The sequence below is a fragment of the Pimephales promelas genome, chromosome 18 (genome assembly GCF_988280905.1).
Source record: "Pimephales promelas chromosome 18, fPimPro1.hap1.1, whole genome shotgun sequence".
Lineage (NCBI taxonomy): Eukaryota > Metazoa > Chordata > Actinopteri > Cypriniformes > Leuciscidae > Pimephales > Pimephales promelas.
Genome location: NC_142786.1, coordinates 7529556 through 7673734, shown reverse-complemented (window position 1 = coordinate 7673734; position 144179 = coordinate 7529556). Strand labels below are relative to the sequence as shown.

At 38.2% G+C, this 144179-nt stretch overlaps 1 protein-coding gene across 2 annotated transcripts; it reads left to right on the top strand.

Moving 5' to 3' along the window:
• The first annotated feature begins 40191 nt into the window (after nucleotides 1-40191).
• Nucleotides 40192-140299, top strand: grin2da (glutamate receptor, ionotropic, N-methyl D-aspartate 2D, a). 2 transcript variants are annotated; one of them, XM_039652626.2, is made up of 14 exons: nucleotides 40192-40652; nucleotides 70930-71545; nucleotides 87128-87394; nucleotides 98440-98768; nucleotides 113186-113300; nucleotides 114439-114644; nucleotides 116520-116688; nucleotides 116987-117140; nucleotides 119274-119399; nucleotides 119623-119852; nucleotides 122885-123045; nucleotides 128338-128525; nucleotides 129681-129913; nucleotides 132741-140299. In XM_039652626.2, the coding sequence occupies exons 2-14, from the start codon at nucleotides 70982-70984 to the stop codon at nucleotides 135756-135758; spliced, it is 5760 nt and encodes a 1919-aa protein (XP_039508560.2). In that variant the 5' UTR covers nucleotides 40192-40652; nucleotides 70930-70981; the 3' UTR covers nucleotides 135759-140299. The 2 variants fall into 2 exon arrangements, with proteins under 2 accessions (XP_039508560.2, XP_039508561.2); XM_039652627.2 differs by lacking the exon at nucleotides 40192-40652 and adding an exon at nucleotides 70511-70738.
• Nucleotides 140300-144179: the final 3880 nt, after the last annotated feature.

Below are 144179 nucleotides of genomic sequence, written 5' to 3'. Positions count from 1 at the left end.
CTTTAAATACCTGGATGATGTGCTAAATTAACAGAAAAAATGTTGGAATCTTCATGCACTTGACTCCAATGTTGAATGACAAAATAACATAAAATTCACACACTACGCAGATGAGTACAGAGTGCATAAATACATTGAGAATAAGAGCGTGTGTCATTTGCGACGCAACTACACTCTCAGAAAAAAAGGTACAAAAGCTGTCACTGGAGCTGTACCTTTTCAAAAGGTACACTTTTGTACCCAAAGGCTGCATATTGGTACCTTAGTGGTACATATTAGCACCTAAAATGGACATATTAGCACCTAAAATGGACATATTAGCTCATGAAATTGACATATCCTGCAATGGACATATTAGCACCTAAAATGTACATATTAACACTTAAAATGTACATATTAGCACCTAAAATGGACATACTAGCTCATGAAATTGACATATTAGCTCATGAAATTGACATATTAGCACCATACATATTAGCAACTAAAATGTGCATATTAACACTTAAAATGTACATATTAGTACCTAAAATGTACATATTACCACCTAAAATTGACATATTAGCTCATGAAATTGACATATCCTGAAATGTACATATTAGCACCCAAAATGTACATATTAACACGTAAAATGTACTTATTAGCTCATGAAATGGATAAAAGTTTATCATTTGAAGAGGTACAGCTCCAGTGACAACTTTTGTACCTTTTTTTTCTGAGAGTATATTCAAAAAACAGTAGGAGAAAAGTCCCTACTTCCTGCAAGATTCTGAAGTGTACATTCACTGTCTCATAAGATGAATGCACACTTCAGAATGTGAAGTGACAGGTTGATTAATTTTAAGTCTAGTTATGGCCAGAGAGTTACAGTCATATTTGTTTATAATGTTGTTTCATTTTGGTGTGATATACTACACAGGTCGCATGACAATAACAACGTTCGTTTTTTATTCATACTACCCATATTCATACTATTGATTCCATCCCCTTCACGATCCTTATCGCCACCCACTCATTCCCCCTCACCCAATCGGACACTTCCCTGTTTACAATCCCCTGATTATTGATCACCGTCACCTGTGTCCCATCACCCACATGAACTATTTAAAGCACTCACTCTCATTGCAGTCACTTGTCTGGTCCCGTCATTTCATGGCTCACAGACTCCCTACCTGCTTCCTGTTCTTCAAAGACCAATCCATCTTCCTCGAACCACCGCCAACTCATCTGCAACAGAGAAAAGGACATTAATCACCAGCTAAGCTCATTTATGTTTCTAAGTCATTTGATCCTCACCTGTTATCTCCGACTGCGATCCATCTGCACAATAAAACTTATAGAACTTACCCTTACTTTCCCTGACAACTATATAGAAAAAACTATTTTTTTAATGGTTGTGAAGTGAGTTCAAATTCAAATGTTATCTACTCTGGCAGAATGTGATTTCGTATGCAACACTAGTGTTATCCAATTCACGTGAACAGAGTCTTGAATCAATTCCTTAACAATCAATTCCTTAACAATTCATATGAACCATTTCTTTTAAATGAACAAATTGATTAGGAAACAATGACTCTCATGAACCAGTTATATTTTAATGAATTGATCAAAAAGACTGAAAAGGATTTCACGGCATGCGTTTGCAGTTTCGTGCACCAGTGAAGACAAGGCAAAAAAAAAAAAAAAAAAAAAAAAAGAGGTGGAGTGACTTCATTTTAAATTCAGACTGCTCACAACTCATCATGTAGCAGCACAGTAAACACTGTCAGAGTATTTACAATCTTTTCACATTGGCAAAAGAACATAGGCTTTCAAGAAATATTAAAGTAATGTCAAGTCTCCTTCATTTATAGCGCTTTTAACAATATAGATTGTTTCAAAGCAGCTTTACAGTGATAATAGGAAATTAAAGTAACAGATTGTTAGGGCTTTACAGCAGCTCTAGAATAAAGTTATTGTCCAGCTAAAGTTAGTTTTGTTTGATTCACTTCCGTTGTAAAGATCATTAACGTTAGTTATTAACTTAGGGGCTGCTTACACAACACCGTTCTAACAGACGGTTAGAAAGTCGTAAAAGTCGTAAGAAAGACGGCTACTCATAAAGTCACAAGTCACCCTTTCAGCATACTGTGCAGGCTTTAAATGTTCGTTCAACCAAAAATGAAACTTATCCCATGATTTGCTCACCCTTGTAGCCTATATGACTTTCTTCTTTCAGTTGAACACAGAGTTATGTAAACAAGGTACGAGACACTGTGCTGCCTGTATCGTGAATTAAGCAGCTAACGGCTGAAGGTCGTTGTTAGGCACGACGCGAAGCGGAGAACCAATAAACCGATAACCGTTTTATAAAACTGTTGCCATACAATATTAAAGTAAAAAACAATGTATTAGTGCAACTTTCCTTAAGTAAAATCACTAAAAAGCCTTCCTTCCCTGACTGTGAACAGCAACAAAGTTTCAAGGTGTAAAATGCATGAAAGCTCAAATAAAAACAACATAGAACCGCAGTGTTGCGCAGTGATCAATAGAACCGTTGGGTGAAGCGGTCAAAGTCGAGTTTTATCGTGAATAAAGCACAGCTCTTGACCAATCAGAATCAAGGATTTGAACTAACCGTTTTATAAATTAAAATAAATCCTGGGTCCTCCAAGCTTTAAGATGGGAGTGAATGGTACCCTATAGATCTTGCCTAAAATAGCACATCCATACATCATTAATTAAAGTAATCCTAATCCATATCTAGTTCCGGCAGAAGAGTGACCTCTGATCCAACACATGATGAACGTAGAAGCACAGAGGATAGACCAAAGCAAAACACTACACAGGTCAAGAAAGTCAGATACGCCTAGGATGATTTTAGGGGGAGTAAATTATGGCATAATTCTAATTTTTGGTTGAACTAACCCTTACCAGATAATGGGTTTGACTTGCAAAACACTTTTCACACAGAAGATCAAGTCAAACCAGCATGAATACGTTTATTATGGACAGATGAATGTGAATGTATATATAGCGCTATGGAAGCATAATTGATGTGTGTGTGAACAGGACAGCTCAGGTTCTTAAAAGACAGGAATGAGTGAAAGGTCTGATTCATTCATTACGCCTTATGTGCGCCTCAATAGAAAACATATGTGAGACCTTCCAATACCCTTCCTAAGCAATCCACTTATTAATTTTCACCCTGCCTCACTTTCTTTCTGTTACTTCATCTCTCTTTCCATCTCACACCTCATCCTATTTCTCTGCCTCAAATTCCTGTCTCCTTAGCAACTGCTTGGGCCTCTAGGACCCCACGGCCCACGGTCATTCCAAGAGAGCGCAAACAGTACTAAACAAGGTTGCTTTCAAAGTTGTGTTTACAGTCTGGCTTTAAGGTCAGGCGACCATGTTTGTGCCGTTGAGTCTGCTTGATACCATCTAATTTTCAATATTAAATTAGATCATCTCTCAAGTGACATGGAAGAAAGCAGATTATAGTCTTTTTATTGAATTCTAGTGTTACCTACAAGCGAAGCTCAGTTGTCTGCACGCACTTCAAGCAAGTGAGTTCTTAAAAAAAGACCTGACTTTTCAAAGTGACTCATACAATTTTGAATATTTCACTGACATGTGTACACAAGGCTAGTGTAATAGTTATGTTTGGTTGATTTGTCATTGTGTTTGGTTTTCCCTGTCTACATGCCAGTCTGTGTTCCTAGTTAGTCTTCTTGGTTAAGCTCTACACCTATTCTGTTTTACTCGGAGTACTCTGCGTATTTCTGTGTTGTTTGTGGTTAACGTGTTGTTGTCGTATTTCCTGAGCTGTGCGATTAGTAAAACACGTTTGCTCACAGCTATAGCATAATCTTTTTGACTGATACCCCAAAAATAGCAGATAAAAGCGATCTTTTTAATACTATCTCAACATTAAAAATTGAGACCGCATTTTATTTTTAAAGGTTAGTTCTTAAAGGTAATTTTAACACCACATAAGCTTGAATTTCAATTATTTCATTTAGAAAAACCTTTAGTTGGACTGTGCATTCAGATCAGGCTGAAGTAGGTTTATGCTAACTTTTTATAATAGATTTTAATGTTTTAATATTGTAAGCATTGACTTGAAGAGTGAAATACTAATATATATATATATATACATGCATACATATAAGACATTTTGAATGATTGCCAAATAAATAATGACGCATGGCTCAAAGTTTACAATACTGTAAAAATGTTGATGTAACTGTCATACAACAAAGAGGAAAAAGTGGAAAACAGTTTTAAGAAAAATCCACCCTTAAAACATGAAATGTACCCAACTAAATCTAATGTATTTTTTTTTTTACTCCTCATCATCTTCCACTAAAATGATGGATTGACAAATTCTATTGCCAACTCATGTCCAGGCTCACAGCCGTAAGGGTATGAAAATGCAGCAAAACTGGCTCAACATGATGGAGCGCATGTGATGCTATTATGCCTAGTCACTGCAGTCATAAATCTTGCATTACACCTCTTGCATGCACCAGATATACTTGAGGTCCCAGATGACCTTCTAGCCTTGCGCTGCTCAGCCTGACCTTCGCATTCCCCATGCCCGATGAGAATATACTTTTTTTTTTTTATTGTTTCATGCCCCATAGACTTCACAACTTCTACCATGACACTTCTCCTTTTTATCTCTTTTTTCATTCGTTTTTTTTATTTATTATTATTTAATAAAAGCCTCTCCTCACTGATGCCACAGTGCCTGTCTTCACTCACCTGAAGACAGCTTTGGCCAAACAACAGGACCTCTTGCTCGCTGCTTTAACACTTTGCATCGCAAACAGGAGAACAGAAGCCAGAAGGATCCATTTCCTCTGCATTTATTCAGTCAGCGTCTCAAGAGCAGCGGCTTTAGAAAGTATAAGCACCCCTAGTTCAATACTGAAGCCTCTCACCTTCAAATAGCCAAGTGAAAAAGGCACACCTGAGATGAATTTCTTACACTAAGGTAGCCATGCACGGGTCATGAACAAAGAAAGGGCCACCATTTTAAGACTCCATAGCTGTGACTGTACAAATTATTAATAGAACACTATATCTGCTAGGCAGAGCTGAAGTCATAGACTATAGGAAAGAAAATTTAACAGAAGTTATAGTTTCTCATTTGTTTTTTTTTTAAATACTTTTCTAAACAATATTGTTTTGCTTTTTTTTTTTTTTTTTTTTTTTTTGTCCAGCGGGTGATTAAATATGTCAAAAAAAAATTGTATTAATTTCCTTTGAAGGAGGGAATTTAAGTCATATTGAGGATGTCATTATGCCTGAGATTTTTAATTTTGGCCGAAAAGCAACCACACAGCTAACAACAACAGATTACCAGTCGCAGGGCAAAAACCTGGCAATGTTACTATAATTTCAAAATAATTTTAATTCTTAATTGTAGCAGCATCTCACTTGAAACTGTACAAAAAAACTATTTGAATTATTTTTAAAAATAAAATAATAATTCATTTAAAAAAGTAATTTTAAAAGGATTTTATTTTTTAAAGTGCCCCAATTTATGCTATTTTAAAGCTTCCTAATTTTGTTTTGGAGGTCTGGAGACCACCACAGCAAAGTAGATTTAGACGGGACCAAGCGGCAACATTCTAATTTGAAACATGAAGCTTACCCGGAAGTGCGGAAAACTGGAGCAAACGTCCATATACCCCATGTTAAAATGTCAGTTTTCACAGGATAAAAGCTGGAGATGTGTGTGCAGCTCAAACACATAGATTATTATATGTACACATAGATTATTACAAATAGATTATTGTTATGATTGGCATCTCTTCACCCCTTCATAACCACAAACTCAGATTAACAATTGCGTAAATTTCAAACCAATTTGAGGCCGATTCAGACCCTGACAATGTTAATGAACAAGAGAATCATGCCGAACAGACTTCGAAAGCTTTGGGTATGTTTGTTTTTATTTCTTATAGATACAATGTTTTACACCCTTTAATCATTTGTTGGGAAACTATGGTAATACTACTAATACTTTCTTAATATAAACTGAACAACCACATTCTGCAAATTAACCCTTTGACCTCAAGCGTTGGCTTGTTGCTCCTAAATATTTTTTCCCTCTTTAAGTCTCTTTCCTGAGCATCAAGCCTTTTTTTTTGTCTCCTTGTATTCTACTGGCAGGCCAGTTCAGAGACATGACTTGATTGGCTGTTGCCATGGAGACCAGAATGGTAGTAGGGAGGGCCTGTTTCCCTCCGCCTAGGTGGATGAGGTGAAGAACCCAGTGTGTAAATGTGTGTGTGTGTGTACGAGAGAGGCTGAGAGAATGAGAGCAAAAAGAGAGCGGGAGAGGGGTGTAATGAAGCTATGTTTGTCAGCTTATCACTGTTACTCAGTATGAGTGAAAGCGTGTGTGTTAGCCTGGAAATGTGGTCAGGTGTGTGATTGTAGAGATCGCAGTGTGCATTTTAATTGAGCACTATCAAAATTTTAAAGAGAATGCATCTGCACCCCATGTGACCCGAATGCGAGGTTTTCCCGAGTGCCAAATGCATAAGTGTTTTTGTGTGGGTGGCAGCTGTAGCTGAGCAAGGCTCTGTGCCTGATTGCTCATTTAAAGCACTATGCAGCTCTCCTCTCTCTCTATCTATCTCTCTTTCTCTCACCTAGACACACAAATGCACACACATTTACACAGACACACACTAGTCAACCCAACCCAGCACGAACTGACAAGATAAGTACCAGAGCACATCAGTTCTCCCCCTGTCGTCTCTCAGGAAGATATAGTGCATTTAATTAATAAAGCTATCATGGGCTTGTCAAAATGACTTGCGATTAACCTGTGATAATTATGATGTTCTTTAGCTTGGCACTCGTGCTGACATGCCAAGGCGCAACACACACCGTCACAATCTCTTTCTTCACATGCTTCATATGCAAATCTTCAATATCATAGCTCTGCCAGCAACTGGCAAAGCTACAGTGCTATCAGCGTACGGGTTCACTCCACCTGCACGCTACTAGATGCCGTAGGTGCCAACAGGAAGCACTAGTTGGCGCCGTGGTCTAGTGATTAGCATGTGCTCTAAATGGTTTGAGCTGCTGTGCCCATGTCGGAGATGCAGTTTTGAATCATATTTCAACACCCTCTGGCAAAATCCTATATTCTGGCTCCCAAAGCCATTTTTTTTGTTTGTTTAGGAAAATACATTAATGAATGATTCAACAAATGATCAAATGAATTATTTCCCTTTTAGGTTAACATATTCATAATATTGAAACCTAAAACCAAAAAGATAAAAACGTGCCCAAATTAATCATATCACAGTTTTGTGTAGCACTAATAATCAAAGCAAGTTTTTTTTTTTTAAAGAAATAATTTTATTAAGCATTAAAAATGATTTTATTAAGTATTTATTAAATTGTAAAAAAAAAAAAAAGTGACAGCAAAACATCCATACACTCTAAAAAAATGCTGGGTTGTTTTAACCCAAAACTGAAACAAACCCAAATGTTGGGTTAAAAATGTAATTTAAAATTTTAACCCAGCTTCAACTTTCAACTGTACATTTAATTACTGTACATTTTAACCCAACATTTGGGTTTGTCCACATTTGACCCAAATTTGGGTTGAAATAACCCAGCATTTTTTAGAATGTAATGTTACAAAATATTTCTATTTCAAATACTTTCAACTGAACTTGGGAAGAAAAGTAGCTATGACTAAACTTAAATTAACTATGAAAATCAGAAAAAGATTTAGATCAAATTAAATTTATTAGTAGTTATTAGTCTATTTCTATGCTTGATTCGATGGATCTGTGTAGTAAATAATCAATCAAATAACCACCGTTCCAATTATTTGTCACAAAGCTGCAGATTAGTTTCAATGACATTATTAAATAACCTAACTTGTGTTTGCTCCTATCTGTGACTGCAAAATGATTTTCTGAAAGACATTCTTAAATGATGTTGTAAAACCAGAATGTCTGTTCACCAATTTACCATATTGCCATTTAAAGTGTTCAATCGATAACAGAAAGCTTACACACACAGAAAGGCATATTCAATAAATGTTTACTATCAATTATACCATCCACTCTCAAGTACTGTTCAATTGTGAGGCTATTAATGCAATATGTTACAACAGGAAGATGCGGCAGGCATTTTTGATTAGGCATGGCTACCCTGTGGGGTCCAAGAGGAATAGGAGTCCGTAAAACCAACCTGCTTTGCTTTCTGATCCTGTTCCCTAGTGTTTATCCATTTTGATTACCAATAAGAAATATGCAGAGTATGGGAAACCTAGGCAGTTGTAATGTACATTTTCTCACAATCAAGCTGGAGTGATTGTAAATGTCAAGACATTGTAAATTTGTAATGAGTATGATTTTAATTTCAAGTATTTGGCTGGATACTGTTATTCATTTTCCCGTCTGATTGTATTTGAGAAGCTCTAAACATGCTCAGTTACTGTTGGCATGCACACATAGATACCTAAAGATGTAATTGTCATTCTTCAGTTATTTTACTCTCTATTATATATAAGCCAGGTTCATGTTCCAGGCTTTTCCAGGAGAAAAGGTTTGCTGTGGGGAAGGTACATTCACTCTACCTTCTCTTTGAAAAAAGGCAAAAAGAAAAAGGGGCAAGGGGTTATTGAAAAGAAAGGTCAAAGTATCAAGAATGAAAGGAAAATTGGTCATACGGTGCTGCAGGCAAAGCAAAAAAACAACTAACTTTTCACTTGTCCCTTCATTCTAATTTGGCCCTAAAAATAAACTAATCAAGCTTGAGTCAGTTTCTCTTTAAAATCTGTTGTGCCCTAAGAAAAAGAACAATCAACTGTTTTACAATACCATCACCTCACTTTTACAAATACACCAGGGGCCTCACTTCTAAAACTTTGTGTAGGATTTGCATCAGAAGTGGCGTATAAACATAGGATGTATGTACCTACAGAAATATTCGGATTTATAAAACTGTGCGCAGGCACATCCTGCGCAGTTTTCCCTTAATAAATCACAATCAATTCTAAATGTAGCGCAGCTTTTGCGGCTTCATGATGTCAGGTTGCCCATGTATAGTCCGTGAAACGCCCAATAATGTTAATATTTCATTGATTGCGAAATCATGGAAAACACAGAGAGGAAAACCTAGAAACGTAACTTCACTCAATGTGAAATAACAGAAATGATCATTGGTGTGGTGGAAAAGAGGAGTAAAATGTTGTTTGGAGGCCACAGTGTGGGGATTAATGTCAAAAGAGCACTTGAGAGGCAAAAGGTGCATTACGCATTACGTCATACGCATTGTGAAGGCATCATGGCATTTTATTACCATCCATTTGATTGCATCTGACAAGACATCATATAACTGACGTCTTGGGACGTCTTTTGACCATACGTCAACATCCGCCTTTTTAGGGTACACTTAAACGTCGGTTAGGTGACGTTATCGGATTCTAACCCTACCCCAGACCTAAACCTACCCCGTTAAAGGTAAAGCGTCAGTTGTATGACGGCCCGGGATCGTCAACCAACCGACGTTTAAGGTACCCTAAAAAGGCGGATGCTGACGTATGGTCAAAAGACGTCAGTTGTATGACGACTTGGGATGAGACTGTGTTAGTTATGAGGATGAATTACACATATTTTACTTTTATTTTTTGCAAATGTGTTAATTTGCATTTCTGTTGTAATCGTCATTTGATTTTGTTTGTTTTACACAGCAGATCGATCAAACGGGTGTTCATGTTGGCTGTTAATTGTAAGACTTGCTTTGTGAAGTCTTCATGTTATTTATTAGAGCCGGTATTGCCATTTCTTTTATACAACGGTCTACAGTTTCACACACTGTCACATTTCTTCGATCCGCCGACGATGCCGCCATTTCTCATTTCACTCGTTTTTGCGTGTACGCCTGGGTCAGAGCTTGCGTACGTTTTCCCGTCAAGTTTGCTTTTTATAAATACCAATTACTGCGTAGAGAGCGGCGTACACCTTCTTTTGTGCGTACGCAACGTTTATAAATGAGGCCCCAGATCTTTTTCAGCCACAGGGGGAAAAAAAAAAAACGTGGATTGTGGGATTAGATTTTGTGGCCGCCAGATGGTGAATTAATTTTAAGTTCTGGTTCTTGAAATTCCCATTTGTGCATGCTGCTTATTTGGAAGTCCCCTGTAGCTTTCACTTATTTTCAAAGAACAAGGAAAATGTGGTTGCTATTATAATTCAATTTCCATTCAAAATGTAACTCATTATTTCATAGTTGCAAATTTAGCATGGATTAAATAAGGAATCAGGTTTACACTCTTCCAAAAACAAACCGCACAACAAACAACACGTTCACTTTGTTTGAAATGTGTCGAACCAAATTCTACAAGACACAAAGCTTGCAAACAACAACACTGATCAACAAAAACAAGGTGAAAATGCTGATTTCTCCATGAGGAGTGTGTAAATTCCACTGGCGTGCATAAATGAGCTGAATGTTGTTGGTTACAAGGGTGTTGTACAGAGATAATTTGTGGTTCATTGGTGGCTATATCAAGATGTTACATCTTCCTAATTATCTCCACTGAGAGTCCATGTTTAATTGGAGTCCTGTGGCATGAGGACACACGCATGCATACACATCAAAAACTTGCATTTACATAAAACAGTACAACAAACATAATAAGAGAGTGTGATTAGAAGTCTCGCAACTGAAATTGCACTTCATAAGGAAGCTGCAAATTGGAATCAAAGGAATTGCTCTTGAGCAGTTTCTTTCCCCTGTTGGTACGGTCTGATCCCACACTGTTGCTCAGGTGCTCCATAAATTTATAGGGCATAACTTCCCACCCTCTATATTCCTCTGGACAAACACAAAAAGCAGTGATTGAGTTCAAAAAGTAGAAAGTCACGCAACCGCTTTATTTTGCACTGTGGTTTCAGTCTGACTCTGGATTTCAAACAGTGAAACAATAGTTCTTCTAAATCAGGTATGTCCAAACTCTGTCCTGGAGGGTCACTGTCCTGCAGAGTTTAGCTCCACTTGCCTCAACACACCTGCCTGGAAAGCTCAAGCAAAGTCCCTTAAAAGAAAGCAAAAAAAAAAAAAAAAAAGTCTGCAGGGAAAGAGACTAGTGTTTTTTATTTTATTGTATGGATTAATGGAGGAGAGGCTTCACTACACTGAATAAATCCCTTTTGTGAGGAAATAGCTTTTCTATTAATGAATTGACAGTCTACTGGCTAATCAACAAGTTTGCTCTTAAAAATTAGTTTTGGATTAATATTGTTCACACCAAACAAACGGTTTTTATTTTTACTCTATAAGAGAAGTCACGGATAACAGGTGCACTTCTCATTCGTTTCAATAGGTATTCAACAGATTGAGGCCGTTTCTCAATATGCCTTCTTGTCTGTACTTGTGTTCTTGTGGCCTTGTGAAACGTCATCAGTCACGGCCCAAGTACTGTCCCAATACGCAAGTTTGCATTTTGGCAAGAACGGTTAAAAATCCCGGATGTGTTCTTGACACGCCCATTTTATTTAGGATGCATCGGTTGGTAACCATAGACCGTAAAAGAAATGGACAGAGTGATCTCATTAGAACTCCATTGAGATGATTGAAGCCTGTTTTGGGCGATAATTTTTATTTTTTTTAGCACTTCCGTCCCTGACGCGCAGACTCAAACAGAGCTTGACTACATAGTTGTGACAAGAGCAACCCGTCTTCCTTTTAGTGCTGTGGCATGGAAATCTGAATCATTCCCTTCCGAAACATACAGAGGCGGAGAGTGTGAATAGGAGCTGTCCATGAGCGAAGAGAAGGAGACAATTTTGCTAGGTATTCTGATTAATCATTTTGTCATTTTGCCTCCACGTTTCCCTGTTTGCGCACGAGCTTCTTCTCCTGTCCATACGGTATTCTCTCTACTGTGTGACAGAGAGTCGCGTGGGTATGATGCAATCGATCGCCTACTTTCACTAAAACTGCTTCTACGGGGCCATAACATAAGCTACAAGGTAATGGAGCGTTTATACATTGTCGTGTTTCTTTAGAAATAAACAAAGGACAAATGGGGTCTTCAAACGCCTCAGATGTAAAGTTATTCGCTGTCAAAGTGACGCCAAAATGAATGGGAGACGATGGGAATGCTAACGCAAGTGAAGTTTGCTACAAGATGGCAGCTTCCGCGAGGCTTCAACTTCCGGTTGATGGATTACCCCCGTTGGTAACTTGTGTGAACTTTGACGGCATGAAATATCCCATCATTCATTTCGGCATTCGAGGAAGCAGAGAGGCAGGTCAATTTTTAGTTAACTGAACATTACCAAAGTTTTTTCCCGCCGTTGGCTTGTGATGTACACAAACAAACAACAGAAGCAGAATAAAAATGAGAATGGCGTTGCTTTATTGTTATGAATATACATTACATTGTAGTGTATGTAGAGTAATCCCTTAAGCTGAGGGTAGGCTTGGGCGATAAAGCCTGGCTGTTAACGTCAATAATTCTAGTTATGTTTGGGCACTGCAGACGGCGTCTGTGTGGGGGTACTATTGCGCAATACCAGCAAGAACACATCGTCTCAAACTGTCAGCAGCGTTCAGTGTGCTCGTCACATTGTGAGTTCATTCTTCCAAGAACAACTAAGAGCTTTCTACCCAAGAACACAAGTCCGTTCTTTGTATTCTTGGTTTTGAGAAACACCCTGACTGTCGCACAACTCGCCAAGGCTGCAATGTGATTGTCCAGGTTAGCCGTTATGATTTTTCCAATGTAAAGCCACGGACCCTCGTATCTCCCAATAATAATCTCTGGTTCTAGTATGCTTAGCGAGACCTTGATTAACTGGTTCAGGTGTGTTTAATTGGGGTTGGAGCTGAACTCCGCAGGAGGTGTGGCCCTCCAGGAACAGCATTGGACACCCCTGTTCTAAATATTCTATCATTGTTTCATAAACCCTGATGTCGTTCGTCTGTGGAACACATAATGAGTTATTGTTCAGTGTTCTTTTGCATAAAATGAGACTGAAATTATGGACTGAAATTTATATATATGAATATATATATATATATATGTGTGATGAATAAGGGTCTTATCTAGGACCCTTCGAGGATCATTTTTTTGTTCATTTTGATGAACGAGTCACGAACGCTCATCACAGAACAGAGCAAGGTGAGGATTTGTGGTTGTTTGTTGTTTAAAGCCATTTGAAGCTGCACTGAAACTCTCATTTGGACCTTAACCATTTGGTTACCATTGAAGTCCATTATATGAAGAAAATCCTGGAATGTTTTCATCAAAAACCTTAATTTCTTTTCGACTGAAGAAAGAAACACATGGACATTTTGGATTACATGGGGGTGAGTAAATTATCAGCAAAAGTTTTGGTAACACTTTATTTTACGACACGCAAACAACTGTGTAAGTACACCGAAATTACGGTGTACATTTCTGTAATTATAGTGTACTTCCGTCTAGTACAAGTACAAGGGAACAATATGTTAAGTTTTGGGTAATAAAGGGGTAACAAACAGATATACAACCTGCAAATAACTTTGTAAGTCGCCTACACAGTGTAGGCTACAAAGTAGCTACACTGTGTACATAATATATATATATATATATATATATATATATATATATATAATGATACAATTAAATTTATTGGCTTTTCTTACTAGATTACTACAAAAGTCAAAATAATTTGTTTCTACTATGATTTTAATTTAGACCGTACCATGTGGTAATTAGTACTCACCTTATCCCATTGAATTGCAATGACACTTAAATGTCAGGGCAAATATACTGTGTAATTAAAATGTTTTTTTTTGTTTGTTTGTTTTTTTGATAACAGTACCTTTCTCTGTAATTACAGTGCAAATAGTGTTTCGTATTGCTACATAGTAAGTAGCATTTGTTACCTCCTTGTTCTGTGTAGTTACAGGGTAAGTGTAACTCATGCGGGCTGTAAATTAAAGTGGTGCTTGTTACCCCTTTATTACCCCAAACTTAACATATTGTTCCCTTATACCTTCACGGAATTACACTATAACTACAGAAACGTACACCGTAATTTCGGTGTACTTACACAGTTGTTTGCGGGTCGTAAAATAAAGTGTTCCCAAAGTTTTTTTTAAAAGTGAACCATCCTTTAAAAACACAAACAATGCAACAAACAGACAAGTTGGTCACTATATCTTCTAAAGTTCAACTCTCAAAATATGGTCTGGTTAATGAAGAACCTCCATGAAAGGTAAAAATGCATTGCAGTCAAAATGGACTTGTGTATTTGTGCTGGTTTGCACGTACACAAACAGTTTCGCTCTGGCTCAGCAACTGAGCCCATTGAGATTATGATGTATGCTCAGGCGTGTACACGTGTATTTGTCTATGTATATATAACTAGGTAAGCATGCATTATTTGTCTATATTTGATAGTATGTATTCATCCCTCCAAGCTCGAGAGACTGATGTAATCGTAGCAGCTCGCGTAGAGGACGTGAGGGGTGCTGTGGGCAGATCCCTATAGTGCTAGGGAACTACATCAATAACCACACAACATACACCACTATGTGTTCTCAGCCAGTGACAGCCAGTCCCTGCAGCTTCCTACAATCCCTTTCTATTTTATCACTTCAGCTCTCTCACTCTTTCTCTGCAATCTAGGCCAGTGAAATGTACTTCTAATGCAACTGACTCATTATGAATTGGATGTAGCATCATGCACATTCAATGCTCATGTCACTTTAAGCAAACACAGTTCATTTGGAACACAAATTAAGACATTTTTGATGCAATCCGAAATGAGAGCGAGTAATTATTGACAGTATTTTAATTTTTGTGAACTATTCTTTTAAGCGACTGAATGGTAGTAGGAGATGTTGTGTATGTAAAACTATTCATCTATGCAAATGGTTTGCCAGTGTGATGTCACAATTCCCCCAAAATCCAAATGAGACGTTTTTGGAGCTCGCTTAAATATTTGAGGAGGATGTTTTTATAGGAGCCCTGAAAGCGATATGTCAAAAGATCAGGCAGGAATTTGGAATTGACTTTTCCAAAAGAGTTCATATTTGTTCACATTCACATTTTTGCTGGCATGCTCAGTCTTGTGTTAAACTTTTGTTAAAGACTGCAGACCTGCGCTAAAGGTCACTGAGTCCTTTAACAACGTCACTGGCATAGAGACACAGAGCTATCTAGGTGTTAGACAAGTGTTTGAGACATTCATTATCCTTGCCATGGTGATTCATCCTTTATTAAGCACACACTTATAGTCCCAACACATTCATATAGGTTCATTATCTGTCTTTGAACAAGGAGGTTTTCTGTGGATTACCTTGACATAACAATGGATTGTTAAGAAACCCTCACTAATATATATATATATTTGAGACAGCATTCCACTTATGAGTGAGTGTGTGAGTGTGTCTTTGCCCATTTTCTACACAAAACCGTTTGTGTGCATATTCTGTTTCATTTTATAATTGGTCTTATAATTGGCTCAATTTTATATTGGTCTTATCTACTTTATAAAACAATTCTATTTTTCTACCACAGTCTCACATATTGTATCCTACAATACTGTAATTAAAATACAATTTATTACAACAAAATGGGAATATCTTTACATTACAGCTAATATATTAAACTGTTTATTTCATACCAATATATATATCGCCTGATGCTGATATCTGTTTTCATGTTATGGTCAATGCATTCTCATCCTTTAGCGTCATATAGGTGACCCTATATGACAAAATGGCGAAATACTACGCACATGGCACCCGCTATCGTTAATATAACACGCGTTGTCATGGGTAGGTTTAGGTGAGGGGTAGGGTAGGGTAGTCTTATATTCACGCTAAAGGATTTATGACGCCTTGGGTTCGCGTATTATATTAACGATAAAGGGTGCCATGTGAGTAGTATTTCGCCGCTTTGTCATATAGCGTCACCTATATGACGCTAAAGGATGAGAACCGGCTGGTTATGGTCCATACTTAAAGGGATAGTTCACCCAAATTGAAAATTGTTCCAACCCCGTAAGAGCTTCGTTCATCTTCGGAACACGAATTAAGATATTTTTGATTAAATCTGAGAGTTGGATCACCATTGATCCTCCATAGGCTTCTAAGGGATTGAAACTTGCCAGCCCCTAAAAGTTTATTAAAGACATCGTTAAAATAGTCCAAGTGACTACAGTGGCTCAATCTAAAGTTTATCAAGCGATGAGAATACTTTTTGAGCGCAAAACCAAACAAAAATAATGACTTTATTTCAACTATTTATTTCCTTCTCTGTGGGCCTCTACTCAGTTAACGTAGTGTGATAGCGTACAGCTACGTCACACGTAGGCTCACTATTGGCCACAGAGAAGGAAATTAATAGTTGAATTAAGTCGTTATTTCTGTTTTTATTGTACACAAAGTATTTGCGTCGCTTGATAAACTTAGAATTGAGCAACTGTAGTCACTTGGACAATTTTAACGATGTCTTTAACATTTCGGGGAACAAGTTTCAATCCCTTAAGAAGCAAAAATATCTTAATTTGTGTTCTGAAGATGAACGAAGGTCTTACGGGGTTGGAACAACATGAGGGTGAGTAAAAACTGACCGAATTTTCATTTTTGGGTGAACTATCCCTTTAATATAAGAATTTGTCTAAATAAATGGTCAAATAAATAAAAACATGTAGAATAATATTTATATATTAATTGATGAATCAATTTGACCGCACTAATGCTGTTTGGATTTAAATAGGCAAATGCTCAAGACATTATGATTGGATCATTATTGCAGTGATTATTTTGTTGCACCACCTTTTAGAGGCAATCACTGCAAACAAGCGATTACTGTTGTTCTCAAGGAGACTTCTGCACCTGTCAACAGGTATTTTGGCCCACTCCTCATGAGCAAACTGCTCTCAGGTTTGATGGGTGCCTTTTCAAGACTGCATGTTTCAACTCTTTACATAGATGTTCGAATTTTACGAGGTGGCTAATTTGTAACAATTCGTACGACCTCACTCGTACGAATTAGTACGTTTTTGCTAAATCGTACATATTTTACGAATTGGCCAATTCGTACGAATTTGTACGAGTGAGGTCTTATGAATTAGTACGAATTAGCCACTTTTTAATCACTTGTACGAATTCGTACGAATTTGTCGTGAGATAGCATAGGGAAGGCCAATTCAGGACTGTCCTTTTTTGTTCTCAGCTATTCTTAAGTGCTTTTAGTTGTATGTTTTGGGTTGTCATCACGTTGGAGAACCCATGAGCTGCAAGTGAGACAGAGCTTTCTGACGCTCAGCAGTACATTTTTCACCAGAATGCCTTGATCGTGTTGAGACTTCATTGTGGCCTGCAAAGATTTCCTGTACAAAGATCCCCCGTGTCCGATGCAGCAAAGCAGCCCCAAAACATAACCAAGCCATGTTTCACAGTAGCTATAGTGTTCTTCATTGAAAGTTTCACTTCTCCAGCTGCGAACAGAGCTGATGTGCTTTGTCAAAAAGCTCTAGTTTTGTCTCATTTGTCCCGGGGACATTTTAGCAAATTCCAGTCTGGCTTTATGTTTTTTTTCTGTCAAAAGTGGAGTCCTCCTGGGTATTGTTCCACTTTTGCTCAAATAGCGTCGGATGGTGGTCACACACTGATGTACCCTTGGAGTTCAGCTTGTATCTCTTTGGAAGTTTTTCTTGGCTCTTTGTCTACCATTTGCAATATCCTTCTGTTTAACCCCTTAAAGGGTTAGTTCACCCAAAAATGAAATTTAAGTCATTAATTACTCACCCCCATGCTGTACCAACCCCGTAAGACCTTTGTTCGTCTTCGGAACACAAATGAAGATATTTTTGATTAAATTTGAGAGCTGTATAACTACCACATTGGCTCCTAAGGGACTGCCTCTTGACGGCCCAGAAAGTCAATGAAGAAAATGTTTAAATATCCCAAGTGACTACCGTGGCTCAACTATTATGTTTATCAAGCGACGCGAATACTGTGCGAAAAAACAAACAAAAATAACGAGTTTATTCGACTATTTCTTTTCTTCCTTGTAGGCCAGAAACGAGACTTACTTAGATTTCCACGACGCATGCGCGAGAATTGCGATCTGCTTACACCAGCTTACACTACTTCAGATCGCAATTCTCGCGCATGCGTCGTGGAAATCTATAAGGAAGTCTCGTTCTGGCCTACAAGGAAGAAAAGAAATAGTCGAATAAACTCGTTATTTTTGTTTGTTTTTTCGCACAAAAAGTATTCGCGCCGCTTGATAAACATATAGTTGAGCCACGGTAGTCACTTGGGATATTTAAACATTTTCTTCATTGACTTTTTGGGCCGTCAAGAGGCAGTCCCTTAGGCAGCCAATGTGGTAGTTATACAGCTCTCAAATTTAATCAAAAATATCTTCATTTGTGTTCCGAAGACGAACGAAGGTCTTACGGGGTTGGTACAGCATGGGGGTGAGTAATTAATGACTTAATTTTCATTTTTGGGTGAATTAATCGGAGGTCAATTTTCCTCTTGTGTCAAGGTAGGTTGGCTACAGTCCCATGGACTTCAAATTTCTTAATGATATTTGCAACTGTAGTCACAGGAACATCAAGCTGCTTGGAGATGGTCTCAGCTTTCACCTTTAACATGCTTGCCAATGATTTCCTGACACCTTTGCTTTCTTTGCACGGTCCATGTTCATTATTGTGCATTCAATCAACCCAAACAGCAGAGTGACTAAACTTTTCTCCATTTAAATAGGCTGAATTACTGATTCCAAGATCGAAGACATGTGTGATGTCAAAACAATTCATTTGAATCATCACTATTAACAAATCTACCAACTACCAACAAATATGTACAGGCCATTTTAGAATATCTCTGTAGAATAAACAAATTTGTCCACATCTTGAAATATATGCATGATTGTGGCAAAACAACCGTACTATTAAATCAATAGAAATAACAGGTGTGTGAGAAATGCCATTGTTTTTAGGCCTGTGTGCATCAGATTTGATTCTGAGTCATTTATTTATAACGGCTCTTATGTTAATCCTATAAACGCTGTCATATAATTTGAAAATCCCATCAGCACTAATGCAGCATTCTGAAGCTTAATGCATATATCCGGTCTCATTTAAATAAGAGCCAAAGCAGCTCTGTGACAAAACCGAATCAAAAGATCATCCAGCATTCCCTTAAAATTTATAATTTTATTACCTTTTTTTATACAGTAGTAGATTTTGTTACACGTTTAACAAATATAAAGCTATTGATTATATTAAAGCTATTTGCTTTATGATGGCTGTACCATTTAAAAAAAAAACCTTATATTTCACTAAAGCCTCAGTCTGTTGCTTTTCATCTGTCTTTCTCTGTTACAGACGGCGTGTCATCATGATATCCTTCAGTCACACATCTCTCTCTTCCTGTTCTCCCTCTCTCTTGCTCTCTCATATCAGATAGTGTTGGCCTCTCTCAGGGGAATGCAAGCTGGCAGTAGCATGTCCCATCTGTCAGACAGAGGATGAGGAGGAGTGAGGGTGTGTGCATGCTGGCGCGTGAATTAAGTATGTGTAGATGTGTGTATATATAAGAATGTATGGAGTTTGCATCATTTTATTAATTTATTTTTGGAATAGTACTCTGTGCAAATGTTCATGCAAGAAGTTATGAATTATGTCCGTATGCTATGGATGGGAAGACGGATTAAAAAGCGGATGAATGCATTCAATGGAAGAGAGAGGGAGGAAAAAAAGAACGAGTTCTAAATCATCACCATTCTCTGCAAAATTAAACTCTATTGTGGCATGCCTGAGATCTGAGAACACAAGTGTGTATGTTGTTCAGTGCTGCCCCCTGCTGTCAGTAATGTGTCAATGATACATCATACAGACAGCGGAAGGTGTGCTTTGTTCATAAAGAGGACAGGCTGTTCTGCAAAGCCGTTTCTCCTTTTCTGTAGACTCTCTTTTGAACATTGGAAGCAGAATCAATGTTCTTTTGCTAGCAATGCTTTTTGCACATTTTCCAGTTCAAAGAGAATACATATAAGAACCTGCAGACGTGCCTGAAAACATACAGTTGTGCCGAGAGTAGTGTGACCGAAGTTAAAAGAGACCCTATCATAGCATTTGAAATGTTCCTATTTTTGTTTTAGGAGTTCCCAAAAACAGTTTAACATGCATGCAAGGATAAAAAACACTTTATTTGTCTTCTAATATGCATTTATTTTTAACTGATTTGCTCACCGACTCCCAAATGATTCGTACAACGACTCATTTTTCCACACCACTTCTTTGCGTGATGCTAATCGGCGGTGATTGTTGGTGATTATTCAATAAGTATGATGTGCACGCCTTCCCTCCTCGCGCCCCACACTATAAAACCGTTCAAAACCGATAAAAGCAACAATTATTAATAATACTTACAGGTTGTGATTCGAAGGAGGACGCTGATCCATTTACACTGAGCCCTCCTTCAGGAACAACCGCTTGCGAATCCACATTTGAATTCTTTTTTGTTTTTGAACGATACTTAATTAAAATGATGAGAACACAATCGGGCTATACTGTTGTGGTATCGATGCAAATATGAACTCTAACCATCGATTCTTCACATGCTCGTCCCTGGTAAATGAAAACAAAGTGGCTGAACTATCTTTGCATTGTAGAACACAGCGTCTTCTCGACATGATGCTATGATTAAGTATTTGAATGTGTAGACTTCAAGTTTACACTTCCGTCTGCGCGCGCAGTCACTGGGCGTGGCCAATATGTCTCTATGTCACGATGTAACAGCTAATGACTCGTTTCAAAAACAATTCATTTCATAGACTCAGAGTCAACTCTCACTTTTGAAAGACAATAACTTTATATACGGTGCACTTTCAGATATAAATCTTTGCAGGATGTTTTCGTTCCCTTAGAGCTATATTCCACACCATATTAATAGTCATTTTCAAAAATCCATGATGGGGGGCTCTTTAAATTTATGTCATTAATGACTCACCCTCATGTCGTCCCAAGCCCATAAGACCTCCGTTCATCTTCGAAACACAGTTTAAGATATTGCATTTTTTAGAGTGTATGTCCGATATACTGTCCTTGTCCAGAAAGGAAATAAAGACATCATCAAAGAAGTCCATGTGACACCAGTCAGTTAGTTAGAATGTTTTGAAGCATCGAAAATACATTTTGGTCCAAAAATAACTACTTTAACAACTTTATTCAGCATTGTAATTCTCTTCCGGTTCTGTCGTCAAGCCGCGTTCAGTGACTCTGATGACGTAAGACGGTGTGGTGTCCGTGTATAAATCAGGTTCAAATAAATATGACTGGGCAAAAAAATGCAAGTCTTTCTCTGTGTCGAAATCCTTAGACATGTTTGTGAAGATTGTTTTGTTTACAGCGTGCGTCTCCCTCATACTGTAAACGAAGGCGCACTGATAACACGCCATCAGCGTCACTGAACCCGGCTCGACCACAGAACTGGAAGAGAATACAATGCTGAATAAACTCATAGTTTTTGTCATTTTTGGACCAAAATGTATTTTCGATGCTTCAAAGCTTTCTAACTGATGTCATACGGACTACTTTGTCTTTATTTCCTTTCTGGAGAAGGACAGTTTATCATATACACTCACTTAAAGGATTATTAGGAACACCATACTAATACTGTGTTTGACCCCCTTTTGCCTTTAGAACTGTCTTAATTTTACGTGGCATTTATTCAAGAAGGTGCCGAAAGCATTCTTTAGAAATGTTGGCCCATATTGATAGGATTAGCATCTTGCAGTTGATAAAGTTTTGTGGGATGCCAACACATTCTCATCCCAAGACGTCATCTAACTGGCGTTTTTGACCATACGTCAACATCCGACGTTTTAGGGCACCCTTTAATGTCAGTTAGATGACGCTATCCTAGGGCGTCATCCAACTGACGCTTTACCTTTAGTGTCAGTTAGATGACGCAGGGGTAAGGTTAGGGTTAGATTTAACTGACGTTAAAGGGTGCCCTAAAACGTCGGATGTTGACGTATGGTCAAAAGCGTCAGTTAGATGACGTCTTGGGATGAGAACGGGCTGGGAATGCACATCCAGGGCACGAAGCTCCCGTTCCACCACATCCCAATGATGCTCTATTGGGCTGAGATCTGGTGACTGTGAGGGCCACAGTAATTGAAATGATTCGAGCTTTGTGTCATGGTGCATTATCCTGCTGGAAGTAGCCATCAGAGGATGGGTACATGGTGGCCATAAAGGAATGGAATGGTCGGAAACAATGCTCAGGTAGGCTGTGGCATTTAAACGATGCCCAAATGGCACTAAGGGGCCTAAAGTGTGCCAAGAAAACATTCCCCACACCATTACACCACCACCACCACCAGCCTGCACAGTGGTAACAAGGCATGATGGATCCTTTGTTCTCATTCTGTTTACGCCAAATTCTGACTCTACCATCTGAATGTCTCAACAGAAATCGAGACTCAGACCAGGCAAAATTTTTCCAGTCTTCAACTGTCCAATTTTGGTGAGCTCTTGCAAATTGTAGCCTCTTTTTCCCATTTGTAGTGGAGATGAGTGGTACCTGGTGGGGTCTTCTGCTGTTGTAGCCCATCCGCCTCAAGGTTGTGCGTGTTGTAGCTTCACAAATGCTTTTCTGCATACCTCGGTTGTAACGAGTAGTTATTTCAGTCAGTTACTCTTCTATCAGCTTGAATCAGTCGGCCCATTCTCCTCTGACCTCTAGCATCAACAAGGCATTTTCACCCACAGGACTGCCGCATACTGGATGTTTTTCCCTTTTCACACCATTCTTTGTAAACCCTAGAAATGGTTGTGCATGAAAATCCCAGTAACTGAGCAGATTGTGAAATACTCAGACCGGCCCGGCTGGCACCAACAACCATGCCACGCTCAAAATTGCTTAAATCACCTTTCTTTATCATTCTGACATTCAGTTTGGAGTTCAGGATATTGTCTGACCAGGTCCACACCCCTAAATGCATTGAAGCAACTGCCATGTGATTGGTTAATTCGATAATTGCATTAATGAGAAATTGAACAGGTGTTCCTAATAATCCTTTAGGTGTGTATGCAGAGAATGTCTAATTGAAGAGAATTGGCACTGGCTGGTTACTTACGGTTTCTGGACTGGCTGCAGTAACACGTCTCTGTCCATGCGGGGGCACTCGCGGTCGAGTGCAGAATGAATGGGAGTCAATGGGGTTTCACCCCCAGAAATCCACTTTTCTCAGGATGTAATTTTAAAGTTGCATTCAAAGGGGAGGGGTAAGATAATACACTCAGCTGAAAATTGCATTGTTAAGTTCACTTATCTGTTCTAAAAATTCGCTCAAAACTGTGGTGACGTCACACAATAGCAGAATGCTAGCGTGTTCCGGCCAACAATGGCCTAACCTGTAAGAAATCAAAAGGACATAAGTACTCGTTCATTCGACTTTTGGCCTATAATCTATATTGAACTTGCGGAATCAAGAATAAAATCTATGTTGATTTAACAACAAGCAGGTAAAATAGGCACATTTAGCCGTTTAGCCCCATTCATTCGCCCACGATCACCTCCAGTGGAATTCTAATAGAACTGCAACCAAGGTGATGCACAATGGGACTAATAGGAAGTGCCAAGACGGGCTCTGGTGTACGTTTTCAATGGAGGGACAGAAAACTCTCGGACTAAATCTAAAATATCTTACAGTGTGTTCAGAAGATGAAGGTCTTACGGACTTGGGACGTCATGAGGGTGAGTCATTAATGACATCATTTTTAATTTTGGGGTGAACTATCCCTTTAAGGATATGGCATAAGAAACGGCTGTGACGAGTTACACTACTTTTTAAAAGTAACTTCCCCAACACTGTAACCAACCAACTTTTGAAATTTAACACAGGCTTTTAAAGTAAAACATGGTGTTAAAAGGCAAACGACTGCATTATTAAGTGTTGCATTGTTTATAGAGTGACTCAGCACTTCATGTTCCAAAGCAACAGAAATCGAAATATCAGAGAATCTTAGACGCATTTCATCTAAAATTCATGCCAGTTTTGAAGGGCTGTTTTTATTGTGATCGTTCTGAATTGTATGTCAGAAAACCCAATAAACCATCATTACTCCCAGCCCACGTATTGTTCAGAACATCTCTGCATGTCGTTCCTATCCATTTGTAATCTTCGCGGAGAGAGAATAAATGATTGCATTGCTTCCTGCCTCTAGCAAGACAGCAGGCTTTCTCTTTTAATGCTTTTGAATCTAGTCCACTTTGTATATAGGACTGTTAGAATCACACCTGAGTAATCTACAAGAAAGACCATAAAAGGGGGAAGCCACTCTCCCATGATGTCCATGTCTATTGATTTTCAGATAATGCAATTCATTCAACATGTTTACAGTGTATTTGCTGCATTGCAGCTGTCTGGCTCTATATGGTGCGAACAGAAAATCAACCATATAGACTTAATCTGATACTTGGCAATTTGGGAACGCTGCAGGATTTCAAAGCAATAATATTTTATGATCGATGCAAGGAATAATTAGATTCACACAGCGAAGGAAAGAAGCCTGAAAGCACTAGATTTGAATAATTGAAAAGCTACTATGGAATCAGTGTTTGTCTGACAAGGAAAATGGCTGGAGATGCAGTGGACTCTGAAAGAAGTGTTCTTTATAAAGTGATCAACGACTAGTATAGTTTGGAACAGTCAAAACATTGCACCACTGTTTCTGTCTGCCGGACAAGTCACTTCACAGATGATAGAGATGAGATTCATGGAAGGAAATGAAACCACAGAGGTGAAAATCCCTCCAGCAATACATAAGAAACTGTATGAGGTTGATGCACATCCGAGCAGGTCAGTTCCCCAGAGCAGCCAGACTGAATTTCGGAGCAGCTTGAAAGCGGCACACAGATTTGCTTGAATTAAGAAGTAAGTCTTGATATTTTAGAATAGCTGCATCGTTTGACAGCATGACTACAGCTTGTGAAATCTATGACTGTCTAATGACTCTCCCTTGTTTCTTATTTCAAGCGCTCTACCCACTGACCCACTTAAAGGATCGCATTTTAATAGAGCGATGATAAGATATTGATCACAGAGACACCCTGTGAACAGGCGAACAAGGCAGGCGTTGACAAAACTTGTCATTCTGGCGAACTAAATGGAGGGAAAATGTAAAGCGTTGTCAATGCGCCGATGGAAAAGCTCACATTGCGAGCGTAGCGATAGCTCCCATCAAACCATCACTGTACTCTTCACAAGATATCTGTGCTGTTATCTGATAATGACAAAGGATATCAGCCCATCAATCACAGGTAGGAGGCCTCCAGCAACTGTCATAGAGAAATACTCTCTGGGAAGGGAGGGAAAAACATTCTTGGGGACTGAGATGAGAGATGGAGGTGACACATGCATGATTACGCTCTGCTCTGTTCCAGTCCCCTCACGCAGCTACGGCCAGTCGGCCCTGCGAGGAGATGGAGACGTACTCGAATCGCAGGTGCACGGAGGTAGATGCTAATGAATCCCTTCCAGCATGATGTTAATTTAGATTAATGAGGGGAAAAGGCCTGGGAGCGAACTGTGTCCAACAATAGCAAAATCCTGTGAATCATGAGAACAACCATGTGTATAAAAGAAGAGGCTGAGGACGATAGTTTACACTGACTCTAAATAAGCTTCGAAAATTACAATGGAACATGTTGGAACAGGCTTTGAAGCAAAATGAAAACTCTGTCATTATCGACTCACCCTCATGCTGTTCCAAACCCGTATGCTGTTTGTCTTTTTCCTGTGGAATACACAGCATTTTTCTGGCTCTCAAGTCAAATATGATGCTTGAGCTTAACTTGAATGTGAGTAAATTACAGAATTAAAGTTTTTGGCCGAAAATGGCCATTAAGATAGCCTGGATGCCAGCCCGAACTCCGCCCACAACATTTTTTGGTCGGGAAGTTCGGTCTGGACTCGATCCATTGAGGAGTAATTATGATCGGTCAAAAAATGATCGGGCCAATCAAATTGCCAGGGACAAATTGCAAATGATCTGCAGGGACGTAATCATCACGTTATCAAAGAGCGCTTTTCAGAGATGACTGCAGCGGGAGAATTGAGATGTATAGATTCCGCTGTCGCGTCTTTTGTAAAATAAATCGACAGCGCATTCATTTTAATAGACAAACAGAAAACTGCAATCAAGGCAGTTGTCGATCGGAAAGATATTTTTGGCGTCCTTCCTACATGATTCGGGAAAAGTGTAACTTATCAGCTGGCTCTGACGGTCGTTAAGAAGATGGGACGTAATGAAAAGCCTGTGGTCGTTGTGGTTTCTCCTTTGTAAAGCAACACTAATTATTTAACTTCTAAAATAAATAAAGTTAGGCTACGTTCTGTATTTGAAAACTGCGTTATGCAAAGGAGTTGACTTACTGCGTTGCTCTGATTAGTTGTAGGACTATCCAATTGAGTGCAGAGGTTTTTTTTTTCCTGGTTCAGTTACGACACGCCTCAAAATCAAAGCCCAACGGAGGAGTTTCAGAATCATATTCTCTCTTGAATATGAGTATGATGAAGCCAGGCTACCATTAAGAGATTGTGTAATCTCCAAATAAGATAAATCTTATGGGAAAACAAATATCAAGTTAAATGAATGAAATATTTAAAAAAGAAAATTGTATGCAAACAAAAGTTTATTGTGAAAATACACAAAACTTTGACGTATGATAAAGTTGAATGCAGTGTTGTTATTGTTACCTAAAACTATTAAAATAGTTTTTGGTAATTAAAAATGGAAATAAAATATAAATATTTGATGAAAAACTTAAAAATTTAAATGAAAATACTTAATATGGCATTGGAAGTCTAAAATAACTAACTTAAATAAAACTGGAATAAAGCTATATAAATATTAAAAAAACTAATAAGAATGACAAAAGCACAAAACAAAATTAATAAAACTTAAACTAAAATGAAGTGTAAAAAATATAACTATAATATATTTAAAATGTTATTTAATATTATAAATAACACCAAACATTACTGAATGTTTATTGTTGTTCACACTGAAACAGAAGAAAGCTGAGATACATTTGACTGAAACTGTGAATGACGCCTGAAAGGCCTGATTAGATTTGAAAATCCAATTTTAGATTGGCCTCACAGAAATTGTATACGTGTATTTTATTATTATGATTTTTTTCGCACTGGCAGATGCTAAAATGGACTCTGAGGAAAATGACTTCTCACTGAAGGGGTGAGCTGAGGGAAAGGCTGTTGCTTTGAATATTAATTCTTTCATTTAGGTATTCTGGCACTAACTGGCACTCCCCTAAGTACTGTAATCAATATAATGAATTGAATATGGTTTGACAAAACACACACTGGAGTGGCGACTAGACATTTGATAGCAAAGCATCCTTGTTATAGCACCATTTGAAGGAATTTACTTTTATATAGTGCAACAGTTCTCTTCTGCTGTGTGGTCAGCAGTACTGACCACACAGTACACAAAATAACCTTTTCCTTGCACTTATGAAATAAAATAAATTTCAATGTTCCATAGATATGTACTGTAACATGCATAATGCAATAATCCTTTTCCCACTCCACACAGTTGATTTATGGAAACTAACCTGCCAATACAGGTCATTCAGACATGATCAATTATGATCAACCATGTCAATGTCAACCATGAGCATATTAAAATATGATGGCCCACATTTACATATAAACAGGCATATGGTATCCAGCAACCTGAGCCTCCCTCATCAGTGCAGTTACAAACATCAAAATCGACGTCCCATCTTGGCATTGACGCAATGGGAACGCCTTCAGCTTGAGTCACAAGCAGTGGTGGAATGTAACAAAGTACAAACACTTTGTTACTTTACTTAAGTACATTTTTCACGTATCTTTATTACTTAAGTTTATTACTTACTCCACTACATTTCTACAACTTCTATTACATTCTCATTACATTTTTTGATCAGTTTTCCCCCTGCCAAAACGTAATCTGACCGTCCGTTCGTTGCACGTTTGTCTCACCAGTGACGTTTGGTTGCCATAGATATATCAACCCGGTACACTAAATGCGTCTCGCACGCAGTGTGTTTATCGTGCAATTTATATGCGAAAATTTTGTTTTTTCGTGCATAGGAAACACACCGTGTATAATATACATTTAGTTAGGATTATGGCAAGCCAAGAGGTTCAGTCAGAGGTTTGGTGTAATTTGGTCAATTACACCAAATTAATCGCGTTTACTTCCAACTTTTTCAACCTTTATAATATTTTTCCAAAACCCTTGAGAAGGTACATCGACTTACAATAAGTTGAATGTCAGGTCTGCCATAGCCTGAGAGTGTCTGTGTCGCTTTTACTGGCAATATATAACTTCGGGGAGCGGGTAGGAACCCGAGCACAAAAAGAACTACAAAATTCGCCTGCTTTACGGCATACATCACTTACTCAAATTCTGACGTGAGAGCCGACTGTTTTTTTTTTTTTTCCTCTGTATGTTTTCATGGCTGAAGCAGCAAGTAAAACCCAAGTAGAACCATACTAATACTATTTATAAAACATTAATTCGTAATACTACACAAAAACGTAACTAAGTCCCCCAACTCTGGTCCGGTGCATCAATCTTCCCCCGCCTAAATGTGAAGTGCATCAGAAACAGAGCGCGGGCAATCAGTTTACTGTTGGCAATGTGTTGTGTAGCTTCGCCCCTCGCTGCATCCAGTGTAGACTGCATTGCTTTCTTTTGAGGGGGCATAAGACACTTAAGCATCCCTGTAGAGCTGGGGCGGGCAGCTCGCACCAGCTCGAGACGTGAAAGTATACTGATTACTGAGTTTGGTAGGGGCTACATTTGCAAGTAAATAATACATGATTAGATGGACAAAATAATCAGTCAGGATAACTATCCTATGTCTGCAGGCTGATAGTCATGTTTGTTATTTATTTTTCTGGTGAAAGTGTCTTACCTCAGGCTATAATTCAAATCGATTTTTTTTTTTTTTTTTTAATTTGTAGATCCACCTATGGTAGCTGGCTTGATATTATAATATTGACGAAATGGCTATTATCTAAACCACACAAACATTGAATTGAATTAGCATATCCATTATGTAAAACTGTAGCCAATAGGCAAAAGAGCTGGCTTGTAAACGTGAGCTACGGGATCTTTTGACGTTTGTAAAAAATAAAGCCCATGAAACTTTATTCAAATGGCATGCTGAAATATATGCCAACGTACCTGGGATGAAGACATTTCACACGCAACACTGGCTGTCTGCCCAAGATGTGAAAACTCTTTCCTTCTGCAGAGTTCGGGGGTATCGCTTGTCAACAAATGCAGGCGTGTATTCCCGAGTGTAACCATCAGATTTTACGACAGTAATAGAAGACAATACTGCTTCCCAAATTTAGGGGGACCCCGAGAGCAAAATTGCAAAAGTAACATTATGCTGCTTTAAGCATTTACCTACTTAAATCGAAACAGTGGCACTTTTTTTTTTTTTTTTGGCCAGGCAGTGTGCGGTGATGTTTTTCATACAGTGAATCATGGAATACACACCCTACGATCAGACTGGCATGCTCTTGCACACTGTGGCATTTTCTTCATAAGTTATTTATATGTAAAACCATTGCTGTCCCCAATCACAAGAACATGTAGTTTTAATAAAAGAAAAAAGTGACGATTTGAATAAACCAAATGTGGAAATAGACCTCAAGAAAAGAGGAAGGTTATTCCAGTCTTGAAATGCTCTCCTAAAACAACGTTGGTAACATAAAGTTGGACATTGGAGGTCTCCAAGTGAGTGTGTGAGCAATAAGGTATTAAGTGCTGTTTAATGCAGGGCAATTGGTCTACACATTTAAAGAAATCCAGAATCCAGTGGTAATCCCTTCAAGTCATACATAAAACAATAATGAGTTTTAAATGGACAGTACAGTTCTATGTCTGCAAATAAATAATTGGTATTACCAGTTTTTTTTTTCTTGAATTGAAAACAACTGATTGATCTGTGCAGAGTGTTAAGACATCCATATACTTTAATGATGTTATAAATGTGTATCTTAAAGATAAGGCTTAAAGTCAAACCAAAGGCCCAAGTATTTGAGGGCACGCCCCTTAGGGAGTATAAGTTTCACACCACAATAAATTGTGTGTCCAATCCCTCCTGATGCTCTTAGGAGATTATGTTGCTAGCCCCGCCACTTCTGTGTTTCGGGTATGCAATAGTCTCCAAGTTTATTTAATTTTTTTTTTTTACCTATCTCTGCTCAGCAGACGCCTCACTCATGGGCTGGGGCACTGTCATGGATGGTCAACCAGCCCAGGGTCACATCAACTCTGGGCTCTGACATTAGCAAGACAATTCTTCCCAGATCTCGGTGGCTATCATGTGTTGGTGCAGAAGGACAACACATCAGTAGTAGTAGCCTACATTATCACCAGGGTGGATTATCACCAAGTGTGCAAACTGTAAACTGAGGGCAGTTTACATCCCAAGACACCACAAAATGGGAACAGACATCCTGTCGAGGCAGGGGCTGAGGCCCGGGGATTAGCGACTCTACCTTCTTATGGCAGAATTCTGGCCAGGGTCTGTCAGGAGGGTTTGCAGATGATTCTGGTAGCCCCATTCTGGCCAGCCCGAGTATGTCAAGTCACATTTATTTATTTAGTGCTTTTTACAATACATATTGTTTCAAAGCAGCTTTACAGAGAAAACGGAAAAATAATGCAAAAAGGTTTGTTTCTAGAAGAAAATAGTAAGTTGAGTAATGTTTCATTTTGTTATAAAAAATGTTATTAATTTAGTTAATTTATATACATATAAAGCCGCTTCGGAGTAAACCGTGATGTAAACCGAGGTGGAGAAAGGTGACAGTGGCAAGGAACCAAAACTCCATCAGATGGCAAAATGGAGAAAACCTTGGGAAAACCTTGGGAGTTTTTTTTCTCCATTCTGAACCTGATGGAGTACCCCAGGCTCAGTCGGGGGGCCGGTTCTTCTCTGGCCAATGAACGACCAGTGTATGATTATGATTCAGACAGCATTATAGGTCAGAAGTCAAATTGGTTAGAAACAATCAGAATATTATCCAGTTCCATCTGGTTGAAGATCGGAGTCACGCCGGTATGGAGATGGGTTTGTTGAGTAATCACTGGGATAGTCTAGTTAACACAATCTCTGCTGACACTTCAGGGATGCGTTAAGGCAATGTTAGGAAGACTGTTCCAGACTGTTGTGGCGGGTAAACTCACTTCACCTACTGGCCACCGTGGCGGGTAAATAAAAATAGCATACTGTTTCACCCGGACGGCGGACAATTTTAGAGGAATTTTCAGAATTTTCTTCTGTCGAGGCTCAATGAGGGAAGAAAACGTGAGAGTCCCAAACGTGCTGTCCAAAGGGAGAGCTAGCTGCGAGCGTATGGTGTATTTTTAGGGCGGGGTAGCTCTCGTATAGCAAAGAGCTAGCCGCGCGAACATCTACCCGTACGCTTCTTCCGTCGAGGCTTGAGTGCGAGAGGTGGGAGCTAGCTGCGAGCACATGATGTTTTTTATTTATTTATTTATTACAAGGACAGTGCATATTAACATGACAAGTCAAAATATGCCAGAGTTAGCCAAAAGGCTAGTTTTCATCTGCAGTCCTGGGCCAGATGTACAATAGGCAACCTAAAAATACAATATACATACAACAATTTTAATTAAAACATAACAAACCAAAAACAACTACAAAAAGAACCCCCCCCCAAAAAAAAAAAAAAAAAAAAAATGTAAATATGAAAGAACAGGCATACCGTAAAACCGCGTGAAACTGCGGTCTTCCGATCTTTTACTATCGTGTCAATTGATTTTGATTAATATGCGCGAGGGAGAGAGAGCAAGACAGCGCTCGTGTTAAAAGACGTGAGAGTGCTCGCACGCGGCCGGGGCTATTTCTCCCTCTCTTGCTCTTGCTCTGCTCGGCTCGTTTGCGCCCTGTCAAGCGCACCAGTCATTCTATTCAACATCACTCACCGATCAAAAAAGGCTTTGGCGGTGCCAAAAAGCGGACGATCTGACGGGTTTTAGAAGATTAAATACAACCAGAAACTAAAAAAGCCTTTATTTACCCAAACCTGTCACTACACCAGGAGTGCAAAAGAAACAGGCGTCTATTTAGGACTTGGCTATTATTTTATTATTTATAAGTTTTACAGTACTCTCGCAGAGAGAGCAACCGCCAGTGCATAGAGTGCAGTTTAGCATTGGTTCAGTTTTTTTGTTTAATCTGCCCTACTAATTTAACGAAATGTATATCAGTTCATGGTTTGTGTGAGAGAGAAAGAGATAATGTCAGTATTTCATTGAGACTTGAGATTAAATAAACTGGTTAATATTGTAGATCTTGTAGTATTAATTTTCACATGTAGAAAGTGGCTGGTAGACAAAAAAAGTTAATTTCCATCCCTGGTATAGGCGCTAAATTCGAAAAGGATCTATGGCCAGCAGTCGATTTTAATATTGTATTATCAACTGGCCAGAGTTTTAAGATCGCATTGCAATAGACGTGAAGGAAATATATGCGTTAAGAGCTCACTCAAGTACTGGGGAGCTAAACCATTTAGTACTGTCTAAGTAATCAGAAATATTTTAAAATGTATAACAATGTTTAATAGGGAGCCAATGCAGTGTTTACAGAACCGGGCTACTATGGTCATACTTGCTCGTTCTAGTAAGAACTTTGGTGCATTTTTAGACCAGCTGTACTGTAGTTTGTTTTTTATGCATGCAGGGCAACCACCCATAATAGCGTTACAATAAAAAGCCTTGAGGTCATGAACGAAGGAACTAACTGTTCTGCATTTTACATTGAAAGCATATGTCGTAATTTAGATATATTTTTACAATGGAAGAATGTGGTTTTACAGATGCTAAAAACATGGCTTTCAAATGAAAGATTGGTATAAAAGAGCACACCCAGGTTCCTAACTGACGAAAAAGACTTGACAGAGCATCAAAGTATGATTATGACAATGAGTGGGTCCTGACACGTGTTGTCAAACTCCAATAGATTTCAGAATATCTCTAAATGCCAATCCCAATGCGTCTTTTTCGTTATCTATATTAATGTATGTATATTATATTAAATGTATATTAAAATAACCAATTAGGACTTTATCTGCAGCCAGTACCAACTAACTCTAAAGTCCATATGGTGCCCTGGAGGCCTGTAAACAGTAGCCACCACAACTGTCAAGTGCGATTTATCATTTACACTAGATAGTGTTACATTAAGCACCAACACTTCAAAAGAATTATATTTGAAACTAGACTTCTCAGTAATTCTAAAGATAGACTATAGACTGTATTACTATAGAATACAGCAACACCACCCCCTTTTCCTTTCAGATGTGGCTCGTTTTTATAACAGTAATCATTGGGGGTGGACTCATTAAAACTAATGTAATCGTCTGCTTTTAGCCAGGATTCTGTCAGACAAAACATGTCTAGGTTATAATCTGTAATCATATCATTAACAAGTGCTTTAATTTGAAGTAAGGGATTGAATATTCATCAACTCAAGCTTTATCATTTGTTCATCTGTAGTATATCTTTTTCTTATTTTACCCTTAAATTTGAAGTGTTGGTGTCATAGTTTAATACTGTATGTTTGCTTTGCACTGTATGACTTAACAATATTTTGTTTGTCTTGTACTTCTGTGCCATTAAGACAGCTAGCAGATGGTCGGTTTAGCCAGTATTAGCTTCCTGACCTAAGCCCCAATTCACCTTTGGCTAACCACGCCCTAGAATGTAGATTGACCAATCACAGCGCAGCCAAGAACGAACTCCCACAGAGGTGTGACACTTTTTCACAGCGCTCATTGACTTTCAACACAGACGTCTCATATTTTTGGTCTCGGCAGGCTATTACCGTCGTAGTTTTATCCAAAATATGGTTAAACGTTGTGCCTCTGGCATTTGTAACACAGATACGCATTTCCCAGAGAGGTTGGAGGGGGGTGTCTGTTTTTTCCCTTCCCAAAACCAAAGTAAAATCCTGACAAGTGTCGTCTTTGTATTAAACTGTATGGACGTCCTCAGTCAGCTAAACCCCTCAAAGATCAACAAGCACATCATTTTCTACTTCTAACCTTACTGTGAGTGTGAAGTTATACTACTGTAGTTAGACCGTTTTATAATGTTCTAGGTTATGATTTCGGTTCTCATACAGGTTGTTGATACGCTAGCACACGCTGCTAATAAATACAACGTTATACTTGTGTAGCCCGTTTGCTTTGTAATAACGAGTATAGAAGTGAATAGAGAACATTACCCAGCTTTGCATGAACAGTGTTGCATCTCGATTAGTAGGAAGTGCGGTGGTTCATTTTTTGACTGTGACCGGGAACGTTATGCTTTTGCCTCTATTTTGGATCCCTTGTTGTTTCTTGCGTTTCACCTGTATGTCTTGAATATAGCCTTCGAACGCATATGCAGCCCCTTTTGCCTACTTTTATCGGACACTTAATTTGCTGCTTTATAAAATTTTGATAACATCCAGCAGGAAGAGCTGTTACAGCATAAGCCATGCAGAGCGCAGATTAAGTTTGACGGATGTAGCAACAGTAACTAAGGGGGGCGGGGCTTAGACAAAGGTGAATTCATGTTTGAGATCTAAGACTGTGTGTCATATTACTAGAGAAAAGAGCAGCACCACCCCAGAAGGGATGAATACCTTTTCAACAGGTCAGGTCTGCCCCAAAAGCTTTTCCGGTTGTCTATGAACCCTATGTTATTTTGCGGACATCACTTAGACAGCCAACCAGTGAGTGAGGACAATCTACTAAGTATCTCATCCCTCCGGCGAACGGGTCAGGAAGGAGGCCAGAGCAAAGTACAGTGCCTGACCTCGTACCTGCGAGTTCACACACCTCTTTAACATTAATTTTAGTCTAGCCTGACTTCGTCATACTCCTATTCAAGAGAGAATATGAGTCTGAAACTCCTCCGTTGGGCTTTGATTATGAGGCGTGTCGTAACCGAACCAGGAAAAAAAAAAACCTCTGCACTCAATTGGATAGTTGGTAGACCTACAACCGACTCAGAGCAACGCAGTAATTCAACTCCTTTGCATAGCTCAGTTTTCAAATACAGAACGTAGCCTAACATTATTTATTTTAGAAGTTAAATAACGAGTGTTGCTTCTTTTACTTACTTGTCCATGAGTGCCACCAAAGGAGAAACCACAACGACCACAGGCTTTTCTTTACGTCCCATCTTCTTAACGACAGTCAGAGCCAGCTGATAAGTTACACTTTTCTCAAATCATGTAGGATGGATCTTTCCGATCGACAAATGCCTTGATTGCAGTTCTCTGTTTGTCTATTAAAATGAATGCGCTGTCTATTTATTTGACAAAAGACGCGACGGCGGAATCTATACATCTCAATTCTCCAGCTGCAGACATCATCTTTGACAAGCGCTCTTTGATAACGTGATGATTACGTCCCTGCAGATCATCTGTCCATCATCGTGTAAAGCCCGCCCTGGCAATTTGATTGGCCCGATCATTTTTTGACTGATCATTATTACTCCTCAATGGATCGAGTCCAGACCGAACTTCCCGACCAAAAAATGTTGTGGGTGGAATTCGGGCTTGCATCCAGGCTAATTTTAGTCATCTCCGACTGGCTAAGTCGTACATAATTAGTGCCAACGTGAATAATAATCTTAGAGAATTTAAGATTAGCATTAGCCAGCACTTTTAAATTTGCTTTAATGTCAGGCACTCTGGCTCCCGGCAAACATGTGACAATGGTAGCTGGTGTCTCTATTTTCACGTTCCGTATAATAGATTCACCAATAACTAGGGCACATTCAGCAGAATTCACAGTGGGTGTTTCACTGGTTTAATGTTGTATTTGAAACTGAAGAGCGGTGTTTTGTCCCGCGACTACAGCATCTCGCGGTCACCCAGTTGCCCCACTCCACTGGAGTAGAGTTCACTAAGCTAGTCACATTCAAAGCAGTATCTAAAGCCCTTGCTTTCATATTATCCTCGATTAAAGTTTGGATGCGTGTCTCTAGTTCAGAAATCTTCTCCGTCAGCCGGACAATCCTTCCTTGAGTCCTTCCTTCCTGTACTACAGTGCTTGTGCAATTTTTTCACAACCTGTATGCAGGCATCCACTCAAATGGCAGATTCCCATTGCATCAACACTATGACCAGCGTTGATGTTCCTTCAAAAGCGAACGTCTCTGGGTTATACAGTATAACCCTGTTCCCTGAGAATGGGAAAGAGACGCTGTGTCACGGTCACTTAAGACTTTCCTCATGAACTTAATTGAGATCTCTTCTAATAGAAAGCAGTGCACTGCAGACTGCATTATAAAGATGAGCTCTGCTCTAAGTAAAGAAAGAGAGATAGAGAAAACAGAGGGAAAGTGGCAGATTAAGCTGCATTCCCTGGGGGAACAGGTCTGGGTCTTCAGCTCGATGGGCTAATCATGAAGCCCATCAGGCTATTACAGCATACAGTAACAGGTTCAAGACCTTCGAGACTGCCTCTGATGCATAAAGCTGTGAGTGCCTTTGACAAATATGGCTGCCTGGCTCCGTGTTGATTTTCTAAGACAAATTATCAGGGCAAATCACTCTCTGCGGTGGCGAATTTCATTACACCAGAGCACTTGATTGCTCTTTTTCCGTGCTCATTGAATGTGATCATTGGTAATTAGCACTGGGGTGGTGATAAGTCAGAGCATTTCTGGGAATATGTTTGGACGTGCAAAAGACCGAAAAAAAAATGTGTCTTTGCTCAACTGAATCTCTAATTCGAAACAACTTTGGAAAATCCATCACACGTGCAAAACAAGTATCTAATGTTCTGCATGATTTTAAAAAATCAATTAAAGATGCATTTGCACTGTTACTTAAAACGTTTCACAATATGTGTAGAACGGTTCCCTAAACTGAAAGATATAAAAAGTAAAAATGTAAAACACCTGTTTAAACAAAAATCCTAAAATTGTCTTCATATTAACATTACATTGGGCCGTATTTTTTTTTTCCAAACTTTTCTTAGAGTTCAGGACTGTCAATGCCTGCAATTAAGCACTGTTATTTTTTTAGTAGTTAACATTTATTTAATTATAGCTTATTGTTTTCTTCTGTGATTTCTCATTCTCACACACACACACACCTAGCGGTGCACTCATTTATTGGCAAATGATGGAGAAAAAAACCCTCTTTATGGGTGATCTATTTATAAATCAAATATTTAACAAAAGTAAAAGTAATTTACGCTCGTGGTATGGTGATTTAATTATGAAAGCTTAACAAGTGAAATACCCAAGAGTGAAATGCTGTCATTATAGCAATGCAAACAGTGGAGGATTGCAGATAAGTGCCATTTTACTCAATGGAGGATGCGGGAAGTGTTTAAAACAGAAGAAGAAACCTGTTTTAAAACTCAATTAAAAGTTTAATCTCCGATATGAACAAGACACGCTTGCCAACTGCTGCCTTAATATCCAAATCAAATCCACTTTTGGGGATTCTGTCTGAAACTGCAGTCCCAAGGTTCATAAATAATAGACTCGCTATAAACAAAATAATATGCACAAGATTCGTGGAAAGCCCTAAAGCCCCCAGCTGTTTGTATTTGTGTAAATCAGTAACCTTAAAAAGAAATTTCAGCGTTTTCTAATAAATTTTACAAAACTAATAAATAAGGCTGTAACTCAAATCACATAATTCCTGTTTGAGCATGTCAAATAACAAAGCTTAATTGCGAGGTACAGTTGATCTGAAAGAACGTCAATACATAATTGAGAATGCTACACTTTTCTATGTATTAACATGAACCTTTTAGGCATCAGCATTTTTTTTTCTCAGCATACGTCCTCCACTTCTTTGCCTTAAAGGAACAATTTGGGATTCAATCCCCAAAACTCAAACAGAAACGGTACTCTCGTTCCTTGCTTTAAGGTAAGACTGCTGATAAGATGGTTCTCCACTATAATCATGGAAAGACGCTTATTTTGCTGTTGGCTTGAAGTAATGACTTAAAGCTTCAGATATGAACAAGCCATAGATACATAGATGGACGCATTCAATAGCCAGTGCAGCAGAAAATAAGAGAAGAACCATTTATGCCATTGCTATTTCAATGAGTATAAAAATTACGTATGAATGATTTATAATGACCTCAGAGACCTGCTTACTGGATTGCATAGCTAAAATATTCACTTGCCTCTGGTACAAGCCAAACTAATACAGCAGAGATGTTAGTGTTAGTTTTACATCAAAATTGCATGGAAGTAGTGTGCAATTTTTACACTATTCACTCTAGTTTTACACAATTCCTGCATAATACCTTTTCATGGTGCTGCACTAGGGACTTTATCTCAGAACTGTTTACTGGGCTGACTGTACCAGTGTTTGCTGATTTATGTGTCCAGGTTGTGATGAGGGATTGGGCTCAGTCTCTCCAATGTAAAAAAAAAAATATATTTTCAATGTTCATCATACCACTACTGCCAACAGAGGTCACTGCCCTGTCCTCCAATTCCTTGCTAGACCATACAAAATGGGACGTGAGTCCTGTGCTTTTAAATTAATTAGTGCTATTATATATATATATATATATATATATATATATATTAAGGAAACTGAATGTGGCTGAGTATTACTGGACAAATAAAGGCAGGTGGATATATAATCGTGTTCAGTTTTTCAGATGTGATCCTCTTTTCAATCACACTTTTGCACACTCATCTGTCACAAGAATATTACTCACACGCTCACATACTGTACATGCACAGCAGGGTTGGTTTGCATGGTTTGAATTAGATTTTAAATTTTAAAATCATAAAGAAGATTCAAGAACACAAGCTGAATTTAAGGAAGTAGAATAAAAATGAAATGAATGGATACAATTGGAGTAATATAAAATTCATATAATTAATAATTTAACTAGAAAGTTCATTACATCACTGTGGTAACATTCAAGACCCAGTTAAAAACATGTTTTTAACGTGCATTAGGATAATGTGATTATATGTGGCTGTAATATGGGTGTTTAATGTATTGTATGTACAATGTAAACCTTGAGCCTCTGGAAAGGTGCTATATAAATAAAACTTAATCTTCTTCTTCTTTATTATGAACATTGGCTTATTTAAAGGTTCTTTTTTAAAAAAACAAAATGGCAGTTTTATGGTGTATGTCTAACATATAAACTCACAGTTATAGACTGAACTATTTAGACCTATGCAGACAGACAGACAGACAAATTAAATTTAAATATAGGCTAATGTCAAATCAGTTTTAATTTTTTATAGTTGTACTGCATTTAAATGGTTAGGTTGACCGTTATTATAACTAGGCTAATTAAACAGGTTTTCTTTAACATCTTTATGTTTTATATAAGGTAGGGCATACTTTTAAATTAAAACATATGAAACAACTGAAATTTGTATTTAATTTCTATAGTATATAGTTCATCACGAAAATTAACTTTTAATTTTATTGACTAATTCCAATTCAATACATTTCTTGCTGTCAATTCAATTTCCTGTGGGGCGTGGTCAAATTCAATTAAATTTTGCAAACACTTACTCAATCACCCACAACATCTCCATCCACTCAAACACTGTCTGTATTTCTCGGTATTTCTCAGTCCGTCCAAACACACAGCAGAAGTGATTACCTTCGGATAGGATAGGACAGCAGAATACTGAGCACTCACGTTCTCTGCAGCATTCAACACCCTGACGTCCAGCAGAGGACAACAAAATGACCGGCTCGGGGGGAGGAGTAGCCTACGATAAAACAGACAAAAAAACCTCAAGAGTTTGAATTGAAACGCTCTCATAACTCACCTTTTCACCTTGCGCCAGTTAAACCCAATTGGGATTGATAAAAAATTAACTATTTGTAAAAAAAATGACTTTGCGATTTAGTGTTCTGTGTAACACAATGGCAGAAAATCCGTTATAAAGGGAAGATTAGAGAATAATTTAGTCTTGATTAATATCGAGCATTTTGATATCTCTGTTGCCTCTCCTTTTAGGCGGCTATAGGCGCTAGTTGCGTCTCTGGGGTCTTTAAGGGGGGAATAAGCGGAACGTTCCAAGTTGGGGCTAAAGGACGGGAGGAGGCGTGAGAAAGCCTACTATAATAAGCATGTTGATTACATAGTGATACGCCACCGGTGCGTGCCGTGAACCTCCGCTTTTAAAACAGTCCTGCATCCTTCCACAACGGCAAGTTTAGCATTCAACACGTGTCGCGTGAGTGATGAAGAGAGAGAGAGAGGTTGCTAGGTGACGGGGCGTATATACTGAATTTTAACAAAATAACTGGAGAGAGAGACTGAGTGAGTGAGTGAGAAAGATACGGGAGGGGGGAGGTAAGGAGGGTGGGAGAGAGCTAGTCAGCAACATGTAGGCAGGCTGAGTAAAGAGAGGTCGAGACTGTGTGTACGTACAATTTCTTTTTCTTTTTTTTCCGTTTTACCTCAGAGAAACATACCGGGTTGGAACGTCGTGAAAATGGGCAGCTCTGGAATGGATATACAAGTGACGAAGTGCCGCAGGGAGAACAGAGTGTCTGGATCCTGAAAAAAAAAAAAAAAAACAGTGAGTATGCTGTTTTTCTTTCTTGTGTGGTGTTTGGTGAAGTCCTTAACGGATTTTTGCCCTTCAAATCGGCAAAAGATGACAAGCACGAGACACGCTTATGCGGCAGCGCCTGAACGCTCCTGCATCTCGCGCGCATATCCACTTGATGGATAGGAGACAACCGGCCGGTGCGCGAGGGGTTTGACCCCTCTGTCATTGATGCGCGTGCACATAACGCAAGGTCTCTCTCTCTCTTCTAAACCGACTATCAACCAGACACCCTAAACCCATGTAGGATAGTAGTGACTTTTACCCTATGTGCTCGCGAATAGGGTCTCAACTTTACCTCACTAACAAGGGTAGAGCCTAGTATGCTTCCTTAGGGAGAGCAGCAGGAGAGCACGTATGTAAAGCCATTCCGTATTACACTACAGTGTTGTGTGTGACAAGTGGTCGCGCGAATTTCATTGACAGACTCATGTAAAATAGTGTTATATTTTTCCTGTTATTGTTTTTTTTACCTTACATGTAAACCGGCGTTTTAATGCAGACATTCGTTTCTCCTTGTGTGTGTGTGTGTGTGTGTGTTTAGTTCGATCAAACGATAAATCAGTTTTCGTCATATTGTGTGTAGCCGCAAGTGCACAAATATGCCTACATTTCAAGGATTTAACATGGTTTTCCTCATATAATACACACAAATTATGTAATTTCTGTTACTCAGAATAATATAGCTAGTTTGTTTTTAGAAGTGTGGCATATAAAAAAAAATCAAATACATTTATTAGGTCTGAAATATCAGAGCCAGTGTGCTTAGTTCAGTAATTGAGGTGCCTTCTTTCTTAGCTCAGATTGCCTCCTTTTGTGTGCCACTTGTTACTGGGCAATCAAGATCCACGGATCTCCGGCTATTAGGAGGAATAAGCTGATTTTTTTTTTATTGTTCCTTGGGCTTTAACATTGCTGCAAATGTCAGAATGCTTTGAATGCTGTGAATTGCATATTTGAGTTGTAGATTCAATTAATTTTAATGTGGCTGCCGTTCTACTTGTTTTCTTATCGTGTCGGCCAGCTCTCAATGCCAAGGTATTATGGGTAGGCTGCTCAGTGTATTTGACAGCTCTTCACTAAGCCTTCAGCCATCTCCTAGCTAAATGTTCAAGTTGTGCAGGTGACCTGCCTGAGACATTGGAGTTAGTTTGACAGTCCTAAGATTTCCTATGGGAAGCCAGGTTTTTGCTGGAGCCACCTAAAGGCTCATCTGACAGGTCTGAAGGTGGCAGAAAGGTACACAGTTTGGGCTGTCTCAGAGATTGCAGCTGCTTCAAAGTCCTCCCCGGGTTACAGTTGTTGACTCCAAGAACCACCCACCATATAAACACACACATACACAAATAAATAAATAAAAAAACAACCTCACTTGCTTCAGTTGAAGCAGCACAGCTTGAGAGGGCATTTTGGGATGACTGCCCAACAGGAAGCCGGCCTAGAGGTCTTGAAAAGGCACATCCCAGGGAGAAAGCGAGAGAGAAGCCAAATTGCGTCCTGTTTCCCCTCGCCTTTTCAAGCCCCCTCCCTACGGGTTTCAGTGTTTGCCAGACCCCAGCTGTTCTGAGGAGCCACCTCCTACGTCCAACCATGTCATGTCTATGCATCAGAGCTGTGTTACATCACCCCATGTACAAGACTGAGACTGAATCACAAGACTTCAAAGAAGTTCAAATTTTACTACATTATCCAATGTCGTAGAATGATTGCCCTATTGTGTGCGGTTGGGCGATATCCAAATATGAAGTAGGCTACAGTCTGTAGTGTACTGAATGGGGATAACATATTTTTACATATTAGAAAAATAAATGAATTCAAATGAATTCATTTGTGTGGTGATTTGATTGTGTGATGAAGTGCTGTGCTGGATTAGCCTAGGGTGTGGATACTCTTTTCAAGGCCTTTAGACAGAACGCACCTGTATTTGCCTCCAGTCGATAGTATTTTAATATCGGATTCGGTCACGCAATAGATTTTAATACCTGAAAACCCTCCAGAAGGACTTTCTTTGCCCTTTAAACTTAATTAAATGTCAAAAAAAGAGATATAGTTAAGCAATTAGTCTCTCTATAGTCCAAATCGTATCTCAACAGGTGTCCAAAAATGGGCTCCTATAAAACGACAGACACTGAATATTTCGATATTAACTTTTTAATCAGTGGGATGAGACAGGCAAACGACTGTTATAACCAGAGCCGTTAAAGGCTCATCAAACCCTTTTACCATGGTACAGTTTAAATAACCCCTTCTGTTCTGTCTGAAGCTCATAGGGATGGAGCTGAATCTAAATGAAGAAGATTGTAGCAGCCGACGTTACTTTCCCATGGTACCATAGGATTTGTCAACATCACTATGCGAAGTGAGACTTAAATCTTGACAGTGTAGCTTCTCTGAGAACTAGAGTGCTAATGATTTTCAGCAGCTCCGCATCCCGCTTTTCCTGTTCTTCTCCTTGATGGTTCGTATTTGTTGATGTTGTCTTCTCACTGCTCGGCAGTGAGATCACTGGGAGGAACAACTCTGACACTGGCTGTATCTAGAAATAGCAGGCATTTTACTTTTTAAAAAACTCTGCGTATGCTAGCGGGAAAGACGCTGAAGCAGCAAAACTGCTAACTTTGAAGCACATAAAGACATATGCTTTGTGCGAGAGACATTTATTTATGTCTGTGATCTATTTTTACCTAGGTATTGATGTCTAGGGCCCGGCCCATTGTGAAATTGAGGAGATTTGTCTTTCTTTCATACGATTTCAGCATTATGAAGCCCCAAGGAAAGCGGTCATTGACCATTTGCGGCTAATGAGAATAAATGTAGTTAAGTCAGTGATATTCTGTTCAGTGTGATGAACCAAACTCCTTTGGGAGCCCTAATTTTGCACGTTTAGCGTTTAAATAATGGAAGCCACTGTTTCGATGACAATTCACCTTCTCTTTTATTTCTACCTTTGTTTATAAATTCCTGTCCCCGGACAATTTTAGTGCTGCTCAAACTCCCAGGATACTCTCAGAAAACAATAGATTCGTCTCTCGATCCAACTTCATGTCAAAACAGGGTTTCGGCTCTTCCGCAAGGTCGACCTCAAAGGCATGTGACAGGAAGTCAATGATGCAACGAAGCCACAATTCCAAATAGCTTAAGCCTTCCATCATTTTTACGCTACACTCTCAGTGACAATCTTCTGATTGCCGCAGAAAGTGCATATATCACCATGTTGAATAACATTTAATCAAACCCATTATTATTATTGTACTGAAAATAGGAAATTAAACATTTTATGAGGAAATGAGCATATGATCTAACCTCTTTGTTCAATTTGTCATCTACTATTTCAGCTTTCCTTCTAGCTGTTCGATCTCCTCCTTTTGCTTTATTTGGCTGTGAAAACACTCAGACCCCCTGCTTATGCTGTGACAGAGTGACATGATATTTAAACACAATCTCTCCCAATGCGCAACAGACATTTTCTGTCTAATGGTCCTGCACTAGGCTGCCTGGCAGCCAGCATCGTTCCACATGCTCTCTCCCGCCGGTCTTTTCTCCGCCCCCTGAAGAATCTCACCCGAACCCAGATGCGCTCTGATCACTGTGAATTAATAACTCCACACTTTCTTTTCTACCAGCAGAGACTCCCCATATGTGTTTATTCATCTGATTTTCAGTTCGATTGCAGCAAGCGCACTACCCTCATGTGCTGGCTTAGTATGAACTTGATGCTCGTTGAGATTTGTCCTTAATTTGTACCCTTTTGGTCAAGCTGTAACCCCCCCCCCCCCCCCCCGTTCTCGAGTGATATGTGGTCGAATGATGTCTTTGTCTTTCGACTGCTTGATTGCTCATCTAAATAAGTACCTTAGTGAAAAGGGAACAAGGGTGAACCGCTATTTCGCACTCTGTTAACATGGGGGCTTGAAATCAGCCGTAAATTACCCTTGCTTATCGGGCAGGCGTGAATGTTTTTCTTTTTTTTTTCTGTCTCTCTCTCTCTCTTTCTCTCTCTCTCTCTCTCTCAGGCCATTGATTGTAAATTCTTCTTTGTTCCAATGTAAACCGACATTTTATCTGTGCACTTGAAGTCTTAGCTGTGGAGTCCAGAGCCTCTGAAAGTTAAGCTAGCCAAGCTCATCCTGGGTTCGATTTAATCTGACATGATGTCTTGTGGGTGCGGGCGGATGGCAGGGTGGAGTTTGCAGGGATTCCCTCCTTCTCTTTCCCCTGAGTGAGACAGACAGAAACCGGCTCCCCGCGAGCTTCCGAAATTAAATCTCAGGGGTCTCCACAGATGGGATTTTCAATGCAGGGCAATATGGCTTGCTGCTGCCACTGTCACTTTTACTCTTTGGTGCTCCACTCTCTCCTCCCTCTCCTTGGATATAATTCAAATTAAGCTCCTCACCTTTGCAAGTTTTTTTTTTGTCTGAGTTTTTCAGCCTTTTCTTTATTTTGTATCTCATGTAGGAGTTATTAATTAACCATAGTTTTATGGCAAGAGGCATCTTTGTTTTGGATGGTGCTGTTTTCTTTCACCAGTTGATAAATATGTTGTTTGATATACATCCAAAGAAAGGCTTCAAAAGGACATTTTTCTTGCATGACGGTGCGGGTATTTTCCCACTGGTTAATCGACGTGTGACAACCAGTGGTAGAAAGAGTACTAAAAAAGTGTACTCAAGTAAAAGTATTGCTTAAGTAATAATTTATTTGAGTACAATTAGAAGTACTAAATAATAATTTGACTCAAGAGTAAATAAGTAGTTTGCTTAAAAACTACTCAAGTTACAAAGTACCTATTACATAGTATTATTTTTCTATTTTTACCCTAAATGAGGTTATGACCGCAATATGGAGCGTTAAACAATTTCGTACAAAATTTGCTTCATACATTTAGTTTTTCACACTTTACCATTAAACTCAACTGTGCACATGCAATAACTGCGTCCTTCTTTGAGCTGAGTTTTCTATTTACTTCAACTGTTAACTGTATGTTAGTATGGGGAAGCTTGTTGACGCTCTGACGCTCGGACAGCATTTTTATAACCGTTTGGTAACATTTGGGTGAAAAAAAAGAATAATTAGCTATTATTATTATTTGCATCTAGTGCAATTGGTCAAATCGGTGTTACCGTGAGGAAATTAATTGCAATTTCCGCTTAAAATGGGGGTTCGTAAATATTTCCAATGCCTTGTTCTTTTGTAACTGGTCCCTATATTCAAACATTGGCATATAAATGATAGGAAACCCAGCAACGGCGATAATTAGCATTTCTTCCATTTTCTCGGAAGTAATGTTTTGGGACAAACGTTCACATCGCATGTTCCTCCAGAATCATCCAACGCGAAGGACGTTTATATTCCAATTGGTTGCTGGCGTTTTACCGCTGCTTGCCTCTGAAACGCGTCATAGCTCGTTACCATAAAGCTCATAAAGCTACTTCAACTTTCTGATTGATGCTCTCGTTGCTCAAAACGCGATGCTGATGGATTTCACGCTCCTTGCAGCAGAGAGAAGCGAGCTTCCATTGAAGATGAATGACTTCCGGTAACTTTGGAAGCTCAAGTCGGCGGCGTGTGGACGTACAGTTAGTGCTCTGGTAATATAGGCTATGACCCATTTCATGAGCTGCCATAATCAAAATTTTAAATCAGAGTATGAGAATAGCTCACTTACATTAACCAAAATATTCAAACGTTAGCAATACTGATTCAAAACGTGTGCGCCAGTGATTGAATGTCAAAGCGCATTTTTAACAGCCAAATGCCAGCTCGCCCTGTTTCTCCTTCGGCACCCTCGTTAAAGTAGGCTACTTGGTACTTTTGGTGGGAAAATAAATCTAGCAAAGTTGAATTATTTTTAATAAAATAATAATGTAATAACGGGCTGGACGGTGGAGTTTTTCCCTATGAATGCCTGTGTGGCCGTGCACATTTTACTTTCACGTAAAGATTTCTATATTCTTAATGAAAAACGTAACAACAAAACAGTACAGTGACAAACTTAAAACATAACTTTTATTAACAAATCGAATAAGACTGCAGCCTCATGTAAATGAGTGTTACTTCCACAATCTTGAAACCAAATCTTCTGCCATCATCAGCTCACCTCACCCCCGTCACATGATAAATGAAGTCTGACTCCTTTTGCTGATCTGTGCTGCGACTCTTGGTTCGCTCACACTGTATTAAGCAGACGCGTTCACTTTTTAATGACAGGTTGTTCTCTAACTGAACTAAATGCTTTTTATCACTAAAAATCGCTGCTGTGGGCAAGTGATGTAATTGGTGTGTGGCTTGCAGCAAGCCTACTTGGAGGTTTCTCGGTCACTACTCAGGGTAGTCTCATTCTTTTTAAAGCAATATTCCGTGTTCAGTACAAGTTTAGTTTAGTTTAGTTTACGGGGCGGCAGTGGCTCAGTGGTTCATGTGGGTTGTCTACGAACCGAAAGGTTGGTGGTTCAATCCTCGGTTCCACCTGGCCAAGTGTCGAGGTGTCCGTGAGAAAGACACCTAACCCCAGCTGCTCCCGACGAGCTGGCTGGCGCCTTGCATGGCTGACACCGCCGTCGGTGTGTGAATGAGCGTATGAATGGGTGAATGTGAGGCAATATGTAAAGCGCTTTGGTGGCCATTAGGTCTATGAAGGCGCTATATAAATGCAGTCCATTTACCATTATTTTAGCTTGAATGTAAGTGTTTGTTGTATAATGTTGATTACCATAAAAACATTTAGGCTCGTCCCTCGTTTCAAAGAAAGAACAAAAAAGCAACAATCAAGGTTGCAGTGAGGCGTTTACAATAAGTGAATGAGGCCATTTTTTTTAAATGTGATGCTTACATTAACTCGTTTTATCTGTTTGTGTATTATTAAAGTTGTAAAGCTTTTTAAGTATTTTTTTACTGTCATTTGGGTGATTGTTGTAACTTTACAAGGTAATTTTAACATTTTATGGATTGCCCCCATTGTCAGTTCCTCATTGTAACCCAGATTTTTGCAAATTGTCCCTCAGATGTTTCAGTTAAAGTTTCTTTGCTCATTTTACCTCAGATCTTTCTGGTACAAGTCTTACTGGCTATTTCTCTAAACCTGTTATAGCTTGAAACATGTCAGGCTAGCATTCAGAAGCCACACGATTTACTCATCAGAGCCACACTTAAAGTGATTGTATTGAAGATGAAGAAGCCGATTTGACGGATAAATCCAATGACATCGGTATCAAAGGATGAGACGAGTGACTATGAAGCATTCAACTGTAACACTCACCCTGGGATTGTTTCTCATTATCTCTAATAAAGTGCAGGGTTCTCGTGTAATGAAATAAGCCTTCAGGTGTGTTGTCAATGCTTTTCTGTTTATTATTTATCATCCCCCATTTTATTACTTTAGTCCTCTTCTCACTAACAATGCCTCTAGTCGTAACAATGCTTTCGGTGTAGAGCATCACAGCCAGATGTTTCTGCCCACTCCATTACTCATCATCTTTATTTAAGTGCATTGGCAAGCAGGGCGACTGCGTTCTAGACATGGCCGGAATCTGTCCTTTGTGTGCTATTTTTTTAGTTCAATATCTCAATGTTTGTGCCCCAAATGGCATGTGCATGGACTATGCTGTTTTTTTGGAGATGCATCTCCAAGAATTGTCTATATGAATATTTCAGAAAGAGAGAAACGACAATGAAGTCAAGTCATCTTTATTTCTATATTCCTTTATACAAAACAGATTGCTTCAAAGCAGCTTTACAGTGATCAACAGGAAAATAATGATTCAATGATGTAAACTGGGTTCAGCTGAAGTCAGCTCAGTTCCGTTGTACGGATCGTCAATTTTTCAAATAAGGCAGCTCTGCAGAAAGCGGTGATGTCATTGTCTAGCTCATGCAGTCAAATTCTCTTCAGCTAGTGTCATTGTCCTTGTCCAAGTCAGTTCGGTGTTGATTCAGTTCCGTTCAAAAACTGTAAAGACCATCAATTCTAAAATTAGTTCTATTCAGCTCTAAAGCAGCTCTGCAGAAAACAGTGATGTCATCATCTCGCAGTTCATTTCTCATTCGATAGAGTCAGTAGAATGAAATAGATAATAAATATTTATTCTGGTGCACTTACCGTTATTGTTTTATCAGAGTTTAGGCTCCTGTGTAATAGTAGCCTAGGCTATTCAGCAACTCAAACATACCAAACAACAATTACCAAAAACAGATTTTGCACGGGCATTGCACTAGTTACATTAACAAAGAATAAATAGCTACTGTAACAAATTCTATTTCTCTTTGTTAGTTAATGCATTAACTAATTGTAAAGTGTTATTCATTATAATTTTTTTGTAAATGTAAATAAATGTTTCAAATAGATTAAAGTGCAAAAAAATTATATTTATTCTGTATTTTGTATTATATTTATTGTATTTAAAAGTTATTAAAGGTGCATAATGCAACAAATAAATGTAAAAATAGCCGTTTTTCTATGCTTAAACAATTGCCTGATGGGCTGAACGAGCCCTTCTCTGATCACTGCGATTGCCTCTATAATCATGTACAGTAAAATAAATAAGAGGAATTCGGGCTCGAATTTGAGACTGGGCGTGATGTCATGCGCGTTCACGCTCACCTGGCTATGTCTGGCAGGTTTGTGTATTCGCCGCCATTCTCCGTATCAGAGAAGACAACTCGAGTGACACAACTTTAGTTAACTTTCCACAAAAGTAGAAGATGGATTCAGAGACCAGCTTGTAGTTCATTCCAAACCCCAACGCAAACTCCACGTAAGACAAAGAAAAGAAAACTTTTGTCTAGTGCTAGGAGTCGGAGTAAGCAGAGAGTCAACATCGGGAAGCTTTCAACAAATAGAGAGATCTCCGGTCTGCTCTAGGGCTCAAACGGATATACCAAGTAATAACTTACGTATATTGTTCATGAACGTGTTTCCATAATGATACAATCATAAGTGGATACAGTAAGCACATAAAACAGTTCAACATGGAGACAGATGGAAACAAAAATCGAAGTTTTCTACCACCCCCGTTTCCCCTCACACACACACACATAGGTGTGTAATTTACTCAAATGCCTTTCCTTTCATATATTTTAAATGACTTGCAGATTTATAACTTTATTACCTCATTATGACTAACAAAAGATGTGTGCGGCTAATGCTCCTTTGGTTATGATGAACAGCTCGTGCAAACGTGTGTGTGTGTGTGTGTGATCCATGAGCGTGCACACCTCTGGTTGCAGTTTCGCTTGTCACCAGAGGGGGCGTAGTTCTGCAAAAACTCAGAGACTTGTGTTTTGCACCTTTAAACATGTTAGGAGGACAACACTTTTTTTCTGTAACTTAATTCAGTACAGTACAGTACATTCAGAGATGTCTAATATATAGTTTTGCTTGTAAATGTCTCCTTTTATCCATTTATTAAGGTAAAAAACATTATAAATTTGCATTTATCAATGTTTTTAAATGCTCTCTTAAATATTTCAACTCACATGCAAATGTGCTGCTTGGGAAAAGTAGCGTCAAGCCCTGTGAGGAGCTAAACCATCTAGACAGAACCTAATATGGTCGTACTTCCTGGTTCTAGTTTGAACTCCAGCTGCTGCATTTTGGAGAATATGCGGTATGTGATCGCGGGATGAAAATAGAGATTAGGATGGACTGAAAGTTAAATTTAGGGCTATTTGATCAACAGCAAAAGTAAAGTTGCAAGAAACTCCGAGACATCAGCGGGAATTTTATTGATTGAACCACATTGGTTTTAACTTAATATGCATTACTCGCTCTAATACCATCAGTCAATCAAGGCTTAAAGTGGAGAGAACATAAATCACTAAAGTCCAGATTCTCTTTTGTGTAAAGACACGGGGGTGCATACTGATTGTGCCAAATCTTGTCTTCTTGATTTTTATGTCCATGTAGCAAATGCTTGGTGATTTTAGGCTTTTAGATTTGGATAATGCGTGTCTACGTATGTAAAAAAGCTCTTTAGTTTACAACCAAATATTTGTGGTGAATCTGACCTTTTTTCTTTTTTAAAATTCACAGAGCTAACACTCACTACAACGTTGAATTTTGTGTGAATCTCAATTTGTAGGAATTCTGGCTGAGCAGCTGCCAGTTTCATACACCAGTGAGCAAGTCGACCCGCTCTGCTGATGCCGGGAAAGTTATCGCTTCAGGTCGCCGAACCGCGATGGTTGGCTACTGGCAGGCCTTCAGTAAATTTAATGTTACAGCCAAACATAACAGATATAACACTCATTGATGGCACTGATCCAGATTCAGTGGCATATCTAATCTAGCTGCAAATCCCATAACTGGGTATGGTTAATTTATTAATGATGCAGTCGTAGTTATCTAAGAAGCATGCACTTAGTATTTATTAGTGGATGGATGAAGAGCAGGGTGATAAAAGCAACAGTGCAGACCTCTCATGAGGCATAGTTTTAAAATAGTGATATGATTCAATACAAGACTCCTTAAGCATTAAGCATCCAAATGAAGACAACAGATTTAATAGATTATATTACAGTAGGGATTACTAGGGATGTCAAATGTTTGATAAAGTTCAACCTCATCATGTGTGAATGATCTGTGAAGAGTGCTTACATCTTGTGTTAATACTGCTGCAATGTGAGCGATGCACAGCCTTGGCAAGATATTAATGTGAACATCTGTTTTGTAGTGTTAATTAATGTTGTTAAACAACAATATTAATTAGAAAACCAGTTACTGTTTTTTAAAATTTATTTCTCTCTTGTTCAATTATTAGAAATGCTTAAAGGGGCGGTTTACTGCTTTTGAGGTGCAATATAACATGTATTTGTGTTTTTTCTTTTTTAAAAAGTCATATTTTTCATAAATTTCACCTTTATTGTAAGCCTCGTTCTCCTCTGTCATTTGAACGACCGATTCACTATGAAACCACTCCCTCAGAAACAGGCAATGGGCTCAGATTTGGGCCGGTGTGTTGTAATTAGCTAAACCGTGTAGTGCACGTTGTCCGGAAACTTCACCCCCATTACCTTTACGGGCGAAAGTTGCATGTGCTCCAGTCAAATGTAAATAATGGTGTCATACTACCATATCAGTTTTTAGCCAAACTCAGACCCAGAAAGCGGCAATGAAGAGAGTCAAGCAGAACCTCCTCAAACACGGCTCTTACAAAACGTTTCTGAATGGTATTATTTATTTCTAATTATTTCTATTCTATTCTGCTATTATTATATAAGAATTTCGATACGTTGTTACTTGAAAATGCTACTGCTGCTTATTAGCTTTTGAGATTTCTCCTGATTAAACATTTAATATAACTGAATTAATGTCTTTTAAAGTTATTGTTTTATCGATATAACGAACAACTGTTTATCCATTCACAAAACTTAGTTTACTCAGTGTATTGTTTTATTTAGGTGTACATGTGGCAGCTGTGTTAACTATACTGTACACTGATGACAGCAGCTGAAGTTTGCTGCAATTACATAGCCTATATTTTTTTTTTTTAACTTTATACAACTTTATACAAGTTTGTCTTACGTGAAATAGCATCGAACTAACTGGCTAATGTATACGCAAACAGCGTTGCCATTGGTTTACGTTCTTGATCAAATCGAAAAATTACGTCATAAAGTACATGAAAAATACATTTACAAAAATACGAATTCAGGTCCAAAATGTTTGTACGCATTTGTCATAGACACGAAATAGCATAACTAAGTGGCTATAAAGCCAGCGCTGACATTTGTTGATGTCCTTGATAAAACTAAAACATTACGTCTGAAATTATACATGCAAATACATTTAAAATTATTAAGTCTGACTTGCAGGTTGCCCAAAAACTGCTGCCTCTGAATCGTGAAATGAATCGTGTTTTAATTGTTTCTTGTTGAATCCGACATTGAATTCGTGGAGATTCTGGAAGCTGTCTTCCGTAAAATGCGCAGCACAGAGAGCTAAATTACAATGGTAATTTTGAGGAACATAATCAAACGTAAATTGTAGCCATTGTTGTTGATGAACTACAACGTCTGTGGGACACAGACGTTGACAGCTGGAACACAGAAGACCTGACAGCTGGCTGAAAATAACACACTTTCAAAGAGCCGCAGAAATATGGCCATGCCCCCTTTTTGGCATATTCCGGTGGGAGGGTTGATGTAAATTCATGGGTTAGTTACGTATAAAAGCCGGGAAGTGTCTTGTTGTAGTCCCATTTGAGTCGTTTTTGTATGACTAGTTTTTGCTGTGAAAACTGGTTATAGAATTATGTAGTTTCAGTATGGTACTTATGGTCTGCTTACCTTGGTCTGCAGTAAAGTCTCTCTCTTTCTCTCACTCTCACACACACATATTATTATTAGTTTTTTTTTTTTTCATATTAGAAAAGTGAATGGCACAGTATGACCCACACACAGATAACTAGATGTCATCAGGGACAGTTCTGTTAGAAATACCCGACAGCTCTATGATCGACTGCAGCCTTGGAGATTGCAGTTATGTGTCCTGATGTGGTAAATGGAGTCTAAAAATCTGTTACATCAGCATCAGGCTTCATGCCTTGTGCATGTCATTTTATAGCTTTCTTTGTTGAATTCTTCATTACAACAGAGCACACCACATTTGTTGCTACTGTGCTCGCATCTATTAACTGAAAGTCTACAATTTATGGCCAAAATTGTGAGTATTCGCTCAACAATTTCCATTTCATCAGTGTTGGGATTTGAGCAAGTACATAACCAGCCAGTGTTCAAAACTCTCTGCTTGTTGTAGCTCGATTCAAAGCGGTAAGCTTGTAAATTAAAAATGTTTTTAATTCCAGTGGTACTGGTGGATTTCCGCGGGAGATTCGAGCATGTCTTTGCGTCGTAACATAACATCTGTACACGTAAAGGAGTCTCGGCTAGTAGACTATATTGCGTGTGAGGATGTTGGAGGTGGCAATTTGATATAATTAAACTTATCAATTTGATGGCGGATCCAGAAAGGTTAAAATGACAATCACCAGTGACAACAGATTCACTCGCAGTAAAATGCTAAAGACTTCGGACTTTGGAGTGGCTACAGAAAAAAAGAGACTGCAACCGGACCCATGCGAAAACAAGGATAAATATCGGAAAGACATTAAATGCAGTCACGCAGTAGAGAGCCTAAGTCCCTCCCCTTCCGGTGGACCAACATGGGATCTTATTTCGGAAAAATATTGTATGGTAGTGAATGGCGAGAGACAACAAATATTTTGATCTCATTTGAATTGTGCCCTGAATTACACATATGATGTTTGTCAAGTTAAAAGATACATTTTAAAGTAAAGAAAGTCGCAGTTTGATGTAAAACCGTTGAGGTATAAGACTGTGAAAATATGTAATTACAAAGACTACAAACCCCAAAGGCGCACATTTTCTCTCAATGAATGAAGCTAACTTTACTGAGGCTAATGTCTCTCATTGTTTCTATAGTCTTACGTTATAATCGTAACGTTATGCCGTCATGCCTCAGTGTTTTGTGCCAGACTGCACACACACAAGCAGCGGATCTCACTCGTTGTTTCGCTTCCTGGGAGATGTAGTTCATTGAGTGATTTTCACATAAAACTAAATGTTACTCTTCTGTTTTTGACTTTCAGAATTATCTTTTAAATTGACAAACATCATATGTGTAATTCAGGGCACAGTTCAGACGGAATAAAAAGATAAGTTGTCTCTCGCCATTGACTACCATACATATTTTTCCCGAAATAAGGTCCCATGAGCCGGAAGCGGAGGGGCGGGATTTAGGCTCTCTATGCTGACGTCGTTAACATGAACAATTTGAGAACAAAGTAGAATTTGCACGGTTATACGTGATATGATAAGTGATCATTAATCAGAGCGATTTACTCCAATCTTATTTGGTCAGAACAAAAGTTGATGTTACTTACTTACTATGGTGAAAATACTTATGTTGGTCATACTTCCAAAAAAGAATAATCTGTGATTCCGAATGACAGTATCCACACCAGTGCGGTGACTGACAGCTGCACATTCTCCTCATATATTGGATTTATCCGCGCTGTGCAGTGCCGAGGCTCAACCCACGTAATAATTCCATGAATAACTGCAATTGCAGATTTCGAACAGAGATGGCAACAAAGAGGAAAAACTACATGTATGCATGAGATGAAAAATTAGGGATAGGATTGTTTTTGTAACAGAACATGTTTTAGATTTTGTGAGATTTACCCAGTTTTAATTAATGGTTGCAACTGAAAAAAAGAGTTTTTGTCACATTGTTTTTGTCTTTTAGATATAACGTCAGCAGTGCAAGGAAACTCAACACTTACTGTTTGTGGTTCTTCTTTATTGCCTATTTTTGTTACATTTGAAATGGCCTTGTGTTTGTAAACCTATGACTGACCCTATTTAAGTGTGAGAGTTCCATCTGCATGGTGGAGTGGGCCTTGAGCCCCCCGGCCGGCCTGCAATTCCCAGCAGCTCTCTTTAAGAGCCTGTGTCTGAGCCAGCTAAATATCAACTCATTAGCTCAGGCAAATGGGACTGCAATATATAAATAAATAAAAACGGAAAGGGAAAAGAAAGAATAATGAATCCATTAAGCCCTGGTGAGAAACACAGGAAACACATGAGAGGGAAAGAGTAGAAATTCGTTGTTTTTTTTTAGCATTCTTCCCATATTTTTTTGCTTGTTTTTTCCCACGTTTCAGACCTTCTTGCTACTGTCCTTGTTCTGTCCTCATTTTTCTTGTTCCTCCCCTCTCTGTTTCTATCCCATGTCTAGCTCTCTGATTTTTCTTTTTTTGGTATGTCTGTTCCTCCCTGTCTGTGTCCTATATCTTTTGCTCACACTTCTATCTGCTCGCAACCTTTCACCTTTGCGGTCTGTAATTTCCTGGAATATTCTTTCGCCCTCATGTTCCCAAGCCTCTTTCAAATCTAATTAATCAAATTATTGTTAAGAACACTGGAAACAAGGTCACAGCGATGTCTGTTGATTACTTTCCCCTTATTGCAGAATAAAGCAGAGTGTTGATTCATGTACTTGGATGCTTGGAGCCTCACAGATACCATAACACCATTTTTTTCCAGGTTTTTAACACCTCATTTACAACAACAATATTTTCATCATGTCGTCTTTTTGTGGACCCAAAAGATTGCACCAGTGTTCAATCAACTGAGATGTTATTTTTCCCTCTTTTAACCTTGTTGTTCTTAGCGGCTTGCTAGTTCTCAGGTACAATCTGCTCTCTCGCAGCGACGCACTCTTGAAGAATATGCATAAAGTAAAGCATATGGTGCAATGAATTGCAATTCCGTGCTCCTCATGCTAGCTATGGAAGACTGAATGAAGATGTTGTTTCATAAAATGACAGAACTGATTTTGCCAGGCCCAGGTGGGTCTGTAAAATGGAAATGGCAATTTGCACCCAGAGACTAATGATGGCATTATCGTACGCAAAACAAATATGAGGTTAAATATTAATTTAATGCTGTAAAGATGGGCTTGTGTGTCGAGGCACGCTGAAATGAGTGCCTGTTGCACAGGGGGATGGAGGTGCCCTGAAGCGGTCCGGCACATCAGCACATGGATTCATATTTTTTTTAGGTGCGTAACGCGTAGCACGCGGTCGCAAGGGTCGAGGCTGGGCCCGAGTGAAAGGAAGCCATCTTTAGCTGCATGAAATTCCATCTCTGTCAGACCCGGGGCCCTGCAGTGGCGTGAAAAGCAGTTCGATCTTGACAGAATTTAATTTGTTTTTCTTCACTTTTCTCCGCCTTTCTTTTGGGTTGAGGCTGTGCAATATGTTGCTAAGAGGATGTTTTTTTGTTGGGAGGGGATCTTCAGTTTGATTGTGAATCCAGAGATAACGCCTCACTATAGAATCCTTTTCCACAGAGAAGGTTATTGCACTGCGCGGAGAACACTCGTGTGTGTTCTTTTGCACTAGCAAGACCGAGGGGAACGGTGGCTTACGTCAAGGTTCCTCGCTGTAATGTATTCAATGAATGGGGTCTCTGCTCTGCTAATTATACAAAGTAATTAACAGCAGGTTTTCAAGGTAGTGCATATCATTATGTCGTTAAAACTGTCCTTTGCGGAGGAGTGTAGGAGTCGATGGTGGACCGGTACGACCTCTGAATCGACATTGGGGCGTGGGTGGATATTTTCTCATGCATTGCATTGTACAATAATATCACTCTGAACTCTGTGTTATAGCCACACATAAGCTTATATGCTGTGAAATGGGCTGCGACGGGCAGTGGGATCCGTCTTTGTTAAAGTCAACATGAAATCTAAATTGACCTTATTAACTTGCTTGATATACACACTCCTGCTCATATTTTACATTGATGCACATTATTCAAAATATATATTTTTTTTTTGTATTCATATTTTCTGTATTTTCTTTACGGTATATTCTTTCATCAAAATGTATGAACTTGCTCCTCCTCTGAAACAAGCAACAACAAAAAGTATTTGTAATCTTTCATTATAATGTAATAATTTGCTCTCCTCTTACAATTCCTCTTAGTTTTCATTCACTTCCACCTGGACCCGTTCTGATATGCTACAACCACTTTAATAACCCAATCAATTAAGTCTTGCCCTAGCCTAGACTAACTAAAACACTTAATTTTCTTTGTTGGAAAGTCTTCTTTTATGAAGAGGTTTCGTAGCAGTACCATAAAAGAAGAATATATGATTCCCACAATGAACCTGTCAGTAAAATGTTCTTAGAAGAACCATTTTTTTCTGAGTGTGAAGAACTTTTTTCTACTTCATTGATGTTAAAGTTCCCGTGAACCGGAAGTTGTAAACACATTTTTTTCCAGTGTTGTGACGCATTTCTGAGAGAAACGGAATAATAAGGCAAAATAGTGGGTGTGGATTTTTTTTCCAAGTAGCACCTGATTGGATCTAGAAAAGTAGGTATAACAATTGGAATTATAAAACTATGTTTATTTGCCATTATTGCTGCAAACTTAACCGTTATGATAGTAACCTGCGTGTAACTTACTAACCCATGAGTGCCACAACCTAAAATGTATCTCCTCGCCAACTCTCCTTTCCACACGCTGTCAATGCTTGCAAACACACAGGCAACCGGTCTACTGTCAGTTGGAGGGGCGTTGTTACGGATGTTAAGTAGACACCCAAACCGTCAAACCTACGTCATCAGGGAAGGTCCTCCAAGGCAGAGGGGAGGGGAATTTTCCGATTTTGATAAAAGATTACGAAGCCAAAAACATATTTGTGTGGATTGACTTGCATGGATGAATTGTTCACCACAAACAGTCAATTTAGGCAAAGTAAGTATGGTCAATTTTGAGTTCATTAAAAGGGTCATGAACTGGCTTTTTAAATTTTATTATATTGTGGTCGGAGGTCAACTTATGACATTTGCTTGGTTTTTGCATTCAAAAACTAGAGCCAGACCGATTTATCGGCAGGCCAATATTATCGGCCGATGTTAGGCATTTTCCAAACTATCGCAGTTATAATGGCCGATAAATGAATATTTCAAAAATAAAATTAAAACGGACGAAACACGCTTCAACCATGTCATGAGTGTTGGAGTTGTATAGTTTGTCCACCAGAGGGCACTCTACACCGTCCCTGTTGGCAACACTCGTGTATAACGCACCACACATCATGCAACCTGCTGATCCAGGTTGCAGGTAGCTTATAAGGCAATGTAGGGACTAATTATTATTTTATTTATCAGAACTTGTATATATTTTGATGTTCCTCTGTTCCGTTGTGACAAGTTTCTTTTTAAAATGCATTTTCATATTATTTTAGTTAAAACTCATAAATAACTACACATAACTAATGTTAGGCAAATCTGTTAATGTTTTGTTCTTGGAAAAAGATTTTTAAAAAATTTAAACAAATTTTTGTATCGGTATCGGCTTTCAAAATCCTTTATCGGTCGGGCTCTGTCAAAAACATCAAAATGAATAAGTAATAGGCTAGTTTTTACCCTAGTTTTGAGCCTACCTGAAAAATGGTCGGTTTTTATGGCCGTCTCGCCCTGAATACTTGGAAGTAAACGCCCACTGCTGTGAGTGGATAACAGTTTTGCATATTATAATGAGTTTCAACTCACCCGTCGATGCACTTGGGGGAAATTGTTTTGAAAACGTCCAATGTTGTAAAATGGAAAACGGAATGATTCGACCATACATGTTCGACCCAGAGTCCGTGTGTTGCACAATTCCTGACAGATTCAATGTAGACGGCACAGCACCGTTCTTTACTCTTAATCGGTCTGAAAATCCAGTCTTGTTTACAAAACAATCCTCAGTGAAATGAAGCGAACAGATGGTTTTACCCTCATCAGCTGGAGTGGAACGTCATTAAAAATAAAGTTTATCCATGGAATCCAGACATGGCAAAGTTCGCTCTTGCCGCTCTGTTAACGACGCCGTGGAAAGATTCGTGGATGCTCTGATTCTCTGACGTAGATCGAATGCATGGGGGGAAAAAAACGGTATTTAAAGGGGCCACAAATGCAAACAACCATGTCAGTCGTTATTTTTGCAGAAAATTGATCGATGGAAAAAACTTTAAAATTATAGTGACATGTTTGCTAACGAAATAAACTAATTAAAAGCCATACGTGTGTGGTGTGGCTTGTGTGTTCATGGTTAAGTGCTATTATAATTTGCATTCTCGCTAAAAAAAGTGTTCTAGCACACTAGAAAATCTTGCCTATAAATAGTGTTGCGCGCCCTCTTATCAAATTCAAATTATCAACCTCCTCTATTTTGCTTGGGAACGAATGTGGCCAGAACCAAAGTTTACAGGACTGCGTTCTCTGGGATTCTCTCAAACGGAGCACTTCTACATTCCGATTGGTTGCCGCCGGTTGCCGCCGAACCGCGTCATTGCTTATTACCATAAAGTTGAACTGATTTCAACTCTGCTCGCCGCTCTCGCCGTCCGAAACGTGCCGCGCCGCTCTCGCCGGAGCTCGCCGCCGGCTCTCAATGAAAATGAATGACTTCCGGCCACTTTGACGCTCTCGCCGGTGGCGGTGTGAACGTACAAAAAGTTATTTAGCCATGCGTGTAATGCACGAATCGGTGGGCGGGGCTAAACTGCTGTGTTGAATAGGCGTTGATCTTCTTCTGCGGGGGTGGTGTTTCCTTTTTGACGTCATAGTCCCCCACTTTGAAAAACGAGTCGTTTGCTGAGGCTGGTGTCAATAAAAGCTTTTATTGGACTAACAAGGACGTTTTCAGTTCTGAAACTTACAGGATATTCTTATAATATGATGACCTCTTAGATGTCAAAAGCTCAAGGAAAATTTGATTTCTCAGTTCATCACCCCTTTAAAGCTTCTTCATGGAACCATAATTCCAATAAAGAGCCTTTATTTTTAGGAGTTTCTTTGGAGTACCAAAAATGGTTCCTCTATGGACTTGTCTAAAATCCCCTTTTGATTTTTCCTGGCACAAGATTTGAAGAGCTCTTTTCCAAAACGCTATAAATCCATTTCAATAGTTTTCAGGAAAACTACATTTTTTACCTAGACCCACACATTTTGTGAATATTCAAATTATCCTGTTTAAATGTTTTATTGGTTCAGTCTGAACATTTTGAACAATAATTATTAAATCAAACAACAATATTGTTAATGATAATTTAAAAGTTAATTTTATTTTTTTCCAAAACGCTATAAATCGAAATAAACCTCAAACAAATAGTACCAATTTCAGCATATGCATGAAAAAAACAAATTATTAATACCAATTTCAACATATGCATGAAAAAAGCGAATTATTAAAAATGATCAATATATGATAACGATATTCAAAAAAGGGATGGGCACCCCTCCAGCACATGCACACACACACAGGCTACATAACATGTGAGCAAAGCGGAGCAGCATGACGCTTAAATATAAGTTAAAAAAAAACAAAAAAACAAAATAAACATTTCACATTTGTTTTTAATAATATTACATTACTTATTTTTATTATTTCATCTATGTTGAGTAGGCTATGAAAAGGGAACCGCATGAGATTAGTAAGATAGGATCAAAATTCAAAAGCTGCCCAATATCGGAAAATATTTGGAGTGCGTCAGACATGATTTTGACCACTTATTAAGTTTTGTTTTGTAGAAAGCTTGTAAATTTCGTTTCATATAAATTGTATCTTCATTTTAATAAATGTTTCATCGACAAATTGACTGGATTAATACATTAGAAGTAAATATCAGACAATATAATCAGGACACAGAGGCGCGCAGGTGAACCGGAGCGCGTCTCATAATATGAACCGAAACACCGCGATGCTTGCCTCACACAGGCCTGAGAACTAAGCTACAGAAAGCTTTAAATATCTACTTTTAAACAAAACAATTAAAAACTAAAATAAATTGGCAACTCTCTGCGTATGTAGGCTAATTCGAAGTATGCGTTTCTCTATGCGCGTTCACTGCGAAGATGGCGAGTAAGCATCATCAACTTTATCTTTGTTGCTGACACTGAGACCCCGTTTACACCTGGTATTAAAATGCGATCTGTATCCAGATAAGTTATCCGGATAATAACTGATTCCATTTACATGGCCACATAAATGTGTTTTTGCAAAACGGATATAAATCCGATCTTCACCTCCTGCGTTATATGCAGATTTATTGGATTGCACGCCACCAAAAGCAACAGATCTGAGCGGCATTTTATTGATCATCAGCTAATTTCCAAATCAGAGACATCAATAAGAGAGAGTGGCAACAGGCCTGGTAAGATAATTTCGTTTCTTTACTGTGTTAACTGCGTCTGTGACTTTTCGATGTTTGCACGTTGAATAGACGCTCAGCTGCTCATCTGCGGTGATGCGTGTCGCATCTGACTAGGCTATAACATGACATATAGCCTATATAACACGCTCTCACTCGTTTATTTTTTAGCATTTTTGGGAGGAGTAAAATATACATATGTGGTTTCAACAACCAGATTGCGTTTACACCTAGTAAAGATCCGGACACAATGCGAGCCAGACTACCTCCAGATGTGGTCAGGCAGATTCGATCGCGATCCGATCACAACGCGTTTACACCTTGCATTAACATGCGTTTTTTATTATCCGGATAACTTATCTGGATACAGATCGCATTTTAATACCAGGTGTAAACGGGGTCTGACAGAAAACACTAGTTTATTAATAAACAATTCAAATGTTTCATCCATCATTACTTTTGCCGGTTCTTTGTGGCAAGCTTTATGCATACGTTGAGATGCGGAATATGCAATTAAAAACGCTCATATGGTTTCTCTCCCATTTAATTAAATCAATATATGTGATTACTGATAATACAAATGGCTTAAATGATCTACTACTAGTCGACTAGAAAACTAGGACTCATTTTGAGGAATGAATGAACATAATAAACCTCTGTTCAGAGTGCCGCCGTGCTGGATTGTGTAGAGCGCTCATTGAATTTGAGGATTTATCGTGTTTAGGCTAAAAACAGGGCTGGCGCTTATCGTGGTTTGGAAAGAAACTGTATCTTGCAGTACATTTTAAACAAGGAAATATAGCGATTCGGCATGAAACGTTGATAGAGCAGTGAAAGGGTTCTGTCCGCAGCAGAATGACACGACAAACTCATTTTTTTTAAAAATGTCGTTTAACGCGTTTTGGAAAAGAGCTCTTCATTTGTTTCTTAATGTACTTTTTCTCTTGTTGAACATTACCATAAAATAAATAGGTTATTACAATCGTTTTGATGTTTACTCTAAGTTTTGACTTTTTTAAAGCAATGTTAATGTTGAATCCACCTAGAGAAGTCTTTGTAAAACCTGCACCATGAGTTGTGAATGATGAAGGGCTCATGCTGTTATATGAGACATGGCAGACTCCACTATAGCTCAACTCCATGTAAGGATCACAGACGACCGCATGCAAGATAGCACTGCACAACGCAGACAGAGACCGTGATCTACCCACATCCCTTGCAGCAAAAACAACAAAAAAGACCTGCGGGGCTGGCGGCTTACTCAGCATCCAGGTCTTTCACAAAAAAAAAGAGGCTTTGATAGTAATGAAGTCAATACTGCCCTGACAGGAAATTGCAAGGGAGAGGTCCATGGTGGGCTTTTTCAGATGCTGATGCATGACATACCCACATTAGCATCTCTTATATATTTATTTATTTATTTTTCTTTCCCCCTGCTCCTAAGAGAGACAGAGTCATTTTGGATAAGTGCTTCTCTCTGGGAAGCACAGCACAGCACTGCACTGCAGACCTATGATCTGAACAAGTGACCATCTGTTCAACCCTCCATTGTTCTCCCCAAAAGCAACTTGAACTTGTTAAAAGAAATCTGCAAGCTACTCAAAACTCCCCATACAAATCTTGCAGTGCCACACTGGAATATTTAAAGGGGTTCATTGAGGAACACTGAAATATTTTCGCAGTCATTCAAGTCTGATGAAAGTGCGCTGCTGTAAATGTACCTGCAGCAAAATCCTCATGAGGGATGGGGAGCAGCTGAAAAGTGAATGATCCTAGAGATGTCATTTAGAGACAGAATGTTATTTAAATGCATATTATTAACATGAAAATGTCCAAAAGAGCCAGCATTTTCCAAGGGTTTGGAGTAAAGAGTCTTTTGAGGGGGAGAAAACAGCTATTGCTCTACAGATTACAAAAGCACAACCAGTACTTGTCGAAGGACTGTACTTGGCTTTAGACATCTGTAGAAGCACAAATTTCTGTTTTGAAAATAGGCCAATTTCAGATGTAGACGACTATAAGAGCAGTACATTCTTGTTAGCTTTGTGAATGGATCCTTTTTGCCTGGATATGCCAAGGCATGAGGACTAGGAGAACCGTTTCCTAGCCAGTCAATTTTTCAGAGTCACTCAGTCGGATACAGAGCTCCACACATTTACTGCCGCGCATGCTAGTACCTCAAGCTGAACCACGCTGAAAAGAACTTGCTTGTTGAGCAGCACTTATTTGATTTTCGCCCTTCAGTTACCTTGGCAATTTCCACAGTTTATCTTGTTTGTAGTTCTGAAAGACTAAAAGAACAGTTCACTCAAATTTTGTTGTTATTTACCAACCCTCATGTCGTTCCAAATCCGTGTGTGTTTTTATTTTTGGAACACAAAAGGTGAGTTTTAAGCACTCTTTTCTATATATTGAAATTGAATTTGGGCTGGAGCTGTCCAGCTCTAAAATGATAAAAGCACCACCATAAAGGTCATATCAGGACGGTTCCAACGAATTTTGTGTGACACGATAACTTTTAAACACATTTTTTTCTTCTTAACTGGATCAACCAATTAGTTGAAATTGTGTTCTTAAATGGGCACTTGGCAACTCTAGTTTTATCTTCGCTGATTTCCACTTTTGTTGTGGCATGTGTTCTCATCAGCTCCCCCTACAATTGTGCGGCGTAGCTATATTTCACAACACTGTCATAAAGAAACTCACTTGCGGCGCCTTCCTCCAGCTTTTTACCGCTGTTCATGTACTTCTGTTATTACTCTATCGTGTGGAGCTATGTCTACCAAGAATTATGTCGAATTGCCATAAAGCAGTTCGTGTTTCTCGCTCGTTCTCGGTTGTCACAAGACTTCTATTTCCAACTTACCGGGACGTTAGTCCTCATATTGATGGTTTTCCGCCTGGGGACGCTGGGGGAAGTGGGGAAATCCAGCATTTACTCCAGAACAGGTTACCATTCAAATGATTTAAACGGTTTCATTAAGTTGAAATAGTTGCCAAGTGCCCCATTAAATTAAATATCAAATTTTGATTTAACTTTATCTTTATCTATCTCAATTTATTCCCAATATTGTCAGTCACTAAATGATTTTTCATATGTAAACAAAATAGACGTTTACTGAAATATAGTCTACTCGAATGAATCCGAACCAAATTAAGGGCGTGCATGTGTACCGGAATCTAATCAACTGGCAAAACTGTATTGATGCACATCATATTGCTCCTTCTTTCATCAATTGTCTATATTACCAAAATACATTTAAACCACTTTTTGTTAAAATTCTAGTTTGCTTCATTTTGCTTAAGATTACTTTTCTTAAAGGGGACATATCATGCGAAATCCACTTTTTTAGCCCTTAAATGCATTTTGTTGTATATTTGGAGTGTTTATAAGTACAGAAAAGATAAAATTATTCTCTTCAGGTGACTCGTTTATATATCTTTATATTCTGTTTTGGTCATATTTTTCAACATGTTCAGATTTTTCTGTTTTCTATGACGTTTTTTGAACAAGTGCGTCACCGTATTTGCAGCGCAACTGCCAAATAAGGACATTGACTACCGGTCCAACACTTCGAGCAATCCACCATTATTATTTCTCGCTCCGATTTTGTAGTCCGAGCTCAATGATGCAGAAGTTACGAGAAGTCAAAATGTTCGGTTGTTTGATGTACGTTAGTGACCTGAAGCACTTCAAGGATTCCCACTTCAACAACCTCCGCCAGTATAGAAGGGTTTGCCGATTGACTTCGTCTGAATGAGAGGTAAATTCCTCCTATCTTTGGAGACGACGAACAGAGCATTTCGATAAGCTGTAAATATCGTTAATAAAAATAAATTACTTTACTTTCTTAAAACACATGGTGGTCAGGGTTTAGCAGTACCTTTGTCTTTCTTTGTTTTTGTTTTGAAGTAACGTTACAAGTCTGCAGTATTATTGTTATTGAGTTTCATCAATGGTCATTTAGCTGCGTTGTTTTCTGATGCTTTTCTAAACGTATCATATTGTCAATACAGATTGTTTGTGGTAAGATTAGACCGTAGTCATTTATCTTGTCAGTGTGCTTGTTTTAACAAGAGAAATAGTCGACTTTCACTAATAACACAAAACGGTTAACTCACATACCAATATAAGAGGTTGTTCTGCAGGTTCGTCGTCGTCTTTATCAACTCGCTCGCTCTGGCTCAAATATTTAAGGCTTGATGGACAAGTCTTCTGTTGTTGACATTTTATTAACGTGTGAATAAAAATGTTCTTTGAAGGTATCCTATATAATCGTATATCTCAAATCAAACTACAATAATGGCCGAACGCGTGGAGTTGAACTGACAGTGAACTCATCGACCTGGAGAGCGGGCGGGGTATGACGCATCTCCTTTTTATTTAAAGGGGCCGCTTTGAAACGGGTCGCTCAACGACGCACATCAGAAAAGGGGCCTGTTGAGCTATAATAATGAGGAATTCAGACCCAAGCATTGCAGTTATGTTTTATATAGACCACAACGGTATGATTTATATGTAAAAATGAATGATTCAAAAGCATGATATGTACCCTTTAAGGTTATTGGTTCAGCTTCTTGCGCATCAGAAACTGTACAGTACAGTACAAATTGGAGAGCAGTGATGTGCTAAGATGTGCTCACAAAGCAGAAAAAGTATTTTGTCTTTACAGTGCACCACAAAAATCTCAAGACATTTTCTCTTTGACTCAATTTATCGTGGGGACACTCGTCCTAGAATGAGTCAATTCTGCTTATCAGCCCTGAATGGAAACTTAAATATTTATTGCCATCAGACTCTTGGGGAAACAGCATGAACACACAGAACAATAATATGACCATTTAGGATTCTACATATTTTATTCTCTAATAGCATAATTTGAATAAGACGGGTTGAGTTGTGGGGTGGTAGTCGATTTATTTTAGACCTGTGGGTTATTCCGAGGCTGGGGTATAACTCGTTTAAACCCTGTAATAGAAGCATTAAGTTATTTTTTATTTTTTAGCAGCTGCTTTGTCACAAGATCAAGCATGTAATAATGAAACGTTTACAATTGGAAAAAACATCAAAATGATTACCAAATGATTATGAAGTTATTGCTTGGTGCCGTTTTTATTTCTGTGGTTAAGTTCATTCACAAGTGTGGTTTCATGAAGGTTACTTTTCATTTAACAGACGCTTTCTACTAGTACACAAATAGCAGGAGATGTTTCCCCTAGACTCGAGCAAAACGGCATTAAGTGTCTTGATGAAAGACTTGATTGTGTTAGGCTTCACTTAGAAACTCCCCAGTTTATGTGTCTGCCCTGCCTAGGATCACATTTGTGACGTCTGTGTTATCAGCCCAGTCTTAATCACCAGACGGCTACTCACAGAGGCAATGACTGGCCAAATTGCCTGACTTAGAGTGTTTTCACACTTTATACGATTGCTTCAGTCCATACCCAATTTCAGTTGTTCCCCTCTGTTTTGCTTTCACACTTTTTTCCTGACTGCTTCTGTCATCAACATGTGGCAACAAGCTTTTAAATGCTTCACCTTTTTGGTTTTGCAAATTTATTTCGAGCACATTATTTAATAAAATCATAATTCACATCAATACATTTTCATATTTATGAATTTGGAGTGATGTGGTGTGTCTTAAAGCTTCTCCCTTCTGTTTAGAAGTGCTTGAACTTCTCTGTCTGGTTTTATGTCAATATTTTTTGCTGAATTCAGTGTTCCAGCGTCAAAAGGAGCTCACTGTTTAAGCTCGCCTTCAGAAAGTCAAGCTAACAGAATTTAAGGGCAAAAAGAATGCCTTACCGTATTGTCAATCACCTCTGTTTTTGCTCTTTAAATTGTTGATACACCAATTAGCAAAACTTAAAGGAGTACTTCACTTTTTAAAAAATACTTTTGCTGATAATTTACTCACCCCCATGTCATCCAAGATATCCATGTCATTCTTTCTTCAGTCGAAAAGAAATTAAGGTTTTTGATGAAAACATTCCAGGATTTTTTCTCCATATAATGGACTTCAATGGGAACCAAACTGTTCAAGGTCCAAAAGACAGTTTCAGTGCAAACTGTTCAAAGGGCTTTAAACGATTCCAGACCACGAATAAGGGTCTTATCAAGCGAAACCATCGCTCATTTAAAAAATAAATAAGTAAAGTTTAAGTTTTATAAGCTCAAAGGCTCGCCTTGCTCTGTGATGCACGTTTGTGACTCTCCTGTTCGAACTCGTTCATCAAAATGAACAAATCTTTTTTCGTGTCATTTGGTTCATTTAACGAACAAAATGAACGAGTTGAATTGGGAAAAGATTTGTTCATTTTGATTAATTATGTCATTAGATGGAGGAAAATCCTGGAATGTTTTCATCAAAAACCTTAATTTCTTTTCAACTGAAGAAAGACATGGATATCTTAGTTGGTTGACATGGGGGTGAGTAAATTATCAGCAAAAGTTTTTTTTTTTTAAAGTGAACTACTCCCTTAACCACTGGCCTTGATGACAAGACCCCTCAACCTCATTGTCATTAAAAAACACACAAAAAAATAACCTTTCAACACAAACTACCAAACCGGACTTCAAAAGTCTGAAAAGTTGCCTGCCTCTTTGGGTTTTAGTGGGGCCCATAATTATTTTACGGAATGTAGTTACTACAGATGTTTTCACCTCTCAAATATTTAACCTCATTTGCAATTCGCTGCATGTTTAGATGCAAGTCTAATGATTTTGAAGTCTAATGAGGTGTGTGCTGGACTTCTTACTCTACTGTATTTTAAAGAACCTTTTTTCCACTTTCTCACTAATAAACCATTTGGATCAAACATAAGGAGCTTTATACCTCCACAGTTTCATTTATAATCATACTTCACTATCCAGAACAGATGTTCCTATCTAGACTCGGCCTACAGCACAGGTTATTGTTTTCTTCTTCATCCGTAACTTTGTATTTCTTTGAAGCGGAATTATAATTTTAATGGATTTTTATGCTTTATGCACAAAAAAGTCACCTTCTCTTGTCTGCAGTCCCTTTGGATTTCAACATATAGCCCCTTTTAAAGAGCCCCTATCATAGCATTTGAAATGTTCCTATTTTTGTTTTAGGAGTTCCCAAAAACAGTTTAACGTGCATGCAAGGATAAACATTTATTTGTCTTATAAAATGCATTTATTTTTAACTGATTTGCTCGTCGACACCCAAATGATTCATTCGACGATTCATTTTCCCAAACACCTGCTTTGAGTGACGCGAATCTGCGGCGATTTGTCAAATGACCCAGTCAGTTGTTATTGGTAAACCGTAGGCAGAGACTGTCGGTAACGGAGCGCCCATAACCAGGATTATAGCTTGTCAAGTGTTGATATAGTGTTTGAACAAACGTGTCAGAAAAAGTGCACTTTCCACACGGTCCCTTACTCCCGTCTCCATAAAGAGCAAGCTTTCCCGGCGAAACTCACATTGCGGCGGCTTTTGAGGGACAGTGCTTATTATATAGAGCGAAGTCATATTTGGCTAAGTCGTTTAGGAGGTAATTGACATTTTTCAATGAATGTCTGGTGAATATCAAAAACAAAACTAACTTTACCCCGCTTAGAAGCTGCGCGGAGTGTACACAACACACACAACACAATATAACTATATTGTGCATGCTACAGAAAACATAACAGCAAACATTATTAATATTACTTACAGATTGTGATTCGGAGGACGAACCTGATCCATATACACTGGATTGCAAATATTACTCGTTGCAAATATGAGCTCTGACCACTGATTCTTCACATGCTCGTCCCTGGACAATGGAAACAAGTGGCTGCTGAACTATCTTTGCAATGTAGAACACAGCGTCTTCTCGACATGATGCGATTCAGCTGAAGTATTTGAATGTGTTCTAGACGTCTCCTGACCTATCTACGTCACGATGTAACAGCTAATGGCTCGTTTCAAAAACAATTCATTTCATAGACTCCGAGTCGACTCTCACTTTTAAAAGACAATAACTTTATATACGGTGCACTCTCAGATATAAATCTTTGCAGGACGTTTTCATTCCCTAAGAGCTATATTCCACACTACATGAACAATCATTTTCAAAAATCCATGATAGGTGCTCTGCTGTCTAGCTTGAAGTACTGTGCGCTATACATAACACAGTCAAATAAATTTTGTTTGTGCTCTTCCGTTTAGTCCGCAGTATTTTTGCCCTACTCTCCACTGCATTTTTTGCCCATATAGGCCGATAGTAATGATGTCCTGAATCATGCAGCAGACCCTCTGATAGTCCCTTTTGCCTTTCCTCAACTCCCTTATAGGCATCTGTCCTTTTAGGTTATTGAACTCACTCTTAAATATTTCTCTTTTTACCTCCTTTGCTGCCATCACCCCCCCCCCCTCTCTTTCTTCTCACTTCTACTCTTTGCCTCCATTCAAACGTCCACTTCTCTTTCATTTTTTTTTCACCCCCTCTCCTCTGCCTATTGGTCTTTCCCAAACGGATCTTGCTGTCCCAGTCTTAATCCCCCATTCTGTGTCTTTTTCCCAGTGTCAAAAGAACTGCAAGGAGAAGTAATGGGGGAGAGAGGAGGAAAATGAGAAGAAATTATGACGTCAGTGTGCCTTCTGGTTCAAAGCTATGACATTAGCAGCTCGAGCTCTGAGACGTAGCCAGTGTGACGGAGAGATAGATGTTCATTTGCGTTTGTGTGCTCATGTGGGTGTGTAAATGTGCTGCCAGACCTTGAGTCAGTGCGTTACTTAATATGTGCACGTTAGTGCAAGTGTGTGTGCTATACATCACACAGTATATCACACTATTGCTTGTCTGTGCACTCGCGTACACGTTGTTTGTGTATAAATAAGTGTGTTTAGTGGGAGGTTAATTAAAGAGAGTGTGTATGTGCGCGTCTACTGCAAAGGCGGAGGGATGGGTGGGTAGGTTTTGATGGCTGGCGTACAAAGTGACTTGAAAATGATTCATGGTGTTGCTGGCGCTTACATGGCCTGCCATTTGTATCAGCACAAGCACGCCGTCTCTCCCTCCCTTTCTCGTTCTCGTGCGCTCTCGCTTTTTTTCTCTCATTGTTTGAGGAACACAAACAAAAGGTACGGAGGGAGGCCTCGTCCCCTCTGTTGTTCTTTATTTTCACTTTTATTTACTCCGTCTGCTCTTCGTCTCCGATCCACCCAAGCAGAGATGGACGGTTTACGACCAAGCAGATTTATAGCGGAGATTCGAGACACCGTCCTGCGTTAAAGGATCTAATGCATGAATCAATGGAGGGGAGGTAATGATTTCCCACATTCCCCGGGGAATGGTGAGGTTCAGGGAGGTGAGATGTGTCAGCTTTCTTCTCCAATTCCCATGCAGAGACTTAACTACCTCTGCCAGGTTAATGTATCTTGGTGCCTGGTGGCGTCCTAATTGATGTAGATGGACTGTACACTGATGGCTTGCCTTTCATGTCTTCCCTCGATTCAGCTACGTTGTTTCTAACAGTCCTTCTTTCTTTTCTCCCTCAAGGTCTCGTTCCAGCATAAAGCGCTACCCACCCAAGTGACTCTCTGCCCGTGTTATGGCGGCGAGGCCCGCCCTTTCGTTTCTATTGGCTGTGCTGGCGTGCACTGGGCCGGCCCAGCCCTCCCCCCCATTGCTGCTCCGCCCCCGGGAGAGAGAGAGGGACTCAGGAGGGGCTTCGGGCGGAGTCAACATCGCTGTGGTTCACTCTGGCTCCTCCCACCTCCCGGAAACGAGCGCTGGGGTGGGGGGCGTGGGCGGGGCCTCTTCAGCGGGCTCCGGCTCTGGTGCCGGGCCAAGCAGCAGCAGCAGCAGCAGCAACTCGGGGACGGCTTTTCTAAGTCGGGCCTGGTCAGGACAGGTGGGTGAAAGTGTGATGACACCGTGGGGTCCTGCGAACGTGATCTGGCTGGCCGTGAACGAGAGCAGTCCTGGTAGCCTCTTGCTACAGTTATGCGAGTTGCTGGCTACCACTCCACTACAAGGCCTTGTGTTTGAGGAAGAGAAGCCACCACCGCCCAACCGGGCACCGTTAGCACCTATGCTGGAATTTGTTTCGGCCCAGACTGGAGTGCCTATCATTGCTGTGGGAGGAGGGGCTGGTTTGGGGAGGGAGCCACAGGTAAGAGTTAAGATTCATTCATAAGATTCTTAGATATAATGGTTCTTTATGTCTTTAAGAGAATGAAATGGGATGTGGTGTTTGCACTTAACTGGAAAAAAAATATGCAAAACTGACATTTCCTGGGTCTCAGAAGCAGAAGTTGTCATACTTCTATAGTGGTGTACCGAAACTACATCAAATATAATTTTGTGTTCCCATTTGCCCCAATAGCAAATGAAAAAATCCACAACAGGCCAATTTCATACATCTGGGTTTTTGGGTTCTGGAAACTTTTTTTTGCGGTAATAGCGATTGCTGAGCCTAAATACAGACTGATCTCATGAAGTAGCGTGTGTATGACGCGCCAATTCGTATTTCCATTTTTGCCGTGCTATCAAGACGCATAATCGCTTTTCAGCGTGTTTATGAACGCCGTTGACTTAACGTTATATAAATATATGACTTACCTCAACCCCATCCCTAAACTTAACCATCACTGGGGTTAATGGCATTTATGACTGGACATTTGACGGCGTGTACAGACACGCGGAATGACGCGAACGTTAATGGCGTAGACATACACGCAGATAGCACACAATGCGTAGATAACACGCCACTTGACTCGAAAGTGGCGTGTATGTTTACGCAAAAGTCATGATGTCATGTTGCTAAATAGAACTGTATCAAGATGTCATGTCACACTCCCATCTCGCACAGACCTGGGGCCTTGTGTACAAAAACACGGCATATGGCAGTTTTTACGTTCTCGGCCAGATGTACTAATAGTGAAATTAACGTTACAATGTGCGTTCCTCCAAGTAAACTTCATGTCTGGCGTCCGTACGTACATTTGCCTTATTTTTGTCCGTTGGCAACTCATAGAGGCAATAAAGTGAAGTGGCAAACATTACACTACGAATTTTTCTGTCTCGCCACCAGCTGTCAGATATTGCTTAATAATATGTCAAATAATGTATCAATTACAAATGATGTCACACGAGTCTTATTAAAATGTTCTATTATGTAATTAAGTAAGAACATAAAGCATGTGCTAACCTGTCTAGCAATGGCAGCGTTGGCTTACAGTAACTAGGAGGAAAAAATAAACTTCATTAATTTGGTCAGTAAAGGAAAAAAAGAAAGTAATATTTTTATTCAGCATGGACACAATGAATTTTTTTTAAAAGTGCCAGTAAATGCATTTATAATGTTACAAAAGATTATAAGATTTCTATATGTGTTTGATTTAAGTTTTTATTCATTAAAGAATCCTGAAAATGCTATATCACGGTTTCCATGAAAATATGAAGCAGAAGCACAGCTGTTTTCAACACTGATAATAATCATAAATGTCTCTTGATCATCAAATATGAGTACATAAATGCATATTCAAGAGAATATGCGTGGGATCCTTCAGAACAAGCATATGTTTCTGGACATATCTATTATAAACTGCAACACTTCTGTCATATGCTCCAGTCGTCATCATCTTAAAAGCTGTAATTATGCAGACTTAACAAACCCATTCGAAGCAGTATTGTTGCTTTTGCACATTGTATAGTTGCTCTACTTATAGTTTAATGAACAGACTGCGATTAAGGTAAGTTGTATACAGTGTGGTCATGAAAATAAATTGTTTTAGTTTTAGTATTTTGATCTGTCAGGATTAGTAAAAACATATGCTTGAATGTATATTATGTTGTGATATATCCGACAGAACGGTGAAACCAAGACGTAAGATAAATATACGCACACGGGTCGCAGACCCGTAGTGGAACTAATTTGTGACATAATTTCATGGCACAGTGACAATTTCCTTTTCTTGAGAAATTGAACTTCAGTGTTACTTTTCAAAAAAAGATTAAATTATAAAAGTACTTCATAGATTTACAATGTTAATCATTGGGGAAACACATGATCACTATTTGTGAAAAGTCCATTGTTGTGGCCGTCAGTCAAACTGCCAGTATGGTAGAGCCGTAAATATGACCCTATATATGACAACTGATTAAGACAGTAAACGAGCATGCACAGTCACAAGCTATTCGTTAGTGGCTATTTTGGGCTCTGACATGGAAAATAAAAGTTAATTTGATGTTTTAAAGTGCCCTTTGAAAACATATTGGTCATGGCTTAAAATTTCTATAATATAATATGATTAATTTGTTTATATATTGCTTGCAAAAAAAATGCCTTTTGTATCTAGTAGCAGGAAGTGGACTAAACTAGCCAGACAAACCCTGACCTTGTATAATTGAAATAAACTAAAGCTCATTATCATTTTCTTTAGGACTATTTTATTTATTTTTTTCAGAATCCATAACACTTTCCCCTGAGATGTAATGGTATTTGGTCATTTTTCAGCCATGACCTCAGTTGTCCTCTCGGTGTACACTGCTTTCAGCGGCCTGGAAAAGCACTGAGCTGTCTCCTAGATATGCCTCTTCTAATTTTAGCAAAACAGTGAATAAAGTATTATGCATTAGTCAACAATACAGGTCAGCCGGGGTTTGAATGGCCAGTAAACACAAACAGAGTAAAATAATTCTGTCTACAATACAAAAAATGTTTGACCAAAGTTATGGTAATTACTTTTTGAGTTACCCTAGAGTTACACTAGAATGTAAGTATTGGCAAAGAGGAAAAATATACAAGTGTTTACAAAAGTAATGCTCCATCATTTGACCATAAGTTGAGAAAATTACCCTCCAAAGTTGTGTCTTCCCTCCAAAGACATGTCAGAATGTCGGATGCATGAAAGCATTTCTGATTGACTGAAAAAGTGTGGGCCACTCCCAGATGTTTATAGAGCCTAGGGCTGTCACAGAGAAAGGTGGGATATTTCTGGACACATTTAAGTGATTGTCAGGATTTGATTCAATGGTTTCCAAATAAAACGGCTTAAAGCCCCTTTAATGTAAATGTAAACTAGTAAAAGGACATTGTGTTTTTATAGCAAGGTGCCATTTTCAGCAACTGAAAATCATGTGATGCATGTAGTGTTTTCTACCCACTGTGATACACAAACACATCTGGTACAACTATTATGTTCAGTGGCCTTTTTGAAGGTCTCTTGTCACGTAAGCCTCATGCTGTCTACAAACGCCCTGGATTTACAATATTTAAAATGTCTGTCTGTTTGGTACTTTTTTCCATCCTTTGAACAAACACTGCGTCTATGCTTGTTTGGAAAAATCCCCTCTTAAATTATTCATTCTGCAGGAACCAGTATCTGCCACTCGCATGTGACGGTGGACTAAAAATTCACCGTGTCATACAACTTAATAAGATTTCAGCATAATTAAGGTGACCAATTAAACTCAAAAGTTTCAGGCTACCTGCGTTGTTTTACTCGCTCTCGGGAGACATCCTCTCCGCCAGCATATTTCTCTCCTGTGGAAAAATATTACATTACGTTTTCATTTGCTTGCTTAGACTTTAATTAACTACATTTAGAAAGGCTCATGTGTTGTGGTTTGGTGTGAGCGTGGGTTTGGAGTCATGGAGTTAACTCTGTCTCGCAGAGCACGTCTCCAGAGACTTCCTTTACCTCTTCACAAACCGCCAACCAGAGCACGGCATGAAGGAGTCACAACCGGTTTAATTAGGACAGTAATTAATTGCATTATGTGGTTAAATATTCTGGTGTGAGAAGAACGTAGATGTTTCAGCCACTATTTTGCAACCTCTGCGTGAGCTTGGAAATCTATTTTCAAGTGTTCAATGTAGATTGATTTCAGCCGAATCAAAGCTGCGGAATCAGAAGAGACCAGTGGTGGAGGAAGTACTGAATCTCAGTACTTAAGTAAAAGTACAAATACCCAGATAAATATTTACTTTAGTAAAAGTAGAAGTAACACAATGACAACCATACTTAAGTAAAAAGTAAAAAGTACTTTATTTTAAATTTACTTTAAGTATTAAAAGTAAAAGTACTTGCATAACAATTTATTATCTTAATGTCTATTTTCTAATGATTAATAAAACATTTAATTCTAACTCATTCAACCTAATAGCCTACTCCTATAGGCTAATGATGTTCAATAATGATGGAAAAAAAATGTCACCATTTCTGAAACAAGCTTGCAATTAGGCAATATCATGCTTATCCTTACTATATGTTAATAACTGTTTGGCAGTAAACGCGATTCATTTATGGTGTAATTCTGAACCTCTTGGCTTGCCATAATCCTAACCAAACCAAACATATATTACACACGGTGTGTTTCCTATGCACGTAAAAACAAATTTTCGCGTATGAGTTGCATGATAAACGCACTGCGTGTGAGACGCATTTAGTGTGACCGGGTTGATATACTGTATCTATGGCAACCAAACGTCACTGGTGAGACAAACGTGCAACGAACGGACAGTCAGATTACGTTTTGGCAGAGGAAAAACTGATCAGAAAATGTAACGAAAATGTAACAGAAGTTGTAGAAATGTAGTGGAGTAGAAAGTATAATAATTGCTGCAAAATGTAACGAAGTAAAAGTAAAAAGTAGGCACTATTTATTGTACTTAAGTAAAGTAAAGATACGTGAAAAATTTACTTAAGTAAAGTAACGAAGTATTTGTACTTCGTTACATTCCACCACTGGAAGAGACTGAAGTCTGCTAATACTGGAATTCTTTTGAAAACACAAACACCTCAGGCACTCAGTGAAAACAAAAACAGTGAAAAAGATACGTGAAATTGCGTATTTCTTCAGATTTTGGTAAACATAGCCTTCCAGGGTCCATTTTATTCTCTGAAAGCTTTTGAATAAAATAAAATTAAATTCATCACTTAGTCCATCTGGACCTCAATATGGCACATAATGCAGTACACATGATTATTGGTGTCTCAGGGGCACAAGCTAGCACATGCACAACTTCTGGTTCAACTCTAGTGTGACGCATATGAAACCAGCAGAATATGGACGCTACACAATTATGATGCAGAGCTATGCAATGCTAGAAAATGTATGACATTCCAGACTGATCTCATGAAGTAGTGTGTGTATGACACGCCAATTCGTATTTCCATTTTTGGCGTGCTATCAAGACGCATAATCGCCTTTCAGCGTGTTTATGAACGCCGTTGACTTAACGTTATATAAATATATGACTTACCTCAACCCCATCCCTAAACTTAACCGTCACTGGGATTAATGGCATTTATGACTGGAGATTTGACTGCGTTTACAGACACGCGGAATGACGCGGACGTTAATGGCGTAGACATATACACACACACGCGGATACACGCGGATAGCTCAAAATGCGTAGAGATAACACGCCACCTGACTCGAAAGTGGCGTATATGTTTACGCAAAAGTCATGATGTCATGTTGGACATTCATGCAACACTTCAATGCATCCTGAAATCTTTCAGATCTCCCAAGCAACAGCACTAAATGTGTCATTGTGGATTCCAGTAATTTCAAAGGCTGCGACCTCTGATTATAAGTGGGCAAATGTTAAAAAGATTATATTAATAGATGTTGAAGTGTTTCTAAAGGAAGGCAGGCCACTTAGAACACTGGACTCTTCAATTATCTATGTGTGAGAAATTGGGACAAATGCATCTAAACTAAAACTTCTAAAACAATAGAGTTCAAATAAAAAAAAAATGTTTCCTGTCTCTTTTAAATGGGTCATTTTTAAGGGGGAAAAAAGAAAAATTGATTAATTTATTTTTACCAATAGACTTGATCTATACGTTTCCAAAAATGTGACGTGTTTGGATTGGTTGCTGAGAGGATGCAGAGCAGGCTGTTCCATTTCTCTATGTACAGAATATAATCGCTAACAGAAGGTAATTCATTAGCACAGATTTACATCTGAGGTCATTTAGACCAGAAATTGATTTAGTAGTGTTAAATGTACTGTATATTGTTTTGCAATTTAATCTAAACTTCCCACTTGCAATGCATCTGCATGTAGATTTGGATGTGATTCAATGTGATTTTTTTTTGGCCGAATCTGTTAGTACTGGGATTCTTTTGAAAACACAAACACCTTGGGCTCTCATTCTCTTTCCATTAAAAGAATGAAAAAGAAATGCAGAATTTAATATTGATTTAATATCAACATTTGAGTTTAAAAACAGGAAAGAAACTATACTACTGCTACTAATATTAATAATAATAAATATGTACCATATGTATTCTTATAAATCATAAAAAATAATGTATTTACAATTTGTATGTTTTTAATTTTTCAAATGCATGTCAAGATCTGACTCTCCCTTCGTCTTGCTCTCAACAAAATGTAATAAAATATATACCTGCTCCAATTTTAGTGCATCAAATTTATCAAGGTATTTGATTCCAATACGGAATTGAAGGAAATGTAGAAATGAAGTCCTGTGGAAAATCTAACCTGACCCATTTAAGTGCTTCACTGCTACTAGTTACTGTACAACTGTAAGCTCTTTCAGCTTTTACAAGCTGATCTTCATTTAAATATAGAGCGGAGGTGAGCCTTTATGCTTGGTTAATGCTTCTCTGCAGTCGTGACATTTTTGTGCTCATCAGGTTTGCGGCTCCTCTGTCTGGTTATTATTTGAAAGACTCAGCGTAATAGCCTGCCTTTATTCTCTGGTCACACAGTATGAACACTTGTTTTTGCATGTTGGAGGCGGTTGTATTCTAATGAGCCTGTTGGAATACGTGCTTTGCCTTGAATTTTGACAGAGATGCAAAAAATTCCTGTGCTTACATTTTACAGGTATGGATTATGACTATACTAACAGTCAAAGTGTAATTATGACACACACAAAAAACTGCCAGATTGCCAAGGTAACCTAGGGGGAAATTATTCATACGGGGAAAGTACTGTGGAGTTAATTGAGACTTTATTTGCATAAGAAGTGTTTGGAACATGGAAAAGCTCTTCTAGATGAAGAAAAAGTTGTTAGTAGTTGCTATGATCGATACTTTATGATCATTATACCAGGGGTCTATACTAAAAGAGCCAAAATTAGTACTCTTTAAACACACTATTGGGTAAATAATAATCAGAAGACATGCTGTGTTAATCTTATCTGACAAGTTGGGGTGTTCATTTAACCCAGCATGCTAGATTACAAATTTAGTACAAATGGTATAGCTTATTTTGACATTCTGGGTTGATTTTACATCATAAAATAGTTATTTTAATATTTATATAAATATGTAAAGAAATTGGTTACCAATAAACTTGAATAGGACATTTTGGCTGACTCAAAATTATGTAATCATGATGACATTCAATTTAAATATAATTGTCAGCTTTTTATTTCAACATCCTGTCATTTATTAAAACCCATAAATAATAATACCCTTTTTTTTTAAATGGAGGGCTTTGAGGAGCTGAGCTAGTATAACTGTGGAAATGCAACTTTGAACTCAATATATTATAGATCTGCAAAGATGTGATTAAATTCAATGCAGTGTATGAAATCTAATATTCATATTTATAAAGGGATCTCAATGGATAACATTTTTAAAAATAAAAAATAACAACAACCACCACCTTTTCCTTGTAAATGTCCTTTGTCAGACATTGGAAATCACCTCCATAGAGTGGTGCAGGTATGACATCATTTTGTAGGCCAAAACGCGGAAAAGAGTTAACATTTTAGCACTTCCGGTACCATCATTCTGAAGTCAATGGGTTTTTCTAATGGGATTTTGGTTAAATGGTTGAAATAAAGTCTGTGGTGAACACAAGCTCAAGACACGTTTTATAAAATAAAATACATAATTATTACCCCACTCATTATTTTATTAAGCTGTTACGTGTTTGTTAGCAAAAAAGACTTGTTGCTAACAAGTGAAAAAAGACTTGTTGCTAACAAGTGGCTAAATGGGACTACAGTGGCAGTCGTGGACATTAAAAACGTCACCCCAAAAAGTTAAGCTCAGTCCAATTTTACAGCAACATTATGCTTATGCTCTTATAAACAAGTCTAACTCAAATGTTCTTAAAATGTTTTTAGATAAAACCTGAAACAGTTGTCGGAAGCTTAGTGGTGGTGACGTTGAAGTCGAGCAACCGTGGTGGAGTTCGTTTATAACCTACATCTAGCTTTTTACTTCAGAAAAGTTGTTCATCAGTGACAAATTATCTTGATGAACAAAACGGGCAGGTATCGTATGCAAAAATTATATTGAGTTTTTGTTGAGGGGACCAGTGTAATGCTAACTCCTGGTTGGCCTACAAAGTGACATCATATTTGCACCACTGTACCTGTGTGCAGTGACAGCTTTGTTGATTTATAATTGGTGCTATTTTGTGTGGTCATATCTATTAAATTGCTCTGACACGGTGGATGTTGTTTGTGCAAATCTAGTGTAGCCCACATAAACTGCACAGGACCAAAGTAATTGTTGTGAATCTCCATTCTCCTTTATATTGCTGCATCATGTTTATTGGCAGAGTCACTCTGTTGCACAGCTAAACAGATCTAAACTTTTTTTTTTTCCTACCCTCTCGTCAAGTACATCCTGGGATGCAGACGGAGTGAGATAAATATAGTGAAACAGACCACTTAACATGCAGGGTAAATAATTGTCAATGAATGTTGTTATTAGCTAGTTAAAGTGTAAAGAAGCCTAACTTATTGTAAACTGCCGTTTACACTTTGTTTTCCTTTTAGATAGGCTTAAGAATATCCGAATGCTTTTATTTATTTTTTTGCATGTTTTGCTACTGTTGAGAGAGAGATTCTATGGCGATCCAGCGATTCAGTGACTCAGCGACTGTGTTTCACAATCCCTGTGGAATGTTAAAATAAATGTTTTGATACTGCGTTTGCAGTATAAATAAAACTTATTATTATTATTTGTTATTCAAACAGAGGTCATAGCCAATTCATTTCAAGAGCCGAACATAATTCTGATTTATAATTCTTAAATATCATTAGTATAGGTCAATGTTAATTACATCTAGTGGCGAGCCAGCCAGGAGTGTTTTGAGCATGACCAATCAGCTGAACTTGAGTTCTAGATACGTACTGCTACTTCAGTGACTTATTTTCATTTTTTGGAAGAGTGAGGTGTATTTACTTATTGCATTGAGTTAAACTGTTTACAATGTAGACATGGATATAGAACAGGAATACGGTAATTCGGTATTAAGACAGACTGGTCCGTTGTTGTGTTAGGCATTACCCACACTGACGCAGAAAAAGATATTACTGAAACCTTCAAAAAGTGTGGCTGTCAACCACAGAAGAAGAGGATAAATGAAATGCCATTGTAGAATTTGAATCAGCTGCTGCTAATGTTTTGGTTGAGCCCAAGTTACCTTTTGACACACAGAATATCAGGGGCACTGTAGTGACATGGCGTGTTGATAGCACAGACTCTAGCGTCTCTGATGGCAGTAGCATCACTGACTCTGACCATAGCACGATGCCCCTCATTCATAGATCCAGGAAGAAAAATGACGTTACTAAGCCCTCCCCACATGCTTTCATGCAAGTGAAGATAAAGCCCAAATCAACAGCTATGGCTGATGACCTGGATGAGGAAGTGTTGAACCCATCAGAGGTGAGGTGGATTGTTGTTGAACACGTGATTAAAAAATGATGCACCAAAGTCTCAAAATGAATCCAAGAGGTTTCTCTTTCTCTGGCAGAGTGCCTAAGTTGGCAGGCGAATCCAACTTTGAAACATGGCTACTCCATGTAGAGCTTACAGTATGTTCCACGACAATGTCTCTGTTGAAGCACAGAGGAGGAGAATATTAGAGAGTTTGCTTCTTCAAGCCTCAGATATTGTTTGGCAGCTAGGTTTATCGGGTCATCCCAGAGACTACATGAGGCTGTTGGAGTCTGCTGGCCTGGTAGAACACGGCAAAGAGATATTTGCCAAATTCCTGAACACAAAAAAGGATCCAGGAGAAAAGGCCTCCACTTGCCTGCAGAGATTCCAAACGCTACTGAACACTGCAGTGAAGAGAGGAGGGGTAAGGCCGTCCCAGGGCTTGAGACTAACGGCATCCTATCGTCCTGGGGATGATAGAAAATGTGTTTAGGACAAACAGAAATATTCTCCAGGATGCCATCAGGACGAAAGACATTTGGTATGTGTGTTCAGTTATTACTAGCCTATTAGGCTAACTTACTTGTTAGTAAAAAATGGCCAAATTAACTGACCAAGCACTGACCACAACGAAGCGTCTTCTCATGCTGTTACTATAGTTACTATCACTGGCCGGCTACTTGCGGAGACTTGTTCCGCAGTACATCTTTCAAATGGCTTAATGACATCGCAAATATGTTGCGCTGGTTAAACAATAGTTCCTTAATTTGTGGTAGATGCGCACATTTGTACTGTAACGTGCTGATTTACCCAGCGGCACACAGGTTGACATGCACTGCGTGACGACGCAAAAAAGAGCTCTATTTGGTACAATTTTCTGTGCATAGACACCAAACTGATAAATCTTCCGAGTAGCCTACCGAATTGACCTCTTTTGTGTCTGAATGGACAAATACACACAACATTACGTTGAAATGTCCGTTTTGGAGAGTATTCACGTAAACTATGTTAGTTATATCGTAATTAAACGGTTGTGAGTGTATCGGATGTGCATCTGTAGTTGCGTTTACATGGTTCAATCGGAACGAAATCAATCCGATTGATCAATCTGAACATGGTGTTTACATGAATGATAAATAAAATAATAGGGTTGATGTGCACGTTTATGTGTCACGAGATTCAAATAGGAATTGATTTTTTGACATGCTCACACAGCACGAATATGCTACTGGTTGCACATAACTATTCTCCTCTATTGGTTCTTTATTTGTTTTAAACAACAGACTTAATATTTATCTGGCTCTGGTCATGATTTGGAGATGAGCATGAACTTTTTTGCCGTGCTGCTTATATTTATCACGCAATAAACCCCGCGCCCAAAAGTTGTGTGTGGATGAGAATCTAAAACAAGCACTGGTGGGACGTTGTCCTGCTTCACTTCACAGACACTGAGTGAAATGAGAATTTTTTAATTGGAAAAAGAGCTTGTTCCATAGAGCTGAAAACTGATAAACCCCTTGAATTTGCTGAGTTCTTTCTGCAGCTGAGAACTGATTAGGACAAGAGAGCTACCAAACTCGACCGTATGAGCTGCCATTTGGGGACATCCAAAAAAAAATCCTCAATGAATGTCCAAATGGTGGCCAACTTCTGCCTTACTGATCACAAAGCCAGTGTGTTACAAGCCAACGTGACATCATGACTTTTGCGTAAACATACACGCCACTTTCGAGTCAAAGTGGCGTGTTATCTCTACGCATTTTGAGCTATCCGCGTGTATGCGTGTATGTCTACGCCATTAACATCCGAGTGATTCCGCATGTCTGTACACGCCGTCAACGAAGCATCTGGGGAGCGATCTTTTTTTTTCCTAGGATGGTAAGGGAACAGTCATAAATGCCATTAACCCCAGTGACGGTTAGGTTTAGGGACGGGGTTGAGGTAAGTCATATATTTATATATACAGTAATAACGTTAAGTCAACGGCGTTCATAAACACGCTAAAAAGCGCTTATGCATCTTGATAGCACGCCAAAAATGGAAATACAAAAATGGAATTGGCGTGTCATACATGCGCTACTTCATGAGATCAGTCTGTACAAGCATGAAAGCCTGAAAGCTTGAGGAAACACAGAAAAACCAAGAAATCCGAAAAGGAGAGAGTTTCTTGAGTCTGGCCTACATCCAACCCCACTCCGAGCTGAGGCTCAAGTTCACGCGACTCCCCAAGTTGCACCTAGAGCACAGCAGAAGAACTGAACAAAGAACTGAACAGCCTTTGTCACTCCCATGGGATTTTGGGAATTCAATAGGATGCTGCAGTAAGTAACCAATGCTCCAAGCACATTTCAAAGAGTCATGGAGAAATGCATGGGGTCCTTGAACCAAAAAGTTTTTTTTTTTTTTTTTTTTTTTGATGATGACCTTATTGTGTTCTCAGAAACCATTTGAACAGCAAAAGGAGAAACTTATGCGAGTTTTGAACGGACTGAGGGAGTTTGGGCCTGGGCCTCAAGTTATTGCCTGAGAAGTGTAATTTTTTTTCAAGAAGTTGGTAAAATACTTTGGACATGTTATCTCAGACAGTGGATTAGAAACTGACCCTGAAAAGATTTCTGGACTCACAACTTGGCCCCGACCAAACAATATTAAAGAGCTTAAGTCCTTTCTTGGATTTACCGGATATTACAGGAGATTCATCAAGGACTTTTCAAAAATTGTAAAGCCCCTTAATGATCTCACTGCTGGCTACATTCCAGCAAGGTGAAAAGCAAAGCCAAGTCATTTTCCAACCCTGACCTTAAGTCACCCTTTGCTGAAAAGTGGACAGCTAAGTGTGAACAAGCATTCAGGGCTCTCATTGGAAAGTTAACAACTGCTCCAATTTTGGGCTTTGCCAATCCTCAACTGCCATATGTTCTCCATACCGATACTAGTCTTCGTGGCCTTGGGGTGGCTCTGTATCAACAGCAGGATGGACAGATGAAACTTATTGCCTACGCCAGTAGGGGGTTGTCAAACTGTGAGAGGAGATACCCCACACATAAGCTAGAATTTCTTGCCCTTAAGTGGGCAATAACTGACAAATTGTCTGACTATCCCTATGGAGCTAAGTTCACCATTGTCACTGACAACAATGCCGATATGCTTCCAGGATCCAGCACCCTTCCCAGAATGTCACAGTTGCAATAGGCTGCAGAACAGGGAGCTGATCCAGTAATCAGCAGAAATATGGACATACTCACCACAGGAAAGTGGTTATTGTGTTTATTGTGTTAGACTGAAAGAGGACAAAGAAGTCCAACTCATGCTTCGAGTGCAGGATCAACTCGTCATTAACAATGCGGTCCTTTACTGTAAAAGGATGAACAGCAGTGAACCATTGTCCACCTGGTTCTTCCCACAAAATATTGTGAAACAGCTCTAGAAGGTCTTCACGATTCAGTTGGAGGACTCTAGAAGATGCTTGGGACTCTAGAAGAAGAAAGTATGGCCGGGTGGCATGACTACATGCAGCCTTTGGTGCACGCATACAATTGCACCAGAAATGACACAACAGGCTTTTCTTCTTACCAGCTAATGTTTGGGAGACAGCCAAGCCTCCCATGTGGCGTTCGAACTACACCTAGAGGGGCTGACCAGAACCATTCACACTGCACAAGAGCTACAAACTTGCAGTGGAACACTGTGAAAGAATCGCTCAGAAAAACAAACAGAGATATGAAAGTAAGAGAAACCATCTTGGAAGTAGGAGACCCTGTTCTCGTCAAGAATGTACGCGTATGCGCAGTATCAGCTGCTTGTGCTCATCACTTCTCTCAGCAGTGGCACCAACATGTCTCAGTTCTCTGTTCGAGTTACTGAAGTAAAATATACTTCGGGATATTGGTTTATTTCGGAGGGACTATCAGGCATGTCTGAAAGTTAGTAACTTTAGTAACTTGTGGATCAGCACTGACACAAGCCGAGAACTGTTTCGAACGATTCAGTTCGATTTAGTGTACTGGTCATTAAAAAGAACCGGTTCAAAAGAATGATTCATTCACACTATGATCACTACAGTCTGCAGAGAGATGGAGGTGGCAAGAAAAAGGTGAAGGCTGGGGATTGGAAGCTCCGTAAATACGTTACACAAATAGAAAGAGTAAAAGTGTGGGAGACATTTGCCGAAGTAATGTAAGATGATGACCAAAGTGCTGGCTTTGTTATGTGTACGTCTTCTTGCGATGCTGTGTTGTTACACGTCTATGGCCCAATGACGCTACGATGAGCATTTACTACTTTTAAAAAATGCGGTCAGGAAGCGGGTCGGGTACTATATTTTCTTACTTTTTTTGCGGTCCGAGTTGCGGGCGGGTAGTTGAAAACGTCGGTCGGGTGCGGGTTGTTTATACATTGACCCGCGCATCACTGATTCTGTTGGCCCTGAAAGGACACTGCATCATTACTTGCTCTTACCTTGTGGCTTCCTGGCTCCATCCATCGAAGCAGAAGCGAATCGGCATAAGAAAAACAAAGACACAATGCGACCTTCCCAGACTCCAGTGACTGAAGAGGGAGAACAGCTGGAATCATATGATAGTGAGGAGGACGTTGATTACGACTACCCAGAGGAAATGCTGGTGACAATTTTCCCACCTGTCACTGTTGTCCATGAAATCCCCCAGATGTTCCTGTTTATTGGCTGAGCTAAAGAAGATGAGTGATCTTTATTCTTTTTTTTTCCTACCCTCTCGTCAAGTGCGTCGTGAGATGAAGACGGAGTGAGAAAAATGTAGTGAAACTGACCACTTTAACTGCGCTGGGCCAAAGTAATTGTTGTGATTGTCCATTCCCCTAGATGGCGCTGCTTCATGTTTATTGGCCGAGTCACTCTATGTTGCGCAGCTAAAGAAGATGAGCGATCTTTTTCTTCCTACCCTCTCGTCAGGTGCATTGTGAGATGAAGACGGAGTGAGATAAATATAGTGAACTACATGGGATAAATTATTTTCAATATTATTAGGTAGTAAAAGTGGAAAGAAGTCCATTTAAAAAATAGACAATTATAAAGGCAGCACACTTGTCATTTAATGGCCAGTGTCATCAGCAGGCACAAAACAGGTGTCATGCCACACTATGATGTATTTGATCATGATTATGATGCATTAGCAAGTGTCAGACTAAGCGTTGCTATTTTTCACTATCAGAAATACGGCTTTATGTCAGGGCCATAAATCTCCTCGATTGTACATTGGAATGGTCACCTTCCGGAGTATAGAAAAAAGACAGTGAGGTGAGCTGAAGCCGAACAGACTGTTTCAAATCTTAAAGCAGCCAAGGACACTAATGTCACCTGAAACACAGGCTTATGAATAGCAATGAATCCTTTACGTCATGCTCTGTGGGTATTAAGAATAACTATTGATCTGAATGAGTAAGAAGTGGAGAGTAAATGGAGGGAAGCGAAAAATACCTGATGAATGAGAAATGCTTAAATATAGAACTACAAACAGATATTTAGGCTGGGAAGGGAACAATATAAAAATATTATTGCTATTTACTTAAAAAAAATACTATTACACTTGATATTTTTGAGTAGTTAAGGCTTGATTTCATGCATGGAATCTACCTGAATAAAGCATGTAAAATCCATTAAATTATTTAGTCTATGACACAACGAATTTAACATTTTTAGTAAAATATGTTTTTTTTTAAAGTTGATGCTCAAAATTGTGTGAACTTGAGTAATAAGCTGTTTATATTATTATTAAAATACTGTATGCTGCTCAGCACAGAAACAAACTTGTTACTGCAGTTGCATTATAGCAAATGTATTGCTCCAGTATCAATATATGCAATTTATTTGAACATAAGCCCCACTCTTCTGCACAATGATAACATTTATTAGTGAAATGTTCCCAATAAAATAAAATGTACACAATATTTTTAATTATCACCTAAATTACAAGAACCATGATTCATTTTTTACAGTGAAGTAGAATTTGGCTATGATGCCCTAGACCTTTTAGAAGTGCCCCTGTTTATGAAAAATATTATGTTGGAAAGTTTTACTATGTCCTCCTATACTTTCTTGTTCTTACAGGAGAGCGGCTCCGTCTACTTGCAGTTCTTGTGCTCCACTAGCCTGCAGCTGGATGTCATTTTTGAAGTCCTGGAGGAGTTTGATTGGACGGCGTTCTCTGTGGTTACCACACGTCACCACGGCTATGAGGATTTCCTGGCCATGGTGGAAGGCATGATAGATGGCTCCTTCATCGGTTGGGAGAGAAAGAGTGTGGTGATGCTCAACCTGACCGATGACCCGGGAGGGGCTCGAACCCGCAGGCTACTGAAGGAGAACGAAGCACAGGTCAGGAGTGGGAATGGGAAAAAAAATGCTTCTCTTTTGAATCCTTTTATAATTTAACACATTATATTATCAGCATTAAAAAATGTAGTGAGAAAGTATAATTTATTGCTAATCTGAATTTCAGAATGTCTTAGTATTTGGTTTGTCTCTCTTCTGCTTTAATGACAGCAGCACTCAAGCAGCTGCTTGAACTCAACAAGTTTGTAAAACCTGATGATCATGTTCTCCAGTGTGATCATCAAAGAACAACTTGAGCTTTAATGGAAGCAAGAACATCTGACTGCCTGTACAAAAAAGTCACATGATCAATGCTACAAATTTATTTACATGCGATTAGTGAAATAGAATTAGTGGAGGGTAGTTATGTTTTCTTCTTCCTATATCATTAGTATGGAAGCTTGTTTCTGCCATGGAATAAAACAATTTAAAGGATAATTGCAATGTTGTATCTCACAATTCTGACTTTTTTTTCTTAATTGTGAGATATAAACTCTCACAATTCTGTAAAAAAAATTTTTTATAATAAATGCGACTTTACAACATGCAATTCTGACTATAAATCGCAATTGCAAGTTTATATCTTGCAATTCTGATATTAGCCTATAACTCGCAATTCAGACTTTACAATTCGCTATTGTCAGTTTATATGCAATTCTGAGAAAAAAAAAAATCTGAATTGTTTGAATACCTTTTTAATTTTAATCCAGTGGCAGAAACAAGCTTCCATATAGTATGTATTTTTACATGTTATTAATTAAAATCAGTTGAAATGGTTAATTTCCCGATTTTTCATTTTCATTTATTTTAATTTCATTTTTTTGTATATCAATTTGCTATATATTTTTCACTCAAAAAATCTGTGCTCTGAACCTTAAATTTTAATCTGATCTGACTTTTTGTCCCATTTTTTTTGTTCATTGTCATTTATTAAGTAATTTTACATATATAAATTCTAAAATGATTTATTCCAGGATTAAAGCACAGATTAAAAAAATATAAATAAATCAGTTATTATGACAGCTCACATTAAATATCCCAAATCTTGGTATTTTCAAAGGGTTCATAATCAGCGTTTTTGTTTAATCTGTTAATTATTTTTAAAATGTAATTCAGTCCCTTTTGTGAACTACACTGCAGCTCTTTTTCTCAATTGCGACTGTTCATACTCTTCCACTGTTATTTTCCTTTTATTGAACTAGTGTTCCCACTCCACCAACTCCTAGATCATTTTTTCCCCCATTTTAATTCAAAGTGGCTTCACTGGCAGCACAATTAACAATTGTATTACAAAATCAGTCTTGGTTAATTATAGAAGTATGAATATGACAAAGAAAAGAGAGAAGCCAGCTCTAATGCCCCAGAGCAATTATTCTACAGAAATTCAAAATAAGAAAAATATGGTAAAGCTCCTCATGCATTCTGTCGCTTCCTCCATATTCCCAACTTGATTTCTCTATTAACCTTCCCTCTCATCGCTCGTGTATTCGTTCCACTCTTTCTTTTTCTTCTCTCTCTCTCTCTCTCTTACTTTCCTGCATACTTTGGCCTTTACGGGAAGGCTCCAAAAGAGAAGGAGGTTGCGTGACCTACGAAAGGGGAGATGGCATCCGTAATGTTACAGAGCAGCGTGACATTAAATGACAGTTTCCATCTGACCCAAAGGTGGTCAACTCAATTCCCCACAGGACGCCAGCAGACATCCTCTACGTTCAACAACTTGACTGATTAATTCTCCACAGTGTCCAAGTACCCAGACTTTCAGCCCCTAATCAGTGACTGATACAGGAGCACATTCAAAGTGCCTGTCACGTTTCCGCATGGAAAAGAATGAGGAAAAAATTGGGGTCAGCTTGATGCTATGCGAAAGCTTTTCCTTTTTTTTTCTTTTTTTTTCTTTTTCTCAAAATTATGAAACATCAGTTCGGTTTTTGTAAGGGCTCAACAGACTCGCATTACATCAAAGTGCAGATTTTATCAGCAAGCTTTGTTATAAATGTAAAAACCCTGCCGCCAGTGATTCGCTTTAAAGCATAAGCTTACTCGCTATATTTTATTTTAATAAGCTTGACAAGAAAGAGTAGCATGATGATAAATTGTAAACTGCTCCATTGTCAAAGCTGCTATAAGACTAAATATAATACATTCCCTCTTCAAATATGTGTTTAGCCCTCAAAGACCCAGTGTAGCAGAATAGCAAAGTTTGTATAAAGCAATGAAATAATGCATAACAATCTCAATCTCAATTGAATTCAAAACTTGCATTTAGTGTATTACAAAAAAATACAGTGGTGAATTTTTTTTTTTTCTTGTGCTTCGCTTAGGGGTAAAAAGTAGTTTGAAATGCGTGACGACCAGTAATGTATCGTTAGCGAAGATCCCCACCCTGTCAACACTGCTGAGAGAGTTTAGGTGAATATGTAAATATTAGCTGCATGCTTTCCTATCAAAAATTAAATAAACACACAAAACAGTAAAAGCTGAAAGAAAAGGAAAGCTCTCAGATTTATTTAAAATATCTTCATTTGTGTTATGAAGGTGACAAAAAAAAACAACAACAAAAAAACAAACAATATTGTGCAAAATAAAACCTTTATGCTTTGCTTGTTACTGTGACAAGACAATTTGTGTTTCAGGACAACTTCATTTAAGGAATATTTCACCCAAAAATTAGTGACATAACTTCTTCATTAAAACACAATGACTACGTTTACTGTACATGCAGCCAATTTTTGGGTTATGGTCGGGTTAAGGTCACTATTCGGGTTTCTGAAACATTAGGAATAACCCGTTTACGTGCGTGAGCAGAGAGAGTTTCTCCTGTATACATTGGAATTGCAATATCCCGATGTAAACGGCGACGCACGGTTAGTATCTAAACGTATGGACAACCTTAAGACACAATATGCGTCATTTCCGATTCTTCTTCCTGTATCCAAAGACGACAACAGCAGCACACGGATAATGAATAGTTTGGGGCAGATAGCGATCGCCTTTGTTTGCGCTTTGATGCCGGTAACGTTACTGACTTCGCTCCAAAAGTATGCTGTGTGCTGTGTCTCGCCATGTTTACTTTCGGTATACTGCTCGCGGCTTTGCGCCTACTCAAAAGACCAAGATTCCTTGCGAATAGAACATGCGCAGAATACAAATCACTATGGGGATATGCCGATATGAGTTTACATGACAAAAAATTCAGGTTAGAAAAGGGGTACCCCAGGTATAATATCCCGGTTTTTTAAAATCCGGGATATGAGCATATTCGGGTTTTTGCTGGTGTTTACATGGCCTTTCGAGACCGGGTTATTGCTAATATCCCGGTTTTGAACGAGTTATTGGCTGCATGTAAACGTAGCAATGAAGAATTGTTCAAGGAAATATGAGCACTTTAGGTCAATATAACGCAAGTGAACATGTGAAATCACTTTGAGAGTGAGTTCAGACTCACTCCAAATCGAGTTTTTGTGCTTATCTGATTGGAATCCGATCATGTTGTAAGCCTGACTCGATCGATCCAATGGCGGCATTCGATCAGCGGTTGTAGGTTTCTGCGTGTTACTGTCGCTCCGCATGGCAAAGAAATTCGATTAAATGAAATACATTCATTTATTAACTTGTTATTTATTTCATCTGACTCCATAAATTAAAAGGTTTTAATGATACTGTACCTGTACATCAAATGTGAGTGAATGTTTGACTATTCTTTTTAACTCTTTACTGAAAATAATGGTGTTCAGGTAAATGTATCATGCCAATTTCATAATCAGTTCAAAGATAATAGATACAAAACATCAAATACTCTTGAATAAAGACAAAAGATGCGAACCGTGATTGAGGGTTTTGCTTACGCTTTACATCACGGGCTAATCTGGGTTACAGAATCGAGCCGAGCGTTTTGTTGCGTTTCATTACATAGACAGAAACCTCTTTCACATGGGAACATTGTTAACAATGCAAATCTGCATTCAGAGGTTACACCTTTTGAGAGCAGGAGGCCATTTGCCTGGAAGACCAACCCTCTTTTGTATGCAAGTTATCTCTAAACTCTTAAAAACTTTTATTCCCTTTTGTTTTACTTCTCTGGAAATGAGAAATTTGTAGCAGTCGCACTGAGACATTTCAGATGATACAAAACGTTTAATACTGTATGATAATTATTCGCATTAAACCACATGGATTCTTGGGTGAATTTTGGTGATCTCAGCATGAGGGAGAAGGGATGGGGGAAGATGGAAAGAGATGTAGATTAGGAAGATTCTGAGCGTCTCGAATGATGATGCTAACTTCACAAGAGAGAGTTCAAATGTTAATATCCTTTGTTTTCTCAGAGAGTAGCCCTCTCTTCCAGTTCTTCCAGTTTCTCCAGTCTTACAATATTTAGCAAGTATGAATGGCAAAATAAATATCACAAGAAATGTGATTTTTCACAAGAAACCACAAAATGTGGTTTGAAATCCTATTTAAATCGCATGTCTGGAAATCCAGCCCGTTCTCATCCTTTAGCGTCACATAGAACGCTATGTGACAAAACGGCGCTATACTACGCACATGGCACCCTTTATCGTTAATATTCACGCGAACCCAAGGCGTCATAAATCCTTTAGCGTAATATCAGACTACCCTACCCCACACCTAAACCTAACCATCACAGCGCGTGTTATATTAACGATAACGGGTGCAATGTGCGTAGTATAGCGCCGTTTTGACATATAGCGTTCTGTGACGCTAAAGGATGAGAATATTCGGATTTCACATGGTTTATACCACTTTCTCTCACCAAGTAAAATGTAAACATCCACACTGTAAAAAAAAAAATTTTCTTTTGTCAAATCAACTTAAATAATTTATTTAGTTGAGATAACTTATTATTTTGAGTTTCTGATTATTAAATTAATCTCCTTCATTGTATTAACTCACTTTTTCCAGTTCAATCAACTTAAAAATTTAAGGCAACCAGGTTACTTACTTTTTTAAGTTAAACCAACAATATTTTTTTACAGTGCAATATTATTATAGGAAACATTCTGAAAGTCAATGCAGAAACAAGATTGTGTTCTGGCAAAGTGCCAATCTGGCAGAAATTTACAATATACAATATAATGGAGACATACTGAATTTTGGTAATTTTTGTTGCCTCAGATGATCCTGTAGTTCAGCATGGTGGCTAAATATGTTGTAAATAAGACAACATCTGTATTGCAAGTCGCTCCACGTTGCATTTTTTTTTTTTTTGGCTAATACCTACCATCGCAACCTCATTGCCTTAATGCAGTCATTCCAGAAAAGAAAAGAGCAGCAAGGGACACACAAATCAGATCTGAACAGTTGAGATGCACAATGTAGACTATCAGATTCCAATCGGATACACAAATAATCATATTTGGACTGACAATGTGAACGTAGTGTCACATTATGGTAATCATGGTAATCATATCAAGTAAGAAAGACAATCAAAATGGGCAGAGTAGTGGGTCCCCAGGACCAGGATTCTGTCAACAGCCTCTGTTGGAATGATCTTAGTCTCCTTCCCTGAAGCCCTTCCTCACCACCAGATTGTTTTTCCAGGGTCTTGGACAATCTGATTAAGCATGCTTGAGGTCCGAGGCTATTGCCCCCTGGCACGTTGTTAGCCCTGGTTTGCACTGGCCCGACAGTGGAAAAGCGGGTAATACAGATGATAACTTAAGGCTAGTAAAATAATGGAAGGGAATAATTACATGGACAAATTAATCATGAAGAAAAGCACATGCATACATACTGTAGCTGTTTTGCCTTATCAGCATCTATGCTAAAGCCGTTGCTGGCCCTTACTGATTGATTTTGCACTGCTCTCTCTGTCTCTTTATGGTCAGTTGAAGAGAGTGAAAGAGTATCAGTGCCTGTGCTAGGGATAAGAGCGAAAATCAAAACGTTATTTCAAAAAGGGCACAAATAAACCCTTTACACTACCATATCAGAAGTATGGAGGCCTTAAAAAATGTTTAAATGTAGAATGCCTTCAATTCAGGGAAGATGTCCTCTTCCACATTGGTGTCTCTGTCAAAGACTCGAAGGGCTGCAGTTCTTGCTAGCCGGATTTGCTTTTCACTGAAAAGTAATTTTAACAATAGAATGAATATAGACATTTCGGGTTATCTCACGAGGTGTTCTGCATAATATCTTACACTAGGGGAAAACCTCTTTTCCACGACATTGCGAAGCCAAAAATTATCCTTTATTGTGAATTAATGTAAAACGCGTTGCGACAGCATGCAGACATGGGGCAAGATGGCTTGCGTACCTATTGGCTGTCCTGCGCCAACTGCAGTAGCCTATTGAGAGAAGCCTTTTGGTGACGGCCCAATGGGGGCACTTCACGTCCACTGTGTCACACTCCCGTCTTAAGCGGGCGTGGCCTTGCCCTATAAATATAGCTTGATCGGCTGATTTAATCTGGTTTTTCACAGCCAAAGCGAACCAGAGCGTGTTGCAGAGAACCGAGGTTACGTTAGTAACCGAATATGTTTTTTTTTTTTTTTTTTCATATTTAAGTAAAACCTAATTGACAGCAAAGCTTTGAAACCTGAAAACAAGCCCTGCGGACTTTCTAATTTCAGCCTATGCTTTAAGCATGGTTGCTTTAATTAGCACATTTCTAAGCTGTAGCACATTAAATTGCCTACATTGAGAAAATCTTAAAATGTTCAATCGTAAAGCAGTTTCATACTTTCACAATTTTCACACACAATATTGAACTTTCATCAGCAAGATGAAAGCTGTTGTTCAAAAAAATGATAAATGAAGTCCAGCGAGCCGTTGCAGTCAAAAGATCCATTTGTCATCTCACAAATGTTACATTAAAGTGAAATTGCAAGTTAATTAGCATTTACTTGCAAATAATTGCAGATGAACCGTGCACGTCAGACATGAGTGAAAATAAACGGTTCTTTTCATACGCAGGCAGAAAATACAAAGTTCAACAAAACGCTTTTTGCAGGATTGATCATTTTTCTGCTCTGCCAAGGCTGAGTGTGCATGTGCATGTTAAACCCCCCCCCCCCAAAAAACACGACTTGCACCATTTACTGGTTCTCACCATTATATGTGGTACATAAAGTAATGCACAGCTATACTAAATTGGAGACTTACACTAAAATGAATTTTATTACCAAAATATGCCAGCACAAATGACTTAATAACATTTAAAATAATCAGTTAAAATATATGTATATATGTATATATATCTGTTGGAATTATATCTGTACTCTCATTGTCGTCCACCATTAATCAAAGAGGAAATAATTTGCAAGGACCAGAAATGATCCACTGTCTCAATTATGTAAACTCTCTGTAATTACACTAACTTTGATCACTGATTCACACTGCAAGTGTTGATGTTATTTACATCAACACTTTTTAACTCTGGTAAATTAATGCCATAAAATAACTCTAAACAACACAGGATATTTCGCTGGTGAGAAGTATCTGATTATACTGCACGATATGATTGCATGAGCTCTGCAGTTTACCTCTCCTGATAAGTCATGTCACTTTATTTATAGAAATTTAAATCAAGCAGCTTTACATAATTAAATAATAATAATAAAACAATGACAGTTTCCCTTTCGATTAAAATTACTACTACATTTTCCACCAAAGTGTATCTTCAGTGTGTTCTTGTTTTTACTTACGGATGTCCGACATCAACAAACTGAACAGAGGAAATGAACCGGAGAAGATCTCCATGTCAAAGGCGGCGAAGCCTATTACATCATCGCCAAGGACAAATAAAAGTGCGAAGGCATTTACCAGCCGAAGCAAACTTTTCCAGAAAGTTTGCTTTGGCAAGCTGTTTCGAACTTCTGAAACAAACTCCAAACTTACATCATTTTTGAGCAAAGGTTTCCAGAAAGTTTGCTGTATGCAATATGAAGTGTCACACAGGGAATTGTGGGAATGTCAATTTACGGTTTTTCACTGTAAATTATACAACGATTTGTTCTTTTTCACTTTCAAAAACTGTAAATTTAACGGTATTGTACTGTAAAATTATATCACAGTTATTTACCGTATAAAGTACGAAAACTTTCTGTTAACCAATTAACAGTTTTGCTGTTTCGAACACCAGATATGAACTCCAAACGTACTTAATTTTGTCCTGATTTTGTTTAAAATGATGTCGCATCAGTTCGTTCTTCGATTTCACAAGAAATATACCTTGGCCTTAAATGCCCAGTGTTCCAATTTTGCAATGCTTTTCCAAATTATTCCCTGGTGAAAATGTATCTTTTTAAAAAAAAAAAAATGAAAAAAATAAAATAAAATAATGGCTTCCTAGAGCAGTGCTTGACATTAATGCTTTTTTTTGAAGGGGCAAGTACAAGTAGCCTGATTAAAATGTTGTTAATAAAACATCACTAGGGAACCACTGAAAATTCACCCACCAAAAATGTGGGTGCAAAAAGGATTCAGATTTTATTACATTCAATCTAAATGGCGATAGATAGTGGATAATGAATTGACATTAAAGGGTGGTTGATTATGATTTTACTTTTCTAACTTTAGTTGCTGTTTGAGCATAAACAGCATCTGCAAAGTTAAAATGCTCAAAGTTTAAAGCAAAGAAAGATATTTCCTTTTAAAGAAATCATTTTTTAAGGACTACAGCAAACGACTGGTAGAGACTACATGACATTCCTCCTGGGTTACTTACATCACTAACTCTAAAATTGACATAAATTCAATTCAATGAGAAGAGGAAGAGTTGTAGTAGAGCAGATACGGGCATCTTTATATAAGGGTCAGGTTATTGGAGCTATATAATTTGTTTTTGTTTTGTCCAGCAATGTAGTTCCAAACAACGCCAAAACAGAACTGTTGTGTCGTGTCAAAACAACACACTTCAGTGATTCATTTTTGAATAAATCGGGTGAGTCTGTGATTCAGTATGGGTCACTGAACATAAAGACATAAAGACAGACCGTCACTTGGTTGGTGGTTTAGTTCTTATTCTAATATTTTATATTTGGACATGTTATTTAAAACATTAATCTCATAACATTATTTTTGTTGTTGAAATCCATCCATGCCACCTCTAGGTTCATTAAACAGTCTGTGTACATACATCTAAATAGCACTTTAAATTCAGCTTTCCTCTGCAGTGAAAAGATAACAGCCCTTCAGTGTCTTATTTTCATAATTGAATAGATTGATAAAATGTAAGAATTTGACACACAAGATGTTTCAACATATTTCAAATATTAAGAAAATGCTTTTTTTTAGAGGTACAAAATTCCCTGGAAATCAAGAGGACTAATATCACAAAACAAATCTGCTGATTTAAGAAAGTAAGCACTGATAGAACACTGATGAGAATATTGTTTCAGAATGACATTTACACCATTCTTTTCAGACAGGATTTTTTTTTAACTTGGACAACCACATAACAAGGCTTAATGTCGAGCCCTGTCTAAAGACATAGTGAATGTCGAAAAAACATCATCGCATCATGAATGTCAATGCTTGGGTCTCTGAGTTTAAAATGTGCAGAATGAATGGAACCAGCACCCCGTGACAGAATTGTCATCAACTGCAAGTTTATTTTGATTACCAAATCTTTATAACCAAAAAGCAGAAAATAAGACTCACAGCCATTAAAATAAAATGGTGCAGTCCAATATCCACAGCCTAGTCTTGCCCCTGCTGGAATGTCTGTTTATTCCACACTACTACTTTTGCTACAATTGTTATACTGTTTACATTTTTGGAGGATTGCAGGTTATCAGTCAACACTCAAGAGTAGTTTTATCTCCCTGTTAGAAGCCTGTGGCTACATGTCGACAAGTGGGATAAGCAATACATCTCCAGCAAAAAAAAAAAAAAAAAAAAAAACATGACCCGTATCACAGTAATTTTAAGATGTCTGACATCTCTGACCTTTTTTTAAATGTGTGTGGACAAAGCCCTCGTACATCACTTTCCAGGTTTGAGGTTTATAAAAACACCTTTGGTCGTGCTAAAGATATTGTAGAACACATGCTTGATAACAAGCTGACCGGATCACATTATTCCGAAATTTTCTGAAATCATAGACAGCCAGAAAGAGGTTATTGAGCTTGATGGCTGTAATATGTTTATTTTTTCCGCTGGAGACTCTTAATTTACATGATATTCATGTTCCAATGATATTCATGTTCTTTGGTATCCTTAGCTGGTCCAATTATGTTTTTATTCACTCCAAACTTTTTTTCTTCCATAATGTGACGTTTCAGAATAAATCCGAGTATTGAATGAGATTTTTTTTTTTTTTAGGTAGATCAAGTTTTTTTTGTGCAATTATTTACATCAATGATTGTCGTGCAATAAAACAAGGAATGACCATTAAAGGGATTGTTCATCACTTACTCTCAAGTTGTCGCAAACCTTTATGAGTTTCTTTCTTCTGTTGAACACAAAAGAAGATATTTTAAAGGATGTTGGTATTCAAACATTTGACGTTAGCAATTGACTTGAAAACAAAAAAGTTAATTGCTACCATCAACTGTCTGGTTATCAACATTCTTCAAAATGTCTACTTTTGTGTTCAGCAGAAGAAAGAAACCCATAAAGGTTTGGAACAACATGAGGGTGAGTAAGTGATGACAAAATTTTCATTTTTGGGGGAACTTTAAAGGGATACTCCACTTTTTTTGGAAATAAACTTATTTTAACACTCCCCCAGAGTTAAACAGTTGGGTTTTACCGTTTTCGGATGTATTCAGCCGATTTTCTGATATTTAGAAGACTATCAGTAAACAGACAGTTTCTGGTCTCATTGACTTCCATAGTGTTTTTTTTCCTACTATGGAAGTCAATGAGACCAGAAACTGTCTGGTTACTGATAGTCTTCTAAATATCAGAAAATCGGCTGAATGGATTCAAAAACGGTAAAACTCAACTGTTTAACTCTGGGGGAGTTGTAAAATGGGCCTATTTCCAAAAAAAAAAAAAATTGGAGTATCCCTTTAAGTAAATGCATTTTGATTTTATTCCGAATACTTATTCTATTCTCGCTCTACCACTCTTTACAGGTACGACTCCTGTATTGCTCACAGGAAGAGGCGGGACACATTTTTAAGGCTGCATGGGCATCAGGACAGGCTACTCCCTCGCATATGTGGTTTGCGGTGGGCCCTGGTCTGGCAGGACTTGGCCTTGAGGGTCTACCCAAGGCTGTGTTTGCTGTGAGGCCACAGGGATGGAGGGACGAGCCACGACGGAGAATTGCAAAGGGTGTGTCGGTACTGACGCACGGTGCTATGGCTTTGCGTAGGGAGTACGCTGGGACTCGAGGGACGAGCTTTGCTGGGAACTGCATGATGGATGGAAATCAAACCCAGAGGATCCCAGATAGGATCAGGTAAGAAAATCTACTTGATTGCTGATACAGTAGGTTCATGGCTTTGTTTGATGTACACCCATGTACAAAAACAAGAAGAAAGAAAAAAATATACACAGGTAAAAAATGTAGGGTTAGTACCGTTTTTTATATGTTTTTTGAAAAACGTCTCTAATGCTACGTTCACACACACGCGAATAGCACGTCAAATTTGCGCCTACCGCGTCTAGTTATACGCGTGACCACTTTGACCGCTTTGAATGAGGTCTTTAGATAATCACAAACAAGTCTTTTATTTTTCAAACCATGATCTGAACATGATCCAGCTGCATTTAAAAGAATACTGACCATAATGCATTCCAGGACGTTCCATTTAAAATTGTTAAAGCTTTCATTTGATAAATATGTATTACATTTCAGTTGTAATATATCTCCCCACAGTATCCTAACACAAACCGAAACTCTTTATTTCAAGCTGTGCATAACTGGTGTTAATTATGCATGAACAATACATTGACTTTGCACTGTTAGAGGAAATGGCCCTAAACCGGGTACATCATGAGCGGCAAAGCAAAACAAAAAATAATCTAACGAGTTCCTGTTTCATCTCTTGCTGTGAAAAATTCAAAGACTACTGTGACTGTGATGACTGAATCAAAACCCTGTCTTGTCTGTTACCTGGGTCTCTCTTCCCATAACCCCATTGAGGCCACATGTGTTCAGTCACACACACAAGCCCTTAACCTGCATTTGATTTGTGTTTGACAGCCCATACTGCAGGGATTTGCTGCCTGTCAGTCATACTTCTCACAAATCACTCCAAAAAAAATAAAATAATAAAAAGCCCTCAAACAGCACCACTGACTTGTCTTTTATGTTGGGGGAGCTCTTTTGGAAGTGTTTGTGTCACTCAGGCATGAACTGCGGGAATCATAAATCTTTTAAGCACCTTCAAAAGTCAATCACTTAAACATGACATCAGTTTAGGTTAGCTGACCTGGCTAGTTCATTTCCATTTTGAGCATCCTCTCAAGCCCACTTTACCAGCACGGTTATTTACATTTAGGTATTTGGCAGATGCTTCTATCTAAAGCGACTTACATTGCATTTCAAAGTACACATTTTCATTCTTATCAGTCCTTGCTTTCCCTGGGAATCGAACCCATGATCTTAATGTTTTAAGCACCAACGCTCTACTATTTAAAGCTACAGGTTATCAACCATCAGATTTAGTTTAATGTGACATCTGCATATTAGATGTCCACGTTTTGATGGGAAAATTTTAGTCTGAATGAGGATTTGCTTCTTTACCGCAAAATATTGTAACATATATTCCTTAAGGGGAGCTAATGGACAATCCGTACACTTTACTATTCATTCGTGCTGAGCACGGAATCACATCCATAGATCAGGCTCCCCCCAAACCATAATATCTCTTTTATTTAATTATTTTCTTCCTTATTTTGAAATCAATGCAACTTGCATTTGAATGAACTCTTGAATGAAGTAGTGGAGTCACAGAGAAAATGTTTTGTTCTTTAATTAATTTTCTAAAACGGATGGATGGGTTTCCATTCCAAAGTATATGTCCATGTCATATTTCAGTTCTAAAATTAAAGTTATACTTTGCCTATTGCCTATTTTTAGGACCATTAATATTGTGACACTGCGACATTATTTCCATGACAAATAAGCATATTTTCCTTCCACGTTTCATTATGGCAAAATATCAGGATATTTTACTTTCAGGTTTATACTCTCATTATTTTCAAACGTGATTCTCATTAGGTTTCTATTAAATGACTCACCATTTAAATAATATACCATTATTTGTTTCATTATTGTAATGAGCGAGATTTTTTTTTTTTTTTTTTTGGTGGCACATTGCTATAATGAGAATTGGGAGGGGGGGGGGGATTGTCATTAAAGTAATTGTCACAATCAGGGCCGTAGCTATTGAATTCTGGGCCCCCATAAAAAAAGAAAAAAAAGAAAATTGATGTGGGCCCCCAACGTCCTCCACTCATATCATGTACTATAACCGTAGGCCTATAATATATGGCCATGCAGGCTCACATATGGTGGTAATAAGGATTTCTTACAAAATAACAAAACAGACAAATAAATAAATGCAAATACAGGTTTTTGCTTTTACTTATTTCATATAAATTTATATGCAAAGTTGATTTATAAATATTATATCAAAACAGTGGCATTTAGCCATTAATAACTAGCAATTATGCAAGACAAAATAATAAAATAACAAGAAATGAATACAATTATACGATTTTTTTATCTTTATTTTTTCTAAATGGGCATACCGGCAATATAATAGGCCTATAAAATGTTGGTAACACTTAACAATAAGGTTCATTAGTTAATAGTTAATGTATTAACTAACAATGAGAAATACATTTATTATAGTGCTTATTAATCTTTGTTATTGTTAGTTAATAAATATAAAGCTGTTCTTGTTCACAGTGCATTAATATCAACAAATACAACCTTTGATTTTAATAATGTATTAGTAAATGTCGAAATTAATTAAGATTAATACATGCTGTAGAAGTATCGTTCATTCTGAGTTCATGTTAACTAATGAACCTTATTGTTACCAAAATGTCTTTCCAGGCAATCTCATGTCAAACAGCTGAGACAAATATTCAGAAATGCTGTCAAATGTAAAATAAAACCACTTAAGTTTCTCATTGTCTTCATTGTTGATGAAGATAATGTACTGCCATTTGATTAAATAAAAAATAAAAATGTATCAATCAAGAGCAGTGAGTTGTATTTGTGTAATGTATTATCTTAAACATTTCTCATCAGCAGCCGACAGGTCTGTGATCAATGTGACACGCCATATCCATTTACCTGCGTGTTACACAAACCAACAAGCTGCATAATAGTGCAATAGACTAAAACTAACCACACGCCGGTATGAGATGTGCAGACTGAAGGGCTCTGATTAGGTATCCAAAATGATCAGGGCACGGCATCCCATCACATTGACATCCCTACTCGGACTGCACTAATTTGTCTTGTTAAAGGGATAGTTCACTTTGAAATTCATTTTTGATATGTTTTAGCTTACCTCAAGGGCATCCAAGATGTAGCTGTCTTTGTTTCCACAGTATTTTCAATTTTGATATTTTTAGGTCAAACCATTCTTGTCTGTCAGTCATATAATGGAGGTATATAGGGTCCACCCTGGGTCCACCTCAAAGAGCATGCACATGCACATCCAAATTAAACATGATTTAATGACTCATAAATGTAAGTACACATTGATGGCCTAAGACACGAAATGAGTGGTTTTTGTGAGAAAACTAACAGTATTTATATCGTTTTTACCTCTTGTAACCACAGCCACGTCCAAGTGATCTGAAGGCATGGGGTCTGCGCAAGCGCCGGAAAGCACCGGAAGTGATCTCTTACGCGGTTGCGAAAAAAAAAATCAACGTTTTCTGTTGATATATCGAAATCGTCTTCCATTGCAATTTCCTGTAAATATGTTTAGATCTTCACAATGAAGGATAACACTTCTGAAATCTCTGAAACAATGAGTGACGTACATACGCGAGAGATCACTTCCGGGGCTTTTCCTTGCGCAGATAGAAGCGCCCTCACCCTCAAAGTACTTGGACATGAGTGTAATTACAAGCGTTTTCTCACACAAACCGCTCGTTTCGTGTCTTAAGCCATCAATGTGTACTTACATTTACGAGTCATTAAATCATGTTTAATTTGGATTTCTCTGTGCATGCTCTTTGAGGTGGACCCCATAGACCTCCATTATATGACTGACAGACAAGAACGGTTTGACCTAAAAATATCAAAATTGAAAATACTGTGGAAACAAAGAGACCTACATCTTGGATGCCCTTGAGGTAAGCTAAAACATATCAGAAATTAATTTCAAAGTGAACTATCCCTTTAAAGAACGTTTTGATGGGATGATTAAGCAGTTCTCCTCGAAATAAAAATGTTTTGTGGTAAGGAAATAGTGGTTTAGAAAGACATTAGGGTAATTGATGACAGACTTTGAACAAATGGACTGCATTTCTTTAAGAAAAAAATGGTGAAGTCTCTTGTGGTTTATGATCATGTTATTGACCAATCTTTCTGACCTATGAAGCACCCACGTTTTATATTTGAGCTTGTGGTCATTTTAGTGAAGTTAAATTGATCATAGCGGTTAGTCAGTAGGATGATAGAGAATCTAGTATTAATATAATGCATCTAAAGTCCACTTTTGAGTTGACTAAATAATGAATTCGCTTTGATTCTTTGACCTCAATATATTCCCGCATGATCTGCAGTCCAATCAACGGCACACGTTTTAGAGGCACGGGTACACTGTTTTTATAGTGATATTTTGTCACTGACCATCGCATACGGCCATCTACTCTGGGAACAGTGTATTCCAGTTACTCAAGTTTATACATGGAGGCAGATGTGCCGCAAGCTGTTCCTAAATCAGTCATTAGAGGCTGGTGCAGGAAACAAGAGTGCTGGCATTACTATGAGTAAGCATATTGCAGACCTGTTGCCCCCTACTGCAAACTTGTTGTTACTGCCTAAGCTAATAGAGTGTGATGAATGCTCACCTGCACTCACTGTTATTTACCCTACATCTCCTTTTAACTTTTTCACCCTCTTTTGGGGTTGTTTTTTCTCTTCTCATTCTTCTTCTCCCACTCGTTCATGCCCATGTGTTTCTCAGTCCCTGCACTCTTTCATAATAAATCTCCTCTCACATCATGTCGCCATTACTTCCCCCCACTCTAATTCCATCTCTTTATCTTATACACTTCGCTCTTTCTTGCACTCATTCTTCCCTGTCCCCCTCCTTTTCTCCCACCCTTTTGTTGGCCCCCACTGTCTCATCCCTTCATTTTTCCTCTCCGCTCTCATCTTGCCCCTGCGGGCGGCTATAAAGAGGCATACATGCAGTGTCGTTTTGCATGTAAATAGGATAATTGGTTATGGTGCGCTGAGTGGGGGAAATATCACAGACTGTCACCAATGGAAGTGATCTCGCAGCCACACGGCTTCACCCACACACACTCAAACTCAATCTTATTCTCACTCATTCATTCACTCAAGGTCTGCTCCATCCCTCATTCGCTCACTCTTACACCCACTTCCTCTTATTAACTCATGCTGTCTGTGCAGGATGTCACTGCAGTATTGACGTCTTCAGCCAACTTTGCCAACTCCCCCCCTCTCTCTCTCTCTCTCTAGCTGTGTCTCAAAACCTTGTGAGCTGCTTATCTAGACAATTTTTTAAACATCACAGGTATATAAGAACATTTCTACTTTTGTTGCATTTTTGTGCATTATTGATGTGTGTGAATTTCACAGTACTAGGTGAGTCCAACATTGTTCAACATTTTTGAGCATCATACTGTAGATGCTTTTGAAGGATTCTACAGCTACCGCAAAGCACAGTTTTGCACATCATAGGCACATTAAAACATTCCTAAACAGTATTTTTAGCCATTAGGTACATGCAAATGTTTTCAAACATTCTACATTGACAATTGTTGAGCATCATGTGTTTGAAGGGTCTGATCTTGTCAATTTTTTTGAAGGGATAGTTCACTTTGAAATAAATTTTTGATATGTTTTAGTTTACCTCAAGGGCATCCAAGATGTAGGTGTCTTTGTTTCCACAGTATTTTCAATTTTGATATTTTTTGGTCAAACCGTTCTTTTCCGTCAGTTATATAATGTAGGTCTATGGGGTCTTCCTCAAAGCGCATGCACAGAGAAGTTCAAATTAAACATGATTTAATGACTCGTAAATGTAAGTACACATTGATGGCCTAAGACACGAAACGAGCGGTTTGTGTGAGAAAACGAACAGTATTTATATCGTTTTTACCTCTTGTAATCACAGTCACGTCCTAGTGACTCTTCAAGCGTGCCGGCAACTGGCAAGCCAGAAAGCCCCGGAAGTGATCTCTCTCGCGTGTACGTCACTCATTGTTTACACAGAGATTTCAGAAGTGTTATCTTTTTTTTCGCAACCGCGCAAGAGATCACTTCCGACGCTTTCCGGCGCTTGCACAGACCGAAGCGCCCATGCCTTTAGATCACTTGGACGTGGCTGTGGTTACAAGAGGTAAAAACGATATAAATATTGTTCGTTTTCTCACACAAACCGCTCGTTTCGTGTCTTAGGCCATCAATGTGTACTTACATTTATGAGTCATTAAATCATGTTTAATTTGGATTTCTCTGTGCATACTCTTTGAGGTGGACACAGGGTGGACCCCATACACCTGCATTATATGACTGACAGACAAGAACGGTTTGACCTAAAACTATCAACAAATTTAAAATACTGTGGAAACAAAGACACCTACATCTTGGATGCCCTTGAGGTAAGCTAAAACATATCAAAAATGTATTTCAAAGTGAACTATCCCTTTAACAAGCAGCATTTTTGAGCGTCATTAGAACAGTCCTTCCTATAGATAGACCTAGATAATCCTATTGGCCTTTTTTTGGCATCATGCTCATTTGAACATAATTTTTTTTTTCTCCTAGAAAAACAGGAAAATTGATGGTAAATTTTACAGTGCTGGAAAACAAATGGGGGAAATTAGAGAAAATGTCAAATTTTCTGGAAAATCTTGTTGTCATGGAATTTCTTTTAAGAAGAGAGTAGATTCTGGCCCAAACCAATTAACATTAGTGGCAGAAAGTGTAATAGAAATATTTTGAATGGTGATGTTTAGTCATGTGTTGCCAGTGGTACTTGCAGCCGTTTGATAATGTTATTAACTGCTCAAATATATGCAGTGAATATCGTCTGGTAAGCACCTAATTCACCTAACTAAAGCAGTTACACAGTCTGATTTATTTAGTTCTGATTGATGTCAAAAGTACTGATACTTTGGTACCAAGTCGATATTAAATAAGATTTATGGTGAGAGCAATATATGTCCTGGAAAAGTCCTGAAAAAATGATGGCTGAAAAGAGTGGGGAACCTAATTCAAACATTCCTACATAGTAGAGCCCGACCGATAAAGGATTTTGAAGGCCGATACCGATACAAATATTTTTGGATTGTAGAATCCGATATTCCGATATATCGGCCGATATTTTTTTTTTATTAAATATTGTTGGATTTCACACACGTGTAAAAGAAAAGCTATAACTTTTCTGCACGAGATAAGTTTGATACTTTTTCTCTATGTCTAAATGTTAACTCCTCGCAAGTATAGTTTATATTTTACAATGCAGGGACGGTAACTAGAGATATGCTAGCTATAAATACAGTAATCATTACTTTATTTAGGTAGAAAAAGTTCATTGTGGTTTCCAAGCTCATTAATGTTAACGTTAGCGGTCTTCCACTCATGATATTGGCATTAGCTTGCTTTGTGGTTACCTAGTCTATGATGAGCCATAATTTAGCAATAGATATCATACTGCAAGTTGTAAAACATAAATTTTCAATATAACAGGCCAAGGAGAGATGATTGAAGCGTGTTTCGTCCGTTTTTATTTTATTTTTTAAATATTCATTTATCAGCCATTATAACTGCCGATACCGATATTATGGAAAATGCCTAATATCGGCCGGCCGATGTATCGGTCTGGCTCTACTACATAGACCAAGATACTCCAAACTGGATTTGTCCATAGGTAACATTTTGGGGGATCATGGTTTAAATGCTCCAGCATTTTTTAGAATTAGGCACGTGAAAGTGTTCTGTCATGGGTTCTTTCAAACATTCTTACATACAGTAGACCTTTTTGAGCATTTAGATCTACACTGTTATTTTTATTTATTTAATTATTTTTTTTATTACAGTAATTATACCAAGTTAATAATTGCATTAATTTCACAGTAATTCCACGGTACGATTTCCCTTGCATCTAACTGCACTCTTGGAAATTTCCTGTGAAGTCCACCATATCATACTGCATTTCTACAGTACAGTATGTACTTTGAATGTGGAGTTTCTTGTTATTATGCGTGCTGCTGAACTTATTATTGGTTCACTTTTAGCAGTTTGTGTTGTTTCTTTATTTTGTAATGTTCAGAAATAATCTTTTATTATTATTTGTTGTCACCATGTGGTGTTTTGGATGTCGAGTATTGATGTCTGTGCATCATTAGTTGATGGAAGAAGAAAAGATGTGTTGCAAAATGTTGTCACACCATCTCAGCAGCTGCTTTATTGTGAAATATCCATCTACAAATCATTATGAATTTGAAATAAAATCTTTATACTGAAATAACCCCAATAATAGCTTGACTATAAAATAAGTGAATTGGCTGATTTTAAGTTTTTCTAAGTTTTCATTTGTCATACTTCTTACTAGCTAGATCAGAAATTTGAATATGAATATACAAGGTCCAAGACCCCAAGCAAATGGAACACTAATCACCATTATAGTGACTTACTGCTAATGTGATGATTACTTTGCTGTTGATTAACAATAATTCATAAGAAAATGACCCAAGCCATGCATTCATTTCATTGTAAATTCCAGATTATTGTAATTTATTACAAAACAAAACTCTTTAATCCTAAATTCGTGTAAATGTTTTCCATTGTAGACTTTTTTAACAAGCAGCATTTTTAGAAATTGATTTTGGACGTTGATTTTGTATGTGCAGTCAGGTCTTGCATATTTTGCTGCATATTTTATTAAGGAAAGAAATTAAAAGATGTTCTTTAGACCTTGCCTTTTTTTATTCCACTGCCTTGCAACTAATTTTTAACATGTTTTGTATGAATGGCCCCTTAGAACATTCCTGCATAGATAACTCTATATAACCCTAAAGACCCTTTTCGGGAATCATAGGGATGTGCATATAAGAATTTTTAGGTATCATAGGTGAGCTTGAATCGCCATTTGTGTGAATATTTCTTCATTACCCCCCCCCCCCCCCCTCAAATTGAAATTGCAACTTGAACGTACATCCAATGGAAACGTAAATTTAGCTAAAACTCCCATTTTTTGGAAAAAATACAATCGCAATAGGTGGTTTTTCAGGCAATTTGAAAAAAGAATATTTCCCAAAACTGCAATGGAAACAGTTTTTGTCCATTTACAGGTCAAATGACGTAGATGCCGCTTTATGTTTGGACAGAAGACGAAGACCGAGTTCTTCGGTAAACTCATAAATGACAAAAGTATTATAGGAATGCAGGATTCTAAACAACAAAGAAATGCCACAATTTATCAAAACCTTGAAGCAGATAGGCGGTAGAAACACCTCCTATGTGCTGCTCGCTGCCAAGTAAAAATAATGGCTGAGCTACACTGTAAAAATTAAAAATTTAAAATGAGTAAAACTTACAACAACCACCAAAAAAAACATAAATTGAAGTCACCATTATGGTGATCAGTGTTTGTTTTAAAATGACGGTTTTCTCCTTCAGTGATTCTACTTGTTAACATCAGGTGTCTTCAGTGTTGGCAATATAAATAAATGGCAATATAAAATAAATTCTTAATTAATCTTTGACGTCTAACTGTTAGTGAGATATTTTTGTTAAATTTTTGGGTGTAAACTTTACTCATTTTAAATGGTTTTAAGGAATTAAGGACTTTTAAGGAATTAATTTGTTTAATTATTACTTAATTCTAATTTGTTAAATTTAATTAATAATATTGCTCGTAATCTGTTGCCACAATCAGCTCTATGCACGGCGGTATTTCCGGTGAAGGTTTAAGGATGCTCGATAACTTCCGCCGATCGTAGAGTCCAATGCAATACCGGGAATTTACAGTATATTTAATTTTATACTCCATGGTTATACTAAATAAACGTTAGTCACAAAAACAGACAAAACAGACATCCCTCGCTGTGTTTATGCTTCTTTTTTTAAATTATATTAAATAAACATAACTATATATAAAATTACATCTAATCGTATGAAAGTTTCGTTTCAAAGATTATTTTTCACAGTAAATTTTGAAGACTGCCATAATTTCCTCGGTTTTCCTCCGCTTTAATCTCCCCAACCGGAAACTGACGAGCATCCTTGCGTCAAATACGGAACTTATGTGTGCATATATCCCATTCTATTGATTAGATAAAGCATATTAATTTTTACAGTGTATGCGTAAACCTACCAACATCCGTTGCCATGATTTTTGGAATGACTGATCGTGAGAGAAAAAAAGTGATGTTTTAATCTCATAGCATCGACAATATCGCAAACGTTTTGCAAAAATCTGTAATGGAAATGCGGCTAATTTCTCAGGCTTTGGAACACCCTCTCTCTTTTATGACTTTCACTTATAGGGTAACCACATTGCCAGTGTTTAAAGGGATACTCCTCTTTTTTTTTTTTTTTTTTTTTTTTACTCCTCATTTTACCACTCCCCCAGAGTTAAACAGTCGAGTTTTACCGTTTTCGAATCCATTAAGCCGATTTTCTAGATATTTAAAAGACTGTCAGTTACTAGACAGTTTCTGGTCTCATTGGCTTCCATAGTAGGAAAAAAATATACCATGGAAGTCAATGAGACCAGAACCTGTCTGTTTACTGATATTCTTCTAAATATCAAAAAATTGACTGAACATCTTCGAAAACGGTAAAACTCAACTGTTTAACTCTGGGGGAGTGGTAAAATGAGCCTATTTCCAAAAAAAGTGGAGTATCCCTTTAAAGTCATATTGAAACTGCTTTGATAAACTCTCTCTCACACACACACACAGCTGCAGAGGGCAGTGCCTCTGCTCATCACCATACTAATGCTGCTTTAATGGACACATTAAAACCCCTGGAATGTTTCTGATGTTTAAACACCCTTGCGATGTTTAAACATTCAACATTTCTCCTTATCCCGTCCTAGTGTGTGTGCCTCACACTTTCCCCTCCTGCTTCCTCATCCTTGTGTCTCCAGGCCTTTTCATTTCACATTGTGGGTGACAGTACATCACTGCTACGTTTCCATTTTGTGTCAGGCTCACGCTCTCTTTTTCCTTCCTCTCTCTTTCTCGTCTTCATTGTGATGACACAAGTGACATCTGTATTCCGCTACGTGCTGTGCTTTAGGTTGTTTGTTCACCCCACAATGTAAGGCATTAGCGGAACACATGTAATGTCAATGGCTGCGTCGCTATGACAACCATGCAGGGGTCTAGAGCGAGGGAACGAGGAAAGTGTGAGTGCTGGCATCGCAGACTCGAGGTTGTTAAGATTGTCACGCTCTCCATTGCACTCTCGTAATGAGTGAGAGATAACCGAATTACACAGGATCGGACGTTTTCTTTAATTGCCGATCCGGAGCAGATACCGTGTGTGTGACTGATCGAAGAAGTTCGAGAGGGATTTGTAAACTCGATTATGATTCCCTTGTGCTAGATCTAAGTGTGCATGAAAAATGAGCAGTGTCATTCATAATCTTCATTCCATATTTCAAGATGGAGGAATGAAGTTTGGCTAAGCAATGCCGCTCACGTTCTATTAAATGGGGCAGTAAACCAGAAGCGGGCCCGTAGCCGTCATTGCGACCAACACTTTGAAATGAACATCATCTCTTATATGGAGCATGTCATAAATTATGGATTTGTTATCAAATGCAATTTCTCCCAAAGACAGAAGTGGAAAGACTTATGAGACACGTCTCATAAAAACGAGCCGAGCGTCCCGTGCAATAAAAAAAGAAAAGAAAAACGAGCTGCTTGAAAGAGTCGTTTTCTCTGGCCATTACCGCATCACCAGTGAAAAGAAAACTGCTGACAAATGCCTGATGAGAGATGAGATGCAGCTTACATATGCGGAGTGGAGAAACGCACTCTGTTGTGATGTTCATGTTTCGCGTCCCTCTGTTCCGGAGTTTCAATGCTACTCTCATGCTCCTAGTTGTCATGGCGACTAACAAGAGCATCTCAGCAGCATCCTAAGAGCTCCAAACACTGAATATTGAAAACAAGCCACTGGCGAGATGACTGGCGTGTCCTGCCGCCCGATCTGGAAGTGTGATAAAAGTGCAGCCGGAGCCGTGGATGCAGTGCTTTAGGGCATGTCATTCATCCTCCATCCAAGAGTTCTTCTTTTTAAGGTTCATCGATTCATTCCCTCTGTGAAGTTTATCCTTTGTTACCCATGTTTTTTTCTTCATTCCTCCATCTATCCATTACAATTGTGTCTCCATAAATACAATTTTCATGCATTTATTCTTGTTTTCATTTATCTTTTTGCTCAATAATTGTGTTCCATGAATCCGTTCATCCAATTTTTCCTCTTTATTTAGCTACTCATTCACCGTTTCATTCATTATTTTTACCCTTTAAACATGAAATTGTTTAATCTTTACTCTCCTTCTTATATTATCTGTCCATTCCTCCTCCTTTCCTCTATTTATTCGTTCTACATTCATGAAGTTGATTCTTCAGTAGCTTTCATGTTTTATTCTTTTTATCCATGAATCCATATACCCCTTCTTCAAATATCGTCCTTATTTTGATTTATTTATTATTCATTACACACACCGCACACACATACAGTGTTGGGTTCACAAATTACAAGTTACTGTGAGTTATTAATGTACTTAGATTACTTTTTCAAGTAAGGAGTAAAGTGATGCATTACGTTTAAATTTACAACAAAATACTTTTTTTTTTAAACAGGCAAGTTTTTGTTTTTAATTTAAGGTTTGTTTTCCCATTTACTCAACTCGCTTGGATAAAAACAGCTTAATTATTCCTCGCAATGAATACAAACTGTAAATGCAAACTCAGAATATTATGCAAACCTGCAATAATTAGATTTGTTAATTAATACAAATATACGTTATGTATTTACTCACATTTTATTAACCAATGTCTTTGGTGCTGACGTTCGATTTTTATTTTTATTTTATTTTTATTTTTTTTGTGATCAACATTTTTATTGTTTTCTGGGGGGGGGGATCATATGTAACTATATAATGAGAAAGAAAAAAAGAAAAGAAAAAGAAAAAAGAATAAGAAAAAGAAAAACATCACATGGTAGTGAATGGATGAGTGCGACAATACATACAGTATAATAAGACAATACATAAAACAACAGAAATATGTTTGGCAGGTAGAATTCACATCAAAGATTGCCTAGCTGTTGTCCCTGGACCACTGGTCGTGCAGTTGTATGTTCAAGGTTGACAATGTTGACAAGGCTATGGATCCAGAATGATTCCATACACATATCCGGAAAGAACCGGTTTTTCAAAATCGTTTTCTTTGCAGAGGTAAACCCTGCGAACAACATTTTGAACGGAATTTGCTTTAGATTTATATCAGAATTATCATTAAGGAGACAGAAAACAGGATTGGGAACATAAAAAATGTCAAGTATATCCGCTAAAGATGAGTTTACATGCAAGCAGAAGTTAGAGATAACCGGACACTCCCAAAACATGTGTAAAAACCTTCCAGGTGAAGGAGTGTTACATAAATGACAGTTGTGAGTAGGTTGTAATTTCATCTGGAATCTCCTATAAGGTGTGATTTAGGCTCTATATATTGTTTTGAAGTGAATTAATTGGTGCGCTAGGTTCTTAGAAGTTCTACTTAGATTATACCATATTCTTTTCCAATCTAGGTTTACATTTAAACTTCCCAACTCCCTGTTCCATATGGATTCAGTTGGTAAAGTTTTACTGCTGACATTCGATTATACAAAAACCTTTTTTTTTTAATTAAAAAAACAATAAGCAAGTCTAGTCTTGTTGAGGAAAAAGTAAAATAACATTACTTTCCATAAAAAAGTAACTGAAGAGTTCAGATGCAAAAGCCTCTAAATGCCATTTGAAATTTTCTTCTAAAATGACCATTTTTATCAAGCTTGTATATTTAAGTTCAGTAATTTCACTTAAATGACAATTAATAGGTAATCTTCATTGCCATTTAAGTGAAATTACTGAACTTAAATATACAAGCTTGATAAAAATGATCATTCTAGAAGAAAATTTCAAATGGCACTTTGAGGCTTTTGCATCTGAACTCTTCAACTATAACGTAATTAGTTACTTTTTTAGGAAGTAATGCAATATTGTAATGCATTACTCTTAAAAGTAACCTTCTCCAACTGTGTGTGTGTGTGTGTGTGTGTATATATATATATATATACGCACACACAGACTATATATTACTCTGTATTAATTGATTCATTTATTCATTTGGTTGAGTAGTTATACCTTCAGTTTTCTGTCATTCTGTAAATGAATTTCTTGTGTATGTTCTTTGAGATTTAGTGTTGTCATTTCTATTTAATGTTCAGCAGAGACGGTTTACTTAAGTCCCTTAAGCATTCAGCACAAATCACACACACACACCACCCCAAGTGGAGAGGTGACTAATGGAACTCCCATCTATCACTCTTTATCTCTCGCTGCTCGCTCCCCTTCTCTTTATCACTTTCACCCAGACTCCTCCTTTATCACCCTTCTCTTTTCCCCCCTTTTCCTCCTGCAGGTTCTTCAGTAACATAACTCTATCTGGACGGGACTATTCCTTTAATAATGATGGTTATCTGGCAAATCCGCTTCTGGATGTTATCTCCTACACTGCAGGAAGAAGCTGGGAGGAGGTAGGGGTGGAGCCATTAGTATGCTTAAATGTGTTTAGATATTCATGGTTATCACTGAACTGTTTTAAATGCAGCTTTCAAGCGAGTTCACATTTTGCCTTGCCATTTAAATGCAATATAATTGAAATGTGAAGAATGCATTCGAAATGAACCGTGTGCATACAGAAGGGACTGAAGCACATCAATGCACGTTCACATTTTATTACAATATATTTTGTTCAAAGCAAATGAAATCAAGGAAGATGAGGTCATATTGTGCTTTTTCATTTCAGTGATATTTTTACTGCATTGAAATTTGTGTGTATAAACATAACTATCATCATTTGATTGTGTTCTTTTGTACTTTGTACATGACCGTATTAACCAGTAATTTTCATCCTCAGTACTTTTAGTACATATACTTCTACATATCAAAATGGTCAACCTAATGGACACTTAGTTTGTAATCTCTCTCTCCCCTATTAAAAACCTTTGAATTCAGGGTAAAAAAAAATAAATAAATAAGATGTCAGTTAATACCTGCTAATGTTTTGCTATATAATTTGCAATGTTCCTGTTTCTCAATAACTTGTCTGTTATTTTAAATTACTCTCTAAAGGGAAATTGTCAACAGGGCAGTGCACTTGAATGCAATTGAAAATGATTGCACATACAGCTTTTTTCTGGCAAATGTCGATAAGCCATGGGGAAATTTTATTTTTGCAGGACAGTCTTTATTAGTTATTTATGCACTTTTTGACAGTTTGAAGGAGCTGCAGAAACCGTAAATCATTCATTGTTGAGCTAGGTATTTCTTGCCATGTTCACTGACAGATTGGTTAACAATTGAGATTGGGAATCATGTGAATTTACAAAGGTGTCGTGCTGCAGTAGCTTTGGAAGGTTTGGTTTTTACGGGTCTTGTTGAAAGGTAAAACAGCTGTCACTGGGAAGACAGGCATTTTATATGTTCTTTAGCTAACTGAATAAAGTCGGGACTACATCCACTAACGATGTAAAGAATGTCAGAAAGGAAATAGACCTGCCACCACCAATCATATTTAACAACTTCAAAGCACCATTATGAAACATTTTGCATCCGTCTGAGTTGTCAAAAACTTGTTTGTACCATTTTAATGGCGTCTTGCTATTGTTGTAGGTGGGTTGGTGGGAGAATGGAGTGCTGCGTCTGCGTTACCCGCCCTGGTCCCGGTACGGCCCCTTCCTCAAACCTCTGGATGATTCCCAGCACTTGCGCGTTGTTACATTGGAGGAGAGGCCCTTCGTCATCGTAGAGCCTGCTGATCCTGGAACAGGCTCCTGCATCAGAGACTCGGTTCCGTGCCGTCTGCCACTCAACAACAGGTCGAGGTTCAGTCTGTGGATTTTTAGACTAGAAATGTTCAACATTTGAGGTTATCACTTTAGCAAATGTGGCAGTGAATATGCAGTTGTTGCAAATTACATTCACATTACCCCGGGGACATTCATTCCCCGTCCTGTCGCTAGCACTGATGGAATTTAAATAAATTAGACATTCACGTAGAAATAGAAGAGGTTGATCAATGATTGTTCTGTTCCAGAGCACTTTACTTCATTTACCTTATTTAAATGGAGAATTTCTCAAATCACTTCTTGGTCTAGCACACTGCGCATAGGTGAATAGCAGGAAAACTGCTAGAAAAGAATAACATGGTTATATTTTACCTCAAAATTAAGAAAGATAATGGGAATTAGATTTTAATTAATTAGATTATGTTTTTGTTTAACCAACTAATTTTTCAGGGGGTTTTTTTCATGACATTTTTATTATAATTTACCGTAAATAAAAAATGAAAAATGAGTTGGTTAAACAAAATCGTAATCGAATTAATTAAAATCTAATTTCCATTTGTTTTTCTTAATAATGTATCCCACAAATTCTCGTTCTCATTTTTGGAAAGATATATGTTTATATGTGGTAATTATTGCAATGGTAAATCTCATTTGATTCTTAATGAGAATTACTAAATACTCAAAAGTAGTTACGGTAATGACAGTAAGGGGAAATGTTTTTAAAGGGGTCCTATTATGTCCTTGTGTACTAAAATATGTTTTAATGCTTGATTGTTCAAAAAACACCTTATTTTTTCACATATTTTACATTATTATTCTGGTTGAACACATGGTTTTTGAAATGTTTGGGAAATGTCCCTCCCCTCCATAACCGAGAGCTCTACTCAGATGTAAATATTAACGATGGCGCTTCGAGCCCAAATTCAGACATTGACAATGTTAACGAATTGAGGAACGTGCAGAACGGTTCAACGGTTAATTAATCACAAAATCATGGATAATTTCCCTAAAGGGCAGTCTTACAAAAGCAAGAGCTTACAAAAGCTACAGTAAACAAAACATCAATACTGTAATGTTAGTTATAGGCTAGCGGAGGCAAAGCTTTGTCCTTCGTTTACATCATAGCTATTATAGCTACTATTTAAAACCTATAATTGAACTGTTAATAGAAAACACAACTACAAATAAAAGACATACACACACTTATAAGTTGTGATCCGAGGTCAGTTTTCTGTTTATAGATCACAATTTGTAAGTGTTTTATTTGTAATTGGGAAAATGGGAAGCTCAGCTCTACCGGCCTCGTCAACTTTTTTGCGTGTTCTGTGGGCGGAGATTATTTAAATGAGGAACATCATGACTTCAAAAGATCCGGAAAATAACGCGTCGTAGTCCAACTTAGCCGTTTTCTTTTTTGTTAAATAAAATATATCCCTTTGAGCTTCGTAACCTTGCAGAACTTTTTCTATGCTCAAACAGCAACATTACACGCTAACTAAGATTGAAAAAGTGAAAAAGCATAATAGAATCCCTTTAATCTGCAATAAAGTGACAATCTAAAAAAAAATTTAATTTTCTTCTAAAATATTTTTAGTTGAAATATGGAATCCAATGTTTAGATAAATAACCTATTTCTATATGATCACAACTCTAGTTTCTGTGGAGTAGTGCTGGTTTTTAAAACAGCAGAACCATTTCCTTTAGGAACCTTAATGCTTTATTCTGATAGACCTCAGATCATGTGTGTTTGCCTTTGGTGACACAACACTGAATTCTAAGCAGGGATGTTCATTTAGTTTCTTTGGCTTGGTTTCTCTACATTATTTCTTTCTTTTGTCACTGTCCCCTTTCTGTTTCTTTTTTTCCTTTTCTATGTCTTTCTCTTCTTCTTCCTTTCAATTACAGCATGGTTGTCGAGGGCATTCAATCCATGAAGCACTGCTGCAAAGGCTTCTGTATTGATGTTCTCAAGCGCCTGGCTAAAATAGTGGGCTTCACCTATGACCTCTATCTGGTGACCAATGGCAGGCATGGAAAGAACATAGATGGAGAGTGGAATGGAATGGTCGGGGAGGTCAGGCTCTCATCGTATCTCTTGACTATTTATTGACCCTGATTTTATTATCTCAAAGTCAACTGAATTCAGGTCCAATTTTTTTTTTTTCCTTGAATTGTGACACAGATGAAGCACCAGGCTAAATATGCACGCTAATGTTCTTGAATATAAATTATAAACATATCATTTCACTTTTTTTTAAATTTCCAAACTATGCAACATTCGAATAATAAAAGTTAGTTGCTATCTTGACAAACATGTTCACTTTTAATTCACTTTCTCTGTTCGTAATGTTATTAGCCTCTTTCCCCACCAGGTGGTGTCCAAGCGGGCCGACATGGCGATCGGCTCCCTGACTATTAATGAAGAGAGGTCAGAGGTTGTGGAGTTCTCTGTTCCGTTTGTGGAGACTGGCATCAGTGTCATGGTCTCTCGTAGCAATGGCACTGTGTCACCATCTGCTTTCCTCGGTAAGAAAGTTGGAAGGAGCAGCAGACTTTTACAATTAGGCATTTGACAGACAATATCTATTTTCTTGGGAATCAAACCCTTGACCTTGTGTTTGTCAGCACCAAATGGCAGTGCTATTAATTTAAAGATTTTATATAAAAATCCTCATTTGGTATGTGCATAAAAAATATGGATATTATCAGGTTTAGTGTTATGTCATAACCAACTATATATATATATATATATATATATATATATATATATATATATATATATACACTGTATATATATGAAGAGTTCAGATGCAAAAGCCTCTAAATGCCATTTGAAATTTTCTTCTTTAATGATGATTTTTATCAAACTTGTATATTTAAGTTCAGTAATTTCACTTAAATAACAATTAATAGGTAATTATCATTGCCATTTAAGTGAAATTACTGAACTTAAATATACAAGCTTGATAAAAAATGATAATTTTTGAAGAAAATTTCAAATGGCATTTAGAGGCTTTTGCATCTGAACTCTTCATATATATATATATTTAAATGTTAAGCTGGCATAAGGAATCAAATTTTCCTTGACAACTAATTCTGTGTTCAAATAAATGCATTAACAAATGACATTTCAATGACATCTATTGGGTGATTAGAAGCTTGAGATAAAAAGTAGAAAATATGATATATGCTATTATTCCTAAACAAGAAGAATGGTGATATGTGAGAAAATTCTTTAAAGGGATAGTTCACTTTGAAATTAATTTTTGATATGTTTTAGTTTACCTCAAGGGCATCCAAGATGTAGGTGTCTTTGTTTCCACAGTATTTTCAATTTTGATATTTTTAGGTCAAACCGTTCTTGTCTCTCAGTCATATAAAGGAGGTTTATGGGGTCCACCCTGGGTTCACCTCAAAGACCAAATTAAACATGATTTAATGACTCGTAAATGTAAGTACACATTGATGGCCTAAGACACGAAACGAGCGGTTTGTGTGAGAAAACGAACAGTATTTATATCGTTTTTACCTCTTGTAACCACAGTCACGTCCAAGTGATCTGAGGGTGAGGGCGCTTCGGTCTACCCAAGTGCACCAGAAAGCGGCGGAAGTGATCTCTCGCACTTTTACGTCACTCATTGTTTCAGATTTCAGAAGTGTTACCCTTCACTGTGAATATCTAAACATATTTATACAGGAAATTGCAATGGAAGACGATTTCGATATATCAACAGACAACGTTGATTTTTTTTTTTTTCGAAACCACGCAAGAGATCACTTCCGGCGCTTTCCGGCGCTTGCGGAGAATGAAGTGCCCGTGCCTTCAGATCACTTGGACGTGGCTGTGGTTTCAAGAGGTAAAAACGATATAAATACTGTTCATTTTCTCACACAAACCGCTCGTTTCATGTCTTAGGCCATCAATGTGTACTTACATTTACGAGTCATTAAACCAAGTTTAATTTGGACTTCTCTGTGCATGCTCTTTGAGGTGGACCCCATATACCTCCATTATATGACTGACAGACAAAAACGGTTTGACCTAAAAATATCAAAATTGAAAATACTGTGGAAAAAAGACTCCTACATCTTGGATGCCCTTGAGGTAAGCTAAAACATATCAAAAATTCATTTCAAAGTGAACTATCCCTTTAAGTCTTGTGTTGTTCCCGGCTAGGTTTGTTGCGTTTGTGCGGATTTATTATTATTTTTTAAGTTTGCAAAGAGGCTGTTAAATAGGCTGTTTTAGTCAAAGTCATTTAGACCGCTCAATTAAATTTCAATCAAATTAAGGCAATTAAATTAGGGTAACTTTATGGCTGGCGGAGGGATAATTACAGAAGCACGCACCTTCGGTCACGCGAATGAATTGGTTGAATCTGCGCGCAAGCTCAGGTTAAACTGTCACAATTTAATAGTATGCATTATAGCACCTAACTTAAAACAGGCTGTGTGACTATGAGGAATGATTACCTCAAAATTTACGTTCACATGCAAGTTTATTTTAATTAAATGCGTACCTCTTTAGCTATTGGCTTGCTATAGACTTATTTGCACAAAATGCAAAAACTTTGCTATAATAAATGGCGCTCAGAGGAAAATATTAAGTGTTTTGTATGTCATGTATTCATTTGTTTTGTTTCTTTCCCACTATTGTAGAGCCGTACAGCCCAGCTGTGTGGGTTATGATGTTCGTCATGTGCCTGTCTGTGGTGGCTGTGACCGTTTTTATATTCGAGTTCCTCAGCCCTGTTGGATATAACCGAAGCTTACAGAGCGGGAAGAGTATGCTATTTCTATATTTTAAGGTTTCGCTCTAGGCATTTCTTGAATGCAATCAGCAATGAAAGATTTGTTTACAGATTGTTGTTTTCATAGTAAGCATGTTCCACAATTCACCTTGAGCTATCTTCCCTCATCTCTCATGTCTTACTGTTGTCTCTCTTTACACTTCCTGTTATCGCCATGTCATAATAAGACATGCCTTCCTGTGTTTTTCTTCTCCCAGAGTTAGGAGGTTCAAAGTTCACCATAGGGAAGTCTATTTGGCTGCTATGGGCTCTGGTGTTTAATAACTCTGTTCCGGTGGAAAACCCGAGAGGCACCACCAGTAAGATAATGGTGCTGGTCTGGGCTTTCTTTGCTGTCATCTTCCTTGCCAGCTACACTGCTAACCTGGCTGCTTTCATGATCCAAGAAGAATACATCGACACTGTGTCGGGCCTCAGTGATAAGAAGGTAGACAGTAATATAAGTGATTTAATTAGTAACAAATTTTATTTTTTAGCTATTACGTTAAAAAATAATGTCCTGGTTTCACAGACGACTTAGATTAAGCCAGGATTAGACCCAGGATTAGTTCAACTAGAACAATTAAGTCGTGTTTCGTTCCTTAGAAAGAAAAAAAAACATTACTGGTGTGTATCTAGAGACAAAACAATGGCACTGGCATATTTTGAAGCTATGCACTAGGTTTAAGCCTTGTCTGTGAAACAGGGGGAATAATTATGATTAGATATGTTTTATATTTGTGTAATAATAAATTTTATTTGCAAATAAGACATTTGTTATATTGAGGTGTTTTCGATGTATAATTTTATAAGTATTTATCATTTATAATCATCATAATGTATCTACCACTATTGAATATTTTATTTTTTGTCCTTTTTTTAAGGTTTAGATTACCATTTAGCACTAACTTGATAGATTATGGTAATGCCTGTGATGTCTACATTTTTTATTTTTTTTTTATTTTTTTTTTTTATTGTAGTTATTATTGTTTGGTTTTAACAATGTAGGGTATAAATCAAATATTTAGTTAGCATATATATATATGAAGAGTTCAGATGCAAAAGCCTCTAAATGCCATTTGAAATTTTCTTCTTGAATGATGATTTTTTTCAAACTTGTATATTTAAGTTCAGTAATTTCACTTAAATAACAATTAATAGGTAATTATCATTGCCATTTAAGTGAAATCACTGAACTTAAATATACAAGCTTGATAAAAATGATCATTCAAGAAGAAAATTTCAAATGGCATTTAGAGGCTTTTGCATCTGAACTCTTCATATATATATATATATATATATATATATATATATATATATATATATATATATATATATATATATATAAATATAAGTTATCAGCAGTGCAATTTTAGAATTATTTATATACTACATATTTATTAATTTAGAATTAGCTTATTTGTATATTTTCAGTTTTAGTCATTTTAGTGCTCAAAATTATTTCAGTTAGTTGCCAACTCAACATTTCTAATTTTTGTTAACCTTTTTTTTTTAAGTTTGTCATTTATCATTTATATTTTATTTTATTTCATATTTATTTCAGTTAAAACAGTTAGTAACACTTTTTAAGAAGCCCAATGCTTATAATTATTTTTATATCCCAATTAAGTATTACTATTCTATAAATATATTTTTAAAGACTCATTAAGACCTATACTATAACTAACAGTTATAGTTTAATTTATGTTGTTTTTTATAATTACTTATAAGTCATGCATTTGCTTTTTCCATTTGCATCCTCATAATCCATTATACACTGATTTATAAATGATCAAATATAAAATAGTTCCAGAGACACTTGCTTGCTGTACCAATTAGTATCAATGCTAATTAGTCTTTAATGGCTAATGTTTGCATTAGTGGTCATAAATGGTAATTTTGATTTGTTAAAATTTAAACATTTTGTTTTTGCTAGTCTGTAACATTAAAAAAGATGCTTTTTTCAACTATTTGTATTAATGATTTCTTTTTTTCTCCATTATTTTATTACAGGAATTATTGTTCATTAGTTACATTTACAAGTAAACAACTTTATGTACAATCTTCATGATTTCTTAACATTTGCTTTAGGGAAATTGCATCTTATGTTTTCACTTTACTTAAAGCCATCAATGATGCATTTATAGAGGTTAGTAACTGTATTATCACTTACAATAAGTGTTTATAAGATCACTGCTATTAATAACAATATCTCACTTAGTTGACACAAATAATTAATAATATTAAAAAGTCATTGTAACTATAATATTATAACATTAAAGCAATGCAGGTTGCATCTTTATAAGTACATTCATGGATCCATACGACTAATTAATACCCATAAATCAGTGTATAATGGATTATAAGCATGCGCAAACAGCAAATGCAAGACTTATAAGTTATTATAAAATTATATGAATGTAACTCTTCTTATTCTGCAGTATAGGTCTTAATGAGTCTTTATAAATATATTTATAAAATAGTAATACTTACTTATAAATAAGTATAATTCATTATAAGCCCGGAGATCATAGAAAGTGTTACGAAACAATTTTTTAATAGTTTAACGCTTGTTAAGCCATAAAATAAAAAATAATTATTGGTATCGTCAAAGACTTTATTCATAGAAAGACGGTGTACTCGTCATATTGCTATGAATGGTAGAATATGCTACGCGCAATATGGCGGAATTAGTCCCGCCTTCTAAATAAAACAGCCAATCGCTGATTGATAAAGTCGTGCAGCTGCCGTTAGAAGCTCCGGTTGCTACAGAACAGTCGGTGTTCTGAAACGCATGCTTATGACTGCACGTGCGCATTGGCTGGTACAGCCTGAAAAAAAAAACGCTTTTTTTAACGCTATTTGAGAATAAGAAATTAGACCGTTGTTCTCAGATTTCATTGGTTGTTTCAAATTCTTAAATATATTCCTAAGCTTGGTTAACAGCTTTGGGGAATTTGATGAGATATTTCAAAGAGATATATGCATGACTAAAATAGTTGAAACGCCAAGAGGCATTTCAAAGATGGCCGCCAAGTGAAATAACTTGCCTAAAGGGACTTGGTATTGGTCACAATTTTAATACTGGTGCATCCCTATTTACTGGACCCAAAGTGTACTAAACTGAGCTGTGAATTTTTTTGTATATAAGCTGAAATTGTGATTTATAACAATAACTGACATCAATGTAATATGGTCACACACTGTTAATCCTTTGAAATGGGTTTCATTTGAATGTGAACCAGACATTTGTTTGTGTGGAGGAGTTGGGGCCAAATTATGCAAAAAAACCATCAGCCTATAATCACATAAAGCAATGATTTGATTCTCATTCTTTTAAACCCCCATTAGAGGGCCCCCCCCCATCATAGGGTTTCCCATCATAGTTAGCCAAATTATGAATTAACTAAAACTCAGAGGCCTAAATTGTAATCTCATATTTCAGAAATCTAATGAAGTATCTCCCACTGTCATTTTCAGTTTCAACATCCCACAGATCAGTATCCTCCCTTACGATTCGGCACTGTCCCAAACGGGAGTACGGAAGAGAATATACGGAGCAATTACCCAAACATGCATCAGTACATGGTGCGGAACAATCAGAGAGGAGTGGAAGAAGCCATCGACAACCTCAAAACCGGGTGAGTGAATCACGACAAGTGTTAAACACAATATAAAAATTATAGGAATTACTCTAAAATTTGATTGGGTGATCGAGGTTCAAAGGTGTACACACACTCTCAGAAAAATCTATAGGTTAATCCATGCGTAAACTGTATATAATGAGTGTTTCACAAATAAAAAAATCTTCCAAACTCGAGCTTTAGTTCTGGCCCTAAATTCCACCACAAAGAATCAAGATGTTCTTTGAAGCAGTGGGGGGACACAGATGTGCTCACAAGTAATTGATGGATATGGGGGACATGATGGATCTCAACAGGGGCATTAATTATTTTGTTGGCTGTCGCTTTTCGTCTCCTTTTCCAAGGAGGGTGTGAAGATTGACGTTTATCCTTGGTGCCATGTCACTGGAAGGACCAAACATTCAGCAGGCATTACGATCACCACATGATACTACTTATTTAACTTGATTTGTTACAGTTCTTGCAGGGCAAGCCTGATTTTGATATCCAGTCAAACTTCATTTATTTTATTTACGTTTTCATTTCATTTATTTATATTTTAAATTTATTCATGTAGCAGATGCTTTTATCCAAAGTGAGGAACATCACAAGCGATTTGTTAAAAGGGTGCAGTAACTAGTTTCACTGCCGTTCAAAAGTTTGGAGTCAGGGTTTTTTTTTAAAGATAGTAATACTTTTATTTAACAAAAATGCATTAAGTCATTCAAAATTAACTGTGAAGACTTTTGCATTGTTTTAAAAGAATTCTCTTTCAAATAAATGCTGCTCATTTAAACTTTCGATTCTTCAATGAATGATAGAAAAGTATCACTGTTTTCACAAATATTAAGCAGCGCAACTATTTTCAATACTGATAATAATAGGAAATGTTTCTTAAACACCAAATCAACATATTAGAATAATGGTTTGCAATCACAGGAAAAAATAACATTTGTTACAAGAACAAGTACAAGAAATGTACTTACTGGGGTCTGTCGCATTTTTAAACAAATCCATCGGGAAGCCAAACCCCTTCATGGAGGAAAACCATTGTGTTTACTGTGACAATGAGCGCCTATCAGGGTCAACTAATGCTGGATTTTCAAAAGTAGGTGAAGTTCGCGACATAGCGTACATAGCAACAAACTATAGGACATGTTATTTATTTATGTTTTATTTTTTTCATTTGTTTTTATCTATTTATTATCTCATGTTTTTATCTGTTTTTGGGTAAATGAGTATGTGTTGGCTACATGTTGTGAACTAAATTGCCCCTTGGGGACATTAAAGATATTTCAACTTCAACTCATAGCATGACATGACGTACATTGTCTCGCCCCTAAACATGAACAAAACAAACTGTGATTGGTTTCTTTACATGCCAATCAGCCGCCTCCTAATGGCGCTTTTCCATTACCAGTACCAGCTCGACTCGCCTCGGCTTAGCTTGCTTTTTGCTCCGTTTTCCATTGCGGACAGTACCGCCACAAATAGTACCCGGTCGTCATAGCGACGCCTTTCGTTCCTCGTTGCCCCATAAATCTCTAGCTGGATCGGCACCCAAACAAAGGAAAGTCTGCACCTCATCGTTTGACCACAGTGTATTCTTCCGAGTTGCCGTAATAAGTTTAGTAACTATCTCTGGCCAAACTATTTAAAAATGGCGGGGATATTCTGGACACTCCATCTGGCTCGTGCAATAATGACGCAGTGAATGGTGACGATTCTCTCTGAACGGCAGTCGGCATTGTTTTCACGTAACATTTAACATTCGCTCAGGACCTCGCTGGAGGTGATACAAAAAAAAGTACCCAAAAGAAGGTACAGGTACAACTTTTACACAGTGGAAAACCAAACAAAGGCGAGTCGTTCATTAGTCTCATATTGAGTGACCACAGTTGTGGTAGCCTCATGTTTACACTAGAACATGGGTGAAAACGTAAAAACATTTTATTGGATATGCCTTTCGATTACACGGTGACAGCGTTTTTGGGGCTTAAAAACGCGAAAAAGTGAAACCACCCTCCAGAGTGGAAATCTTAAAAACGCTCCACCGTTGCGTTCCCGTGTAAAGGGTAAAAACGCAAAAGTCTGCTTGACAGCATAGACAGTATCAGAAGTGGACAGAGCCATCTCATTGGAACCCAATTGAGACAAGTGAAGCCCATTTTTAGCGATTTTTTTTTTAGGACTTCCACTCCTGACGTGCAGAATCAAACCGACTCAAACAGAGCTTGACGACGTAGATGTGACGTGAGCAACCCGTCTGTCTTCTAGTGGCTGTGGCATAAGAAATCTGAATCATTCCCTTCCGAAACTTGCAGAGGCGGAGAGTGTGAGTAGGAGCTGTCCATGAGCTAGAAGCAGGAGAAACTTTTGCTAGGTATTCTGATTAATTATTTTATCATTTTGCCCGCAAGCTTCTCCTCCTGTCCATACGGTAATCTCTCTACTGTGCGACAGAGAGTCGCGTGGTTATGACGCAATCATTAGCCTACTTTTACAAAAATCTCCTTCTACAGGGCCATAGCATAAGCTACAAGGTAATGGAGCATTTTATACATTGTCATGTTTCTTTAGAAATAAATAATGGACAAATGGGGTCTTCAAACGCCTCAGATGTAAAGTAATTCGCTGTCAAAGTGACGCCAAAATGAATGGGAGTCAATGGAAATGCTAACGCAAGTGAAGTTCTGCTACAAGATGGTGGCACTCGGCCGGCTTCAACTTCCTTCAACTTGACAGTGAAGGTTGTACACAGGTTTGCAGACTTGGTGTTGTTGTGTGGCAGTGCTCCACATTGCCACCTAGCCGCCTGGAGTGCATACTACATTGAATTTCACACACGTCACCATATGCACGTGGATTTCCCACCCAAAACGCTAGTCTAAACGCAGAATAAAAAGTAATATAAACATAGCCTTAGTGTAGAGGCATTGGTGGAATAACGGTTTCCTGTAACGGTGCTTTAATACAGTATGTCAAGTCAGTTGACACCACTCTGCATGATGCTAGTTTAGGAAACAAAACTTTAAAAAAAAAAAAAAAAAAAGCTCTGCCATACTTTGTTATACAAAGAAATTTATTCAAAGAAGCAATTCTGCACTTGTGCATTATTAATTTGCTGCTCTGCATCATAAGATGCCATGATAGTTCCACAAATATTAAATAGTAGTGTACAGTATCAACATGGCCTCACTGCACTTAGATCTGTCTGCTGGAGTGTGTGTGTGTAGGCGTCTTAAAACTCAAGTCCCTGCATTATGCATACGAAGGGCGTGAATATGCATCCCATTTAAAAAAAAAAAAGGTTATGCTTGCAGGCTAGAATATAAAATCCTGATGTTCCACCTTAGCGATTTCATCTGTCGTTCATCAGCACTTGGTTTGTATAATAGTTGCAGCCTGCAGAGTGAGACTTTCAAGCTGTGCAATTCAAGGCAGGCCTGCCAGCCAGGCCTCCATCTAGGTGCTAGCTGATTCTCAAAGGCACTTGTTTACCTCAGTAGCCTACAGTAGCTATTTCAATGTTGCACTGTGGGGTTAGTATTCTGCACTATCAAACACCTGTCTGTGTGTGTTCTGTTCGTTTGGTTTCACCCTTACTGAAATGTGGGCCTCATTTTCCCCCAAGGGCTCTGTTTTGTTGGATTCAACACTTCTGACAAAAGCTTCCACCTTGAATGCTAATGCGACGCTCGTTGGTCTTAGAGGGCCAAGTTGAGCTTGTTAATAACCTCAAGGTGTGCTTAGCAGGAGTTTGAAGAGTAGCCAGTAATAAGCTGTCAATTTGGGGTTTTGCTGCAAAGACGTTGGCGTGTTACAAGGTGGGGAAAATGCGATCAAAGAAAAGAGGCATACCGGTGCACCTGACTCTGATAAGGCACAAGGCCTCCTTGACTTTTGCAACTTTCTTTTATGTCTCGACTGTAATAGACTCACCTGCTAAATTATTTAGCACTGTGAATATGCAGTAATAAGATTAAAGTGGATTTTTGCATTATTTTAAGAACGCAAGTGGTGCCTGTGCATGTAGATGTCCCCTTTTTTGCCTGTTTTATCATGCATCAAGGTGGGCCTTTTTAGTCTGATTGCTTAGAAAAATAATTGCACAAATTACACATGATTCCGAGCTTTACATTACAAACTGTGGAAGAAATACGTATTTGTGTAACACACAGCACAGCCACAGCTCAGATATCGTGGGATACTTGCAGCCTGCCAATCTGGTCCCAATTTCAGGTGGGATTTTTTTTTTTTTTTTTTCATTTGAAGACCAGTCTCTCCACAAATTAGTCATCCTATTATGCGCTGCTCATTTCAGCGAGGCGCACGGCCAGACAATAATAACGTTCTTTTGGTGCTATTCTGCAAGGTGCTTGTGCGCATATATTATGACATTTATGGCAAAGAAACAAGGCGTCTCAGAAAACTCTTGATGTATTTGATTATCCACGTGTATATAAAAAAACAGAGTATACATGCATGAAGTAGCTCTTTACTTTAGGCATATTCATGCTTCCCTAGGAGCTTATAATTTCCTTTTCGTCACCTTCATTAATACTGAATTTTTAGCAGGTATTACTCCAGTCTTCAGTGTCACACAATCCTAATATAATACAATTCTAATATTTGGTGCTCTAAAAACATTTCTTGTTATTATAATTATAAGTGTTTAAACCAGTTTGCTGCTCAATATTTTTGTAGAATATTTGTTTCATAAAAGTCTTTACTGTCACTATTAATCGATTGAATGCATCCTTGGTGAATAAAAGTATTCATTGCATAAATAAAAAATAAATAAAAAATAAACTTTTGAGTGGTAGTGTTTTTAATATTTATTCTCTGCTCTGAAATATTTTAATTAAAATTATTTTTTTTTAATTTAAATTTATTTTATTAATATATATATATATATATATATATATATATATATATATATTTTTTTTAAATTTTTTTTTTTTTTTTAATAATGTCATTATACAGTATTCCACTCATAGAAAGGTAATAGAAAGATAATGGAGATCCATGGGTCTCTTAAGGCAGGGGCCAGTAGGAATATCCTAAACAAGTCCTAAATAGGATTTTCAGTGCTGTTAAGCAAACAAATGCATGGTGTAGGTGCTTGGGGCTTGATTGGCTTCACTAATTACCCAATACAAACGATTTAGTTTCGGAATTGGATTTCCCTAAAGATAATCTATGTTTTTGTCTTTACATTTAACAATCAATAAAGAGATAATTAGTCTCTTAAAGTGATTTCCCTGTGTCTTGTTGTTTTGTTTCCAATTTTCCTTTTTCTCTCTCCAGCAAACTGGATGCATTCATATATGATGCGGCTGTCCTGAATTACATGGCTCGTAAAGACGAGGGCTGCAAAGTAATGACCATCGGCTCTGGTAAAGTGTTCGCTACAACAGGATACGGCATTGCCTTACACAAGAACTCCCGCTGGAAGCGGCCGCTAGATCTTGCCCTGCTGCAGCTAGTTGGAGATGGTAAGAGAATTTCTAAATCCCCTGATTTTCACCTGTGACAAATAAATATTCTTATTATTTTGTGATTTTTAGTGGTGTTACACTTGGGGGGTGTCTCCCCTCTCTCCATCTCTCATATGCATACATTCACATGCTTTTCTCCAGCATTACTTGATGAAGCTCTTTGACGAGGAACCTAGTGAGTTGCCCCATACTGATTAAACACTAAATGTGAAAGGGAGCTTGAAGTCTCATTGAAATATGATAAATGAAATTAGAAAAAGTGTCACAGCAAATGAACACAATTATGAATCGCCTACGGGTCACTTTGGTAAACAGTGCGGTAGTCGAACGCCTCGATTTTTAATTTTAACGCATTCCAATTTGAATTGGAATTCTCATTAGGGCTGATTTTTGCTTGTTTGAATAAATAAATATAATGAAAAATATTATGATTTCAGGCCCTATGATTAAATTTCCCATTACCTATGCCATAGTTCAAGGCCATGCTATCATGAATTCAAACACATTATTAACCCATGAGTCAATACAGTCATATTTTTGTTTTGTTTTATATGAAAAGAGGATTTAGTCTTATCTCTTTCCCTCCTTCGGTGTGAAGGAATAATCCCCGATATAAATCCGACATCTAAATGCACACGTCGGTTTCTTTCTTTTTTCTCCCAGAAACATGACCTTGTCATTCCTTTATTTTTTCCACAGTGACATTTTCACTCTGATAAATGCACTAATGGCTATTGTTGGAAGGTAGGCCCATCAGTCTAGAGCTTTCATCTACCAACTACTCTGGGCCTGTCTTATCACAAGAGCCTCAAAACCAGGCCATTTCAGACCTCCATCAAAGCTGTTATTATCCTCCAGTTTCTCTTTCTCTGCCTCTCTCTTTCCTTCTCTGTGCCTTTCATGATTCTTTTGCTCTCTTTTTTCTTTCCAATTTTCACCTTTTTGTGAACACAGCGTAATAATAACCGAAGCTAAACCAAGATCTCCACTGTCAGGAGATTTAAATTAAATACTCACTTTTCCCAACAATACAGTTAGATTCTAGTACTCTTTTACCCCCCCCCCCCCCCCCCAATTCTTCTGTCCATCTGTCTGCTTATCTTCCGTGCTTCTTATCTCCTGTCATTGTGCACATCTTTTCATTCATTTCAGATGAGATTGACATGCTTGAACGACTCTGGTTGTCTGGGATCTGCCATAATGATAAGATTGAGGTGATGAGTTCCAAACTAGACATAGACAACATGGCAGGGGTCTTCTATATGCTTCTGGTTGCCATGGGCCTAAGTCTGCTGGTGTTTGCATGGGAGCATCTTGTCTATTGGAAGCTTCGCCACTGTATGGGCCGCTCAGGAGGACTTGACTTCCTACTGGCTTTCAGTCGGGTGAGTGACCCTAATAATACAGTAATAATATTTAAATATAATGTTTTTTAATTGGGTTTGCTAAAATGTTAATGCATTCAGTTCATTTTTAAGGAAAGATAAAGGGGTGTTTTTTTTTCTTTGCATGATTGTGTTTATGGGGTGCAATATAACATATCTTTGGGGGGAAGGGGGGGTGGGTTAAGCCTTATTTTTCATTAATTTTGCCTTAGCCACTTCCTCCTCTATTATTTGAACGACCGGTTGACTTCCTGATTCTTTGAAACCACTCCCTCAGAAACAGGCAATGGGCTCAATGTTGTAATTGGCTAAACCGCGTAGTGCACGTTGTCCGGAAACTTCACGCCCATTAGCTTTACGGACGAAAGTTGCATGTGCTCCAGTCAAATGTAAATAATGGTGTCGATACTGCCGTATCAGTTTGAGCCAGAATCACACCCAGAAAGCGGCGATGAAGAGAGTCGAGTAGAATGTCCCCATACACGGCTCTTACAAAACGTTTCTGAATGGTACATTTGTTTTATTATTATTATTCTATTCTATTCTACTCTTAGTATATACGATTTTTTTATATGCTGTTACTTGAAAATGCTAATGCTGCTTGTTGAGATAGTTTTGTCCTGATTAAACATTTAATATAACCGAATAAATGACAGTAATACCGTTTTTTTTAAGTTATTGTTTTATCGATATAATGACCAACCGTTTATCTATTCACAAAACTTAGTTTACTCAGTGTATCGTTTTCTTTAGGTGTACATTTGGCTAACTTTATACAGGTTTGTCTTATACACACACAAAATAGCATCAAACTAACTGGCTACTATAAACAAACAGCACTGGTATTACGTTTTTGATCAAATCGAAAAATTATGGCATAAAGTATACTTGTAAAATACAGCTACAAAATGAGTACATAGTTACAAATTCAGGTCCAAAATGTTTGTACGCGTTTGGCACACGAAATAGCATAACTAAGTGGCTACTAAAGCCAACGCGCTGCGATTTATTGATGTCCTTGATAAAACTAAAACATTGTGTGTGAAATTATACATTCAAATACATTTAAAATTATTAAGTCTTACCTACAGGTTGTGGCCCAACAACTGCTGCCTCTGGTTTTAAAGTTGGAACTGCTTCATGTTTTAATTGCAGTTTCTTGTTGAATCCGGCATTGAATTGGTGGAGATTCTGGAAGCTGTCTTGCGTAAAATTTGATGTAAATTGATGGATGCATTTGTGAAGCCACAATACACACAACCTTGGCTACAACAGCAGAAGACCCCAAATCGAAATCAATGAGTCTCGATTTCTGTTGAGACATTCAGATGGTAGAGTCAGAATTTGGCGTAAACAGAATGAGAACATGGATCCATCATGCCTTGTTACCACTGTGTAGGCTGGTGTTGGTGGTGTAATGTGTGGGGGATGTATTCTTAGCACACTTCAGGCCACTTAGTGCCAATTAGGGATCGTTTAAATGCCACGCCTACTTGAGCATTGTTTCTGACCATGTTCATCCCTTGATGGTACCCATGTACCCATCCTCTGATGGCTACTTCCAGCAGGATAATGCACCATGACACAAAGTTCGAATCATTTCAATTACTGTGGCCCTCACAGTCACCAGATCTCAGCCCAATAGAACATCTTTGGGATGTGGTGGAATGGGAGCTTCATGCCCTGGATGTGCATCCCACAAATCTCCATCAACTGCAAGATGTTGTCCTATCAATATGGGCCAACATTTCTAAAGAATGCTTTCAACACCTTGTTGAATCAATGCCACGTAGAAAGGGGGTCAAACACAGTATTAGTATGGTGTTCCTAATAATCCTTTAGTTGAATGTATATGCATTTTTTTTCCAACTACTGACCCACAGTCCTTCGCTGGTGATTGAATTAACATTTTTATTAATGATGTGTAAGAGAGAGAGACTTTTCAAACTGTTTCATCAGTTCTGAATTCTTCCCATTTTTTTTCTTTTTAATTACAAAGAACGGATTAACTTTAATATCAAATTGAATAAATGTGTTAATGGTGGTTACAATGGTGTTAAATATATTTAATGAATTAGATGCACTAACAAAGGTATTAATGAATATTTCTTATTAAACTCTATTGATATTCGAGAAAAGGTAATAAAATACATTAAGAAACAATAATTGTGCCATAATAATGACTTCTTTCCAGCTCTGCAAACTAAAATCAGTAGCCCAGGAAATGTAAAAATGAACAAACAAAACTGATGTGCAAAAAATGTATGTGCAAATTAAAGTCAAGATTACCCTTTTTTCAATTCTTGTTACTTGCAACAAGAACAAAGACCGACACACAGTAATCTGGTGTTAAATCCGTAGAAGGGAACTTTGAAGCACACTCCTTTAATTCCTGTCATTTTTGAAATGTGATGGCATATCCAGCATTTCCACTGCAGACAGAGAGGGATTTTATGAAAGCCCCTAATTTATCTCATAGTAATGAATAACAGAGGAAGATGACAGAAGATGGATTATTTGTTCATTCTGTATTATCACTGTGTGCCTTTGTTTACATTATGGAAAGAATGAGAAGAACCTTAAATTCCCAAACAGACTTTATTTGAGAGAAATGTAAGGCAGTTATGTTAGATGGGACACTCAAACAGTGAGGTCAGCACTGCCATTACCTCAGAGAAAGGTTAGCTGAGCTTTACAATTTCATTATTATGGTAATGTTTCAGAGACATTTTCCAAGCATCTAAATCTGTTTGTATGTCACCAAGGGGAATATTATGATATCCTGAACTGTTTGCTAAATAAATCTTTTGCTTGTTATTTCTTACAGGGAATGTACAGCTGCTGCAATTTTGAGGATGAAAGAGATCATGGATGTTCCCAAAGCACACTTCCTCAATATCATCATGTTTCCACAGTTCCTCCTCCTCCCCCACCTCATGTAATCTCTACAGCCATGGCCAATCCCACTATCGCTAAGGCTCAACAACAACAGCAACAACAAAAGCAACACCACCAGCAGCCACCACCAGTATACAATACTCTTCTTCCTGGCTCTCCTCCATCAGGTGGACATTCTGGAATGGCTTTAGGGCCATCGAACAGTCCCATTCTTGGAGCACCTATGCCTTGCTCTACTTTCCTACCACGCCATGATCGGCGATTAGCTGTGGTAGATCGGTGGACACGTCCAAAGGTGGGCCCTGAGAAGTCCAGTGGTGTGAGCAGTGGGATTACAGACTTAACACAATTCCAAGGCATGCCCCCTCACTGGGGTGCAGGAATAACTGGAGGGGACGGAGGTCTGGATGAGTACAAGAGATACTATGGGCCAATTGATCCAGAGGGCTTAGGGGTATCTGCAGAGCCTCAAAGCATGGGCACTCAAACTCCAAAAACTAAGCATCGTGGGACAAAATCCTCTGGAAATCCACGGTTACCTCCTAAAGGTCAAGCTTCTGGACACTTGCCAATTAACCCTGCTTTGCCACATCCCTCTCCACCCCATCAATCTATCTGGAGGAGAAGCAGCTTCTCAAAAAGGAAGGGCTCAGGAGCGCCACTGTACGAAAACATCCTTCCACTCGGAAGAAGAGGTGGCGGCAGATACGGAATGAGGGATGGTGGTGGAAGAAGAGGACGTCGTCCTCCTCCCCTTCCCCTGCCTATACCAGTGCCCCTCTCTTCCCCAACACAAACTCCACCCTCGCCTTCTCCATCTATATGTTACACATCCACTTCCTCCAGCAGCTCCAGCACCTCCAGTTCATCCTCTTCTTCAGAGTCAGTCTCCCGATCCAATTCTCCCTCCTCTTCCTCATCATACACATCATCACAGAGCTTCAGATACCGGGCAGATGTTCAAGACGTGTATGAGGAATACGACACCGATGAGCTTACAGAGGAATCAAGCTTGCTTTTGGGGAGGAGAAAAAGTCGTTCTCGTATGTCTTCTCGATCCCTGCCCAGCAGTCCCCCGCCTCCACCTATACCACCCCGTAAACCTTGTCCACAAAGGGCGCAGGTGAGAGATAGAGCAGGCACTCAGCTTGCACAGCTTCAAGAGTGGTGGGCATCTTGGGGGGAGAAAGAAAAAGGTAGAAGAGTAGCTGGGGATAGAGAAGTTAAGGAGGAGAAACGGCATCACAAAGAAAGGGAAAGGGAGCGAAAGAGGAGGAAGAAGGGTAGAAAGAAAAAGAAAAGAGAAGAGCGTGAAAGAGAAAGGGAGCGTAAAAGACGTAAAGTGAAAAAGAAAAAGAAAAAAGAGGAGAAATCCAGAAGAAGAGAGAGGGAAAGGCGACCTGAACAAGAGGAAGTAGATGTGGACAGGAAAGATGTTTTTGAAAAAGGAATAGGACAGGAATGTTATTCCTATCCTGCACTGAGGCGGAGCTCTTTCCGAAAAAAGAGTGAAAGCTCTACCAAGAGTTATGAGTGGGATATTATCAGAGATGGAGTAAAAAGAGATAGGGATGATCAAGGAGGAGATAATGAAGACGGCAGTAGGGGAAAGGAAAGGCATCACAGAAGCCCAAAATCCCTTCATCACTCCAGGCCAAGGTCCAACAACAAGCATTTTTCCACCTCAAACAAACCACCTTCAACCGTCAAATTTTGGGGTAGTGGGAACACAACTTCAGAATCTCAATCAACTTTTGTACCCCTACTTCCCATCACCTCTAAAAGACGAAAGTCTGTAGGAGCTGAGAGAGATGAGCATGGAAGAGCTGTAGAGAGTCGGCCCCTTTTGGAAAATCACTGTAGAGGTAAGCCTTGCTCAAGAGAAGGCCTGTCGTTTCATGAATGGGAATCCGATGAAGAGGATGAAGAGTCTGAAGTGGAAAGAAGTAGGCCTGAAGAACAGGGGAGACGGCGAGAAAGCAGAGGAATGAACTCAGAGTCCGAAAGGGACAGAGAAAAAACTGTCGACATATACACAGATGATGAAGGTTCCTCTGGAGAGTTTGGTAAGTTTGAGAGATACTGGGAGGGTCACGAAGGAAGGGCAGTTGGAGGCATTGGAGGAGGAGGATGGTTCTTTGGCACCTACCCTGCCAGAGAAAGAGGAAGCAGTATAAATAGTAGAGATGACTCATTTTTGGGATTGGGTGGCAGAGAAAGTAGCTTGAGGTTTGGTACAGGAACAGGATGGGGATCAGGAGGCTTAGGATCAAACCAGTGGCCTCCAACTCCATTGACTCCCCCACCACCTCGAAGATACTGGTCTGTTGATAAATTACCAGTCAAGACTGAAAAGAAATCTAAAAGCAGGTCTCAAGAGAAGAGTCGAGGCCACACATCCTGTTCCTGCCAGTCGCCCCATCACTCTGCCAGCACTCACTCCAAATGGAATCGTGTGACTTCTAGGAGTCAGGAGGAACTACTCCCCCACTGCCACAGTTTCAGCAGCAGTGTGAGGCCCAAACGGCAATCATCCAAACCGGATCGGGCTCAGAGCCAGGCAAAATCTGGAAGCCAATCCAACATCAATGCACAAAGACCCCAGCGCTCAGACCGATCCCGGCAACCGCCATCCCCTCCTCAAAGTCTACCACCTTCTTTACCATCTCCATTGGTCCCTGCACTCCCGGCACCACCCTCTTCCTCTCACCATATACATGTACCACCACCTACCTCCTCCTCCTCAGTTTCCTCCCCTTCAGTTGTCTCATCTACACCTGGTGCCCCACAGCCCTCCTCTTTGTCCTCCTCTAGTGCTAAGCTCCAATACCAGAAACTGCGGTCAGTTCCCCAACGGTATCAATCCCCACATCTTCCCCTCAAAACCAAGAGCCTATGCTCCCGTCGAGGCTCTGCCCAATTCTCCAGTGTGGAGAGTGAGGTTTGAGGAACATAATTAAATGAGGAACATCAGCAAATAGCCCCAGAGGTGATCGTCACCTGCTCCTGCCACAAACTGTTAACTGTTCATAGCAGTCGAGTTGGGTTTTCGCTGGCACCCTCCTCTTGCACAAAGCTCTAATGCTCCTTAGAGACAAACCTGGATTGGGATGTCACATAAATTGTAGCCCTTTCCCTTTCTTGTGTAAGAATGGAATACTGCCATGCTGACAAATCTTGTGGATGTTAGCGAGGCTGTTCATGTGGAATTGACTTTGCTTCTCTTAACTTCTTGGGGGCTTTAAGGTGGCGCATTGATCATGTTGGTAAATGTGATTTTTGAGTTTTTTTGCTGCTCGATGGCTCAGGAATGATTTTTTCAAAGAACAATTTGGAGATTCTGAGGTCAAAATACAACACCATAATGCTAGGGGTGTAACGATGCATCGTTATATCGAAAAAAATGCAACGATATGTACTTGTGTTCCAAACACAAATGAAGATATTTTTAATGAAACTGATAGATTTCTGTCCCTCCGTTTAAAGTCAATCAATCTTAAACTTAAAAGATCCAAAAAAATGTCATAAAGGCATCGTAAAATAACCAATCGAGTGGACTCTAATCCAAATTCAAGTCTTCTGAAAAGACGCAATGGATTTCACAGATTTACAATCACGCGCATACTGTAGTAAACAAGGACGTTAAAATGCTTGCGCAACGTTCAAGAGTGAGACTGAATGCAGAATAAAAAATTTTGGATTAACTAACCATTTACAGTTTGGGAATTGCGATTAGAACTGTGATTGATTGCACTGATCATCTGTGTGTGCATTATCACTGTCAGAACCGGACTTTTCAAAGTGAAAGAGTAAACATAATTTAAATCAATACATCAAATTTAGATTTAGTTGTATGATTATTCAAAGCATGTTAGATGGTTTATTCTTATATGTTTTGTACATTAATAGCTGGAGAGGTGGGACACAGCGAGCGCCAGGAGATTCTGTGTGTGCTTGTCTGTGAAAGAGATCCAACGAATGCCTGTATTGAAAGCACGTGTACTGCGTTAGGAAAAAAAAATTAACGTTTATGAAGTTTCAGAGACATTACTACATTAGACTACTCTATAAAATGTTGAATATAATGTATAATAATGCAATGGGGGAATATTTGTGGGTCCTGATAATAAAATAAAATAGTAATAATAATACATTTTAATAATAATAAAGTTGTAATCATAACAAAAAAAAAACTCTCTTCTTTATTTCGGCTTAAATTATCGCTATGGTATCGTGAGTTTAGTATCAAATCGTGACATGAGCGTATCGTTACACCCCTTCCTAACGCCCCAAACCCATATTTTTTGCGGTCTCTTACTCTGAGCTCTGGACCATGATGTAGTTGTTGTGTATATTTGTTCAAAATATCTCAAGGGAAGCATACACAAAGAAAAGTAGCAATCCATCTTACTCCTCTCGGAGCATTTTCCTTGACCTCCGCCTTCTGCAAATTGACATCTAGCACTCTGTGCGTTGTCGTCAGTGTTTGCATTCCTACAAACAGGGTAAGTTAGCCATGACCGATAACATACAGTGTTGTTTTACTGAAGCTGAATGCCAAACTTGTGGAGCTGATGTACAGTCCTGTTCTGTTGAAACCATTTCACAGGTCCTCACATTACATTCTTATCCCTTGAGCAATACATAATTAACTACAAACAGCATACAATACATACATTTTATATTTAAAAGTTATTTTATTATATATAATATACGTTTTGTGATCTGGTTCAGAACAGTTGTGTTAAGTTATTAAAACTAAGAATATAAGCACTGTGCTGTATTACCACTAGGGCACATGCAATGTTTCAACTACCTATAATCGGTGACAGCCCTTCCCATCTCAACTGAATGTACATGTTGCCATGACAACACGGTGTGCTGCAACCAAGACACTTTTAAGATCGTAGCTTTCTAGTCTGAGCCAGTTAGGGTAGCTTTGAGCGTTGATGTTGTGAGTGCCAGGATGACAGGGCTAGCCATACTCCAGCACTGAACTCGCTAACTCAGCTGTCAGTGATGAAAGACACGTCATCGTTCAGAGAGCGATAAGCGAAGGAGAGCACTGTTTACAGTTTAACACTGTGTTTTTACACATTTTTTACAAGCTATTCCGCTCTGCCATTTATTAGCTTCGGACACAATATCCATACGTGCTTAGCAAGTTTGCTTAAGCTGTAGAATTAGCAGCAAGGGTAAACATGTCAAATGGGAGCTGCAGTTTTGTGCTTTTACTAGACATATCTGTTAATATAAAATAAAAAAAAGCCAGATCAAGTATTCTGTTAACTGTGAGGAAAAGACTGATTAGCAAACCAGTCAGGTAGACCTTTTGTTTCAGTTCGCTTTTACCATTATTCAAAAGCTAGCATTTTTGAAGTGATCGCTATAATTGACTGTGAATAATGCTAAGGGCAATGCGTGTTGGCAGCAGGTCTGAGTCAACTATGTTTTGTTTTATTTATTTTGTTTATGCAGTATTTAAGTTGTCATTGTCTTTTGTTTAAGATTAGTGGTCAATTTTGTAATTATATTGCCTTGGCAAAGCCAGCGTACTGTATTGAACACATTTTATTTGATGTTTTTCGAAATCCCCTCACCTTTGTGAACAAATTGGATTATGTTCAAGCTACATTAACCCCATCCGATAAGTGTGTGTCACTCAAACGGCTCACACTGATGTTTCAGAGATGAATATATGCAGGTTATAACATGTTTTAGGTTTCTTCTGATCATGTAAGCACATTACATGTTATCACTTTGAGAAAACCCATACAGGTGACTACTATATACCAAGCATAATGCTGAAAATAATCCTGTATGAATAATTTGTAACATATGGTCTCAAAAATGAGTCTGGAAAAATGTTATTTAGGATTTTTAAACTTTCAGACATGGCTTTGTCAAGCCTTTTTTAAATTTGATTTGAAACATTGTATGTACTATGTTGTTATTTATATATGTATGTATGTACATTGCATATTTGACACAGAACCACGCACAGTCCAACAAGCGAATTGTTTTTTGTGTGTGCTTGTAACTGCATCTGAGCCATATTTAGCTTATTCGTTGTATGCTGAGCTTTTTACAAGTAGTACTAATTAATTGGGGTATATTTTGTTGTCAACGGGGTGAAGCGTAATGTTAAGAGACAATGAAACAATGGGTGATGATTGTTTTCATTTTTTTAAAGACGGATGACTTTTGTTTGGAGAAACCAGGAGGGCAGAAAAAAAAAATCTTGTCAAATCTGACCAGAACCATAACACTCTGCCTCACTGTCATGAATTTCAGAGTAGTATTAACGTTTAGAATATTTGGCAGCTTATGTATGTATATCCTTTTGACTCCGACTTTGTTGTGTAATAATGTGTCTGGATTACTTTATATATAGATGTACCTCATATATGTGTTTGTGACGTTTAGATAGCAATAGAGAAATAGCTGTTCAGCTAAGCTGTATAGCTGAAGACAACTTCTGTTGGCAGACTTTATAATTAAGATGTGTTTCATGTATTAGCTGCGAAAAAATACTTTTCAATTCTCTTTCCGTTCCATTGCGCACATTAAATTCATCTTTGATCATATACTTGGGCTGAATCAGCAAGGACCTTAAGATGATGCCTTTCCCCCTCCATTTTATTTTCAAATGATAAAATATCAGGCATATTGCACATGCTTGATTAGGAACCACCGCCACCCAGAATCTTAAAAAGGCCTTTCTCTAGACATGCGTCTTGTTGTGTTGATGGTGTCTATGAAAGTAAATGTTTTGTTTGTTCGTTTGTTAATTACCTATCGAACAGCAGCAAATAAATATATACCTATAGATATAAATTATATATTTCAACAAATATAAAACATGCATATATATATATGTTTATCTACTAAATTTATTCTCTTTAAATTGATCTTCTTTTGTCTCTTTGTCCTCTTTCATCTCATAACTGCTGACATCAGAGACCAGTTTTCAACTGTGTTTTTATGAATAACATGGCCGACCACAATGAATTTACGTTGCGAATAACCAATGGCGTGTATGCGTCTCTGTGGTGAAAGTTTTGGGACGTTTGAGAACAGCTGTAGGCTCCACACTATGGGCGTCCATTTTGGCGTAGTAATAGATTTGACCTGGCTACGTCAAAACCATTGCAGTCTCCACGTGTCACACGGTTCTGGCTTTGAAAGCGGTATGCGTGTGCGCTCTGTCTTTGCCAAGCTGTAGTGTATATGCTGAAAACTCATTCGAACACATGCGATGCTGCTCTGTAATACTTTATGATAATGTAGCTGAGCAGAGCCAGTTATGTTTTATGCCACTCTGTGCCAGGACGGTAGTGCCCCCCGGTACCACTGTGTTAGGTTCTTGTGCCATACTCCTCTCAGTAGGGGAGCCTCACAGGGGGGCCACTCGCTGGGCCGCTCGACCATGGAAGACTATACTATGCTGTGCTACGAGCAGAACAGAATAAAAGACTTTTAATACGACACTGTTTGGTCTGTTTTGTTGTTTCCAGCATGTGTTCAACTGAGAATCTGTGTGATTGACAGCAAAAAGCGGCGACGAATTGTTTAAGTCTTTGTTTTCTCGATTTCTGGGGAGAGAGGACTTAAAAAGAAAGAACGAAAAGCCTTTTGAAGTCGCTGGTGCAGGACCCCTATGTTTTGCCTTGATTAAAGCAGTGAATCTTTAGCAAGTTTTAATTGAGTTGAGAAAAGTTTGGAAAAGTTATAGTCTCTTATGCTCACCAAGGCTGCATTTGTTTTATTAAAAAAAATACAGTAAATGGTAAATGTAATTTACCAAAATACAGTAAAAAAAAAAAAACAGTAATACTGCGAAAGGCATCACCTTTTGACCATGCTTCAATATTTGACACTTTAGGCGCCCTTTAGCAAAGCGTCGGGTAGGTTTAGGTCTGGGGTAGGGTTGCATGCGATCCTAGGGCGTCATCTAACTGACGCTAAAGGGCGCCTAAAGCCTCAGATATTGAAGCATGGTCAAATGCGTCAGTTAGGTGACGCCTTGGGGGTGAGAATGGGCTGAATCAACGCATTCTCATCCTTCACAGCCCATTCTCACCCCCAAGGCGTCACTTAACTGACGCCTTGGGAAGCATTTGGACATGCTTCAATATCTGACGCTTTAGGCGCCCTTTAGCGTCAGTAAAATGACGCCCTAGGATCACGTGTACCCTACCCCCACCCCACACCTAAACCTAACCGCGTCCTCTAACAGACGCTTTCCTTTAGCGTCAGTTAGATGACGCCGTAGGATCGCGTCATGTAAGTGACGCTAAAGGGCGCCTAAAACGTCAAATATTGAAGCATGGTCAAAGGTGACGCCTTGGGGTGAGAATGCGTTGTCCTTCAACATCATATAGAACGCTATATGCAAAAACGGCGCTATACTACGCACATGGCACCCGTTATCGTTAATAAAACACGCTGTGAGGGCTAAGTTTAGGTGTGGGGTAGGGTCTGCGTGTCATATTCACGCTAAAGGATTTATGACGTCTTGGGTTCGCGTGTTATATTAACGATAAAGGGTGCCATGTGCGTATAGTACAGCGCCGTTTTTGCTTATAGCGTTCTATATGACGTTAAAGGATGAGAATGGGCTGGCTGAATAGTAGGCCTATTGCAATTTAAAAAGAACTGAATTTTCTGCTTCATTACTTTAGTCTTCAGAGTCATGTGATCCATAAGAAATCATGCTAATTTGCTGCTCAAAAAGCAATATTATCAATGTTGAAAACAGAAGTGCTGCTTAACATTTTTGTGGAAATGGTGATGCTTTTTTCAGGATTCTTTGATGAATAGAAAGTTCAATGAACAGCATTTATTCAATTTATTTATTACATAAATTGAAAGCATTTGTTAAATAGAAATCTTTTGTAACATTACAAATGTATTCACTGTAACTTTTGAACTAGTTAATGCATCCTTTATGAATAAAAGTATTAATTTATCTTTTTCACCACAAATGTTTTGCACAAATAAGAAAAAGAAATGTTCTTGAGCAGCAAGAATGATTTCTGAAGGATCATGTGACACTGAAGACTTGAGTAATGATGCTGAAAATTCAGGTTTGCCTTCCATGAATAAATTAAATTTTTACATTTATTAAAATGGAAAACAATTATTTTAAATTGTAATAATATTTCACAAAATTACTGTTTTTTTGTATTATTAAATAATTTATCAAATAAATGCAGCCTTGGTAAGCAAAAGAGACTTTTGACTGTATATACAGTTCGTACAATTAGTTTTTTTTATATTTTCAGTTTTATTAAGCTTTATTTTACAACAGTATAGGCCACAATTTTTATCTTGTATATATCTTAACATTTCTAAAGGCGTTTTTAATCAATTTTATTACTAATCACAGTATCCTGCACTTTTACAAAAACTCAAAAAATGCAAAAATTCTACAAAATTGCTACTCGTATTGGCCATATTGAAATGCATGATGTCCAGTGGTGTTGGTTTGCAGTAGCATTACTATCTATTCACTATCCTCAGCATAGGATTCCCAGATAAATCTACAATTTATTATTCGATTCCAAATATGCTAGCATCTGCTGTGAATTCAGCATGTGTGCTCTGCGAGAGTGAGTGAATTCATATTGGAAACAGATAAGAAAGCTATTGGAGAATGGACACAAGCAGTTGTTATGCAGGAACATTAGGAACGTATAACCCAAGAGAAAGCATGTAAAATGCAGATGACAGCTAATTTGCAGAAAGCGTTGCCTCCTCTTCTCACACTGAGGTGAAGGTAACTAGTATTACTCACTTCAGAAAGAAAAGCGAGACTGAGAGGTTACAGCGGGTTACCAAAGTAATAGATTGAGCATTTATAACACATTTTGAACAGACTGTTGCTGCAATCCCCCCACCCCTCCCCTCTCTCTCTTGTATCATAAGTCTGAACTCTCTTTCCCATTTTTTAATTAGTTGCAAATGCAAGATTTATGTAACCACACTGTTTCCATGCCAATATAATTAACCGATGGGGGCCATTTACTGGAGATTAATGGAGGAAATAAAAGGCGAGCTGTAAGAAAATCTTTACGTTTCAGAACTGCAGTTGGAGGGTGTGAAGAAGGAGAAACAGAGAAAGGCTTGTTCAATAAACGCTTACTTGTAGGATCATACATAAGTAGGTCTATTCACTGACAGTGGTCGCTATTTATTTCATATCAAACTTTCTTTGCATCTGTTACTCTAAACTGCAATGCTTGTGATAGATGGTAATCCAAACAAACACTGATTCCGAATCTTTCAATTATGTCTTATCACCAAACCAATTCTATTTGATGATGTGCCAGTAGTGCAGGGGCGAGTATCTCCCCAGACTTTCGAAAGATTTTTCTCTCTCACCTCGTTTTCTGTGTAGAATGTAGAGCAGAAATCAGGCCAAGGAGAAAGACGATAAGGGAGGAAAAAAAATCAGACAGGCGGTTTTGAGAAAGATTGGGAGAAGGACAGACATACAGGGAAAAAAAGAGAGAAATCTGGGATTTGGGGGGAGGGACTGGTTGGGAGAGCCAGATAAAATAATCAACTTTAATTTGAAATTAATTTAACGGTGTGATTTACGAAAATGCACTGATAAACTGCTGCCTCTGGTGAAATGTACTCAGGAAAATTTCTATCTTGATAGAGCCCCTGCTATTTTGTGGAAGTTGGATTACAGCATCACAGGAAATGGATGCCTGCAGTGAGATTATCCAACTTGAATCCTGAGAGGTGGAGGGCAGCAGCTCGTAATCACTGTGACAATTAAAAGCACCATTTGGGGTTCCTTGGATCGTCACGCTGATAGAACACAACGGAAAACATCTGCACGTTCTTTTGAAGGTATCTCTAATATTCCTTACTGACAAAACTTCAAATGTGTATTTCGAGTGCCTGAAGTGTTATTGGAGATCTTGCAGGAACTTCCACTTTTAAAGGGTATCCTAGAGGTTCTCCGGAGGTTTCTGCCTGCAGTGTTGCATTCCGAGAAACCCCAAATGGTGCTACCTTTTTGTTATAGTAATGCTCTTTCTATTCAAAGCTCAAGCTTTCTCACTCAGCAAGCCTCTTCTATCTATGTTTTGGTAGCCTATATAGACCTTATTCAGAGGAGCGCCATGACAGAAAGACTGGGATAGGCTTATCAATGGCACTCGCTGTAAAAAACAAAACAAAACAAAAAAAAATGGATAAAGCTTCTATTGCCTGTTGCTGTTGTCTGGAGTATACTGAAATATCTCGGAAAGGTGTTTTTGCAGTGTTTTGTTAGCAGAATGATCCAAAAACATTAAATAAAAGTACAACTCACTGAAAAGATGTAGGCCTATGTCTATCCCTCACACAG

Excerpts from the sequence above, each read along its gene's own strand:
- grin2da (XM_039652626.2), top strand. The coding sequence starts at position 70,982 with ATGGCGGCGAGGCCCGCCCTTTCGTTTCTATTGGCTGTGCTGGCGTGC. Across the intron at positions 87,395-98,439 it reads TGAAGGAGAACGAAGCACAG|GTACGACTCCTGTATTGCTC; the intron begins GTCAGGAGTGGG and ends CACTCTTTACAG. Across the intron at positions 114,645-116,519 it reads CGTCTGCCACTCAACAACAG|CATGGTTGTCGAGGGCATTC; the intron begins GTCGAGGTTCAG and ends TTTCAATTACAG.